Source organism: Suncus etruscus, chromosome 17, assembly GCF_024139225.1.
Source record: "Suncus etruscus isolate mSunEtr1 chromosome 17, mSunEtr1.pri.cur, whole genome shotgun sequence".
In the NCBI taxonomy this organism is placed as follows: Eukaryota; Metazoa; Chordata; class Mammalia; order Eulipotyphla; family Soricidae; genus Suncus; species Suncus etruscus.
The window spans coordinates 35192563-35336741 of NC_064864.1; the positions used below are offsets into that span (position 1 = coordinate 35192563).

The window sequence follows — 144179 nt, forward strand, 5'->3', positions numbered from 1 at the left end:
ATTATTACTTCAGGTATAGATTTCAGAGGCAAGTTCTCTTTTAGATCTTCAACATAACCTCCAATACACTCTCAGTATAGTATAGAGTAAGGACATCATGCTGTAGTATAGCATAGAGTAAGAATATCATGTCTAATACATATCATTATTAGGTTAAAGTCATTTTTTATCCAGGTAAAAACTAGATTTTACCTGGTAAAGTAACCATTTTCTCCATGTTATGTTTGTGACCATATTTATTATGTCTATTGAAAATAACATAAAAAAATTGAATTTTTTTCATTTTCTTTACTTCAACTTTCTTCTAATTCATTTTATTACATTGTCAAATGCAAAGAATATTTTTATATTCTTCACCAAAGATAGTTTGCAACACTCCTTCTATAAAATTAGACAAAACCTGTGAGATTACATCCTGTATGTATCCAAATCAGGGGGTTTTCTAGCCCTCAGCATCAGCCCCTTCTTTCACCCCTTTTTACATGTAAAAGGCTTACCTAGACTGGAATAGTTCAAGATAGGTCTTTTGTTTGTCATTCTCTGCCCTTCCCAGACCTGGTTGTGTATTGAGGTGCTTAATAAAGAGGCGGGTCAGTTTGGCTGGCAGAGGGTGATGACGCTGAAGCCACCTCATCTCTAAGCTTTCTATCATATGAGTGTCTTGATTTATCATTTCCTCAGTGACCCTGATCCAGACCTGTTCTCCTGGGTTGAATTACAATAAGTGGACCTTTACATCTGACACCCAAAACAGGGACCTAACAACAGAAACCTCAAAACAGGACATAAGAGGTGAGTGGGGCCCGGAGAGATAGCACAGTGGTGTTTGCCTTGCAAGTAGTCGATCCAGGACCAAAGGTGGTTGGTTCGAATCCCGGTGTCCCATATGGTCCCCCGTGCCTGCCAGGAGCTATTTCTGAGCAGACAGCCAGGAGTAAGCCCTGAGCACCGCCGGGTGTGACCCAAAAACCAAAAACAAAAAAAAAAAAAAAAAAGAGGTGAGTGGATGACAAGACTCTGTAGTGGATCATTGCCATGATGGCTTCCTCATGCTAGACTGAATAAATTGTGCCCTTCATTGGAAAATTGTTGCACATGACGCCTTTCTGGATTGCTTCATATTGCTCTGGTCCATCTGCCTACATATCTTGCTCTGGACTTTATATGCCAGGCTCCCTAGAAATTCTTCCTCACACATGATACAAGAAGGAAGAGGTGCTTCCCCAGAGGCTACACCAGGGGTCTCAAACTCGCGGCCCGTACAACATTTTGTGGCCCACGGCCAGCCTTCAAATATCGCAGTATTCGCGATTATTCACTTACCGAATAATTGCAATAAAAATCGCATTAGTAAGAAAAAATTGCATTAAACATACGCATACCCCAAGCAGTTCCGTTCGGGTTATGCAAATGTGTTTTTTTTTTTTTTTTGGTTTTTGGGCCACACCCTGTGACGCTCAGGGGTTACTCCTGGCTATGTGCTCAGAAGTTGCTCCTGGCTTGGGGGACCATATGGGATGCCGGGGGATCGAACCGCGGTCCATCCAAGGCTAGCGCAGGTAAGGCAGGCACCTTACCTCTAGCGCCACCGCCCGGCCCCTATGCAAATGTTTAATGCGATTTTTTGCGATTTTTTTCTTACTAATGCGATTTTTTATTGCGAATATTCGGTAAGCGAAATCCCTTATGCGGTACTGCCTCACCCCGACTTTGCCTCCTGCGGCCCCCAGGTAAATTGAGTTTGAGACCCCTGGTATACATTCTCAATCTAAAAGCTTTCACGGGGCCAATATTTATTATCCACTACTGGTGTCAAACTGGAGAGACCCTCATCTACCAAGTTCAAATGAGGAAAATTTATATGATGAGCCAGCTCCTATCTCTTCAGACTCAAAATCTAAACAAGGCTCAACTAGAGAAACTCCCACACCCTAAGCCTGGAGAAAGGCAGACCACTCCGTGCTGGCAATTCAAGTCCTGGAAACTGTCAAATAGTTCAAGGTCTAGAATGATTATGGGTTTGTTTTGTTTTGTTTTGTTTTGTTTTGTTTCGGGATCACACCCGGCAGCGCTCAGAGGTTCCTCCTGGTTCTACGCTCAGAAATCGCTCCTGGCAGGCTTGGGGGACCATATGGGATGCCGGGATTCAAACCACCCTCCTTCTGCGTCTAAGGCAAACGGCCTACTGCTGTGCTATCTCTCTCCCGCCCAAAAATGGTTATGGATTTATCAATAGGAATACCACCAAAGAGGATGTCTTTGATTATTGGCCAGTTTTTTTTTTTAAATCCCAGGAAGTTTATGCATAGTTATGGATTTATCAATAGGAATACCACCAAAGAGGATGTCTTTGATTATTGGCCAGTTTTTTTTTTTTTTAAATCCCAGGAAGTTTATGCATAGCGTTGGAGATGGGGAGACTGTAGAGTTTGATTGCAGAAGCTGCTAATGTAACGGACTAGGGGATGCCAGGGAATGGCAGTTGCTATGCTCCCCATTGATGTAGGTTCCACTGACTCGCCACCACCAAAAGAGTTTGTGATATGTATAAGCAAGAATATGGAAAAGCTGATTTGTTTGAGAATGATGTATGTACAATCTAACCTATGAAGCTTTTACAACTAAGTCTCTCCTCACTAGCAGTGATTTCTAGGAATTAAATGCACCATTTTTATTGTATAGTTTTTAACTTCATTCCTTAAAAAAATAAGAGCTTATTAAACTTTCTGCTAGTGTTTCAATGAGTTCATTGGTGATTCAATAATTTTCAAAAATGTACTTGCCACTGAACATTTTCTTTCCTTTCTCTTCCATCTCTTTAGTTTTTCTTTCAATTTTCTATTTTTTTTAATCATGTTGCTTTTGGTCTTCCTGAAACAATTGTATTATGCTCAGTTATGTCAGCCATGTGATGCATTTTCTTCAACAAAAAATTATTTAATAAGGATATCACATTAAATGGCTTAAAATTTCCTTCCTGCCATATTTGCCTGCTTTATATTAATGAAGCACTTTGACACATTCCCATTTACCATCCTAGATGGGTCAAATATACAGCTATAGAAAATTGATCAATCAACTGTGCATGTGTGTTCATGTGTGTATGAGTGGGCCACCTTTATGTTTGTAAGTCAATTCTTATGTCTGTGTTGTATATTGTACATTATGTCTCTCCGTGTTATATAAAGCTCTTCTACCATACACGTCCCCGCTTTCCACTTAGAAAAGCCTTTTCTATTGTTTTGTTATGCTCACCTATCCCATTGATATGTTTCTTTCCTTATTAAAACCCTTTACTCCTACAGTTCAACACTCCTTGTGCCCTGGAACACCTCCCCGCCCCCCATACCCTTTCAACCTTGCATCACTGTGGACTGCCATTTGCAACTAGAATCACCATGTTGATCAGTTTTTCAAGTGGGCCCTGACTCAAGGACTAGCCTTGACTCATGACTGCCCAACAATGGCAGGATTCTTCATTGCCTCCTGACTGCTCTCAACAAGCAAATTAGCTTGTTAGCTGAAAAAGTAATCCTAATTCTATCTACTGTGGAATTGATCTCAACAAACTAAGGGGGATATGTATATTTCTTTATATGTATTCTTTGGGAACATTGTTGTTGCCTTGGACTTGTTCATCAGATAATAGGGATACATGTATTTCTTTATAGTAAACAGAAAAGGGAAAATCATTAGTTATGTCCTACATTTACCCAAAACAGGGAATTTTCCTAACAAGTATAGTACCCTTTCATCCACTCTTTTTTACATGTAAAAGGCCCAGATATACTGAAATAGCTCAAGATAAGTCTTTTGTCTGTCACTCTCTACCCTTCCCCTGCCTGGTTGTAAATTGAGGTGATTAATAAAGAGGGAGGTCAGTTTGGCAGGTGGGAGGATGATAAAGCTGAAGCCACCTCATCTTTATGTTTTTAATAATATGAGTGTCTCAGTTTATTATTTTCTACAAAGACCCTGCTTCAGATCCATTCTCCTGGGGTTGGAGTAGGGCAAGTGGATCTTTAAAATACCCAGTCTTTTATACTTTTTTCTCACCTGCTAAACAGTAGGGACTTGCTTGTATTCCATCATCAGTGAGATTTTCTAGCTCTGTAATATTTTGTTGATATCTCATTTCCCTACAGGTTGAAAATTCACTTTGTGTGATGTCCATGACAAACTTTTGTGACTGATTTTATTCTTTTTCTCAACAGAGGTCTGAACCTTCTATCACTGTGAGACTATGTGGGGAAGAATAAAGTTCATTTGAAATATAACCCAATAAAAATGTAATTAAGAAAGGTACTTTGGTGCAAAAATGTTACATAATACACACTAGAGATCCATTTTAGATATTTCTTACTACCTCCTCCTTTGGTTTAATACATCTCCACACAAATTTATATATTTATAATAATGTGTTGGAGTATGCTTGTCTATCTGGGTCTCTATGCTTTTGATATATAATATACATTATGTTTTATAATCATTATATAACATGCAATTTTCTAGGTAGTCTTTTGTTTCATTTTATTTTGTTTTGTTTTGTTTTGGGGCCGCACCCAGCGGTGCTCAGAGTTTGTTCCTATTTTTGCTCTCAGTGATCACTCCTGGCAGATTCTGGGGATGACAGAGATCAAACACTAGATGGCCATGTGCAAGGCAAGAACCTTCCCACTGTACTATTTCTACAACCCTTCTAGATAAACTTAACTTCATAAGAATATAGATTGTTTATTATCACTATGCTAATTTTTGGATAGTCTTTGGTTTATCCATTATAAGTATGTATTTGAATAAATGAATGCATTTCTCAGAAATATAATAGATTAAGTTTTTTTTTCTTTATAGCCTTGAGAATTTCTTGAGCATTACCTTTACCTGTTGTATAACCTCTAAGCAAAATTTTATCATGTTAAGAGATTTTATGTGTTACTGCCAAGAGTTCATATTTAAATTATGTCTTAATTTTTCCAATTTGATTTTCAATTTAGTTTTCAATTATTTACAGTGATTTCTTATTTATTTATTTATTTGTTTTTGGGTTTTGGGCTACATCCAGCGATGCTCAGGGTTTTTTTCTGGCTCTTAGCTCAGAAATCACTCCTAACTCTGGGATGCCAGGGATAAAACTCACATCCATCCTGGGTCAGCCATGGTCAAGACAAAATGCCCTACCACTGTGGTACCACTCCATCCTCTATAACTGTAGTGCATCTACATACAATGCATCTATTGGGAAAAATGAAGCCTTCAAATTTGCATACTTGGATGTATAGGATATGCTGAGTGAGAGGAAGTCAGAGGGAGAGCGATAGAGACAGAATAATCTCACATATTTGTAAGATATCAAAAAAATAAAGTTCAGAATGGTAATAATATCCAGAGACAATAGATGAGGGGCAGGAGGACCAGTTTGTGGTAAGAAGCTTACTACAAAGAGCAGTAAATGCACTTAGAGTAGAAAAGAGTCCACTATGACAATGATAGTTGGAACTGAACATTCTAGAGAAGAACAGAAATAAAGGAGGAAAAGGAAAGAAAATAATGACAAATATGGTACCCCCTCATTATTGATAGTGCAAATCACAGTGTCAAAAAGGAAAAATAAAGAGAAGCAAGATGCTTACTCCAGAGACAGGCAGGATAGGGGATAGATGGGAGGGAAATGAGCATTGGTAGTAAAAATAGTGCATTTTATGACTGATGTACTTCCCTGTTGTTTGTTTCTTTTAATGTTAAATTAATGTTAATTTCCCATTACATCGAATATGTTTCTATAAATTTATACCTGTTATCAACTCACTTTCTATTTCATATTCACTCTAGTCAATTTTATTTTTATATTTTAAGTAAGGATCAGGGGCCACACCTGGTGATGCTCAAGGGGTTACTCCTGGCTATGCACTCAGAAAATGCTCCTGGCTTGGGAAATCATAAGGGACTCCAGAGGATCAAACTGTGGTTCGTCCTAGGCTAGCACTTGCAAGGCAGGTACACCTTAACTCTAGCACCACCGCTCCGGTCCCAAGGATCTCATCTCTTGATGTTTGAATTTTTTATACTGCATAAACATGTTAAGAAGGGGGTGGTGATTTTTTTTACCCATAGAAATTTAAAAAAAAATTTTAAGTTAAGAATTCTTTTCCTTTTCTAGAGGAAGTGTAGAATAGCACATCTAAAGAGGTAAAATTAAATTAAACTTTTGGAAACTCGATCCTCTGAAATGGTTCTCAAGGTACACTTGTTTCAGACATAAGACCTGAGACCTTCCTGTTTTAAATACATTGCCTAAGGAAGAAATTGTTTTACAATATGCCTCATTCTCAGTGCTTTCAAAAAAGTGCTGACCCTGTGAAAGTTTCCAAAGTTTTCTTTGTATGCTATTGGAAACCATCTGACTAACTATAGATATACAAGTTTCAACATATGGGCCATAACACATACAAGGCTCTGCTCCACTAGTGCAGAAAATTGAGAAAAGGTTGCTCTCTTAATCTGAGAAACCTGCAAAAGCAGGAACATGTAGTGGAAGATCTACAGCACACACCAGAAAACTCAATTCCATTTCTTTTCCCCGACATATGCTATATGCCACTTAATGAGCAAATGTCCTCCATTTACTCGTCTGAATATTAAAGAGGGTGACAAGTAAATTCAAAACTGCTTCCCATCCCTTTTCATTCTTTCCTCCCTTTTTCCTTTTGTTCTTGACCTTCTAATTAAAGAATACTTATATAAGCTTAGGATTCTGATGCTAGAATCCTACAGTGGAAGAGATCATTCATTATGATCAATTTGGGTGAACAGTAATAAAATATTATTTTAAGTGTTTCTTTCAGTATTTTTTTTAGTTTTCAGTTTTATTTTTTTTCATTTGTTTGTTTTTAAAAAGAGTACTGGGGCTATAAAAAGAATACAGTAGGTAGGGTGCTTGCCTTGCACAGAGCAGACCTGGATTTGATCCTTGCCATCCCTAATGTTCTCCTAAGCTAGCCAAGAGTGATTCCTGAACTCAGAGCCATCAGTAAGGCCTGAGTATTACTAGGTATAGAAAAATAAATAAATAAAAATAAAAAGAGAAAGAAAATAGTATCTTCAAATTACTAAATAATAAGATATAAATTAGTAACATGGAGTTGGTAGATTATAGCATTTATAATAACATGTTAATAATATGTCCCAAGTGGTTTAGCACAGGAAAAACATACACAAAAGGCTCTGAGTTCGATACTTGGCATCGCATGGCTCCTTTAGCCCTACCGGGTATACATCTGATTACCTACCATGCATCATCAGTGTGGCCCCATGATCCCAAGTACTGAATCAACAGACAAAAAACTAAACCATCTAGTCTGAATCTCTGGACCAATCATCACCAGGAGTGTTCCAAAACCCTTACCATTGTTGGGTGTAGCATCTATTAAAATAATAATAATAACTATTATTATTATGATAGATACAGAAAGGATATGTGTAATGGTCCTCATATAGGAATATGGCAAAAAAACTTCTTAAAATGTAAGCTCTGTAGTTGGAATATAGTGAATCAATGAGGTCATAGGCGTACAATGCAACCACCCTATGTTCAATTTCCATCATCACAATGTCCACTGAGCATCACAGAGTACAGTCCCTGGAGATCCAAAGCACTGCCAGTGTGTCCTGAGCAGCACAGCAAGCTTAGGACCTTACAATGAGTTTCCAGTTTAGCTGGTCAAGATTTGGAGATGGAGGTCCCTGGACTTACTGAACCCCAGTTTGGAGGCTCAAATAAATAAAAGTCCAAGATGCCAGAGATAGTGCAATGAGGAAAACATTTGCTTTGCATGCAATCAAAATGGGTTTAATCCCTGGCACCCAATGAAGTCTCCTCAGCCCATCAGAGATGATCTCTGAGTGCAAAGCCAGGAGTAATTAATGAGCAAACAGGTGTGCCGCCCCCCCACAAATAATTTAGGATTTAAAAACATTTCTATTCATTAAATTGAGGAATTCATTGATAATGAAAATATTGAAAAATAATTCCTATCATCTTTGGATGGCATCTCAATTATATTAGTAAAAATACTTGAAACATTGCCTATATTTGTTCTGTTGTTGATCTCCTATCTCAATCAGTATAATAAATTTCATTAAAATTTGATCATTTAAAAAAAATAAGACTTTTAAGCAAACTGGAGGCCAGAGCCAAAGCACAGTGATAGGGTGTTTGCCTTGCATGTGACCAATCTGCATTCGATCTCAGGCATCCCATATGGTCCCCAATCCTGGCAGAAGTGATTTTTAAGAGCAGAGCCAGGAGTAATCCCTGAGTGCTATTGGGTGTGGCCCCAAAACTCAAAAATATGCAAACAATTTCAAGCATATAAAACTATGGTAAATGCTTTAAGAATCCTGATCAATTAAAAAATAACAAAAAGCAGAACCTTGTTAATGTTTCCTGCTTAATATTCACAGAATAAAACTAAATGTGAAGGCAATAATCATTAGTTATCATTAAAAATTACTTGCTTCCCAAGTACTGTTTCCTCATACTGAGCCTTGCCAGAAACGACAGCTGATCACTGAAAGTGAGTGGGGAGATCAGTCAAAATAGTCATCCTTGCTCAACAATTGTAAAATATATGCAAAATGCTTATTTCAGGGATGTCCCAATTTTCAGTTTAAAAAAAAAGCTGTAACACTGTTAGCACATCATATCATATATGAGAAACATAAAATAATATTTTTCTATTTGCTCTCAAGTCTTCTCTCTTTATTTTGTTTTGATGTCACATGTGTAAAGTATATTTAAAAAATAGCCTAGCCCATATAGTCAGAAAAAAGTCAGAGTTCACTAATCAGATACTGAAAATGTGTAAAAGAACCTATTTAAATAGCTATGGAAGGTCCTAATCAAGAAATAAATATTTTATTTAAAAAAAATGGAAATTAAATTCTCAATACTCTGAAAAGAGCCAGATCAGACTTAGTATTCTTTGATATTTGCTACATTTACTGATGTGTTGTTTTCATCTACCAGAGAGCCTTGTATTAATTTGCTATTTGCTACATTTACTTATGTGTTGTTTTCACCTACCAGAGAGCCTTGTATTAATTTGTTGATTTCTGCTCTTTTGTAAATTAAGTTCTGTACAGTTAAAAAAAAAGACATAAATCAAACATAATTGAGAATCTAAATTAGCTCAATTAACCATAATGTCCTGACTTACTAGGGAGATGTCACCCCTGAAAATTGCTGGAGCATTTACTCTATCTGATGTTTTGACATTCTGAGGTATGTCTGCCTGTGCAAAACTAAAAGAACTGTGCTTTGCTCTTCTATGTTGTCTTGATGTCCACAGTGCTGAATGTTGCAAGGGCTCACATAAAAACTCATTAATGAATTAAGGAACAAACACTCATTCTTTTACAAACTAAAAATGGTTCCAGAATGATTGAATTTTCAGTCACAAGCGAAACACAGTTAGTTATAAAACTGTACTAATGACTTTTAGAATTTTAGCAAATATCTAAAGCTTTCTCTTCTGCCATTCTCTAGTGAGCAATGTTTATTATATCAGATGTTTAATTAAAAAATCATTGTTTCGGGGTTCAGGAAGATAGTGCAGGGGAATGGGGTATAGTATTTGCCCAACCTCAGTTTTAACCCTATGGCCCCAGAATATGACCTGTTGTCTCTCAAGTATCACTGGAGTGACCCCGGAGTCTTCATCACAATTGGGCTCCTACAACACCACATCCATAGGGCCTTATATTAAAGTGCCCAGCCTAGTTAGTCAAATATTCTAGGAGTGGCACCTGGGTCCTCTGAGCAATTCTTAAAAGGCCCACCCCTGGGGGAGGAGAGTGGAAAAGAAAACCATTACTTCAGTTACTTTATTACGGCTACAAATAACTTTATTTGATGTAATATAATAAAACATTTTCAAGTTTAACAACATTTATCTGATAATAATTTATTATTTAAGTTATTGATATAAGCATAAACAGTCACATTAGCAATTCTGTGGTTCAGGATTTATACAGGCTTTATCTGAAAGAGCAATGTCCACCTCCCCTTTCAGGAAGGCGCCATCACTCCCTCTGTCAGGTAAGAAGCAATGTCAGTGAAAGTTGAAAGAATCCACGATCCACGTTGAATTCCACATTATCATATGAGAGCATAGCTACATTTATTGTAGGAAAATAATATTCTCTTTCCATTCTCTTCTATCAAATGAAGTGTTTCATTCATTTTTTTTTCCCTTTAGAGGCACTCTTTATTCCTGATCTCCCTGCTCCCCAGGTCATCTTCTCCCACATTTTTTAAAAATACTATCAGTAACGGAATCTTTTCTAATTTCTTATCTGTCCTGAAGATCTACCACTTTGGGGAGAGAGAAAGGAAACAATCTGAACTGGCCAGGCACACATTTGATTTAAGATACAGAGAACACAAAACACAAATCTTCTACATGAAACAAAATGGTATTTCTCAATAGAGGTCAGGTGACCTTTGGTAGCACACAATTCAGTTTAATACGATACTGCACAGTAAGGATTATCATGTTGATGGTTCCAGCTCCAAAAGCATCATAACCTTTCATGGAGCCCAGTTATTCATATATTTTCCCCACAAAAAAACAGTTATGGAAAAGCCCGCGGGTCCCTTGCAACTTGGATAAATATGACAGTCAAAAGCTCTGTGCCAAAAACCATGTTAATATACAGTGTGATTTGTGAGCACTCACCCTTCATTCAGTTAACAATCTTCACAAAAGGAATCCTCCCTCACTCTCAGAACCCCTCAAAAAAGTGAAAGCACAAGAACAAGCTTATTTTTTTTTAGGTCTTAAGACCCTCCATCCTGAGATCTATTCCTGAATTTTATCATAACAATAAGTGAGTTAACAAAGAAAATATGTTGGTGGGGAAGTCACAGACACCCTGCAGAAAGCCATACTATTTGACGAAAGCTTTAAACAGACACTGCTCAGGAAAATCATTTGTATTAGTTGACAAGACTGTTTTCTAACAAGGACATGCAACATATTCAATACTTTAGCTTACTGCATTTTGCTTGGGGAAACACCCTTCTGTCCTACAATGAAATGCATTCTTATCTCATTGATGATTCCCAAATATTTACCACAATGCTTAGACATAGAAGCACGGGAAGTGTACTTTCTTCCACTTACGTGGACTTAGACATATACAAAGCACCAGAAACTGTTTGTTCCCTTTCTAGAACTCAATTCTATTCATGTGCTAACTGCTGAGCCAATTTGGCTGTTTCAAACTGAAACTCTTTTCATTAGCACAGGAGAGAATTGATCCACAGCAAAGAAAGAAGAGGTCACCATCTCCCTCATCATATACTTTGTATAATAGGTGACCCTGCTTGTCATGTTTATACATTGCAAGAAAGGACAGAAGTCGCATTCCACTCTGCAGCCAATACCGAACATTTATGTTGTTTCCATCTCTTGGTTTGTTTCGTTTTCTTTGCTCCGCTGTTGAACTTGAATCGACTTTTCTTTTCAGCCTTAGTCAGACTTTTGTCTATAAAAGAAAGAGGGGAGAGACGAGAAAATGATTTAGCAAAACCATAAAAGTAAGCTTTCATTTTGCAGTGGATAAATTTAATTTTTGCAGCATTCAGTAATTTGAACCATTTGTAGTATCTAAAAGGTTATAAATACCTCCAAAGATTCAAATAAGTACTATGGACTTTTATAAAGTTCATGCCTTACACAAGTTGCCATGCTCTCTATATATTTGCAAATCAGCCCCAGATAACACATTTAGAAATTCACTCTTAACATAGCTATGCCCCACATAGTGATATTCCCAAAAATCATTGCATAATTCTACTTTCATTCCTACTTAAAAGAACGATGACTACTAATGAATTATTCCCTTCAAACCCAGGTACAAATAGTAATACATAGGTGCAAAGGCCAGGAAACCCTGCCTGCTTTAGTACAGTGACTTCCACACATGGGCTTCCTTCTATGCTACTAACGTGAAAAGATTTATAGAGAAGCCTTAGTCAACTGCTAAGCAAGTTACTCTTCTCCTGGGTATAGGTAGAGTCCCTTTTCGAGATCCACACTTCCTTAACTCTGAACCTTCACAGGATTCAATTTACATAACTATAACTGTGAGTTTAAAAACTAACTCTATAGCTCCCCAGATTGCCATTGCACCCCAACCTCTAATTTGCCCTCCAATTTAAAGTATCCTTGAAGATTTTCATGAAAGGTCTTTCCTGGTAACAAGACCAGTCTTCTCCAAAAACACTGTTCCCCTCTTTATATAATGAGAACTAGTGTCACATTGCAGTAGAGAACCAGGGATCCAGAAATTGGCACTAAAAATAGGCTATATCTCCTCAAAAAACTGGAAATTGAGCTCCCATATGATCCAGCTATACCACTCCTAGGAATATACCCTAGGAACACAAAAATGCAAACAAAAACTCTCTTCCTCACACCTATATTCATTGCAGCACTATTTATAATAGCCAGTCTCTGGAAACAACCAAGATGCCCTTCAACAGAGGAATGGCTAAAGAAACTGTGTACATATATACAAAATGGAATATAATGCAGCCATTAGGAGAAATGAAGTTGTGAAATTTTCCTGTACATGGATGGACATGAAATCTATTATGCTGAGTGACATAAGTCAGAGGGAGAGAGATAGACACAGAATAGTCTCAATCATCTATGGGTTTTAAGAAAAATTAAAGACATTATTCTAATAATACCCAGAGACAATAGAGTTAAGGGTCGGAAGGACCAGCTCACAATATGAAGCTCATCATAAAGAGTGGTGAATGCTGTTAGGGAAATAACTACACTAACAACTAGATGACAATGTTAATGAATAAGAGAAGTAGAATGCCTGTCTTGAAAACAGACAGGGGTTGGGAGAGGAGAGAGGAGGGCATTTGTGGTGGGAAGGTTGCACTGGTGAAGGGGGGGGGGTGTTTTGTTTATGACTGAAACCCAACTACAATCATGTTTGTAATTATGGTGCTTAAATAAAGATTTTATGAAAGAAAAAATGTATTCATGGTAAAAATCAACTGAAAAAAAAAAGAAAAGAAAATAGGCTATATCTCTAACAGTAATCATGTTTCAGTACAGAGAATGCACTTTCTCTTCAGTACAGCATTGCTCTGTTCATATCAATTCATGAGTTCTACTAAATTTCTCTGGCCACAAATTATAGCACTAAAATATCTAAAGTCTCCCTTTCCACACTACCTACCTGTTGATCAACATCCAAACATTCAGTCATCCTTGGCCTCTTTCCTAGTTTAAGCACCAGTCCCCTCCTATTAACCTCTTGACAGGGAACTCACTTTTACTTTGTTCTCCTTTCTCATTGAATGCCTATTCAAATGCAGTTCTGGATTTACAGATGCTCAAAAGACTCCGCATATTGCCCACATGAACTTCCATCTTGACTTCAATCTATCCAGCTTCCAGACATTGCTGAAAAAATACTCCCCACCTAAATCTTTGTCTATATTGTTCCCTCCATTTTGAGCAATCCCCACTCTACCTCCACCCTGCCATGCCTTTTGTTAAAATACTTTCTTTTCTTCAATGTCTTCTGCAAATATCGTCCTTCATTATTTCAACAGAGGATACTTTCTTCCTAAGACACCCAAGAAAGGTTTCTTTGGATGTCCATCTGGACAGCTTGATTTTATTTTGTGCTAGGTATAATTCTTAGGAACTGAGAAAACAAAAACAAATTTAAAAAGAAAAAGTACCATAGCCTGAATTTTCTACTTTAAAGAGACCCAGCAAAGTTAAAATTTATGAAACTGCAGATCTTGAAGCTAGCAAGGTATTATTATTATTACTAACTGTTAATTTAATGAAATAAACTTCTGAATTCTACTTAGTCAATGCTGAGGAACAAAACTACTGTGAATGGAAGAAAAATAAAGATGATATGCCAAACTTTTTGTTTTTATCCTTAAGATAACATTCCATCATAGTTATCCAGAATTTCAGGGGCTTTGCTGATTTGTCCCAATTTCCACTGAGGTCAGTTGGGCAGTTGCTTCTCTTTTTTTGTTATCACTGGATTTCATAAAAAATGTAAAATTTCCCTGAGCTCCTCAGCATATTCTGCAGCAGCATATTGACAGAGTCATGACAGAAATTCAAGGTTATTTCATTACAATTCACTACTACAATTAGTAGGGATTATGATATCTTTGAAGAGAAAGATAATACAATCACCAACAGGAAAAGAGATAAGCTAAAGATGAACTTATTTCAAAAAAATTTATAAAGTGTTTAGTAGGAAAGTATTTTAGAAACTGCTTTGCAGCATTGTTCACCATCACGGTGTCAAAGGACAGATGTCACTAAGGTATCATACCTAAAAGCAATTTATAATCTATACATAGCAAATCTATGTCATCATATTAAAAGAAAGAGGTCTTCTTATAATTCATCAGCACATTAGGTTTTGTAATTCCAGTAATTGAAAACTTAAAAAGGAGACCAAGCATATAATTAAAAGTCAAGAAATATAATAACGATTACAGAAGCATTCACAGGATTTTCCCTCTACACAGTTCCTTCTTCAAGAAAAATTCCCTATGAATGCTCACTGAATTTAGGAGCCTCTTTTAATTCTGAATAAGCACAAGGGACCAAGGATGTGGCTCAGTAGCACAGCATATGCTATGTACTTATGAGACCTGTGTTTGATCACTGGCACAGGTCAAAAAATGGGAATGAATACGTAAATATGTAGAAACAGTAGTACATGGTCTAGACATCTTATTTACACAGAAAATGAAAAATCATATTACATAGGAGATGAGGAAAATAGAAGAGGTACGGTTAGGAGCCAAAGTAAAAGACAAACAAAAGCCTATGCACTCATAGGGGAGAAAAACCCTGGGAGGAGTTTCAAGACTTATGGGAGGTGCTTCAAGACTGTAGGCAGGCACAAGATTTCAGAGAACTAGTATCATAAATGGAGCTAGAGATTCTGAAAAGATTTGTTAGGAACTGTGATTAGAACATGATGTTGTTCTTCCAGATTCCAGTAGAGTTGAGTTATTTTGGGTTAATCACATGTTGCTCACTTGGTTTCAATTTGGTGTAGACTCTACACCAAGATTTTATCTGTAGACAATCATGTTCACATACAAGCTGACAGACACATTGTGATCTATAGAAATGCTGTTGCCACTTATTACCATTCTTTAAATAGTTAAAGATCCTGATTACTAGTCCTTTATAGCTATCTCACGCCAACCTCCACCACCAATGTACAGTGAGCTATGTATTGCTTCCAAAGCAAGTGCTGTCACTTACTCATATTTCTATCCTCTACCAGGCACGGCTTCATGCTTGTAGAAAAAGATATCATATATTTTTAGACAAATTAAGTCAAGAGATTCTTTGCTTCCAATCTTTATCTTCTGATTCATTCCCTGAATATGTCCTTAACACAGAGTTTATTCTCTTTTTTTGCAAGATTAATCAGTATCTACAATGAAGTAGGTCTTCCCTCCTAATGCTATGACAACCAAAGATGTTTTATAGACATTGTAAAATACACCTGGAGGTAAAACCCTCTTGTCTATATTAGAATCTCAAGTCCCTGAAACTGGAATGGAAGATCTTTCAATTTTATCTCTTTCTACCTTTCCATTGTAATTCTCAAAGCTTCTGTCACCTCATACCTAATCTTAGGTTCATATTATCCTTTGGGAAAAAATCTCCCTCTATACAAATAAACTGTATATACATAAAGTATTCCCCTCACCTGGAATGTCATGTCTTCTCTGCTTACAAATATTTTTACCACTGATAAAATACGTTTGAAGCCATGCCCTTCAGGAACTCTGCTTTGATCAAGATTAGGATAAGCTCTGAATTAGTTCTCTCTCCTTTGAAGTCTATATCTTTTCCTGTCTCTATATTTCTTTTGTTCTTATTACAAAATGAGCCAGTGAATATATGTGTATATTTATATATATTTATGTACAGAAGTGAAAAAACACAGAGTGAGAAAACATCTATATTTTCTGTATTCTTGTCAATGCAGAGCAGGTATAAATAACTTTAAAAATAGATTTCTAATAGTGGGAATGACTATAATGCCACAGCATATATAATTATAAGAACACCGGCTATTCCAAATCACTCATTATAAATTTCATAAAGGTCAGGGGTATATCAAACTGCCAAATTATTTTAAAATGAAGGGATAGTTATTTCTTTTTTTTCTATTTTTTGTTTTTGTTTTTGGGCCACACACGGTGATGCTTAAAGGTTACTCCTGACTATGCGCTCAGAAATCACTCCTGACTTGGGGGACCATATGGGATGCTAGAAGATCAAATCATGGTTTGTCCTAGGTTAGTGCATGCAAGGCAAATGCTCTACCACTTTTGCCACCACTCTGGCCCCAGGAATAGTCATTTCATAACTTAGAGAAGCAGTTCTGTAGGTCAAAGACAGTCAGTCATATGTTTTTTAAGTAACATATCACTGATCTACTGCCCTACTCAATTGGTGACTTATGTCTACTTCCTCGCTACACAGACAAAAGCCAGTAGTTTGATGATCTGATAAACTTTCTAAATCTTTTATCTTATATCAATAATAGCTAAAGACACAGATGCAAATATCCTTAAGACTTTAAGTTGGCAGAGTTTACTCCTATTATAAACCACTGAAGTATGATATTAAAGAAACCCTTGAAAACAGATTCTCTGGGCTCCATTTTATGTGTATGATATTGGGAGGATATTTAAATATTCACCCAACCTTATTTTTTCATTTTTGGAAGAGAGAGAAATAAAATACTAATCTCAACGGCTTAAGGGAGCTAACATTGCCTAATTAAGGGAAGCTCCTAAAATAATATCCTCCAGAAAAATCTATACAAAGGATGAAGTTAGACATACACCCTACAAAGAATCATCAGAAGAATCTTGCCTAGATCTTCCAGAAGACACCCTTCCAAAAGAACATTAAGTGAGAGTGAGAGAGTACAGTGTAGAAAGTCAAAAAAAAAAGAAAACGTAGATATGTGTGAGTTGGAGTGTAGAAAGTGAAAAAAAGCAGAAGCAGTATGTGTGAGTTGGAGATTCTGAAATCCTCTCAGCCGTGGATAAGTAGCAAAGGGATCATACTAGTTTGATATACAACTAAATGGCCAACATCAACCCTGAGTTGGGAGTTGAAAAAAGACAAGAGTCACTTGAAAGGTGACAAGTGGTGCAGGCAAAAACAAAAGGTGAACTTGGTGAGCTTTGACTTTTGTCAAGGTGGTTGAGAGATTGTGCAGTGGAGACTACTATTGTCAATATTCTGGAGATGAATAACTCCCAGTAATCCTCTAAGATGCCAGAATTTGTAACTCCAATGTGCTTGAGGGATAGCAGTAAAACTATTCTCAGTTCCACCTGTTCAAAAGCTCTTCAAGATGTCAGCCCAACCTGCATGCCAGTCCCTTGCAGCTTACTGAATAAAAGGATAAACAGCCCAATGTGTTTTCTACCCCTCCCAACCAACAAACCAGTTCCTGGGACCGCCACTAAATTTAATGGCCCAACTAATAACAGCATAACAGTTTTCTCAAATATAACCAAACCAGACTATCCCATCAGATTTGAGTAAGCAGAGCTAAACCCATCCAACAAACTATTTCAAAAACAACACAAACAAATCACAGGGTAGTATGAACTGTGATGTAGAACTCCCACTTCTACCCTAATCATCTTTTAGATATTTTATAGGTCAACAGGGTCACTCATGAATTAATTACTCTCTTAGCAACAAAGGTCTACCCCCAACTTATTGTCACAGACCTAACCAGACCATAACAGTAGCATCCCATGGGTTGCCAGCCAGAACTAAATGTTGGCTCTACTAGTGCAATATGAAACTAACCCCCATATAACTACTAAATAAAAATAATATACTAATATAATTATTAATACTGTAATAATAGCTATATAGATCAGCCTCCTAATAATGGTGATTGGGTACTTGAAACTACTACCCTCAGTTGCTTCCTAGGTTAAACTATGACCCAAAAAATCAGGTGCCAGACTGTATCAATAGTAATCCCTAGTCTTTCACACTAAATTGGCTATATCTCAGAGCTACAACAGGAGCATAGAACTAATAACCATAAATCCAAGTTACCATCCATATCCTCATTACTTCAATGCACCATTAATCTCATGAACAGGAGCCCTGGATCAAGTCAGTTTGAACGCAGATACCAAGTAGTACTAGGAATAATGAAAAAAAATGGAATTTAATTTTATTAAAAGATGGAGACAAAAGCCCAGGAGTAGCCTATCTACATCAAAACTGAAAGCAGCAACCCTTATAATAGTTAATGGTGTAAAGAAATCAGTGAAATAAAGCCATCTACAAGTTCAAAGAGGGCTTTATGTAGAAAAGATGGAAATACTTACCCAAGCAGAGTTTAAAAAGCTAATAGTTTAAACTAACTATTTGGTTAAATAACTTAGCTACAGAACTTGGAAATCAGGACAGAAGTTTAAACTCACATCAGTGAAGACATCAAGGAAAAGTACACGGTGTCATCAAAGAAAAAAGAAAGAACAACAAAAAAAGAAAGTCTAAGGGATTTATAAAACATCACACAAGATGTGTCTGCATCATAAGAAAACCTGAAGAAAAAGAGAGGAAAGAAATATTTATTGACATAAAAAAAACCAAAAACATCTCTAAATGAGGCTTTCGAGCAAAATTAATCATAACAGAACATCAAGGCATATCTTAATAATGTCCAAAACCCAAAGAGAGAGACTCTCCTAAAACTACCAGGGAATTACCATTCAATTTACATTTAATTTCTCCAGTGAAACTATAAGCAACAAAGAAACTACAAAATATTTTCAAAGTACTCAAATAAAAGAACCTCCAATTAAGAATGCTCTGCCTTGCCAGATAATTGACAGAGATTTGAGAGAGGGTGTAATAAAACATTTGCAAACATTTGTTATACCTGAGGGCATCACTGCCTCCAAACCAGTTTTACAAAGCATTCTAAATGATCTCTCCTTTGAAAAGCAAGGAAACTCCAGTTGGAAGTAAAATAATACATAAAAGTCTTAAGTGGGTGAAAATGCGGAAAGGCAATAAGAAAACTAACAGATGTAATATTGGAATTGTATCCCACAAACTTGGAAGAAAAAATAAGCTTAGTCATTAGTTATAAACTTCAAAGTAAATATAATTTTGGGGGTTTTTTTTGGAGGGGTCACACCCGGCAGTGCTCAGCGGTTACTCCTGGCTCGACACTCAGAAATCACTCCTGGCAGGCTAAGGGGACCATATGGGATGCTGGGATTCGAACTAATGACCTTCTGCATGAAAGGCAAACGCCTTACCTCCGTGCTATCTCTCCGGCCCCATAAATATAATTTTAATTCAAAAAAATATATATATATATATATTGGTTTTTGGACCACACCCGGCATAACTCAGGGGTTACTCCTGGTTCTCTGCTCAGAAATCACTCCTGGCAGGCACGGGGGACCAGATGGGACGCCAGGATTCGAATCACCATTGGTCCTGGTCAGCGCTTGCAAAGCAAACGCGCTACCGCTGTGCTATCTCTCCAGCCTCTCAAAAATATATTTAAAGACAAAAATAAGAGGAGCTAGAGCAATAGTAGAGAGCTTTCTTTGCACACAGCTAACCTGAGTTTGATCCATGGCAACCTGTATGGTACTCTGAGCATCACCAAGGGTGATCTCTGAGTATGGCTCCAAGAAATAACCCCTGAGCATTGCTGTAGGTGGCCCAAAAAACAAAAGTAAAAACAAGCAGAAAAAAATGAATAAGAGGAGGTAAATAAGGACTAATTGTTATATAAAAGGTAATATCAAAACACAAGAATATAAGGAAACTTGCAAAAATACGAAAACTCCTCATAGAAAAAGTCACAGATTCCTTGATAGCAGTAATCTGTTCAACTGTCAATGGATTGAACTCCATTGTCAAAAGGCATAGAATGGCTGGATAATTCTGAAACAAAATACAATCTTCTGTGCTTACAAGAGACACATTTGAATCTTCAAAATAAACACACTCAGAGAAAAAATGGAAAATAATTATACATGGTGGGTGAGGCACAAAGTAGAGAGAAAGTAGAAGATAAAGCACTTGGCTTTTATGCAGCTAACCCAAGTTAGAGCTCTTGCAGAGCATATCCTCCCCCAAAGAGGGCATGGAGTGATTCTGAGTACAGAGCCAAGAGTAAACCTTGGGAACATCCAAGGTAAAAAAAAAAAAAAAAACAAAAAAAAAAAACCAACAACACAGAAACAAAACAAAACAAAGCACAACCAAAAACCAGCAGTGCTATGTTGATGCAGCTAAAAAAAAAAAAAGAGCTTTCCTTCACTATTTTTTGTTCAGCTGCTATAAAAAACAAAATGGTATCCTCAAAAATTTAAAAACAAAACTCTTGTATGTCTCACTAATTCGACTTGTAGGCAGCTACACCAAGAACATGAAAATATTCACTTAAAAAGATATGTGCACACCTATGTTTATTGCTGCATTATTTACAATACCTATGATATGAAAACAACCCAACTGTCCAGTAATAATGAAGAAATTATGATAAGTATATATGATAGAAATAGAACACTAGTCAGCTTTGGAAATACTGCCTTTTTCAATTTGTATAAAGACAGAACAAAATTAGATAATGGACAATTCCAGATTATCTCTCTATGTGGTGTGTAAAGAAAAAAGCAAGGAAATGACTTGTATCTAATGACAGCAACCCTTTGAAGATGAATACAGAATGGAGGTTACTTAGCAGGGGGGTGATTACAGGGAAGAGAAAGAGATGGACTCTGGTGATGATCAAGAGACATTATATTGTGCACAGTAAGATTAAAAAGTAAATACTATTGTAACCATGCTATCTAAACTACAAAATAATAATAATAAAGAAAACCAAGTGTTGTAATGTTTCAGATTAAGTTCTATAATTAAGATTGCTTAGCATAACTGAGAGTGAATTTTTAATACATGTGAGTTATTATTATTTTCCAAATGAAAATCAGTTTATGTGACTTTGAGAAATTATCCTTTTGTAAAATAACTTAATTATGAGTTAAATAGTAGCTAAAATAGTAAAATTACCCTCAAGGACTTTGACTCTGTAGGAAATATGAAAATACAATGATTTTGTTTTCCAGTTCAGGAAATTTCTACACTGGATTCTTAATTCAATCCCCTATCATCAGCCTTTCTATTTATCTGCCATGTCTCTGATTCCAAAGACACTTTTTAAACATGTCTCTCAGCATGTTACTCCCAAAGATAGAAACTCATATAAGTTCTTGCATTAAAGAATTTTATAACTAACCTAAATAATCTAGCTATTGTTTTGAAAATAGTTGGTTCTTAAAAAATAAAATTAAACATCAACTAAAATAGCTTAATATATCAGACAAGCAGTTTTCTCATTACTTACTTTCTTCATGTCTATCACTTTACGCTCACTGGTATTCACCAGTTCAAAGCTTTTCTCATAAACTCTGTCCAGTCTTCACCAGTTCTTTACCTTAAAATCAGCCAGCCAAAGTTGGGTTGATTTTTTTTTTTTTGGAATATTGGTTTGATGCATTGATATAATGTCAACTCTATCAATACACTTTCCTTATTAATTCCATCTTAGAAGCTACCATGATTTTGTCAAGGAGGTTTCTTTTGTACTGACATTTAATAAATTGAATAAAAAAATTGAATGATCTCTGCTTATTTCTATTAATAAGTGTCTAAGAGAAATCTGTCTCAGAGAAAATTGACATTTTCTAGCTCAAATGTTCTTTAATGCCTACAATTTGAAATAATTTGACAAAAAGTGTTGCATCATAGTTGAACACATACATTGAGTTTATTTACATTTACATTATTATTTACATTACATTATTTACATCTATCACTTAAGAGCCTATGTGACCTTAGGTAAGTTATTTGATGTCTGTGATCCTTAGTTATATTCTTCTTAAAAGTAAGGAGGGGGGCCTAGAACTACCTATTTCAAAGATAGGATGGTATAGTACATATGCTCAAATAATTGTTATTACTTCTATCACTCATCTATTATGCATCAAGCATTAGAACTTACACATCAGAATATGACTAAAATTTAGAGCTTGTCTGAAGGAATTTAGAACCTGAAAGATAACTACTAGTGATCATTGAATAAAGATTATGCTTGGTGTAGGAAGATCTCTAGAGCTATACATTAATCACAATGAATATTTGAAAAAAATTTAAATTTTTAACGTTTTTACTTTTCATTAGCACTCATATGTTCAAAAGAACATTTATAAAAGAAGTAAAAAATAATACCTGTGAAGCTACACCAGGTTGAAGAATTAACTTATATGTAATCTTACTTCTGAATTTTTAGGATAAGAAATAACACAAATTATGATTTTCCTCATCCCTATTAAATGTCTCAGCCTGACTAGTTCTAGTGATAAGTTAGGGAAAAAAACAGAGTTTTTCAGAGTCATTTGAGGAAATCATAAATTTCTATGTCTCATTGCACATAAAGACACTTTTTAATTATTTTTGTCTTGGCAGCCACATGCATCAGTACTTAGAACTTACTCCTGGTTCTCAACACTCAGGCATTGCTAAAGGAACAATATGGAGTGCCAGAAATTAAATTCAGGTTGACCACATGCAAGGAAAATGACTAGCCCACTGTAGTGTCACTCCAACAGTGATAAGGACATTTAGTGCTCTATCTGGCACCTATGGATTATTGTCCCTGGATTCCTTCAACCTTTGGAACTCTCCTTAAACAGGAATATTTGCCCAAGACAGATGGAAGCACAGAGATCTTAAGCCACCTGTATGAAAAAGAAAGACATTCAAGTATATGAAAACTTCACAGAAGAAGATTCAATGATGAGACTGTTAAACATGCCAGTTGCTAGAACCCTGTGACCTCTATTATCAAAGAAAGAGATTGGATGGGATGGCAAGGGTAGTTCTTCTCAGTTGCAATGGGCCTTAGTTCTTTGAAGCCAGTAGGTTCAATGTAAAGGGTACCACTTCCTCTCTTTTCCAACACTAATCTGCTGTTCTCTCTCATCAGCACTTTTTGCTTTCTCATTCATTCACCTATGTTGTCAAACATGAAGATGTCTTCTTTACCTCAAATTTCAAGCAAAATCTTTAGAGCCAGAAAGGACTCTACTACTAACCTGTCTCCTTCCATCTTTACAGTGTCAAATTCATTATCATGTGGATTATCTATGCCATTTCTATCCTTTTAGTAATCTTTCCATTTCTTTTCCAGATCCCAATAGCCTGCTGCATTTGCTTCTAGGATAGTAATTAAATTACTCTTAAACACATTCAATATATCTCAATAACTCTATCAGTTTTCAACTTCCAACATGGTGGGTAACTATTACTGAAAGTTCTGTAGCTTGCAGGCCCTTGATCTATCTGGAGTCCATCTACTTCTACAACAACTATTCTCCTTTGTCTTAGACTGCTTCCTTTTGGCAAGCAGTGTATTACAAAGATCACTGTCCAGGGGTCTCAACTCGTGGCCTGCGGGCGGTTTGCAGCCCTCCGTACAACATTTTGAGGCCTTCCATACAACATTTTGTGGCCCTGCCCTAGAGGAATCTTTTTGGTTTTGTTTTGGTTTAGTTGTTTGAGTCACACACCCCCAATGTTCAAGGCTTACTACTGACTTTGCACTCAAGGATCACCCCGACTTTGCCTCCTGCGGCCCCCAGGTAAATTGAGTTTGAGACCCTGCATACATCCTTTCTCAAAAGAATAATTAGGAAAGTATAAAGTCATTAAAAAGTTTTAATTGATGTTAGAACAACAGCAAATAATGAATGTTGAAGAATAGAGCAGAAGGATATCATGTAAGTATTATTTATTATAGATATTATTTTATGCAAAATGTCACCATTCTTGTCATCAATCACATTACCTGAATTTTACTAGCTAATCAATTTTCTCCTCCCATATAAATTCCTAAAATGGATTTTGGAATTCTACTGAGTTCCAAGGAGAGTCACTTTGAAATCATTTCTAATATGCTCAATAATTTTCTCTGATAAAGTTTAAAAGTTCTTGTGCAAAAAACAAGATCTCTAATTATAGAAGATTGACTACAAACATCGTGACTGAGCAGAACTTTTCCTGGGGCCATAAATGAAGACTTTACCCTAGGTTTTGTCCTAGGACCTGTGCAAAAACCAAGATCTCTAATTACAGAAGACTGACTACAACAACTTCGACTGAGCAGAACTTCTTCTAGGACCATAAATAAAGACTCTAAAGGTCTTTATTTATTTACCCTAAGACCTTTGGGTTGGAGCCTGTAGTTGGCCTTACAACAGTATGCTTCATGGGTGGAGACACCCTGTATCTTTTAGAACAAGGAAATTTTCTTTTTAATTTCCCCCAACATTTACTGAGCCTATGCAAAAAAAAAAAATCTTGCCACACTTGCCCCCCCCCTTTTAATATCTTCTAAGTCCCGCCTTTTTCATAGAACCTTAGAACTTGAATCATTTTGTTTGGCCTCATATTTCTATGTTCTTCTACATATTGAAAAAAGAAAAGATGGGACCCAGGGACCCATCTCAGGAGCACTGAGTAAAAAAAAAAAAAAAAAAAAAAAAGGATGGGGTCAGATCTAAACGCCCAAGCCAAAAATCAATGGCAGTGGGACCAAGTGGTCTCAGGAGCATTGAGTAAAAAAATAAAAAGGGATGGGGTCAGATCTAAACGCCCAAGCCAAAAATCAATGGCAGTGGAGTCAAGAGACCCAACTATAACAATCTAAACACAAAAAGAACCTGCTACACTAATAGTCCAGGGGACTAAGAGTGGAGGTATGGGTGTATGCTGGGAACTATGGTGGCGGGAATGGCCCTGATTCGCTGTCACTATGGGCTTGAGAAACAACTGTGAAAGACTTGTAATTCACAATGGTCTCAATAAAACTTAAAAAAAAAATCTATTTCATGGTGGAAAAAATCTAAATTAAAAAAAGTTCAAAAGTTCTACCAAGTGGTGAGGTTGTAGGGTAGACTAAGAAAATATTTTAAAAAACAAAAACAAAAACAAAAAACACCACCATGGGGAAATTACCTTACAGTAAGTACTCGGGTCTCTCAGGCCTCTCTCCCAGCTTCAGCGCCTCATGCATACCTGCAGCGGAGAGCTTGCGGTTGATGTTTCGGTACTGGCACTGGAGCAGGCTACGGTAGGTGGTTCTCAGGTCTCGGTTGAAGAAGGCATAGATAAAGGGGTTGATCAGAGAGTTCGCGTATCCCAGCCAGAGAAATGTCCTCTCAACCCACAGGGGGATGCAGCTACAGACGGTGCCGCAGATGAAAGGCCTGGCAGTTGAGAGGAGGAAGAAGGGCAACCAGCACACGGTGAAGGCTCCAACGATGATCCCCAGGGTAGTCGCAGCTTTCTGTTCCCGCTTGAAGATAGAGATGTTTCTTCTTTCATGCTTGAGGAGTTTGGAAATGTTGGCGCACTCCTCCACCTCCTTGGGCACCTTTCCAATGCTCTGCAGGGAGATGCCACTCTCAGGCTCCTCCAGCCGGGGGAAGCCAGGGAATCGGTGCCGGGCAGCGCTCTTGCGGGCAGCCTTGTAGATTCGGTAATACATGAAGAGCATGACAGACATCGGGATGTAAAACGCCACCGCAGTAGAGTAAATCGTGTAGCCGAAATCCTGGCTGATCAGACACACCTTGTTATCGTTGACATTCTGGGCCCAGCCGAAGAGAGGAGGCAGAGTGATAGAAGCAGAGAGCAGCCAGACACCGATAATTATCTTTGCCATGCATTTTCCGTTCTGCCGCACAGGGTAGGTCAGGGGTCTTGTGATTCCGAGGTACCTGAAAGACATAAAAGAAACAAAGAGGTCAAGGCTGGGATCATAACCAACAAGAAGTACCCCTGAATGGGCACTAGACTTTAGAACTCATAGATTCATAGTAACAAGAGCTCCTTTTCCCTCTTTCCTATTATTTATTGTTCAAATAAACTATGTAATTGAATCACTGTGAAATCCACAGTTACCAAGTTGTTCATGACGATTTTCAGTCATAGAATGTACATTACCATTCACCAGTGCATATTTCCCTGCACTAAGGTCCCCAGTTTCCTGCTTTCCTTCCTGTCTTCTCCTTGCCTGCCTCTGTAGCAGACATTTTTCTTCTCTGTCTGTCTCTCTGTCTCTCTCTGTCTCTCTCTCTCTTCCTTTTAGGCAATGTGATTTGCAATATTGTTTCTGAAGAAGAATGATGCATCTGACTTTATCTCCTTTTAGCACACCTAATTCTTTTTTTTAAGTGATCGATAATTTATTTAAACACCGCGATTACAAATATAAATGTAGCTGGGTTTCAGTCATAACAAGTACACCCCCTTCACAGTGCAAACTTCCCATCACCAATGCCCCATCTCTGCCCTCCCCACCCCCTGCCTATATTCAAGACAGGCTTTCTCACTTATTAACATTATTATAGTTATGATAGTTCTCAGCATAGTTATTTCTCTACTACACTCACCACTCTCTGTGGTGAGCTTCCTATCTTGAGTCAGTTCTTCTGGCCCTCATCTTTGGGAATTATTTCAATGTCTTTAATTTTTCTTAAAACCCATAGATGAGTGAGAATATTCTGTATATGTGTCACTCTCTCTCTCCCTCTGACTAATTTCACTCAACATAATAGAGTCCATGTACATCCATGTATAGGAAAATTTCATGACTTCATCTCTTCTCACGGCTGCATAATATTCCATTGTGTATATGTACCACAGTTTCTTTAGCCATTCATCTGTTGAAAGGCATCTTGGTTGTTTCCAGAGTCTGGCTATTGTAAAAAGTTCTGCAATGAATATAGGTGTGAGGAAGGGATTTTTGTATTGTATTTTTGTGTTCCTAGGGTATGTCCCTAGGAGTGGTATAGCTGGGTCAAATGGGAGCTCAATTTCCAATTTTTTGAGGAATCTCCATATTATTTTCCATAAAGGCTGGACTAGATGTCATCCCCACCAGCAGTGAATGAGTTTCTTTTTCCCTACATCCTCGCCAGAACTGATTGCTCTTGTTCTTTGTGATGTGTAGCATGCCTAATTCTTGTCCAGAGTAATCATTTCCACCTATCATTGTCATAGAGGTCCCTTCTCTCCTCTAACTGCATTCCTTTGCTATTTGTGTCAAGCTTTCATGGACTGGTCCCTCTGGCCTTTGTTTCTATTACAAACTAGCTTTGTATTTACTTTATATATATCCCACAAATAAGTGTGAGGACAACATCTCTTCTTAAGAGACATTATTACTACCATCTTCCAGAAACCAAAACTAAGACTCACAAATGTTATTCCATTTTCATCTATGTTATAGTCAACCAGGAACACTATCAGGGCCTTAGCAACCTCTACCTGTAACGCCAGTAAGCACATTTTTGTATGTTGGAGCTTTTAGCATTTCACAGGTTGTCAATACAATTCAAAATTAAATACCCATTCTGTCCCCATGACTACTGCCATAAATTTCAGTTGGGAAAAAAATGTCAAGGTTTATGTAGGTTACTGTGACAACATCCTAAAGTTACATTCAGGTTACATAATAAACCACTGATCTTCCCAACTCTTTTCATTCAGGCCAGTATTTAATTCATCCTAACACCCTCTGCACTGTAGCAAAAACATTTTCTATGATCACAGAGATTTGTGAGATAATTAGGAATTCCAGGGCTTGGAATTTCAAGTGAAAATTTTTTGATCTATAGAAAAATCTCATGTAAGAGGTGACTACAATGATAGTACACTAGAAGCAAAAGTACAGAAGATAGGGTGCTTGCCTTGCATGCAACCGCCCCATTTCAATCTGTAAGAATGCCAGGACTAACCCTATACACCACCAGGTGTGCCTCCCCAAAAACAAATAAAAAAAAAGAAAAAGAAAAAAAGAATGAAAAGAAAATCCTCTCTCAGCAGTAACTTCTGTGAAAGCACCTATAAAATAGAAACAGCTGCGTTGTCTCTCCTCTCTTGAGAAGATTCATAAGAAAAATCACATGAAGAATATTAGGCAAACCCAACATTTTCTGTGTTCAGTAAGATAAATATTTCTCCATCTGTGTTACCAAGGATTTATAATGCAAGAAACTCAGTAGATAAAATATATCCAATAAGATATTTTATCAGATGCTGAACAGTTTTTAACTTTTTAAATTTTGTTTTAAATAACCTCTGTACTTAAAGGGCAAATATATGCACAATTAAGAATCCAAACCAGATAGAATCTACTCATTTTGTTGCTTTTTAAAATTAATTTCTGAAAAAGAAAGTTACAGAGAGTCCCTAAATTATCAGTAGGTTTTTTGAGTCTATTGGTTAGAATTTAAAAGACAATTTCTATGCGAAGTTAATACTTATTATCCTCATGTATTCTTTTTAAATTAGTCCACAAGTCAAAAAAATTACACATTAATGACTGAAAGTAATATCACTGTAACACTTTCAAAAGGCAAATAATAAAAAAAGAAATCTGCCAGATTTGCTTTACAAAAAGAATATTAATTTATTCCTTGAGCAAATATTTAGATAGAACTCTTTATATTCACCAAGTGCTGTTTTAAATATTTGGGATATTGCAGTGAGTAAAATAGTCAAATAGACAAGAGACAGACAATAGTCAAGAGACAGGTAGAGTAGTTGAAGGGAGAATTGAATCTCAAGATGGAACTCCCTAAGCTTCCAAAAATTTGGGCACACTTTTTTTCACTTACAAATATTGCCTTCCCTTTTCCACAAGTACTATCCCCTATACCTCAAGTACCATCCCTAAATTTTCAGCTATAATTAGGATTTTGTTTTTATACTCAACTGTAATGAGGAATGAGAAAGAGAATTGTTTTTTCTGAAAAATAGAAGAGTTGGAAAAGAAAGGAAACAGACAAGAGGAAAGTAGAGAGGGAATAATGGCAGAAGAGAAAGAAAAGAATAGATGGAGAGAGTCAGAGAAAAGAAATTGGATTCAGCTTGGTCTAATGTAGAATTGTCCAAAATGTCGATTTTAAGCTATGGGAGAGGAGAGGGAGGATTCTGTCATTCTTTTGTTTTATCAATAGCTCTTTCAATGCATCAATGTATCTCTCAATATTTTCCTTCTGGAACTTTGCAGATTTCTTTCATACCTATTTTTGCTCTTCTACCAAATTCTGTGTATTTAGCCTTTCTATTTTTGTCTCATTGTTTCCCAGCTTTACCAGGTAGTCTTTGTCAGGTCTTTAACTTTAATTATCTTCCCTTTGCTGTAATCACAGACAACACACTGTTGGTTTCCGAGCCTGGGTCTGCCTTCCAAGACACCAACCCAAATTGGAAGTTGAACAGAAGAGAATTCTCTTCATTCTCTTAGTGGCCAGCAGATGGCATTGTTAGACAATCTTACTCCTACTTACTAGGGTAGTAGGTGAAGTGGGGGTGCTGATGATGGAAAGTTAGGGCAATAGGTAGAGAAAGTAGGGTTAATTACAATAGGAAATTAGTAGCAGAAGAAGTAGTAGAGGTAGGATTCCCTACAACAGAAATGTAAGGTTTATTTTATTGTGTAGGTATACAAACAATTAACAAGCCTGGAATCTACAACCTGTTCTAAGGAAATCAATTCAATTTACCTTTCCATTCTTTTTTATTTTCCCTACTGAAATAGGAACTTCTATTATTAGACTTAATCATTATTATATTATATAGAATATATATTTAGAGATAGACTATAGAATTTTAAATGTCTGTAAATAACAAAAGTTAGGAGAGTTAAAAATAATTTAAAATATAAAATAATATGGGAGAAAAGAATTCACTAAAAAAACTTAATATGCTTAGAAAATTTAAATAGAAAACATAAAGTATTTTTAAATGGCCTGTACATATATCTATTATATGGAGAATAACTGAACTGACAGTGGGCAGGGGAGAAATCACAACTTTTTTAAAAACCCAGTATTTGAAATTTGGGTGCTATTTTCCACCCAATTAATCTAAAAATATTATATAACTCCAGTTTAAAAATCTAGCTGGGGTGGGGATCAGGTGGGGGTTAGTTTGACTAAATGACTTTTAAGTTCATGAAGTGAATATACAAAAAAAAAGAATGTCCAAAAGATAAAATTGAGCACTAAATTTTAAGTAAAAGACCAATAAAATAAAACTTTTATAGTTTTTCTAAAATATATAGAGTCTATATCCCCAAAGTAGATTCAAGTATATAAGTAAACTTAATATAAAAATTAACAGGGGCCAGAGCAATAGCACATTGGTAGGGTGTTTACCTTGCACCCTGCAGACCCAGGAAGAACCTGGGTTCAATCCCTGGTGTCCCATATGGTTACCCAAGCCAGGAGCAATTTGTGAATGCATAGCCAGGAGTAACACCTGAGTATCACAGGGTGTGGCCCAGAAACAAAAAAAGGAAAAAAGGGAAAAAAATTTTGAGTCATGTTTAATCAGCATTGAAAAATAAAAATCTAACAATTGACTGGAAATTAGAGTAAAAATATAATTGATGTATCTTTTTCTTAAATTCATAAATAAACCCTAAATATAACAAAGATATAGAAAGTTTAAGGCCACCATGAAAAAAATGTGTGTTATTTCTGCAGAACTTAAAAGACAAAGACTATGTTTAGCCATAAAACAAGAGCTTAGAACTATATTGGTAGATTTTTAACAAAAATTTTACATAGATAAACAAATAAATGTCTCAATGTAAGTTAAAAACCACCATGTTGGGGATAGGAAGATGGCACAAGGGATGATGCTGAAGTCCTGGCATGGTTGATGCAGCATTCTGGAACAACCATCTCTGGAACCATAGGCAATAGCCTTGGAAATAGCCCATCCAAAATGATTGAGGCCCAGCACATATGCACATATGGACCATCTTTCCCTAGCTAATCTTCACAACAATGAGGCTACTTCTTATGCAAGCATCTTATCTGGGCTTTGTTCCCTTGCAGCAGACAAACATCCATTGCTTTGTTCCCATTCTTTCACTACCCTCTTCTGCCTTTAAGATTTCCTGATAACTACATGAAGCTTACCACAAAGAGTGATGAGTGCACTTAGGGAAATAACTACATTGAGAACTATCCTAACAATGTGAATGAATGAGGGAAGTAGAAAGCCTGTCTAGAGTACAGGCTGGGGATGGGGTGGGGAGGAGGGAGATTTGGGACATTGGTGATGGGAATGTTGCACTAGTGAAGGGGTGTTTTCTTTACATGACTGAATCCCAACCACAATCATGTTTGTAATAAGGCAATTAAATAAAGATATTAAAAAAGAAAAAATTTCCTAATAAGGCACTGCCCAGATCCACTGCCAAACTCTGTCCCCTAATAAATTTTCTAATGACCATCAGTCAGTAATTTGTAACCATATCACATTTGCAGCTCTGTGCACCAAGTACCCTATATTGTTGATGCTACAGGTGGGATTATACATGCCTCCCAAATGTGAGACCCCAAGTTTGATTCCTGTCACTTCATGCTCCTTTCCACAGCTTCGCAAGGTGATGTTCTGTATACTTTTCTGTTGCTTTCTTATTAATAAATGTATATATGCATAAGCTATAATAGTTACATACTGTATATAAAGTGTTTAAAATGTGCAGTATGCATATGAACATATACATGCACACAGTATTTTGCATTTTCAACATAATTATAGGGTGGGTTATATGTTCATATATATAAATATATTGTATGATTGTATTTACATTCAAATTATATAACATATTGTATATAACATCACTGAGCTCCAGAGATAGGAAACAAAATACAAAGGTCATATGATATTTATAATATCATTTATGGGCCATATTATACAAGTAGAAGGGCTATGGGTAACCAGTGAGGAGCACGTATGTCTTTATCATCAGTTAGGGCCTGACCACATGAATGTATATGCCAGATGATGCCAGATGATACCCACATCTGAACCAGAGTATTGTCAGTACTGCCAGGCACCAAATACTGAGAATTACTAAAATTGATTTGCACTATCATTGAGTACCTCAAGTACTTTCCCATAGCACTTCCCCATAATACTTTCTCATAGCACTTTTGATAGTGGCCCCTATAAAAAGAAAAATACATTAGCAATAAGGATTAAAAACTGTAGAAGTAAATGATAAATATAAAGTCCAATTAACATTATCCCAGTATTGACTTTGAGGTCAATAAAAAAAATAATCATTGCAATACAAATATTGAAGAAGAATTTCAAATGCTTATTGAGCATTTGGTCACTTGTCAAATTTTAAAAAAGGCAGAAACCAATACTGGGAAATTGTATGGGGCAACATTTTACTGTGCAGTGGTAGTTTCAATTGAAATAACTGGAGGATATTTTATTAATGTATACCAACAACTCTTTTTTGTTGTTGTTGTTTAGCAATCAAATTTCTAAGAATCTATCATAAAAAGATAGTTGTACAGGATCAGGTATGAACTAAAGTGGTAGAGCAAATGACTTGCTGGTGTGAAGCCTTAATATTAATCTCTACCAACACATGGTCTCTAGCACAGTTTTATGTTGTCCTTATATGGTCCATCCCATACATCTCAATACTTGCTAATGTGTCCCCCTGCAGTGCTACAACACTAACTACATTGGAGAATATCATTTTATAGGTTTGTAATGACTGTTGTAGAAGGATGTTAATGAAACACACAAGAAAGCTAAAAAGATGCAATCTACCTTATAAATACATTGAAAATACAAAACACTGTATGCATGTATATATACGTATATATTGCACATTTTATATGCATCATGTCACTATTATAGCTTATGCATTTTCCATTTATTGCTAAGAAAGCAACAGAAAAGTGCACAGAACATAACAACCAGCCTAAAAAACAAAACTCGCAAGAGTGCTATTTGTAGCATTAAGATTTTATGAAAATCTAGATATTTGTATCAATGTGTGTACACTCAGGTGTCCAGAGGAACATCTAATAAAATATTAATAAAAATGTTGTCCGAGTTATAGATACTTATGTAGATTTAATTTTGGTAATCTTTTCATGATTAATTTTAACTGCATTTTTAAAGCCACTTTAATTCCAAGAACAAAATTAAAGATTTAAGAGAATTCTGTGATTTCATAAGCCACCTAAGTGATTTTTTTTCAATTGAGGCAATCCTGTTTATAAAAATCTTTCAAAGCTGATAATTAAATCTCAGATTAATTTATTTGATTAACTTATCAAGAGTGTTTTACTACATTATACATTCACACAAAGGAAGCTGAACTCATTGGTATTTAAAATCCCATAATTACTATATAAAGTAATATTGGTATTCAGAGAAGTGCTTTTCAAATTATACATTCATTCATTCAGTTTTCGTATAATAATATAAATCTTACCTTTCAAGAAGAGAGGAAAAAACTACCTAGATTGATTCTGATTATTCCCCGATATACATGCCTAATGTTTGTCACTCTAACACTTCTACTCACTGTTAATTAGAAAGCAAGGAGCTTTAAGGTCTTCGGAATTTAGAATAATACAACAGTTAAAATATCGTAAATGTCAGAGACAAAAGCACCAAAGTATATTATTGAGAAATGTATACAGCGCACATTAGGGTTCCATTAAGATTGGGGATTAAAAAAAAAGATTAGGACGTTACAATCTACATAGGGAGGAAATCTAAAGTAAATTGGCTCTGCTGCCTGTCTTCCATTCTAACTGTATAGAAATTATAGATAATGGTTTTTTAATTAAATGGCTTCTCCTGAGTTTTGGTGCTATGCAGTATAATTTAAGAGCTAAAAAAATATAATTATAATTGGGTAGAAATATTCTGACAGAAATTTTTGTAGTGTTAAGACTTAAAATATTTAGAATAGAATAGAAAATAATTTTATGTAATCAGTTATATTTATTGTGCTATCATGATTTTAAACAGATTTTCTTAATAGGTGGTTTTATGGATTATGATAGGTCTCGACCATCTTTCAAGGGATCCCAGGTGAAAATCACTTAAACTGGAGGGGTAAAGCATGGCAGGAGAGTAGGAGCCAGTTCTGTTGGCAATATATAAGGATTTATTTCCACTAAGTATTATCTATCCCCTTGCTTTATTTCTGTATATAATACATATTATTATGACTATTTAGTATTTGTTTTACTTCTGACTTATTTTGCTTAACATAAATCATAGATGTAACTCCATCTAGTTCCATCCAACTTGAGCGAAAGTTAAGATTTCATATTTTCTTGTAGATGAACAGTATTCCATTTCTTTATCCACTCATCTATCATTGTACTCTTAGAAATTCTTCCATATCTTGGCTAATGTAAATAGTGCTGAAGTGAATAGATGTTAATATACTTCCTCAAAGTAATGGTTTTTGTTTCCATACTATAAATGCTCAGGATTGGAATTTCTGGGACATATGGGAGTTTGAAAAAAAATTTTAAGGTCTCCTATTTTTCGGAGAGAATACCCCAGAAATAGTCCTTGCCATCATGGAGTTTAGAAAATCAAAAAGAAATATAAATAAGTCTTTCTAAATTCAAGAGACTAATATGCAAGTAGATTATGAATTTTCACCCCATACAATTCATTTCAACACCACACCCACCACCAGAATGTTTGCTTCCCTTCATCAATATTCCAAAGGCTTATCCCATCCCCCCCTTTGGCCTCTTACCTCCAACTCAAGTTTTGATGGCCAATTTTCTCATTCTGCTCCCTTTGGCCACTTGTTTTTCTTTTACAGTGTCTTTTATTTTAGCTCTCATGTCCTGCACTATAAAAAATCTTTTAAGATTATATGTATCCCATTTACTTATTTTATCTTTTATTTTCTTTGCGAATGGCGTGACATCTTTGAAACTGTTATCTTAGAGATTTTTACCTGTTTTCCTCCATGTATTTATGCAGTTTGATCCAATATCAGGTCTACTGAATAACCCATTTTGAATTAAAAGAATATGATGTGAAATAGATTGCCAATTTTATTTTTTTAAAAAGATTATGCAGTTTTCCAAATACCATTTCTTTGAGTTTATTTCCTTCACTTAAAACACTTACTTATTTGTCATTAACGATTCTACATTGACGGGTATACTTCTAGACTCTCAATTCTATTCTGTTAATCTGAAAGTCTGCCTTTTCCCCTTCAGCACACTGTTTTGATTAATATATCTTTATAGACTAAAATCAGGGAATTTAATATCTTCAATACTTTTTACAAAAACTGTCTTGACTATTTTGAGAGTTTTATGATTTCATACATTCCAGCAGCATTTTTAGAAGTACTTGAATAATGGTTTTTGATAAGAATTGCTTTGAAATTCTTTTTTTTTTTTTTTTTTTTTTTTTTTTGGTTTTTGGGCTACACCCAGCGGTGCTCAGGGGTTACTCCTGGCTGTCTGCTCAGAAATAGCTCCTGGCAGGCACTGGGGCCATATGGGACACCGGGATTCGAAACAACCACCTTTGGTCCTAGATCGGCTGATTGCAAGGCATACACCGCTGTGCTATCTCTCCGGGCCCGAAATTCTTGTATGGTTTGGGTAGTATGTTTATTATGAACTTATTCAATTTACTCAACCCAAAAACTTGGGTTATTCTTTCATTTTCTTGTACCCACTTGTGCTTGCTTTAAGAGACATATTTTTCAATGTATAAATATTTCATATCTCTTGTTATATTGGTTTCAATGTATTGATGTTTTGAGATTTTTTTTAATTGGATGGCTTTGTTGATTTATCCCCCACATCCATTGTTTGCATATAAAAATGCACCAGATTTTTTGTGTTATGAAGCCTTCTGCTCTTCTGTATTGAATTTACTATCTAGAAATATTTTAAAATTAAATTTAATTAATTTATTTATTTTTAATTTGTGTACAAACCCAGAGGAATTCAGGGGTTACTCCTGGCTCTGAGGTCAAGAATCACCCCTGGTGTGTTCAGGGGACCATACGGGATGCCGGGGATTAATCCCAGGTTGACCTATGCAAGGCAAGTGCTTTACCCACTGTTCTATCACTCCAGCTCCTAAAAGTTTTTGTTTTTGTCTTTTGGTCACACCTGGCAATGCTCAGGGGTTACTCCTGGCTCTATGCTCAGAAATCACTCCTGGCAGGCTTGGGGACCATATGGGATGCTGGGATTCGAACCACCGTCCTTCTGCATGCACCGTCCTACCTCCATGCTATCTCCTTGCCCCTCTAAAAAAATTTAACAGAATATACAGGGGCTCCTATGTATATATTATTATGTGTCTACCAAGTTGATGAGTAGACTGTGTTTGATGATAAGAATGTGCTTATTCAGCCCTGCAATGCTAAGGATTACCCTAGGGTAGCTTTGCAAATCATTAGGGTGTATGGTCTAAACAAGCTACCCCCAAGATCATACCCCCTAATGGTTTGTGGCCTCTACTGTTGCATCCAATAATGCTCTGCTAACCAGAAGTGGGTCGAACGGGGGCAACTGCATTCAGGATATATACCTGTATTATCTCACTGAACCCTGTAATTTTTATTTTAGTAGGATCTCTTCTGATTTGAGCACTATACCTTAGTGCTTCATATGATCTGCTGGGGATTTTATAATTCTTTAATATAATGGGAGAGTTTGATTAGCTAATTCTTCTTTCAAGATTTGGTCGAACTCACTAGTGGATACATTTGATATTGGGGCTTTTTATTCGGGGGGGGGGGGTGCCACACCTGGTGGCACTCAGGGGTTACTCCTGACTCTGGACTCAGAAATCTCTCCTGGCAGGCTTTGAATACTATAGAGATACCATGGATAGAAGCCAGGTCAGCCATATGCAAAGCAAATGCCCCACCCATTTAGTTATCGCTCCAGCCCCTGGGACAAATTTTTTGATTAGTGTTTCGGTTTTCTACTTTTTCTGGTTCAGACTTGGAAGATGGTTTGATTTTTTAAAAATCATCTATTTTTTTATTTTTCAAATTAGTACCATGAAATTATTTGGAGTAGACTCTAATTATATTTTGTATGTCTGAGATGTCAGTTATTTCTTCCTTTTCATCTCTGATCCAAATTATTATATTTGTTTCTCTGATTTTTTTTCTTTATGAATATAAATAATTGTAAATCTTGCTTATTATTTCAGGAAAATAAGCAACAGATCTTGGTTTCACTGACCCTTTTCTTTCTGCTTTCTGTATCATTGATTTCTAAGTTAATTTTTAGTATTTAATTTTTAGTATTTCCTTGCTTTTAATAATTTTGGAATTGTTATTATTTTTGTAATTTCCTAAATAGAAAGTCACTTTAAGAACTTTGACATTTTCTTATTTTCTGTTGTTCAGTTGTGTGGGTATGTGTGTCACTTCTAGTATTGCTTTTGTCATGTTCCATAAATCCTGATAGTTTTCTGTATTTATTATTATCCATTTTGAAATTTCTTAATCATTTATTTGATTTACTTTTGACCAAAGAGTTTTTTAATATTGTGGTGTCCAGTTTTAAAATGGATATTTTGCCAGCTTTCTTTTTATGGACAATTTCTACCTTCATGGAACTGTGGTCTGAAAATATATTTGATATGCTTTCTAATTTTATGACTTTATGGACACTTAAACTGTTCTGAAGAATACAATTTATCCTGAAGAATGTTTCATGTGTCCTAGACAATAACGTGTAATCAGCTTTTGGAAGATGGTGGAACCTATACATGCCTATTAATCCCAGTTATTCTTCTTCCTCCATTTTTTTAAAACAATTTTTCTTTCTTTTTTTCAGGGCACCTAGTAGTGCTCAGGGTTTACTCCTGTCTATGCTCAGGGATCACTCATGGAAGGGACTATGTGGAGTTTGAATCCATGATGGCAAGTGCTTACAGGCTGTATGATCTCTTCAGCCCAGTACTTGTGTTTTTAAATCTGGGAAAATCTGTACAATGACAAACATTGGATGTTAAATACTCCCACTACTTTTATACTGCCATTTATATATCTCATCTATATTTATATACTTTTATACATTTTCTTATCCCTCTTATGCATATGTATTAATAAGAGTTAAGTCCTCTTTACTAATCACTTAATCAGTTATGTGATACCAATACTATCTCTTTTTATCTTCTTTAGTTTGAATTCTATTTGCTCTAATACAAGCATTGCCATTCCTGTTGTTTGTGTTTTAATTTGTCATTACCTATATAATTGTTTTCCAACATTTAACTCTTATCAGAAGGTTGGATTTTGTTTCCTGATTCATACAACATTCTATGGCATTTGATAAGGAAGTTCAGCTCATTGAAATTTAGAAAAATTATTGGTATCTAGTAATGTGTTGTCACTTTCCTAAGATAATTTTCACCATGTGATTGTTACTTTAGGCTTTTTAAATTTTCTCTACCTGTGTTTAGATTCTGATCTTTTATGAAATAATTCAATCTATTTTCCTCTTCTTGATTCTTTATTCTAAGTAATTTTACTTTAAGATTTTCCATGCTTTCACTTTTGAAGTTTTATGATTTGTTCCCCTTTCAGATTCAAACATAATTCTAAAACTCAGTCTGTGGTTCCCTTTATATGTTTCATTTTTACTCATTTTATAATGTGCATATCTTTTTGCTTCCTAATATGGTTTCCTTAATTTAAATAGAAGACCATTTAGTATTTCTTACAAACTTTGTTGAAAAGCAAAAAATATCCACAGTCATTTGTCTGTGAATATTTTTATCACTTCCTAAAGTCTAATAGAATATCCTCATTGAATGGTAGATAGCTTCACTTAGTAGATATTTTATTCATTTCTTTGAATATGATTCCCTTCTTGTTTGTAGAGTTTCATATGAGAAATCTGAGTCTTATGATGGTTCCTTTATATGTGAGGTTTTGTTTTTCTCTGTTTATAAGAGTCTATGTGTTTGGGCCAGAGCAACAGCATTAGCAAGAAGGGCATTTGCCTGGAACACAGCCAACCCAAGTTTGATCCCCAGCATCCCATATGGTCCCCTGTGCCAGCCAGAAGTGAGTTCTGAGCACAGAGCCAAGAGTAATTCTAGGGTACTGTTGGGTGTGACTCCCCCATAAAAGAGTCTATATATCTTTGGTGTTTGACATTTTGATTACAATATTTCTTATATGTCTCTTTTCTCAGATTGTAGTCGTTCTTGGATATTATTTCTTCTATAGCCTTTTCTGCCTGCCCTTTTCTTCCTTCTCCTTATAAAGTGTCCATTATATAGAAATTGTTTCTCTTAATGTTGTCCCAAATATTAAGTTCTCATCATTTAAAATTCTCTTTTATCTTTTCTTTATTAATGATGGCATGTACCTTATTTCTAAGGTCAACAAATCAAGTTTCAACTTCTGTTTACTTTCAAGTTCTGCTGCTGTATTTTTATGTTATTTTGCCTAATTTGCTGTAATCTTTAGCTCTTTCATTTCTGTTTGGATGATATGCAGAGTATTTTTTTTACATTTTTTTCTAAAATATTTTCAAGATATTTTTAGTGGTGGTTTTATTTGTTTTAGGGCCATCCCTGGAGGTGCTCAGGGATTAATTTTGGCTCTTCACTCAGAGATCACTCTTGGAGATGTTCCATATGGAGGGACCATATGGGATGCTGAATATGGCCATGTGCAAGGAAGGCAAATGTTCTACCCACTATACTACTGTTTCAAGGTTATAAATAGGTCTTTCCCACTGATACCTTCAGTTCATTGAACTTCAATATTCAATGATTGCTTTAAAGTCTTTTGGCAGTTTAAGGTAGTTCTGCTTAATTTTAAGACCTCAAGCATTTAATCTCATCTATAGTAAAAGCTGAAAATTCTTTTCATTATACCTAGTGTTACCTGAGGACTGATATAAGATGACTTAAGAGCAGTGACTAGAGATTCACATTTAGAAGATCAAATTGGTATCTATGGCTCAAGCTTTTGGTTGTATGCACCTGGATGATGGAGATTTGTGGTTATAAATTCTATTATATGCCTCAGAACCTAGCTGGCATGTGCTCTGGCCCAAAGTTCACAGCTGTATCACAACTGATTTGGCCAGCTTGGACAATCACTGAAAATTGTGACCCTGTGCATCCATTATCAGGTATTCAATTAGCTAGTCTCAGTAGCTACTGGAGTATTTTCCAGTTTTATTCATTTATTAAACCAAAAGAAAACTTCCAGAATGTCTACAATATATTACATTGTAATATATATTTCACTGGTAAAATAGCATCAAATAAACAGACTAAAAATCCATGTAGAAAAAGAGAGTCCTGGGCCGGGCGGTGGCGCTAAAGGTAAGGTGCCTGCCTTGCCTACGCTAGCCTTGGACGGACCACGGTTTGATCCCCCGGTGTCCCATATGGTCCCCCAAGCCAGGAGCAACTTCTGAGCACATAGCCAGGAGTAACCCCTGAGTGTTACCGGGTGTGGCCCAAAAACCAAAAAAAAAAAAAAAAAAGAAAAAGAGAGTCCTATAAGTTTGAAGACAGTCGATTTGTGCAAGTGTATTTTCTTGAGCCACCCTTGAGGAAAAGATGTCTTTCACATGTACCTCAAGTTCTGCACTATATGTGATTATTTACTCCTACTTTAAAGACATCACATATATAATTAATTATTAAATATTTGAGTTTCATCTCTAACTTTCAATGAAACATTTCTGTATTTAACACTTTAAAACACCATTTCTCTTTTATGCATGAGTTTAACAAAAAGTTATGCAATAAATCTGTGCCATAATCTTTTAATAATTTTAGTTTTGATAATTTTTAATTAACTTACCCATTTCCTTTTATTGTCCCCAAAGTAATCAATTTTCAAGTTGAAATGCAGTTTTATATATATATATAGATATATATAGATATATAGATATAGATATATATAGATATATATACACAATTTCAATGTATTTTTTCTAAACCAAATTGCTTATCTAGAGCTAGAGAAATGGTGTTAACAGATTAGGTATTTTTCTTGAATGCAGTTGATCTCATTGTTGATCTCTGACACCATGCATGGTCCCCAAAGCACTGCCAGAGTGACCCCTAAACACAGAGCCATTAATAATTCCTGTATACATCTGTCTGAGGCCAAAATCAGAAAAGAAAGTTTTCTTTGTATACTACACTATCACAAGTGACTCTATCTTTTAATTAGAATAGAGAATATAAAGAAAAATACATGTGTAGAGCAACTGAGAATAACTCTTAATCACTTCTGTGTGACACTTATTCAGATGACACTTATTTATTTTTTCATATCTTAAGTTCAACTTACATTATACTTTTTTCCCACTAGAGATAAGAGAACTCTGTGTTCAAACAAGAATAAGTTAAAAAAATGTAATGGCAAATAAACAAAATTAAGCACATCTTGATTATAGTGCTCAAAGTATGCCATGAGATTATAGGTTCCTTTCAGTTCTTACTTATATCCTCAACTTCTTTCTGAAGCTGTCAATAGCAATATGGCTGCCAAACATTCCAGTTACTATCAAGAGTTCAATACTATCAAGAGTGTTTTGATTCTCTCCCAGGAGATCCAGAAAAAGTCTTATTGCATGTTATTGCCTCTGATTGGTTAACATGCAAGTCACTAAATCAATTATACAGGTCAGGAAAACACGCAATACCCACCCCAGTCATCAGAACAGACTGGAAGAGCACCTACTACCACTACTACCAAGTACACAAGTACCAATAAAGTAGGAATAATTTTCCAGTCTAAAGTACACACATACTGGGGCTGGAGCGATGCTAGAGGTAAGGCATCTGCCTTGCAAGCGCTAGCCTAGGATGGACAGCAGTTCGAACCCCCAGCGTCCCATATGGTCCCCCCAAGTCAAAAGCAATTTCTGAGTGCATAGCCAGAAGAAACCCCTGAGCGTTAACGAGTGTGGGCCCCCCCAAAAAAATACACACATACATATACATGTACAGATATCTTTATTTTAGGAAGCTCCCTTATGTTCAGCATAATTTGTCATTTTGTGTTATACTTATTTATTATTCAATTGTATAGCATTACATTCATACATTGCATATAATCATATATTGCATTCAAAACATAACCTGTTTTGAAATTAATTCTTTCATCAAATACTGAGCATTCATTTTATGCTGATGTGTACCTAGCTCATTTCTTAAGCTACTATTCTAGAACTTATCTCTAGTACTGGCTTCTCTACTTTGACAGTTACAGAAGGCTACTTTCAGAAGCATACTTCACTTGAATTGGTTATAAGATAGTATCAGTTAAATACATCTGGCTGGGCAATTTTTTTTTAGAAAACTCAGCTCAGCTGAAAATGGTCTAAACAATGAGAATGATTTATTATTTCTCCAAATAGGAAGCTACAATAGAGGACAACTCTAAGATAGTTCATTTTTCAAACTAATAACATCTTTAGGGAACTGGTTCTCTTTATATCTTTTTTTATAGGAGCCTCTCCTAGTGATGCTGGGGAAGGAGGAGAGGAAAGGGAAAAGAGGATGAGGATTCCTCCCAGAGATGTGCAGCCTACATGTAAAAGTCTGACTATTGCTGCTACAAGCATTACATACAAACCAAAGTCAGAAAATCTTTTAATATTTCATAAACATCTCTTTTTAGACAAGAAAACCTTACCAAGATGACCTCAGCCAACCTTTGCTCCTAATTCACAAGAAATTATATAACAATCAATTCTATAACAGACCAAACTATGTTAAAACACAAAATATGACACAAATCTGAATGGTCTAGTGAAACCTGACCACATGCAGAAGAAATGCCTGAACAAATAAAGATGCATTTAATAAAAAATAATTAGGGATGTGCTCCTGGGTAGAAAAGAGAATATAACCAATAATCTTAATTTTTATCACTGGAAATATATTTTATTAAAACTTTGGTTTTTTTTTTAAACTGTTTTCCCTTTCCTAGTTGCATCATTTAAAATTATTTCACTCATTCTTGTTTTATGACAGTTACTGAGAACCCATTATATTCTATTACTGCTTCAGGCAATAGAGAGTAGAGATAAAAGCAAAGAAATAGGTTACATGTGTTTATTTTTTCAAGCAATATTAGAAATTGTGTAGATGGATTGACAAAAAGAAGAAATATGGGGCAAGATGATAAAGCAAGTTGTAACAGCTTATCTGAGCCCAGAACTGAAAGAGGAGAAAGTGAGCCACAGAAGGATCTGAAAGCAGAAAATTCTGCAAAGGCCTTGAGAGCATCTCCATGGCCATGGGTACCCCACAGACAACAGGGCCAGCATGACTTGATTGCAATGGGCAAGAAGGTGTTGCTGGTGGTTAAGTAAAGTGGTAAGCAAAAGAGACTGGCACAAGAAAAGAGTTCTTCCACCTCTCTACTTAACCCACTATAGTCAATAGTAATTGGAGAAATACTTGGCTGGGGTCAGGAGCAATAAAGTCAGCTATGAGCACCTGCAAGAATACCTCCATGGCACAGATGTTTCATGTCAGCCCCACAAAGCACCCATCAAGATGTAACTCAAGTGCAGGTAATCTGCACTGAGTGGGAGAGAATACCTACCACCTAATTTCTTGAGGAACTGTGGTTTCAGGTTTGAGTGAGGAATTGCTCTTTGCAGGAATTGAAAGTCAATCCTAAACTTGGCAGTGATGTTCTTAGTCCATTGCCTTTCCCTTACTTATGAGAATTTTAGGAGCAGGTGATATAATGATAGATTTTAATGATTAAAATTCTCTTAGAAAGACATGAGAGAGAGGCTGGAGCAAAGTATAGTAGGTAGGGTGCTGGCCTTGCATGCAGCTGATGGAGATTCAATCCCGTTTCCCATATGGTCCCCCAAGCATCACCAGGAGGAATTCCTGAATGCAAAACCAGAGTAATGTCAGAGCACCACCAGATGTGTCCCCCAAACCAAAAACAAATTAAAAAAGAAAACAAAATGTAAGCAAAAGAGAGATGTATGTGTTAAAGAACCTGGGCTTCTCCAAAGTGAAAAAAAAAAAAAAAGCTAAAATGTAAGCAAACAAGATACAAATTCAAGGAAGAAAATGGCTTGAGAGGGCAAACCAAATGGCTTTCAGGAGCGTTATTCAATGCTTCCAGTTTTTTTTCCCCTAAAGTTCTTCATACATAAAAATTAATCCAGCATTGTTGCAGGAAATCCTTGCTTTTCTTTTTATAATCTCATTATCTCATAATCTCATCCCTCTACACTATTGATGGTCTTCTCATAATATGATCCCCTGTAGGTTGTCTTTTCGTAATCTCATGGATTCATTGGTAACTTCTCCTCTGAGGGGTCTACCCCTTTTAGACAGAGCTTCAGTTTTCAGGGTTTTTACATAGAGTGGTGTCTCAGTTTTTCCTCTCCAAAGAGCTCAGAATTTGCAAGTCAAAGGGCTGTGGTCTTCATGTTTTTTGACTACTCAGACCTAGGTAAATTACCTCAGAGGTCTCCTATGTACCTACTTGCCAGAGATATCCTATCTATCTACCTGCAACCAAAGGGAGATATAAGTGACAAATTTGCAGTTTACCTTTGCAAAACTTGCAAAGGTAAATTTACAAATTTATCTGTGGAGCCTGGCTGGTCTTTAAAAACCTTAACATCTTTTTCTCAGTAGATGGGAAGCTGCAGAAGGGCTGAGAGATAGGGGAGACTGGGCCTATTTAAATGTGTAATGCTCATGCAGGTGACTCTAATGAGAAAAGATTCTAAGAAGCAGATCTTTCAAGTTAATTTTTAATATCATTTTTCCCCATTTACAAGAAGAATGTTTCTATTTATTCTCTGGCTTTCACTTGTTTTATACACCAGCACTGCCAAGAGAAACATAAGCCAAAAATGTGAGTCAGACACATAATTTGATGGTTTATTTGTTAAAAAGGTAAAAAAAAAAACCTGATTAACTTAAATATATATTTGTTTGACTCGTGTATCCTAAATACTATAAAATCAATATAAAATTTTATGAAATATTTTACTGTCATGTCCTTATATAAAGTTTTTTTAACTGGTGTATATTTTACATAAAACATGTAATTCTCCTGCCCACAGGTCAAGCACTCGATAGCTACTTTATTGCATTTAAATATGAGTTCTCTTAAAGGCCAGCCAGACTCTACAATAGCTACCATATAGTCTTAGAAGTTTGGGACAACAGTTTCCACATGATCTTTAATTCTTTATTCCTTCTAATGTATGCCTTATGCTATTTCAAACTTTAATATCCTATTTATGGACTTAATTTAATAATATTTCAATTATTTAATAAATACCTGGAAACTTAACATATAGTATCACTCAAAATCTTAGACATTCTGCATTCTATTGGATCTTGTGATCAACATTTTTTTAAACTGGGGTAATATGGTTACTAAAAACATACTCATTTGTGCTCAGGGTTTACTTAGGCTCTGTGTTCAGGTGGAATATTCTGGTGGAATATGAAGTGACAAGGTACCCGTAATCTGACCTTGGCCTTTTGCTCCTACATTCTTGTAAACTATTCCCTTCCTCTTCCTGCATTTTGTGTCTCACTATCATATATCATATTAGGCTGAAAGAAGCTAAATTATGTTCTAATAAAAATAACTCCAAAGTCACAACAAGTATTTGTTTTTCACTCATGATTTATCTTCTGTACACATTCAGACTACTTTAAATTAGCTATTTTTCACAGTGATAAAGTCATATAACTTCATGTCAAGATATGCTTCTATAATCGCTATGACAAGTGCTTTGGAAACCTCCCCACATCTACAGATGAGTAAATGATTCAACCAGAAAGAATAATTGTTACTTCCATCCGATCCATTTAGCTGTGTAATATTAGAGCCTTAACTCTTTACAGAGTGGGAAATGAAAGTCAATTTGCTTCATGTCTAGATGAAGGACTGAGGAAAATTTTGTAACATGAACATCTATGTTGTCATTCACATGTAAAATCACTTTACTTTTTTCTGAGTAATTAGCACAAGTATTAATTATGTCAACCCTGACCCTCAGGTGATTTATATTAAACTCTGGCTAATAAAAGTGCAGTGAAAGCTGCAGAAACTAGAAACTTGGCTGGCTTAGTAAGATCCAAGGAGCTGCTCAACAACTCCTGGCTGAAAACATACTTTTTCCTGTGACTCTGTCAGATTTCTTGTGCAAAACTGTAAACTGAAAAGCAACACATTACACTTCCTATGTTATTTTTCAACTTAATACTAGAGATTTTTGCTTCTCACAGAATCCTTTCTCTTTCGGATAACGTATCTATGCCAACCTTTTTGTTTTTGATTAATATCTGCTCTCTTCACTTATTCCTCACCCTTTAGTCTACTGTGCTCAGCTAGTTTATAAAGTTGACAGTAACAAGGCATTTTGTAAATTATGTTATATTTACCTCTCAATAACAAATTAAGGTTCTTCTGAAGGTTCATAATTTGTCTTTTGAAACTCCAAAGCATGGAGTTCTGGATGTGACACATGATAAAGCATTTATAAATAGGTGATAAGCAGTAACATGAATAAATAGGCAGCAGCTTAAGGACAATGAAAGGCACTGTACATCAAGGAAAAGAAATAGACCTGTGTTCAATACATCAACTATCATCGAAAGTGGTGAAAGCAGAGATGGCTGGCTCAGTGTCAGAAGCATTTTTCTAGCAAATATAAGGCCAAAAATCTGATCTCTATCGCTATACAGCAACTGTGTTGTCTGAGATACACACACCCCAAACCACAACAGAGTATATGATCTCAGGTCCACTAAATCCAGGTGTATGCACACAAAAACTGAAGTGTGTGATCCCCAGAAAGCATGACAAGTGTTCAAAAATTAAAGGCATTCATATAACTCAAATCAGAAAAAAAAAAAAAAAGACTTAGTCAGTGCTTAGAGATTTCGTATGACTTAATTTCCCAAGCCTATTAAGGTTTGAGTAAGAAAATCTTGGAATAAAATTCCCTTGTAATTTGATTTTTTTATAAATACAAATATGTCAAATCATATTATACTCTTATGTAAGCATATTGCTTGCATAATGTTAATATATAATGTTTTCATATCAGTGTGATTATATGCTACATATTCTGTTCTTTTCTTTTTACAATTTTACTTCTGCCTTTTTGAAAGATGGAGAATAGAAATTTAACATATTCTCCTCTGAAAGCAATGAAAAGGCTGAGTTCATATTCCACAGAAAATATAGAAGATATAGAAAAGCAATATATAGTTAATACAATGCAACTACTTATCTTTTAGCTAAAGATAAAATTTTGAGAAAGCAAATACTTTAGTTTTCTTAGAAAATCCTGCATGATTCTAGCAGAAAAAAATCTAATTTCAAATGTTCTTATTCAAATGCTTTGTCTTGTTATATAGCAAAAATATTTTTCTAGTAAGAAGAGAAACTGAATTATAAAGGTTCTTCCCCATAAACTCAAATATTTGCTCATGTATCAAATCTTTTGCATCAAAACAGCTTTAAGTGGGAAATGTTGAGTCTCCATTACCAGTACTGGGAAGCTTCCAGAAGCAAGAACATTCAGAAATCTGAGCTCAGAATTCAGGCTGTGTTAAATACCAACTTCTAGCTCATAAACTTAAATGAACCACTCGACCATTCTAAGACCCCTCTATGTATCAAGGGCTAATAATAACAGAAAGTAAGATTAAATCAAGAAATGCTTTCTTGGATGGATGGGGTAGTACAGCAAGTAGGATGCTTGCCTTGTATGTGGCTGAGCTGCTTTGATCCTAAACATCACATAGGTCCCTTGAACCCTGCCAGGGGTCACCCATTGAGTGCAGATAAAAGCTCTCAGATAAGTTCTGAATACTGACAGGTATGACTCAGAAACACACAAAAAAGAGACACCTTATTTGATAGTGCTAAGTAATTCTCATTATGTGCTCAGAACAAAGCATAAAACACAACATATGCATTATAAATACAGTAATTTATGAATATGATGATGGTGGTGATAAATGCAGCAATGCTAAACCTCTCCAAAAAAAGGTCTTAGAAATTCCTTTCTTGAACAAGTAATATCCTGTTATAATACCTTGCCACCTTTCTCACATATCAAGTACTAAGATGGTCTGGATCCTTCCATCCAGAGGGAAAGCATTCTGAGAAAGCTATGCCAATGACCAAATAAATTCTACCATTATCTCTAAATCAAGGGAAACTTTAAAATATCTGTGGGCTTCATCAAATATGTTTCTCTAGAGAACCCTTAGCCCTATATATGCCAAATTAAGTGGTATTGTCTAGCCAGGATTACTGTAAATTCATCCCCCACTTGGAGGAGGTGGCTGGTTGATTTTTTTGAACCTCATACGATATCAACTCTTAACCCCTCAAGCAAAATTTGCATTTCCCTGTGCCAACTTTAGGAAAGGCATATTTCCCTATTAACTCCTCTGTAACTTCTTTTCCTCATTTCCAGGTTACATTTTCAAAGATACTGGAATTTGGTAGCAGATTCAACCCTGTCTCTACTTTATAAAACCCTTGGAGTTATTGTTTGACTACAATAGGAAGTCTTTTATATTAAAGATTTTAGGCCATAAAAAATCAGCTGTTATCCTCCCCATGAAGTAAACAACTTCTATACTTGTTTATTTCTCTGATTACTTGCTTTATCTCCATTTAAGCTTCTAAAGATTCTTCTTAGTTTTTGCCAGCTCACTTAGTCAAACAATAAAATTATGTGCATTTTTTTTAAATTGTATTCAGCATTTTTAGTGCCTTTGCATTAGAAAGCTTTTAAAAATCTCTGTCCAGGGGCCGGGCGGTGGCGCAAGAGGTAAGGTGCCTGCCTTGCCTGCGCTGGCCTTGGACGGACCGTGGTTCGATCCCCCGGCGTCCCATATGGTCCCCCAAGCCAGGAGCAACTTCTGAGCGCATAGCCAGGAGTAACCCCTGAGCGTCACAGGGTGTGGCCCAAAAACCAAAAAAAAAAAAAAAATCTCTGTCCATTCATAGAATTAGCAGAAATAGCATGGATTTTAATTCAATGTTAAAATTTACTCAGTATTTTATTTACACCATTATTTGAATAGCTTTTGCTTGCCTCTCCTTGACATCAGCTTCAATAATTATAATGTTCTTGCTAAATTTTGGATTTTTATTTATTCACTTCTGTCTTTTACCTTTTATTTCTTCCTCTTACTTTCTGTTATTTGTCATAAATAGAGCCTATTAAAAACTTTAATCATATTGACAATCACCTCAGGGAATATAAAATATACTTTCATAATCCTTTGATATTAAAAAACACTAACCAAGAACTTAAAAATATCCATGAATAAAACTAAACTTGTGCTAAATATCTCCATGTTCCTCATTCTCTGAAGAATGATTCTGTGCAAAACCTCCAAGACAAACATTCTGAATTTGATTACTGCTCTTATCCTTACTAGGTGAGAGATATTTCAACACATTTCTGGAAGCATGTGGTCTTCATTTGCCTGATGTAAATGGCAGCACTTCCTTTATAGGACCGTGTAAGAAGTAAAATATGAAAAATTTTAAGATCCTTACTATATTCTCTGGAGCATAGATGATCATTCCCCAAAACGATCATCTATAAGGATCAATTTTTTTTGGGGGGGGAGTCCATATCTGGCAGTAGTCTGAGTTTACTCCTGGCTCTGTTCTCAGAGATCACTGCTTGTGGGCTTGGGGGACATATTTGGTGCCAAGAATCAAACCTGGGTTGACTGTATGCAAGGCGAGCACTCTACCCACTTGCCAGCTACCAAAAATTAAATTCTATTGCTCTGATACCAAAATTAAAATCTATTTTATCTAGCTTTTAAAAGTTATGCATTTACCTAGAACTATAAATGGAATAGTGGCTATATTTAAGTTAATGTTAGTACCTATAAGAAAGTCAAGAAGTTTACTTAAAATACAGTGACAAATGCATACTAACCTTACTATATCTATATGGTTCTCTGTGTACCAAACCAATTCTTCAAGATGTTCAGGAGAAATTTTGATTGGCTCTCACATTAATACATAATACTGAGAGTATGACTCAGAATTACTACATAAAGTTCTACTACCAACTATCATTCATCAATCTTTCCCAATCTCCACCATTCTAGGAACCAATCAAGCTACTATCTTTGCACAGATTGCTCCTCTAACTAGACTACTTCACAGTTTTCAAGATATAGATTATTCTGTATCAGTTTGGATGCTACTGTTTCCATAAAATCTTTAATCTCATTGAGTATATTTTTATGACTTTATAGGACGTCTCCTCCTGATAGCATCAAATATACTGAATATTATTACCCACTTACTTATTTGAATTTCCAATATGTATGTATATATATACAAATATATATACACACACAATCACAAACACACTTTTCCATATAGCACATGACTACTACACAGGCAATTTTCTGTATTTTTATTAATTATTAAACTTATCCCATGGCAAGAGCCATTCCAGTCAGGAATCAGTATTGAAACTGTGACATTTATGCTATGACATATTTCACATAACACTAAAGATGCTACTTACATAGTCCTTCTAATTCTGTTGATTTTGTTCCCAACATGTCTTACTACTCTTCAAACAATATGAAACTGAAAGGCAAGGGTTGAGCTTTACTATAGCCATCTAACATATTCTAGGGATCTTGGTACCACTTTCTGGGGTAAAAGAAAGTCATACTACTGTGAAAGATATGTAAGCCAATCTGATCAAAATAAAAAGTAAAAAAAAAAGAAAACAGAAAGTTGTCACTGTGCTGTCTACTCAGGAATCTAATATCAAATGGCTCAAGCTCTGCCTTGTGCTTTCTCATGTAAATTATGTGAGCACAGGAATGTGGATTTTCTATATTTTGTTTTTATAACATCAGATTTCTATCATAAGTAATGGTCATTTCCAGAATTTTTGATAATCACATTATGTTCAAATTTATCTCTTACCTAAACCAACCTGTTTTCATTAAAAATACAAAAATTGAAAAAGTATGCAGACTAACACCTGATCTTTGTTCAGCATTTGCCAACACATCCACTAAACAATGTAAGATCAGGAAGTTAGCACAGTAAATGCAGCAAAGAAAAGGCCTTGGCTCAGGGTGGGACATCCACTTCACCAGTAAGAAAAAAATATGGTGGATGGGACTTGGCTGCTGTGAGAAATTTGTGCAAGCTTCTGTCTGGAGGTCAGTATTTTTTTAACTAAATTTACTCTACTGGGAACTCTGAAGCAAAAAATGCAGCCAGATGTGGTGTTTGGGTTAATATTTCTATATGTGTTCCTGACTGAGAAATGCTTAAACAGATTGAAAAATGGTAAGCAAAAAAAAAAAAAAAAAAAAACTGAGAACATTTTACAGAGTTTAAATTAACTTATATTTGGCAATTACCTAAACTTTTATTTTTCAATAACAGAGCCTTAAAATTCATGAACAATATAGAATATCTATAAAAATATCATTTTCTGAAATAAGCAAGATATTTAAATGCAAATTGTATATTAAATGCAAAATATACTTGTCATCTTCACTTCTACCCTGACACAAATAACTATTAATTTTTTAAGATCTTGTTCAAGTGTCACCTTCCCTCTGTTATACTCAATGTGAAAAAAAAAAAGGTCTTCTAATTCCTAGTCTTAGTATTTGCCTTCAAGATGTTTGTTCAAAGTAGAATGATCAATGGAGAGCCAACACGAGAAGGGTCAACACAGCCTCCAGGCGGTCAACCCCATCAGAGGTCCTCATAGAGTGAAAAGTTAGTCATAGAGCCATCTTTCCATTCACCTTCCTTTTAAGAAAAAAAAACATCTTTTTCATTTTTTGTATTTTCTCAAGAAGAATCTAATAAAAATGGCTTTGCCTGATACAAGTCAATACAATCTCTCAATAATAGGAACAGTCATGATAATATGATTTAAATGTTTAAGTTTCTTGACTTCCAATTCAATATAACTTCAAAGAGGGTGAAATGAGGGCAGAAATAAAGGATTTAAAATATACAGTTCAATAGCTAGTCCTGCCTCCAGTTAGAGGGGGAACTAAGGGAGGCATCAAGACCAAACAGGTGCAAGACTACTAAGTAGTGGGTTAGATACAGAGGGGACCACATATTCTAGCCGCCCTGGGGTGAGGGAAGAGGAAATGGGAGGTAGGACAGAAACGGAGGTGTAGGGAGGACAATTTGGTGATGGGAATCCCCCCTGATTTTATGTAAATATGTACCTAAAATATTATTGTCAACACTATGTTAACCACTATGATCGAAATAAAAATTAAAAAAAAAGAAAAAAAATATATATACAGTTCAAGACTCAGCAATAGAATGAAGCCAAAAATAGAATCAAAAACTTAAAGACAGGTACACATCAACTAAAAAGAAAATTTTTTTAAGATTTTTAAATAAAGAAATTTTAAGATATTAATTATAAAATTGAAAAATAATCCTTCCAAATTATAGCAATTCCAGGAGAAAAATTAGAAAAAGTAGATGAATGGATGATAGAAAGAAGAGCTAAGAACTTCCCATTCTGAGAAATGAGACTCGTGCACTGATCCAGAGGGCCCAAAGAGTAATAAATAAATTCACCTAAAACAACGCTAAGCCACATTCTAATCAAAATAAAAAAGAACCCAACAGAAAAATTAGACTTAATAAAACAAGAAGAGAGGCAGGATATATCTCATAGCAGATTGGTTGTCTGTTTTGTATGCGGTGGAGCCAGGACTAATGAATGAATTACTGCCAGGATAATTCCTAAACTTGAAGTCAGGAGTAACCCCTGTGCACCCCCAGGTGTTGCCTAATAAGCCCCCCAAAAAACCCACAAATGGAAAAAAAACTCAATCCTAAAAAAAATACTCCCTCAACTTACAGGAGACATAATTTAAATTGCAAAACAACCACTGGCTCAAAGTCAAAATGTGGAAATCACATAGGGTTAGATTTTAAAAAGCAAGAATATCGTTGAAGTGTTAGTATAATGAATAAGACCCTGTTCACCCAACTTACTTGGGTAAAAAGGAAAATTTCATTGACAATAAGACTATCATCTGATTTAGCCTCTATAGAAACAGTATATGTATATATATATATTAATTTACATATATAAATTAAATATATAATATATCATGTACTTATATATAATTATATAATTTATATAGATATATAAATTAAAATATATAAATATATATAAAATATATATAAATTTAAAAGTAAATTTAAAATTTAAAAGTAAAGCACTTCCTAAATGCATATGGAGTAACTACCACTGCACTCTATATAGATAAAGCAATTCTTGGGGGAAAAAGATGGGAGACATCACTTTTTTTCTATTTCAAACTGTACTACAAAGCAGTAGTAAATAAAACAGCATGGCACTGAGATAAAGACAGACTCTTTCATCAATGGTATAGAATTGAAAATCCAGAGTCAGACTTTCAGGTATATTATCAGTTAAACTTTGATAAAAAGATCAATAAAAAAATAAAGCAGAGGATGGAAAGCTTCAACAACAGTGATGTTAGAAAAACTTGTTGACCACACATGAAAAAATTAACTCAGACCTTTATTAATGTCATGTAAAACCAAAATGCATTAAAGACCTCTATATTATACCTAAATTTATAAGTTTTATATATAGAAAATATAGAAATACTCCCCAGGGTCTCCTGAGCCTGCCAGGGGCGATTTCTGAGCATAGAGCCGGGAGTAACCCCTGAGCACTGCCGGGTGTGACCCAAAAACCAAAAACCAAAAACCAAATACCAAAAAAAAAAAAAAAAAAAGAAAGAAAAAAAAAAAAAGAAATACTGTCCAGGACATTAAAGCAAAAGGCATCATTAAGGATGAAATGCCACTGATTAAGCAACTAAAAGCAAGATAAAAAAAAAAAGTGGGACTACATTACATTGAGGAGTTTCTGCAGCTCAAAAGAAACAAAGATCAGAATATAAAGATGGCCTACAGACTAGGAGAAATTATTTTCCCATCACTTATCTTAAGAAGTATTAATATCCAAGATATGTATACTGGTAGAACTTTGTAAGAAAAATACACCCAACACCATAAAAATGGCAAGAGTAAATGAATAAAACTTTATCAAAGAAGAAATTCAATGACCAAAAGACATATTAAAATGTTCTATATTGCTAATTATCAGGAAGATGTAAGTCAGAACAACGTAAGATACTATCTCCTTCACTCCAAAGAGACACTCATAACAAACAACAATACCAGTGTTGGTGTGGATGTGAGGGGAAAGGACTCACATTCACTGTTGGTGGAACTGTCAAATGGTCTAAACATTTTAGAAAGCAATATGGACTTTCCTCAAAAAAACTAGAAATTGAGCTTCCAAATAATCCAGCAATTCCACTTCTGAAAGTATACCCTAATGGTTCAAAAACATAATGCAAAAAGCATATCTTTATTCACACTATTCATTGCAGAACTATTAAAATTAGAAAAATCTGGAAATAACACAACATCCCAAGAATGGATGGCTTAAAAAAGAAGCTATGGTATATACTGTATACTTCATTGCATTTAGAAAGATGACGTTATAATATTTGCAGACACCTGAGTAGATCTGGAGAGTGTTAAGTTCACTAAAATGAGTCAGAGGCAAAAGGACAGACACAGATTTATCAAACTCATATGTGGGATAAAGAAACATAAAAGAATAAAGTTAAAGGACAACAAAATTAAGGGCAGAACCATTCCATGTGTGTGTGTGTGTGTGTGTGTGTGTGTGTGTGTGTGTGTATACATATATTTGCATCTATAAACTATACTTTAAGACATGTATAAAGCTTATCACAGCGGTGAGAGTGGAGTTAGGAGAGGGAAGGGATATGACAACTATAGAAGGAAGTGATTACTCTGGAGAAGAACTGGGTGATGAAAGCAGGTAAAGTAATATGCATGATACCATTATAGTAATTGTGTTGCAAACCATGGTGCCTAAAAGGTAAAAAGGAAAAAGGGAAAAGTGCTTGCCATAGTTTGGCTGTGGGGGTGGGCATGAGGGAAACTGAGGGACATTGGAAGAGGAAATTGGACACTAGTGAAGGAATTGGTGCTCAAATATTGTATGCCTGAAACAACCATAAATATCTTTGTAAGTCAAGGTGATTCAATAATTTTTAAAAATAGAACTTCTATATTGCTCGGTAATTCTACTACTCCATATCTCTCCCAAGTGAACAAAAAAGATGAATTCATAGAGATACAAATATACCTATGTTCATACAGTGCTATAGCTAAAATATGGAAATAACCCAAACACCCAAACAGATGAGTGGCTAAAGAAACTAATATATATAAATATATGTGCATTTATATGTGTAATGAAATACTATTAAGATATAAAAATATATTAAAAAACTAAAAGCTGCATTATTAAGTGAAGTGAATCAGAATGATAAAGACAAATACTATGATCACACTCATATGTGAAGTATAAGAAGGCAAAGTTAGGGAATAAAAATGTCCAATTAAATCAAACCCTAATGTACTGCCAGTAGTGCTGCAGAAGTCAAGTTTCAGGTCCAGAGCAAGAAGTGGCCTAAAGACAGTGGTAGAATTATATTGGTATGATGGTGGTAGGTGTGGTGTAGTAGTACTAGAAACCTACATTATTATAAATTATTATATGACAGTAAGTATATTTTATTCAAAATAAGAGTTATAGTGGTTAAGATAATTAACTTATTCTGGACATATTTTAGATGAAAGGAAAATTATCTATAGTATGAATCCAAGTTTGAAAGACATTTCTTCTTTTTTAATTTTTTATTTAAACTTATGATTTACAAAGTTAATTATAGTTGAATTTTATATAAATAATGTTTTAAGACCAATCCCACCACCTGTGTCAACCTCCCTCCATGAAAAACATTTCTAAAGAAGAGAAAAAAATGATCACTTCCCTGTTTATCTATAGTTTTTTTCTAAGAAGAAGAAGAATATGAGCTCCCAAATTTAAAAACTATAATTAAGAATAAATTAGTGGATGCAAAAACAAGCAAATAATACTAAATTATCATCAGGGAGATGCAAATCAATGAGATATACTATCAACCCACAGAGACTGACCCACAGCACAATGTACAAGAACAACCAGTGCTGATGCAGATGCCAAGAAAAAGGAACTCTCATTCGCTGCTGGTGGGAATGTCCAGTCTTTTTGGAAATCAATATGAATATTCCTCAAAAAACTAGAAATTGAGCTTCTATGTGATCCAGCAATACTATTCTTAGGAATATACCTTAGGAAGCCAAATAACATGTAAAAATCCCTCTGCAGTTCTGTTTGTCTCAGCACTATTTACAATAGCCAGAATTTGGAAACAACCCAAATGCCTAAGGGAATAAAAAAAAATGGAGGTATACCTACACAATGAAATACTATGCAGCTGTCAGGAAAACTAAAGTCCTGAGATTTGTTTAGACATGGGTGAATATAGACAGTATTATGCTGAGTGAAAGAATTCAGAGGGAGAGGGATAGACATAGAATAATCTCACTGATTTGTGGGATATAAGAAAATAAAGAATAGTATAGTAATGATATTCAGAGACAATAAAGATGAGGGCCAGGAGGATCAGTCTATGGTAAGAAGCTTGCCACAAAGGGCAGGGAGTGTAGTTAGGGTAGTGAAGGGTCCACTATGACAATGATAGCTAAAATGGATTACTTTGGACAAGAACTGGGCACTGAAAGAGATAAAGTGATATGCATAGTAGCCCTGCATTAACACTTTAAAAGTATTGCGAACCAAAGTGCTAAAAAGGAAGAGAGAGAGAGAGAGAGAGAGAGAGAGAGAGAGAGAGAGAGAGAGAGAGAAAATATGTCTGCACAAGTGACAGGTGAAGTTCTGTGTGAGGGAAAATCGGGACATTGGTTCAGAGAAATGTTCACAGGTGGAGGTTAGTGTACATTGTATGACTGAAACTCAAGCATGAGCAATTTTTTTAACCACAGTGCTTAAAGTAATTTTAAGAAAAAGGAATTGAAACTCAAAGAGAATAAAAGGATAGCTTACATCTCTTAAGGGAGTCAATGTTAGATCTAAAAGTAGGCTTTTTGATTCCAAATATAGTGCTCTTTATGTTCATCACAGGTAGGAAAAATAGAGAGAGGAAGTCAGGGCATCAATAAAATTGAATTTAAATTCACCTGGTTTCAATAGCTGACAGAGAATGCCTCAGAAATCAAAGAATCAAAGTTACTCTGGCCAGATTAAGTTAGTCTGTGGTTAATTGTAAACCGCTATTTTCCATTTACTGACAATATAATTATTCATCCATTTAATCACTCAGAAACTATTTATTGACTGTTTATCTTGTGCCAGCACACTAACTAAAGCCACTTTTCAGTAATTCCAACGTGAGTACCATTCAATGACTTATCAATAAACTGTGTAATTAGATATTATTCGCTTGACAGCAAAAACTAGTTTCTCTGCCTTTTTGATTTGTAGATGTTATTAAGATCATGAACTCCCTGAATTTTCTAAAACACAAAATATTTACTCCAAGAGACATTATTTACACTCGGACACACACACATCTGCCTCCACTTATTTTAAATTTGTCACCAAATAAACACAAATCTATTCATGTCATATTTTATTCTTTTACGCTCCAGATAAAATAGAAACTCAAAGCTGAGAAGCTTCCCAAGTACAGTTGAGTAATGCTCTGGAACTAAATCCCTACAGAAAAAAAAATTAACCTTTAAATATCTTCACAAGTGAGGAAAATTAAAAATGTTTCAATTCAGGCCCGGAGAGATAGCACAGCGGCGTTTGCCTTGCAAGCAGCCAATCCAGGACCAAAGGTGCCTGGTCGAATCCCGGTGTCCCATATGTTCTCCGGTGCCTGCCAGGAGCTATTTCTGAGCAGATGGCCAGAAGTAACTTCTGAGCACCGCAGGGTGTGGACCAAAAAAACCAAAAAAAAAAAAAAAAGTTTCAATTCATATGCTATTCCCTAGTACTTCCTCACAGAAGCATTCAAGAGAATCATGAAGAAATCATTCTAGTGTGCCTACCAAGTTTTGGTCCTGCAACTTAGCAGAGAGCTGGACCAAAATTTCCTTAGGCTTGTATGCTCTTTACAATATATGGTCATCAAGCAACATATTCTTAAGAACTCATTACCAAGAACTCATTATAGATCCAGCAAGAAATAGATTGTATCTACATTAGACTAAAGAGTCTCTTTCCATTGATAGTGGTAAGTAAATTCCATAGGACAGTGAAGCAACATACTAGGTCTAAAAGTAGGAGTCAAGTACCAAGTGTCACTGAAAGACAAAAACTGATCTCCACATAACGGGCAAATACAGTACTAGGGGACTCTAGAGTCTCCCTTTGATATTGATTCGTGGAATTCCCATTGGAAAAAAAAAATTCAAAATCCAGAAACAGATACATTTTACAGGAGAAAATGAAAGACTACGTCTGGAAAAGTAAACTAAGGTCCTTTTCAGTTTTAACACCTAATTCTGGATAGCTGGTAGTCCTGAGGCACAACGTGACCTAACTTGACCCCTTGTATGCAAAGCCTGGAACTTGTGGACAATTAAGCAGGAGTATGGAAATAAATTCACACTATGGTGAGCCCCTATCTTATCTCTCTACAGAATTTTAGTCAAGGAAGGTTCTGATATATCATGCCATTAGGTGTTCCTTCAGGGTCTAAATATATTATTTTATTTTTATTTCTAAAAGAAAATACATGAACTACCATAAATAGATCGTATTTTCCATTCATTAATCTGTGAATCATAAACATTAATAGCCCTGCCATTAATTGTTTTCAGTTTTGTTTTTTTAAGACACCATGATTTATGATTTATAAAGTTATTTACAATTGAGTTTTAGACACACAATGTTCCAGCACCATTCCCATCACCAATGTAAAGTTTCCTCTAAGATGTTTTCAGGTTCAGATCATTGAGTTGTTCTGCCTATACCACAAAGGTGTCTTCAATATGCTTGCTCTTAAACATTACAAAGATTGATAATGGGTAACGTAAGTGAAAACTGAGTCTAATTTGTAAAAGGTGATAGAAAAACCTATACTCATTTTGTTAAGAAGATTTTATGAGATGCTTGATATGTTACTTATAATCTTACAAATGGATAGTATTAATTACTTCACTTTTATTAACTATTTATTAAACAAAAACTTAGAAGAGAGTAGCTATTGACTTTTACCTAAGTTATCTTTCTTGTCCTTCACTATGATTCTAAATGATTATATGCATTTCTAGTGTTCCCAAAATATCAATAAAAATAGAAATTATAGTAACGATATACACTATGTGAATTTTTAAGTTTTACTCTAGATAAAAATACCTTTAGTGAAGAATTGTTTATTTTAAAGTATAAATATATGCATTAAATCATATCTAAATAAAGTAAAAAGTAAATAGCAGTCATATATTACCATCTGAAATATATAATTTAGAAAAGAGAATACTTGAACTCTTATTGAAAAGTTTTGCTTTGCTAATCTTGAGTACTTATTGTCTCCATTGTGATGTACCATTTGTCAGACTTCTGCATTTTTTATACTTATTGTTGGTCCTGGACACTGGAGTATGATTTATATGACAAATAAGAATAATACACCAGATATTGTTCCTCCCTATGAAGTATCCAGGATCCAAGGGACAGATAAACTCAAAAACAACTATCCAGGTAAATTATGTATATTGTGTCTTAGCATGAAAAACTCAATATGAAAACTTAAATTTAGGGTGGAGAAGGTTCAAATCACTAAATGCCATCTATTCTTTTCTGTTTTTACTGTGTGAAAATTCACTACAAAACTCTGTGGTGTAACACCAGTCACTGTTTGATCTTGCTGTTTTTGTGGGTAATCTAGACTTGCGGTCCAGGCTTGTTCATTTTATCACAAATGGGTTTTCTATGTCTGTGTTTTCTTGGTCATAGATCTGTAATAATGTATGATAACATCGTGTACAAGATTGGCAACAAGCAGCTAGGAAAAACGTCAGACTAATATTAGCACATGTCTCCCATGAATTTTTCAAGTCTTTGCAACTATGATAGCTAAAAATCCCTTAGCCAGAACAAGTTAAGCCCAAACTAAAATCAACCTGGGAAGGTTTGTAAAGTCATACTTGAAAGAGTAATGATACAGGAATCAGAAGAATCTGGGGGTGTTTTTATTACTGATCACAAGTCTGAATTCAAGAATTACTTAAGGAAAATGTAATCATTTCCAGGAATTTTTTTTCATATTAGGAGCTATTTTCTGAAAGCAAACTCAAGACAAGTATAAGTATAGAAATTTTTAATGTTACTGAGTCATGAAGATGTATCATTGACTTGAGTCAACATTAAATTTTTATCACATAACTACTACTTTTGTTCAGTTAACTGTAATAGTTACTGTCATACTATCTCAGTGTTAGCCCTACCTCCAGAGCTTGGAAAGTAAAGCTTTTGGAGTGTTCTTGTAATGGGATACACAAATTAAAATCACATAATTTAACCCTTTCATAAGTGTTCTTAATACACTATTTATCCCAAGAATAAAATCTGGTGTCTTCATATAAATCATGTGAAATAGACTATACCTTCAAAGTCATAGAAAAGTACTGGGATCAATAATGAAGTCTCCATAGCATAGCTAGATCAAAAGTGGTGTGACTTTCATTCTATTATTGTCCCATACTTGTTTCATACACAAGATCCATATAAAAAGCAAGTGAAATTCATTTATTCAATTATTCCACATAAAATAAAATAAGATTAAAATAAGATAAACACTTGCCCTCAGAGACCTTGGTATTTGAGATGGAAAAGACATAGAAATATAAATAACTACATTTAAACATGATTTAAAAAATAGAGAAGAAACCTCCAGGTGCTGTCAAAGTAACAAATACTGAGAGTGAAAGAAGAAAATAGCTATGATAATATCTGAAGAGCAATGCAGCTTAAAGCTTACACCTACCCATTAGCTAAAGTTTGAGGGGCCAGAGCAGTGGTAAGTGGCTTTTATTATATTGATGAAAGTTCGTTCAATTTCTATCTTTTTGAGTCTTTATTACTTAGAGGCTGCTGGATCTTCTCAAATCATTTCTCTGTTTGCATCTGAATCATATGATATTATAAATTTTACTTTTTCTATTATTGATGTGATATTATGTTCATTGACTTACATTTTCTAAACCTTTCTTTCATATCTTGGATGAATCTAATTTGGTCATGGTGTATGATTCTTTGATTAATTGTTGGATTCTATTTGCTAGTATTTTGTTGAGGATCTTTGCATCTGAACTGAACCCATTCAGACTCCGTTTATTTGGGTTCTCTCTTTTGGGGGGGGTTGTTTATGGTTTTGGGTTTTTTTTTTTGCAGAAATGTGATATAAGCATGCAATCCACTAATCATTTGAAATGATCAGTCTCTGGACTACATTTTTTTAATTTATAATTTTTATTTTGACAAAGTGGATTACAAATCTTTCACTGTAATATTTTAGGTACACAGTGACATTGAATCTGGGGCATTCCCACCACCAATGTTGTCCTGACTCAGTTTATTTCTTGCTAGTGTTTTATTGATCTTGTTTATTTTTATCAAAGATAAAATGGTCTTATTGAAATTTTTTGCTTAATTTTGGGGATTCTAGTTCATTACTTTCTGCTGTAAATTTAACTATTTTCTTCCTCATCCCTGTATTTATCTCCTTTTGTTGTTTTTTCTAATTTCTGAAGCTGTGCAGCCAGCTTATTGTTGTAGGTCCTTTCTTCCATCCTGATGAATACTTGTAGAACTATAAACTTTCCTTTTAACACTGCTTTTGCTGTGTCATATAAGTTTCAATGCCTGTGTCCTCATTCTTGTTTGTTAAAAAAAAATCTTTTGAGGTCACCTTTGATTTGATCTCTGAACCACTTGTTCAGTAGTGAACTGCTTAATTCCCAGGTGTTAAATTTATTTCTACAATTATGGTGGAAGTAAGGAAAAATAAACAAAGAGTCAAACAAACATGTTAGAATAAAAATCATAAACAAGAAAACCTGAAAATAAAAGTATCACAGAATGAAACTTTAAAAGTATTTAAGAAACTAATAGCAATGCACAAATAAATAATGATCAATAAAAACATTTCTAAGAGTATAATAGAAATATTGATAAATAAACACACAAAAAACCTAAAAGCATCCAGACAAAATAGTAATCAAAATTCAACCCTCAAAATAAGCCAAGGACAGGGGCCGGGCAGTGGCGCTAAAGGTAAGGTGCCTGCCTTGCCTGCGCTAGCCTTGGACGGACCGAGGTTCGATCCCCCGGTGTCCCATATGGTCCCCCAAGCCAGGAGCAACTTCTGAGCACATAGCCAGGAGTAACCCCTGAGCATTACCGGGTGTGGCCCAAAAAATCGAAAAAAAAAAAATAAGCCAAGGACATAAGCAATTTTTTTCCAAACTTTTAAAAGGATTTATTTCCTGTCATTTTTTTTTCTTTTTGGGCTACACTCTGTCACACATAGGGATTACTCCTGGCTATGTGCTCAGAAATCACTCCTGGCTTGGGGAACCATATGGGATGCCAGAGATCAAACTGAGGTCCATCCTTGTTAGTGGCTTGCAAGGCAAACACCCTACCACTGTGTTATTGTTCTGGCTCCATCTCTCACTTTCTTAAGTCCAAAAAAATATAACTCTTATGAAAAGTTTCTATGAAGCTCATATAACCCTGACTCCAAAAGCAGACTGAGATTGAATTAAAAATAAAATTAAAGATTAACATGCCTGATGAGCTTAGAGAGAAATATTCTCAAGAAAATCCTAGAAAAACTATATTAAAAGAATAATATACCATGATCAAATGATATTTATTCCAGGTATGCAGAGATGGTTTAATATATGCAAATAAATTAAAGTGGTAAAACAATAAAGCCATATAAACAATGAAAATTTTTAAAATTATATTCATTCCTGTGGGTATCAGTCTCAAAGCAAAAATGCACACCTTCTTCACATGTATTTGATTCAATTTTAGAATCCTAACCATAAACATTAGTCAAGAAAAGGGACCCAAAGTAACCGAAATCAGAAGAAATTAAATAATTGCTATTTGTAAATAATACAATATACATAAAAGAGCATAAATAATTTAATATAAAATACTCTTAGAAATAATAAATATACCAATAGAATTAAGTCACGGGATATAAAATTAACACAAAAATCAGTTGCACTGTTATATAAAAATAACAAAGTATAAGAGAAAGAAATTAAAAAAAAAACATCAAAAATCATGGCCAAGAAAAATCATGGCCAAGATATAAAATACTTAATAATAAAGTTTAAAAATGTAAAGCATGTATACAATGATAAATCTTAATCATAATTAAAAGAATTTAGTTTTCACCAGTAAATATAGCTATACCATGTTCATGGATTAAAATACAAAAGTAATTAAAATAATAAATGTAATTAAAATTACAAAAATTATATTCCAAATCAAATTATTAGAATTCAATGCAATTTTTATTAAAATTCAGATGACATTATTAGCACTTCACTAGAACAGATTATTCACTAATGAATTCTTTTAAACCTTTAAAGAGGTCCTAGTCTCAATCCTTCCAGGAAAATGAGAAAACAGAAACACTCCCAAATACGAAGCTAACATCACCTGATACCAAAAGCAGACAGAGATGTCACAAAAAAGAGAACTACAAACCAAAATTCCAATGAATACAGATGCAAACACCCTCAATAATATCCTAGCAATATGATCAAATATTTTATTAAGAAGGCCTTCTACCATGATCAAGTAGGATTCATTACAGAGATGCAAGGATGGTTTAACATATGCAACACAATCAATGTAATACACCATGTCAACAAAAGAAAAAATAAAAGCCATGTAATCATGTCAATAGATACATACAGAGAAAGAAATTGATAAAGTCCAGCACTCATATCATGATAAAAACACTTAAAATGGGAATGAAGGAACTTTCTCAATATAGTCAAGGCCATTTATCACTAGACCATGGCAAATATTATACTTAGTAGAAACAAACTGAAAGCTTTTCCTCTAAAATCTGGCACAAAACAAGGCTGCCCCGCACCACTTTTACTCAACATAGTTCTGGACATGCTTGCCTTAACAATTAGTCAAGAAAAAAGTATCAAGGGAATCTAGATAGAAAAGAAATAAGTCAAGTTCTCTCTGGTTGCAGATGGCATGATACTTTATTTAGAAAATCCTAAAGACTATAAAAAAATCTTCTAGAAATAATATATTCCTATAGCAAAGTGGCAGGCTACAAAATTAACACAAAAAATCAATAGCCTTCTTATACAGAAATAATGATAGAGAATAAATAGACATTAGAAAATCAATCCCATTCACAATAGTACAACAGAAATTCAAATACATTGGAGTCAACTTAACTAAAGAGGTAACAGGCCTATACAAAGAAAACTACTAAAAATGCTTCAAAAATAAAAGAGGACACACGGAAACGAAGATATATATCCTGGTCATGGATTGGGAGGAATAACAACATGAAAATGGCAATACTCCCTAAAGCATTGTACAGATTTAATGCAATCCCTTTAAGGATAACCATGACATTCTTCAAAGAAGCATATCAAACACTCCTGAAATTAATTTGGAACAATAAGTGCCCAAATATATCTAATGTAACTCTTAGGAAGGATTGAAAAAGATGGGAAGCATCTTTTCCCAACTTTAAATTGTACTACAAAGTAATAGTCATTAATACAGCATGATATTGGAAAAAATATAGATCAATGGAATAGAAAGAGAATGAGGTATTCAGAGAATGACCCACCAACACACAATCAATTAATCTTTGATAAAGAACAATAGACACAAAATGGAGCAAGGAAAGCCTCTTTAATAAGTGGTGTTGGAACAACTGGTCAGCTACATGCAAAAAAAGCAAAACTAAGACATCAATCTGACACCATGAACAAAGGTCAAATCAAAATGGATTAAAAACCTTGTTATCAGATCTAAAACAGTAAGGTATATAGGAGAAAATATGGGCAAAACACTTCATGACATTGATACTAAAAGCATTTTGAAGGATTAAACACCACTGGTCAAACAAGTGGAAGCAGAGATAAATAAATGGGAATACATTAAATTGAAAAGCTTCAAAGGAAACAGTGAGTAGGATAAAAAAGTCCACCCAGAGAGTGGAAAAAAAACTATACACTCAATACCCATCAGATAAGGGGCTCATATCTAAAATGCATAAGGTACTCACGGAACTTACAAAGAAAAAAACGTGGAAAAGAAATGAACAGACATTTCCTCAAATAAGAAATACAAATGGCTAGAGGGTACATGAAAAAATGCTTCATATTGCTAATCATCAAGGAGATGCAAATCAAAGTGACAATGAGATATCATCTCATGCCATAGAGACTGACACACATCCCAAAACAAACAAAAAGCAAAAAACCACTAGAACAATCAGTGCTGGCATGAAAGTATGAAGAAATCAATTCTCACTCACAGCTGGTAGGAATGTCACCTAGACCAGCCTTTCTGGAAAAAATATGGATGTTCCTCAAAAAACTGGAAATTGAACTCCCTTGTGATCCAGCAATTCCACTACTATAGAAATACCTTAGGAACACAAAAACACAATACAAAAATGTCCTCTGCATTTCTATGTTCATTGCAATGCTATTTACAATAGTAAGAATATGGAAACAACCCTGGTGCCCGACATCAGATGAGTGGCTAAAGCAATTGCAGTACATCTACACAATGGAATATTATGCAGCTGTTAGGAAAAATGAAGCCATAAAATTTGCCTATACATGAATGGACATGGAGACTATTATGCTGAATAAATAAGTTAGAGGGAGAGAGATGAACAGAGAATAGCCTCATTGATCTGTTTATTAAAAAAATAGTAATTATACCCAGAGACAATAGAGATGAGGGCCAGAAGGACCAGCCCATGATATGAATCTTCCCACAACGAGTGGTGAGAGTAGTTAGAGAAATAACTTCACTAACAACAACCATGACAATGATAGTGAGAGTGAGAAATAGAATATCTGTCTCAAAAACAAGCAGGGAATGGGGAGGAGGGAAATAGGGAACAATTGTGGCTGGAAAGTTATACTGGTGAAGGGTGGTGCACATTTAATAACTGAAACCCAACTACAAACATTTTTTTAATCACAGTGCTTTATACAAAAATTAGAATGGGATTGATGATATAGAACTATATAAGAGTATAGAAATAATTTAAATAGTCTATTGAAAAAAGAAGCTTTTTTTTTTTGGGCCACACCCTGAAACACTCAGGGGTTACTCCTGGCTATGCGCTCAGAAACCATTCCTGGCTCGGGGGACAATATGAGGGTCTGTCCTGGATCGGCTGCATGCAAGGCAAAAGCCTCACCACTATGCTATCTCTCTGGCCCTGAAAAATAAGCCTTTTTAAAAGAGTAAATTAGACATACAAGCCCTCCCTATACTCATGAAAATAAAAATAAAGAAAATAAATGTGATGAGAAATTATAGCAGATCGCTCAGAAACTCAAATTATTTTAAAAGGTGAAAAAATTTCATGCCACAATTCTGAAGAAAGAAATTAATGCATTATAAGAATCATACAACTTCAGAAGATTGAAAAAGGAAGTAAAAAACTTAGACCAGTAGCATGTAAAAAATTTGAAATGGTAATTAAAAAAACTCCCCAATTTGTCTAATGCTATATTATAGTATTAAAAATATTAAAAATTAATTAAAGAAAAATTCCTAAAATCTAAGGCCCAAATGGGTTCATTAGAGTTATACGAATTCTTTATAGAAGCCTTACTACCTAAATCTTCATGAACTTCCAAAATGTCAACAAAACCAGAATTCTTTATAACAGTATCTATTAAGACCAACATTACCATAATACCCACAGCATACAAAGATATTACTCAAAATGAAAACTACAGACCATATACTTATGGACATTGGTGGAAAATGTCCTAAAAAATCTTAGAAAATAATCCAGTAAACCCCTTCAGTAACAATAGTGCAAACCATTATCTAAAAGAAATAAAAGGGAGAGACACAGAAAAAAAAAATGTCTGCCACAGAGGCAGGCAGGGAATGAAGGAAGGGGGTGGGGGGATAAGAGGGAAACTGGGGACATTAGTGGTGGAAAACATGAACTAGTGAAGGATGGCTGAAGCAATTATGAACAAGTTTTTAACTCACAGTGATTCAATTAAAGATTATAGTTAAAACATTCAATAACATATCAGAAAAATCGCACACCATACTTGACTGGAATTCATTCCAGAAATGCAAGGATAGTTCAAGACATGAAGTTCTATTAGCATAGTATACATTATTATAAAGAGAAAGAAAACATTATATAATCATTGCAATACAGGCAGAGAGATTTTGGCACATTTCAATCTTCATCTGTATTGAAATGAAAACACTCAACAAAATAGGTATGTAAAAATTATCTCAAGATATTAAAGGCCATATACAACAAATCGACAATTAACATGGTCAGTGGTGAAAATATGAAACCATTCCCTCTGTGCTCAGGCAGAGATATACTTTCTCCACCATTATTCAATATAGTTTTGTAAGTCATTGCTTTAATAATCAACATATCACTATTTGCAGATAAAATAATGATATACATAGAACACTAAGTATTCTACTTAAAATCCATTTTAAAACTCTTAGAAACAATAAAGTAATGCAAAATATCTGTATATGTAGCAAATATAAAAGCAACACACAAAATTTTGTTACATTTTTTATGAAATAATCTAAAAGAGAAAAGGAATTCTAAAAGACAACTACATGTTTAAAAGTATTTAAAAAATGGAACTGGAGTGATATAGATAGTACAGTGAGTAAGGCACATGCCTTGTATGTGGCCAATCTGAGTTTGATTTCTAGAACTGATCTATGAGCACAGAACTAGGAGTATGCCATAAGCAGAGTAGGGTGTCAAAAAACACCTCCAAAATAATTTTACAAAGTAATAATAAAACAAACGTTTCTTGGAGACAGAATGATAATACAACAAGCAGTATTTACTTACCTTGCATGCAACCAGCCGGATTTTATTTTATTCTTGGTACCGCACTTGGTCCCTCGAGGCCCATCAAGAGTGATATGTGACTGCAGAAGCATGAGTAAGCCCTGAGTGCTAACACTTGTGATCTCCCACCCCCAAAATAAATAAAACAAAATAAAACAAAAAAATGTAGAAAACATAAAAAACCTAGAAATCAACTTAACAAAGGAGGTGAAAAACATTGAAAAAAAATGTCATTATTGAAAAATAGGAAAACAGGAAATGGTAAAAAAAAAATAATCCCATGTTCTGAGTCATTCTCAAGGACAGATAACATTCTGGCCCATAAAATATACCTCCATAAAATCAAGAGGATAAAAATTGTACAGACTAGATTCTCAGGTCACAATGCACTAAAATTAGAAGTGAACTACAAAGGGACAGAGAAGACAATATCTAACATTTGGAAATGAAACATCTCACTACTGTGTGTCAGAGATGAAATCAAAAAGGAAATGAATGATTCCTGAAAAATGCAAATGAAGACACAAATTAATCAGAATTTGTGGGATAGAGCAAAAGCAGTGCTAAGAGGAAAATTTATAGCTTTGCAAGCACACATGAGGAAGGAAGAAGGGGCCTACATAAATAACTTAAAGACAAAGCTTATAAAATTATAAAATGATCAGCAAAAGAAACCAAAATAGGTAGGCAAAAGTAAATAACAAGGCTTAGAGCAGAAATTAATGAAGTAGAAATCCAAAAATAATCTGAAAAATCAACGAAAGCAAAAGTTGGTTTTTTGAAAAAATAAACAAGATTGATAAACCACGAGCAAAACTCAAAAAAAAAAAAAGAGAGAGCGAGAGAAACTTAATAAATCAGATTCGAAATGAAAAGGGACAGATAGTGCAGTTAATACAGAAATTCAAAGGATAATGGGAGACTACGTTGAGAAACTATGCCACAAAACATGAGAACCTGGAAGAAATGGATAAATTCTTGGACTCTTATAACAGTTGAATCAGAAAGCTCTAGCATATCTAAACAGACCCATCACTATTATAAAAATTGAAGTGGTAATCAAAAGTCTTCCCCAAAACAAAAGTCCAGGACCAAATGGATTCACTAATGAATTCTTTCAAACCTTTCAAGCGAAACTTCTACCAATCCTTTTCAGAATTTTTCAGGAAATCAAAGAAACAGAAACATTCTCAATTAGTTTTTATGAAACTAACATCATCTTGATACCAAAACCAAACAGATATGCTGCAATAAAAGAAAACTACAGACCTATATCCCTGATGAACCCAGATGCAAAGATCCTCAACAAAATCCTGGCAAATATGATCCAACACCTCATCAAGAAGATCATGCACCACGACCAAGTAGGTTTCATTGCAGGAATGCAAGGATGGTTTAATGTACATAAATCAATAAACATAATACTCCACATAAACAAAAAGAAAATAAAAAACATGTGATCATATCAATAGATGCTGAGAAGCAATTGATAAGGTCCAACACCCATTCATGATAAAATCTCTCAACAAGATGGGAATGGAAGGAACTTTTCTCAGTCTAGTCAAGGTCATCTACCACAAGCCAATGACAAATATTATTCTCAATGGAGATAAAAATAAAATCCTTTCCTCTAAAATCTGGTACAAGACAAGGCTGCTTCTTCTCACCACACTTAGTCAACATAGTACTGGAAGTCCTTGCCATAGCAATTAGGCAAGGAAAAGATATCAAGGGCATCCAGATAGGAAAGAAAGAAGTCAAGATTTCACTGTTTGGGACCAGAGAGATAGCATGGAGGTAAGGCGTTAGCCTTTCATGCAGAAGGATGGTGGTTTGAATCCCAGCATCCCATATGGTCCCCCGTGCCTAACAGGGGTGATTTCTGAGCATAGAGCCAGGAGTAACCCTTGAATGCTGCCGGGTGTTACCCAAAAAACAAAACAAACAAACAAAAAAAAACTCACTGTTTACAGATGACATACTACTATATTTAGAAAACCCTACCAAAAAGTTTCTAGATAAAATAGATTCATATAGCAAAGTGGCAGGCTACAAAATTAACACGCAAAATCAATGGTCTTTTAATACAACAATAATGATAGAGAAGTGTAAATTTAAAAAAATACCATTCACATTATAACATTATAGCCACACAAACTCAAATACCTTGAAGTCAACCTAACTAAAGATGTGAAGGACCTATACAAAGAAAACTACAAAGTAATGCTTCAAGAAATAAAAGCAGACACAGGAAATGGGGACACATACTCTGTTCATGGATTGTGAGGATTAACATCATTAAAATGGCAATACTACCCAAAGCTTTGTACAGATTTAATGCAATTCCTCTAATAATACCCATAACATTCCTCAAAAAAGTGGATCAAACACTTCTGAAATTTATTTGTAACATAAACACCCAAGAATAGCTAAAGCAACCCTATGTAAAAAGAAGATGGGAGGCATCACTTTCCCCAACTTTAAGTAGTACTAAAAAGCAATGATCATTAAAACAGCATGGCACTGGACTACAGAGAGACCCTCAGATCAATGAAATAAAAGATTCCATTGGAACCAATGGAATAGAAATAGAAAAGAACATTCAGAGAATGTTCCCTAGACATACAATAAATTAATCTTTGATAAAGGAGCAAAATAGAGCAAGGAAAACCTCTTCAACAAGTGGTGCTAGGACAACTACAAAAAGCAAACTCAGACCTCATCTAACACCAGGCACAAAGGTCAAATCCAAATGGGATTATAAACCTTGATATCAGGCCTGAAACCATAAGATATATAGAACAACATGTAGGTAAAACACCAGGACATTGAGACTAAAGGCATCTTCAAGGAGGAAAATACACTGTCAAACAAGTCGAAAGTAGAGATAAACAGATGGAACTATATTAAGATGATAAACTTCTGCACCTCAAAGAAAATAGTGACTAAGATACAAAAGCCATCCACAAAATGGAAGAAACTATTCACCTAATACCCATCAGAATAGGAGCTAATATCCAAAATATACAAGACACTGGCAAAACTTAACAACAACAACAAAAAAAAACATCTAGCCACATCAAAAAATGGGGAGAAAAAACGAACACTGTTTTAAAGAAGAAATACAAATGACCAAAAGGAACATGAAAAAATGCTCCACATCACCAATTGTCAGGGAGATGCAAATCAAAACAACAATGAGGTACCATCTCATGTCACAGAGACTGGCACACATCACAAAGAACAAGAACAATCAGTACCTGTGGGGATTTGGGGAGAAAGGAACTCTCATTCATTGCTGTTTATGGAAAACAACATGGAAATTCCTCAAAAAAAAACTGGAAATTGAGCTCCCATATGATCCAGCTATACCATTCCTAGGTATATACCCTAGGAACACAAAAACAACACAAAAATGCCTTCTGCACACCTATATTCATTGCAGTGTTATTTATAGTAGCCAGAGTCTGAAAACAATCCAGATTGTTTGAGTGGCTAAAGAATATGTGGTACAGATGCACAATGGAATACTGTGCAACCGTCAGAAATATGAAGTCATGAAATTTTTCAAATTCATGGATGGACATGGAAACTATTATGTTGAGTTGAATAAGTCAGAGGTAGAGAGATAGACACAGAATAGTCTCTCTCATCTATGGGTTTTAAGAAAAATAAAAGACATTATTATAATAATACTCAGAAACAATAGAGATGAGGGCTGGAAGGACTGGCACATGTTATTAAAGCTTACCACAAAGAATGGTGAGTGTAGTTAGAGAAATAACTATACTGACAACTATCATGACAATGGTAGTGAGTGAAAGAGAATGCCTGTCTTGAATACAGGCGAGAGGTGGTGGGGGAGGGAGATGGAGGGAATTGGGGGGGAATGTTGCACTGGTGAAGGGGGTGTTCTTTTTTGTAACTAAAACCCAACTACACACGTTTGTAATCATTGTGCTTAAATAAAGATTAAAAATAATAATAAATATAAAATTTTTAAATTTAAAAAAAGTTTAATTTAAAAATTGAAAAAATGTATCCCATGTTCATGGATTGAAATAATCAACATTTTCAAAAGTACCATCCAAACCAATAGATTATACAGATTCAATGCAATTATCACCAAAATTCCAATAATGTTCTTCAAGGCTATAAAACATGATACCAAAATGTGTATGGGATCATAAAGTATCATAAATACCCAAGGTAATTATGAAAAAAAGAAAATGGAGGACATTATATTTTGTTAACTTGAGTAATTCTATAAAACTACAGTAATTGAAACGGTATGGTACAGAGATAAGAAAAAACTTTTTCCAATGAAATAAAAATAAGAGGCCAGAGGCTGGAGCAGTGGCACAGGCAGTAGGGTGTTTGTCTTGCACACCCTAACATAGGACAGACCGCAGTTCAATCCCTGGCGTCTCATATGGTCCCACAAGACGCGGGTGATTTCTGAGCACATAGCCAGGAGCAACCCCTAAGTGTCACTGAGTGTGGTCCAAAACCAACCAACCAAATAAATAAATAAATAAATAAATATAAGAGGCCAGAGATAAAGCCCCTAATATATGGATAGTTAATCTAGGACAAAAAATCTGTGTTGTGGAGCAAACGATCATAAAAAGTTACTTAGCCACTTGAACATATGATGGCTATAGAATTGCCTGGCCACATGCAAAATAATAAAATTGGACCACAACCTCAAACATGTATATTTATATGTATATACATATATATATATCAAGTCAATTAAAATGAGTTCAAGACCCTAATGTGTGTTTTGAAGCCATACATGAGGAGTACATGGTAATAACTTTTTATTATGTGCCTTCATATATTCAACTCCAATGTCATATAAAGTAAAATCAAAAGTAAATGAATGACATCGCATCAAACTATAAAGCTTCTGAAGTGGAAAATAAATTATGAGAAATAAAAAAATCTTACTGAATAGGAGCAACTATTTTCAGATAATACATGAGATAAGGATCCAATCTCAAAGATATATAACAAGCACATAAACAACAAAAAATGGGGGGAAATATTTTCCCAGAGAACATATTGATGGCCTGTATAGGATTCAACAACACCTAATATCATGAAAATTAAACTCAAAATTACTACAATGAGATCTTATTTCACCAGTGATAGTCATAATAGATCATAAAGACTTGAAACACCTGTGGTGAAGAGATAGGTGTTGGAGCATTGTATGATGAAAACAACTATCGACAACCTTTTAACTCTGTATCTTGTGGTTATTTAACTTTTCAAATTAAATTAAAAGGACTAGAAACAATCAATGTTTGTGGTATAGGATAAAAAGAAACCCTCATGAATATTGGTGGGAAGTTCATCTTAATCCACTACTAAGAAAAAATATGAAGATTTCTTCAAAAAGACCTGGTTTTCATTTGAACCAGAAATTTTGTTTTGTGGCATCTACCCCAAAACAAACAAAAACACATTAATTATAAAAGGTATGTGGGTACTTAAGACAATTGTACCACTAAGGATAATAAGTTGGATATGTAAACAACCCAAATGTTTAATGCCAAGATAAAGTTGTGGCATACACACATAATGGAATATTATAAAGTTATAAAAAGGTAAAATTTTGCATTTTCTTCCTTCTTGGATGAAATTAGAGAAAAAAGTCAGAGTGATAAGTAAAAATACTGAATGGCTTCACTCATGTGTGATATGTATGAAAAATACAGGTATAGATATTATCAAGTGATGACCAAATATTTTCCTTTGATTACAAAAATGAGATCATCCTTCAATAAGGGGAAAAGAGGGGAGGAGATAAGAGACATAAGAACAGTGGTAGTGTGTGTTGTATACTTTGAGATTGATGATGTACAGTACCTTTTTTATAGCAAAACCATAAATATTAACATTATTATAACCATGTTACCTAAATTATGATAAAAATTCAAATCTACGGTGGTAAAGTTTGTCATCTGTCAGAGCAGTAAAAAGTAGTGGTATTTATTCTAACAAACCCTCACTTAAAATAAATATAATTAAAAAAGAAATGCTAGAATTAGAGGAGATAGCCCAAAGGGCTAGAGAACATGCCTTTCATGTTTGAGGCACTGAATTAAATCCATGGCACAACAGTGCTTACCCAAGAACTGCCAGAAATAGCCCTGGTGGCCTTCAAACACTACAAGAAGTGGTCTCTGCCTCTAGAACACTAGTCCAAGCTTTGAACTATCAGGCCTGCATGACAAGATCAATTATCACCAGAAGTGAGGAATAATAGCTAATAAACGTCTAACTGGGCATAAAAAATGTATCCCAGATTAAAGCATGTTACTGCAGGATATATAAAAGAGCAATGAAAAGAGTAATTAACAAAGAATACTGACTGTAAAATATTAAAAAAATAATATTTAATGGATATTTAATAGTTACTTTCAAGAAGTAAACCAAAAGGCATGACAGTAGCATAAAAATATGAGTCTAAATAAAATTAAAATATAGGAACTGGAATGATGGCATAGGAGTTAATATACATTTCTTACCTGTAGCCAAACCTGTTTGATTCTCAGCATCACATGGTCCTCCCAGAATCATCTGATGAAGCCTTAGAAGGACCTAAATGCCCTCAGCATGACAGTAGATGCCCCAAGAATCTTAAGGGTAGCCCAAGAAATTCCCAGCAGCATCCACCCATGAGCTTTTGTATTGAACCACAGTGTAGGACTGGCTAAGAACTGCCAGAAGACCTAGGTCCTCCTGATCACCACTTCAGGGCCCCAAATACAAATTATTATAAATATAAATGCAATACCTTTCTATCTGGTGTTGTATCTCCCCCCCCCAAATTAAAACAAGCCCACAGAATGAATTATGCTCAGTGTATTTTCATGGGAAGCTCCCAGGATCTCTCCAGAGCCCGTTTATACCTAGTCCAACAATTTATGCCTGGGCATTTAATTTTTAAGAACAAACTATACTGACTAATCAGGCATTGTAGGAGGTCAGCAAGAGGACCCTGAAACTGCTGGCAGTGGCAGGATCACTCAGACTCATATCTATTTTATTTCCTTGATTTTTCTCTTGGCCTCACAGATAAATTTTTACAGAAGCACTTATAGAAATACTTTTATGACTACATTATATTATAACTACATTATTATATTATAACTATATTATATTATTATAACTAATACTTTGATTAGTATAATTTTACAGAAGCACTTATAGAAATACTTTGATTAAACTAATATTGGATATAACTAATCTGTGATTAGTTATATATACAAATCTAATAGCATTATATTTGAATACCACTTGAAAAGTGAATATATTTATATTTGCTAAACACTATGGACAAATAAATGTCTCAGATGTTATATGGATTTTAAAATATCATATTAACACTTTTACATTAGATTCCAATAAAACTGATTAATTTATAATGAGAGTCAAGGCAAAGTTTATTTTGGGAAGCAATGAAAATTATGGAAAGGAGTTGGAGGAGTTGTTCTACTTCCTGATATAATTTTAGATTACAAGGATATATTTACATGGATGTTCTGCAAACATCCATAGAAATTCTTCAAATTCTCTAGTTAGGGTTTTCTACTATTCTATGTGTATTTCAAAAACAAAATTTAAATATATATTTTATCATAGAGAAAGTTATACAAAGAATATCAAAATGATATCCACAAGAAATAATAATAAATAAAACACTACCTATATAGTTGATATCCTCCCTAATTACACCACCCCACCAGAGATAGCCACTTTGAAATGAAGTGGCCATCATTCCTCTATTCCAGAGTTTTTCTAATTTTTTCTGACCACATACCCTCAACCCACAACTTTCCCTTCCTATGATGCCCCACTTTTATCCCATTCATCTAGTTGGCTCCTGGGTTTTCGCAGTGGCCTTCCACTTACATGATTTTCACATGTATTCTCTTGGAATAGCCTGGGGCCCAGAAGAGGGGCATGGGGCTTTTCAGTTGATAAACACTACTCTAAAATACCTTATAATTTTTCTTAATATAGAAGTTTTCCTTATTGTGGGCTTTTTTTTTTAAATATACATAAGTTAACTACCTAAGAGGTACTCTGGAACCAGAGCAATGGTACAGCAGGTAGGTCACTTACCTTGCAGCAGCTGGCCCTGGTCCAATCTCCCATACCATATAAGGTCTTGAGCTCTACCAGGAGTGATCACTGAGCACAGTCAAGAATAAACCCTGAATATTATTGCCAGGGGTGCCTGCCCCCCTCCGAGCTATTATAAAATAAGGAGGGGTTTGAGGCACAGTTCTATGAGCAGTTTAACTGTATAGGAGAGCAATAACTTAAGCAAACAGTGAGGCTAAAGAAGGACTTTCATAGGATTCCATAGCCTCCCACACATAGTTGGTGTGGCTATGGAATTCTAGGGTGGTCCTAGCCTTTCCAGCAATGCAGAGGCACTGCAGAAACATCAGATTCTCAGTCTCTAGCTATGAATCACCAAACCAGTTGTTGGTTCCTATGCTGGAAGGGGCACCAGGGCCACCTAAGCATCCTTTGAAAGAGTGGGGATGGGGAAAAATATAGGGGCTTTTACATACTTTAATCAAGAACCCGAAGCTATTGATGGCCTTCCATATGTAGTGGGTGTGGCTACGGAGGCTTAAGGTGGTCCCAAGGCTCTCTGATACTGCAGTGGCACTGCAGATGCATCTCATCGCAGTGTCTAGCTTTGATTCACCAAACCAGTTGGCTCCTATGCTGGAAGGGGCACCGGGACCACCTGAGAATCCTTTGAAATAATGGGGAGGGGGATGAAAGATAGGGGATTTTACATGTTTTAATCAAGAACCAGAGAAACTATTCATGGCCTTCCATATGTAGTGGGTGTGGCTACAGAGGCTTAAGGTGGTCCCTAGGCTCTCTGATACTGCAGTGACACTGCAGAAGCATCTCATCTCGGTGTCTAGCTTTGATTCACCAAACCAGTTGGCTCCTATGCTGAAAGGGGCACCGGGACCACCTGAGAATCCTTTGAAATAATGGGGAGGGGTATAAAAGATAGGGGCTTTTACATGTTGAAATCAAGGACCAGAGAAGCTATTCATGGCCTCCCATATATAGTGGGTGTGGCTATGGAATCCTAGGGTGGTCCTAGCCTCTCCAGCAATGCAGAGGCACTGCAGAAACATCAAAATCTCAGTCTCTAGCTTTCAACCACCAAACCAGCTGGCTCCTATGCTGGAAGGGGCACCGGGACCACCTGAGCATCCTTAGAAATAATGGGGAGGGGAATAAAAGATTGGGGCTTTTACATGTTGAAATCAAGGACCAGAGAAGCTATTCATGGCCTTCCATACATAGAGGGTGTGGCTATGGAGGCTTAAGGTGGTCCCTAGGTTCTCTGGTACTGCAGAGGCACTGCAGAAACATCACATTCTCAGAGTCTAGCTTTGATTTATCAAACCAGTTGGCTCCTATGCTGGAAGGGGCACCGGGACCACCTAAGCATCCTTTGAAAGAGTGGGGAGGGGGATAAAAGATAGGGGCTTTTACATGTTGAAATCAAGGACCTGAGAAGCTATTCATGGCCTTCCATATGTAGTGGGTGTGGCTATGAAGGCCTAGGGTGGTCCCTAGGCTCTCTGGCACTGCAGAGCCACTGCAGAAAACATCTTAATCTCTGTCTCTAGCTTTGATTTACCAAACCAGTTGGCTCCTATGCTGGAAGAGGCATCAGGACCACCTAAGTATCCTATGAAAGACTGGTGAGGGGTGGGGAATAAAAGGTAGGGGCTTTTAAAGGTTGAAACCAGAGGTAATTTAAATTTTTTATTTAGATTTGATGAGGGGGGCTCTTAAGTGATGCTCAAGGAGCTAGTGGATGGGGGCCACTCAAGGAGATTCTCAGCCAACCAAATCAGAGGATTCAAGATGAGGGTTCAAGGATTCAAGTCTGCTAAGGGCCTGTTTTGTCAGTGACTAGCAGGGCCACCCCCAGAGATTGCTAGGGTTTTGTGTCAACCTTTAAAAGCTCATTTCAAAGGTCTGGAGAGTTAGTATATGGGTTGAATACATACCTGCCATGCTCCCAATTCTTGTTAGATCCTTGACACCACCTGGTACCCAGCATTATTGCATGAAGCTTTCGAGTCCCCTTAGTTCCACAGGGCTTTCCTGGTGTTCCCTGGAACTACAGGGTGGAGCATCAGCATTCAACTGTTCTGCCTGGTTAGCCAAGAATCTCAGGGAGTGGCCACAGGACCATAATGGAATAATGGTTATATAGCTGTATATATTTTTCAAAAATCATTAAATTATTGAGCTAATTCCTGTGCATTTTAATTTGGGATTGGTACATTTAATCTAACTTGACTTTTTATAGTGTGGGGAATTGGGCCACACCCAGTGGGCTCAAAGCTTATCATTACCACTACATTCAGAAATCATAATCTGGTTGTGCCAGAGATGGACTTAGGGTTAACTCCATGAAAGTAAAGTGTTTTGAGTTCTGTACCTTGGGGTCTTGAAGTCTCTGAGTGTCTTGAGGTCTCTGAGACTCCCCCTTTTAAAACAACTTTTTAACAAATAAATGGTAATAGCTTATTCATAGGCAATGATGAGGAATGGACAAATGTGGAATGAAGAAGACTGGTTAAAATTTTGTAGTGAACCTAGTGAGTGCTAAAATCACCTGTATGAGTTATTATAAAATAAGGATAGGTTTAAGGCACAGTTCTTTGAGCAGTTTAACTGTACAGGAGAGCAGTAATTTAAGCAAACAGTAAAGCTAAAAGAAGAGCTTTTATAGGATTCATTCCTCTGCAAAACATGGCCTCCCATGTGGGTGTGGCTATGGAAGCCTAGGGTGGTCCTCGCTCTCCCGCACTGCAGTGGTACTGCAGAAACAGCACATTCTCAGTCCCTAGCTTTGAATCACCAAATCAATTGGCTCCTATGCTGAAATGGGCACCAGGACCACCTAAGCATCCTTTGAAAGAGTGGGGAGGGGGAAATAAAAAGTAGGGGCTTTTACAGGTTGAAATCAAGGACCAGAGAAGCTATTAATGGCCTCCCATACATAGAGGGTGTGGCTATGGAGGTCTATGGTGGTCCTAGGCTCTCTGGTACTGCAGAGCCACTGCAGAAAACATCTTAGCTTTTGAATCACCAAACCAGTTGGCTTCTATGCTGGAAGGGGCACTGGGGCTACCTAAGCATCCTTTGAAAGATTAAGGAGAAAATAGAAAATGTAGGGGCTTTTAAAAGTTGAAATTAAGGACCAGAAAAGCAATTCAAGTGACAACATCCATGATCTACATGTTCAGTATTCTGGAATCAAACCCAGGACGCCATGATGCTCCACCCACTCTCAGCATTGCAGGTATACAGCTTTGATCATTCTTGAGCCCTACTGAATGTATTAATTCAAAATGATAAGATAAAATTTTATGCAATAAAAAGTCTATAAACAGAAGATGAGGAAACCAATAAAAAATAGAAGAGGGGAAGAAATAGGACTAGAAGGAAATGATTTGGCTGTGTTGGGGAATGTGCTTTCTTGCTTGCTTAATAAAATTACAATAAATAAAATTAAGTATTTTCATATTTAAAGTGTTACCAATGCAGCAAATATTGACACTGGGAAAATAAGGGGGTGCCCATTCAATGGTCTCTTCATTTTTAATGAACATGAGTCATCATCTGAAAAGGGTGCAGACAAGAGAGTTGAAGTCTGAGAAGACAAATGGCAGATAACACTGCATTGGAAAAAGCTGGAATGCAGACCTGTAGGATTCGAATTGGGCGGGAGGGGAGGAATCAAAGTTTCCAATTTGAACAGATTAAATGTTTAAAAAATATCCAAATTCTCATAGTACAGTATGAAATTAAAAGCATAAATATTGTTATTCATTGATCATGCTGCATAAAGCACAGCATAGCCTATACTGAGCACTCAAGAGAAATGAATAAATGAATAAAGAGGGGCTTTATCTTATTTTATTAGCACACTTTTAATAATTGACCACATTTTACAGCAGTAATGAAGAAAGCATTCTTTTCAGAAATAATCACCTTAGATATTAAATTGATTATATATCAATTTTCCTTCCTCACTTTTTAATTCTATGTATTCTTGGAAAAGGGGGGAAATTGTATATTCCTATTTTATGCTTTTATTGATTTTAAAGAATTTGCATGGTGATATTCTAAAATTAGTAATTTACCAATGAAATATTCTTTTTTATCAATAAAATATGCTTATGGAAATTGAGATTTTCTATCTCTGTGTTATCACAATTTGTGACATTCTAAAGGCTATATAAATGAAAAGAATTAGAAGCCCCTGGTAAGGGGGTTTAACCTTTTCTTTGAATGCAGAAAATTCTTACTTCTGCTAAGTCACATATGCACACCAGTGGGAAAAAGCCTTTACCTCATATACAGGAATCTTGAGGTGTCCAAAGGAATAGAAACACTGGATATCTTTAAAAATGAATTAATATTTGTGTTGTTTATTTATCAGGTATCAATTATGAAACAAAAGATTATAAATGCCTTAATTGCAAGCACCATTTCGGTTGGCTGAGCAGGTGGATTTTTGCACTTCAAATTTATGTATATACTTACTATGTACATATTTGACACATTCTCCTAGTTCTTTTACCATAGCCTGGCAAAAAAAAAAAAACAACATGGATTTTTATTATTTTTAACTATAGTCAGTCAGAGCCTCACTTGTCAAATTTGGAGCCAATATTCCCATATATGTAACTCACACACCATTCTTTAAAATAATTACTTTTTGCTATCAGAAACTCCAGTATTAAAAATGTCAGTATTAAAAAAAATGTCAGTATTAAAAATGTTAAAAAAAATAATTCAGATCTTTAAATGCAGCTGCAATGCATAAGTTTACTGAAAATACACCTTTGCTGCATTGCCTTTCTTCTAGAACAATTAAATATGGCGAAAGAGAGATATAGCAAAGCACATTCAAAATCAACAAGTCACAAGTAACAATGAGTGTTAAAGAGAAAAATAAAGGAGAAAAATCTAATTTTCTGGATTATATTGGATCATCCTTTGAGACATTGTCATTTTCAGTGTGGAGCCATCAATTATTTTTCCTATGCTAAAAGGTCTACATATCTACAGGTGCAGTGCTCCACTACGGAAAAAAAAAAAAAAAAAAAAAAAAAAAAAAAAAAAAAAAAACCACCCACCATTTCTCTGTGTCATTAAACACGACAAAAACTGGCCCTAGACGATTTTTAAAAACAACAGAATTCTGAATATGAAAATAATACTTATATATTTTCATCTCAAGAAAGGAAAAGAGTTGTTCTGTGGCCAAAGAGCCCTGGGGTTGTACTTTAAGTTGCCAATTGCACCATTTTTTTTCCTAGGGCCAAAGACTAGCTCCATTCCATAATGCAGTAATCCTGTAGTCTGACGAAATCGTGGGGGGCGGGGGTCCTCCTGTGCCAATATGACACCCAAGACAGGAATTTTCCCCCAGAATCCCCAACAGATGGTCAGTTTTTGCTACAGTAACAGTTGGGGGGAGAAATTTCAAGAGAAGATTCCCAAAAGATACCATATAAGACTAGTGCCAGCCATCAAACAGGGCGTTAAGTCTCCATTAGTAAACCTGCAGTAGAAAGACAGCATTGCCAAATCTAGACGTCAAATAAATAAATAAACAAATAAATCCCCACCCCAAACCCAACACCATAATGGATTCAACAGGAATACATTATTAAGACCGCAATCCTGAAACCATTTTACATCCTCTTTCATTGGTTTTGAAGAGTATCTCCTAGAATTAAAGGGAATCCCTGGCTTTTTTTTTTAATATTTTTTAACTAATTTATTAAAGAAATTTATTTTAAAAATAACTCCAGAGATTCAAAGCCCTTCTTTTTGCAAAAATCTAGCCTGTTAGAAACACTAACGCCCAGAAATACTCTAACTTTGATCTTTAAAACCTTCCTGACAGTCTAGTAACCCAGAACCTGTGGCGCTCTAATTCCAAAGGTGTCCCCTAGGCTTAGCTATCACCGAAGTTCTTTTTACGAGGTGTGCGGATTGAAGTACCTCCATCCCGCCTGCATGCCTCCTGCATCCCGCCTGCATCCCGCCTTCTATTTTTCAACCCCAGCGAGCGCTTTTAGGGCTCAGCACCCCCCCCCAAACACGCACCTAGATCCCAGACCCCCCCACCCCACCCAAACCCAGACCTTTCCTTTTACCTGTCGATGCTGATCACACACAGAGTCATGATCGACGCGGTGCAACACATGACATCCATGGCGATGAAGACGTTGCAGAAGAAATGCCCGAAGATCCACCTGCCGCCGATGAGGTCGGTGACACTGACGAAGGGCATGACCGCCACAGCCACCGAGAGGTCGGCCATGGCCAGGGACACGATCAGGTAGTTGGAAGGCTGGCGGAGCTTCTTGACGAAGCACACCGAGATGACCACCAGGCAGTTGCCCGCGATCGTCAGCAGCGTGATGAGCGCCAGGATGGAGCCGATCACAACTTTCTCCACTCTGCCGTAGTTGATCTGCTGCTCCAGGCAGCCCGAGGCATTGTCTAGGGGGGACTCCCAGGTGGGAGCGGGGGGCTCGGTGGCATTGGCCACCTCGTTCACCAGGTGCGGCATCCAGGAGGAGCTCGCCGCCTCATCGGCGCCGTCGAGGCCCAGATGAGGCATTTTGGGGGCGCCCCGGGAGCTGGCAACGCAGCCAGGCGCCGGGGACAGGTCCGGAGAGGGACCGCTAAGTGGGGAGCTAGCCTACGGAGCCCTGAGCTACTTGCCCATCGCGCTGGTGCCTCTCGGCCGCCGAGGAGGGCTCCCCTTCTCTGCTGCCCGAGCTAGATCGGCTCCCGGGCTCCGTGGGGCTGGCAGCGGGGCCGCCCCGAAGGATGCGCCCGACGGAGAGCCCGAGTGCGCGCGGGCTCTCTGTCTCGGGCGCGACGCTCAGCGCGCACCGCCCGGCTGCCCGCCCGCACTCCGCCGCACTGAGCGACTGGACGAGCGCGCAGGGTACATAAGTTGCGGAGGGCGCCCCGCCCCTCGCGCCCGCCCGCCGCCGCCGCTCCCCTGCGGCAGTCGCGCCACGTCCCCACTTGCCACCGCCTCCTGCGGACGCTGCCCAAAGCCCCCCTCGAGCCACCCACACTTGTTTTCCGCAGTGGGGTGACTTAGTCCGTCAGCCTCTCTCTCTCTCTCCCCCACTCATGGGCGGGGGCGGCTGGCTCTCCTCGACCCTCCCGGGGATGCTGAGGATGGTCTCTTAGGTAGCCTTCAGACCAGACACCCCCCTCCTCTACACTCTCCAAGAAGAAGACCCCCTTTTTCTCTCCCCACAAATAATAGCTTGGCGGGAAGGGAGGGAAGAAGGAAGGAAAGAGGACGGGAGGGCCTGCGGATGTCTGGACTCCTTGCAAAACCAGGGGGGGGGGCACCTGCAGAGGAATTGCCCACCTCTCTCTCTCTCTCTCTCTCTCTCTCTCTCTCTCTCTCTCTCTCTCTCTCTCTCTCTCTCTCTCTCTCTCTCTCCCCTCTCTCTCTCTCTCTCTCTCTCTCTCTCTCTCTCTCTCTCTCTCTCTCTCTCTCTCTCTCTCTCTCTCTCTCTCTCTCTCCCCTTTCTCTCTCTCTCCCTCTCTCTCAATTCAAATATTAATTGTTGGGGGGAAATTGCACCACCGAGCAACAACTACATCCCTCCATGTCCTATTTGACCATGTAAGGGAAAACACCAAGCTGGAAAAAAGGAAGCCGCCGATGATGGAGGTGGGGTGGGGTACTGTGGGCGCTCAGGAGAAGAAAGGAGGGAGAGAGAGGGGGTACCTTCAGGTCCTAGCACCAAGGATCGGTAAGGGGGACTAGGGGGGGAAATCTTGTGGGGGGCTTAACCCCTTTCTCCCTTATCCTGCAGCCATCTAAAAAAACAGGCCTCTGAGCTTGAAAAAATAGACCCACCACCTTAATTTTCAGATTTTAAAACTTAATTTGTTGCAATGAGGGTAAAATTTCCACCTAATATTCTAGAAAGCTTGCAATAAGGAAAGAAATGACCAGTTTTAACCGTTCTGCGGAGAAAAAAATGGCCATGGATGTTGATTTAACACGTACCTACCGCTTAAAATCCCCTTGGTATTCAAACCTTGTCATAGTGGCTGGTTTTTATTATTTGTGAGACTGACTTCTCTCCATTTTTATTTAAAGCCTTTATTAAAAGCCAGTAGTGGGGTATTTTTTTTTTTTAGTTTAAGACTAAAAATAATCAAATATATTTCCCTTTCTAGTTAGTCCCTAGTGGGTTAAAATAAAAAGAAATGGCACGGAAATCTCAAAATATATTGATCTCAATGCTGAATAAAATTCTGCTTCATCATGGTGGGAATTAGTCCTATTCTTTTCCCAGATAAGTAAAAGGTTACTATTTCAATCTGCTGGTAAACCAGGTTTCAAATCCAGGTTTATCAGATTACTAGCTCTATTTTCTTTCACAATTCAAAAGAAAGGTTTTGAAATTAGAAGAAATTCCTTAATGGTGGGCCAGTGTTCACAGCTGCCACTGTTAAGAACATGGCACCGGTTTTCTCTAGCAGAAAAGCAAAACAACCCACTGAGTCAGAAGAGGGGGCGATTCGGATCTATGAGGACATTTCTTAAAGCTTATTTATGCTCAGATGAAACCTAATTTCAAACAAAATGGAACTAGATTGTAGCAACACGACATTTTTTTTCTCCTTCAACACAAAAGAGGAAATAGAAGCTGATGGTAGGATTTTTTTTAGGTTTGGAATCATCTTGAGGTCTCCTAGGTTTAGAATCCACTTGAGATCTCTTAAATTTTTTTCCTAAGGTTATTAATTTCATGAAATAGGTTTGACTTTTCTCATTTTAACCATTAACTTCATTTTGATGTCTCGCCTTTTATTTCTTGAGCAGTCTGTGTTCAGTTCAGCTTGGCTCTTTTGGTTCTTGGTTCTTTTAAATAATAGTTCACCATAACTACACCAAGAATTTGAAAAGCAATTGTTTTATGTATATATGGATCTGCTGCAATTTTTTTGCCACCTTTACTTTTATTAGTTCTTACCTGATTACTTCTATTTCATAGTGCCTTCTGAGATTTGCTCTTGTTTTTTAAATAAATAACATAAAAACACTACATTACTAAAACATTATTTTCAAGATTGCTCCCCTCTTCCATTTTCAATGTAACATCACGTCCAAATTCACCTTTATTATATTATCCTAAGAGTTGCTGGGTCTTTAATTTATAAGTTGTCATAATGCATAAACATAGTTATTGAAACTCTCTGCTTCTGCAGCATTGTCTTTCTTATACTGTATTTAACTTCCATCTATCATTCTCTTATTCCAAAATCATGACATAAGAATCAGAAATTCTTTCTGTTTTTTCCCCTTAATAAACAAATACCACCATATCTTCATCTAAACATTCCAAAGCCTCATTTCTTCTTTTCATAATTTTCTCACAAAGAATAACTAAAGAAACAGCTACACAAAATATTCACAAAACACTTAAAACTCATTTAAGTTTGTTTTCCCTAGTTTTCTGGTATTTTAGAATCCACCTTCATGGTGGATTTCAAGCTTTCTGCCTTCAGAGTGTCAAGTATTATACTGAAAATAAAAAGAAGTATTAGTATCTACATCAAATTATATCCTTTGGTTTTTATCCTTTTTATCCTTTACTTTTAGGAATGCATTCCATTCTTATGGAGTCTTGGTGGGTAAGGGTATATTTTGTGAGATTTCTGATGGTTCCAACTAGTAATGTCACAAAATTCTCCAAGTTTTTAGGGGAGCATGGAAAAACTACAGTGTCCTACAACTGGAGTCATCTTTTATGAAGCCTTCTATAGATACTAGATTCTAGCTCCTCTGAAAGCCTACGCTTAATCATATTACACATCCATTTAAAGCACATAAACACAGAGTGGCTTGTTTTCCCATAAGCATGCATACATACACAATCTGGATTTTCATTGAGAAATACAACTAAAATAAAGTGCTTTATGCAACAGAATTCACAGTAACTCACTAGTCAGTTCAGCAGGAATGTCATATTGGATGGGGTTTCAGTAACTGACTTCTTACAGAGAAGGGTGACTCTCACTTGTGAAATATTCTTTCCATCTGTTCACTTTCAAACTTGAAACCATTACTTCATTCAGTTAGACTAATTTTCTGGTTGCCCCTTCATCCCAGAAACATACAGATAGAAGACTAGAAAAATCAGAATACACTAGATAGGTAAAATGCTAACATTATTGACTATTGATTTTCTGTGATTACCAATAAAGGTAGTGTGAAGTAACACAGAGACAGAGAAAATGCCTCTGGATGACAAGAATCAAATGTATCAACACTCTCTCTCTCTCTCTCTCTCTCTCTCTCTCTCTCTCTCTCTTTCTCTCTCTCTCTCTCTCTCTCTCTCTCTCTCTCTCTCACACACACACACACACACACACACACACACACACACACACCTTCCTCATGACAATTTCCCTTGCTATACTTAATCTTATCCTTCCTGGTATTTTCTTTTCTTTCTTCTTCTTCTTCTTTTTTTTTTTTTTTGAGTGGACTAGCCACATCAGTTGTGCTCAAGAGTCACCCCCAGCTCTAAGCTTAAGAGCTATTCTTGGTGATATAGAAGACCATATATGATACTTGAGATCAAGGCAACATTAGCTACATGCAAGGCAAGCATCTTATCCTTTGTACTAATTCTCTAGTCCCCTTAATTGACTTTTTTTTTTTAGTTTTTGGGCCGAACCCAGTGGCATTCAGAGGTGTGCAGGGGTTACTCCTGGCTCTGTGCTCAGAAATAGCTCCTGGCAGGCTCAGAGGACCATATGGGGTGCCAGGGATGGAATCCTGGACCATCCAGGGTTGGCAGCGTGCAAGGTAAATGCCCTACTGCTGTGCTACTGCTCTAGCCCCCTTCATAGACTTTCAAAGCATATTTTTGTAGTTTCCATACAGTATACAAGTGCTCACTAATATAGCTTCCCCCAAATCTGGGGTCTTTTTTTTTTTTTTAATTTCGTTCACTACTAAGATGTTCAATAAATATTTGCTGAATAAATTGAGTATAGATAACAACTATAACAAAAATTAATGTATGATTTTAAGTAGACCATTGGCTTAAAAATGAACTGAAAGTTTTGTTTTAACTCAGTTACGTGCCCTGTACTTTTGCTGCTTTCTTTTGAATTATAGTGATGACTAGAAAAAAAACTTACTTTTTCTTTATCTAGAAACTTTTTATTCTCTACAAAATAAATGTAACATTTAATTTTCACCAAAAATATATAAAGAGAAATATGAGAATAGATAGATTCAAGAATATTGTTTTTTAATTACTCGATTTATTTTCTTACTAGAATAATATAAGTGGTACTTGTACGCCCTCTACTGGGGAATCTATTCCTCAATACAAATTCTACCTGGAGAAAATTTCCACGGAAAGATTATTTTTAAGGAACAAATTAATCATTATTATTTTCCAAGGTCCAAATCGGAAAGGCTAATTAAAAGAAAAATTAAATTCTACTAGATCAGCTTAGCAGAATTAAGGAAATAAAGATTAGACCAGGACTAATTTAAAAGCCAACATTAAAATGCAATGAAGCTAAGGTTTGAATAAATGAAACCTTTAGCTAAACTTGAAAAAATGATTACTCAAATCAGAAATGAAAGAAAAGACATTATAATTAATGATATAGAATTATGAGAAATCGTAAAAGTCTATTATGAATAATTATATGACTATACATTTTATGACCCAGAAGAAATGAATACATTTCTAGAAATCAAGACTAACTCATAAAGAAATAGAAAGTCTGAACAAGCACATAGTGGATATTGAATTAGTAATCAGAGAGCCCAACAACAACAAAAATCCCAGGGCTCAGTGGCTTCACTGATTAATAGTAAAAATCTTTAAATATTGTTTCTCTGTGTAGGTATTTAGTAACTAATAAAACTTAATAACTTAATAAAGTAAGTGGTAAATCTCATGATTCCTTACAAATACCTGACTTTTATTGCTACTCTCAAGCTTTTGTCTGACTTTTGAGAGTTTGATTTTAACATATTTTATATCTTCATAAATTTTCCTGTTTAGTTATTGATACATCTATAGCTTATGTGCACTACTTGAGATTCAAATTTAATTGGTGTTGAAATTCTTTTATTCCTGTAACTTTAATATGTTTGCACTACTTTTATGTTGAGTTTATTAAGTAACATAAATCTGCAACAGAAGTTATTTCTAAAGCCAATGTTTAATCATTGCGACTGAGAGTGGTGTTTCTCATTCCTAAATTCAGTCGCAGTTTAAAACTTCACTTCTGTTAAGTCATTGAACTTTTATATGGTAGGTCACATCAACATATCCAGTTTCTGCTTCTGGTAAAATATTCCACACAGAACTAATAAAGTTCATCATTGGCAGACAGACACTATTTGCTCAATAACATTTTTTTCTAAACATTCTGAACTGTAAAGATGGTTCTTGTCTTTCAGGCCATACATAAAAACAGGAAGCAACTAGTGTTGGCCTGTGGATCATCATTTGATCAAATATAAATGTAATACCTAGAAGATGTTTGTAAAATCCTAGTGTTTCAGTAATACCATGCTCATTTCTTAATAGCATGTACTGTAGTTCAAAAAACTCTTTCTTAAGTTTTAATCACAAAAGCTATAGTACCAGGAAAGATAAAGTAAGCAGTTTTATGATGAAACTTGTAGATTTAAATGAATGATTTTGTGTGAGACTACAATCTTTAATGCTGCAATTTGTGTCTATAAGATGAGGGCATATATTTCATACCTAGAGAGCAATTTCTGAGCAGAAAATTAACAAGATTACTCCTACCCAAATGAGTAGATTATTCCACAGTCTTGCTATCCAGTTACCTTTGAACAATGTAGGAGTTAAGGTGCTACTGATGCACAACTGGAAATATGAGTATAATTTCTGACTGACTAAAATTGTAGGTTGAAAAACTTACCAATGGTATAGGCAATTGATACATATTGTGTATATAATATTCATTATATCATGAATTCTTACAATAACATAAGCTAGAGAAATTTTGATTGATAAAAATTTGAAAGAGAAAATACAATACAGTAGTTGTTAGTAATGATAATTTATTTTGTCTGTTTCCAAAAATACATATAAATGGATCAGTGAAGTTCAAAGCATTATTTAAGTGTAAACTGTGAGTAGTAGAAAATATTTGGTTATCTACTACAACTTTTAAGAGCAGGAACTGTGTGTGGGCCAATCTTAATCGCCATAGGTATTTTTTGCAGGGCTTTGGAGTTAGGCATTCAAAGTATTTTCTGCTTAAGTCATACAATAAATTGACTAAAATTCTGTGCTTTGACAAAATCTTGTCACATTGTGTTTATGTTTTGTAAATCTTATGTTAACACTGATCTCATCAGAGTACCATCTGTAGTCATGGTTACCAATTCTGACAAACCTACCTTAAAACTTTTCTTCATACACAAAGATAAGTGGATTCCTAATAATGTGTCTTTGAACACAAATACTAAAAGTATTGTCAAATTTTGAATTACAAATAATATACATTCGTATATATACATATATTTGCTTATCAATAACAATAAGAAAGATTGGGGTTTTATTCCTCTAGAATATTTATCCAACAAACTCTAAGCTATTTTTTCCATCACACTGAGCAATAGAGCTTAAAGTCATTATATTTGCAAATGCTAGTTTCTTTTTTGGACTGTTTTTAATTTGGCTGTCAATAAGTGTTTTTAGCAATTTCAGTAGGTGTTTTTGTTCTAAGCAATTTTCCTCCATTTAGTAGCCACCATTTTAAGGTAGCAACATTGTGATGGAGATGGTGAATTTTAGGTGTCGGTCAGATCATGCCATGGGGCCCCAATATATTTGGTCAAGCATGCTGGGTATGTATATGAGGTTTTCTCTGAATAAGATTAGCATTTGAATCAGTAGATTAAGTAAAGCAGATTAACCTCAGTAGTGTGGGTGGGCTTCATCCAATCAACTGAAGGCATAAATAGAACAAGAGTGCTGACCCTCCATCAAATAAGGAAGGATTCCTATTGCCTGGCTGCCTTTGAGCATCTTCCAGTCATTGGATAGAATTGAAATGTCCCATGAGTTTTGAGCTTAATTGACTTTAAACTAACACTACACTATCAGCTTTCCTGGTTCTCCTGCTTGCCAAATAATGATCTTGAAATTTGTGAGCTCTCATAACCAAATGAGTTGATCCTTTTATTTTTTTAATTTTAAAAATGATATATATATTATGATTATCTAGTCTCTAGAAAACACTAATACAATTTACTTATATCACTCATTGTTTTTAAATTTTCAGTCTTCATTTCATTTATTCAGTTTAACATTAAGCATCTTTTCAATGTACCAGTCATCGTTCTGCTTTTGCTTTCTTTCATAATTTCTTCTTATGTTGAGTTTTGGGGGGAGTCATATTTTGCCTCTTAGAACTATTCTTTATTTTTATTCACAACGATGCTTTCATGTTAATTTTTATTATAACATACAAGTCGAATCCACTTGTCTTTTATTTTCTAGCTTTTGATAGAATCCTAAGAATAAAATGTTTCACTTTCATCTTTATTGCATTTAAAAAATTCTAAGATTGCAGGCCAGCTCAAAAAACTATCACACTTTCATACTAAGTCCTCAATTCTGAGACAAAAAAATAAGTGAGAATGATTTAAAGAGGATCTGGTCATTAAAGTCTCTACTGTTTTGAGAGATTGGGTGAATGGCCAATTATGTGGTGCATAAGTAAAGTCGAGTCTGCCTGGAGGAAGAACATGTTTTTTCACAGGAGTTTCTATAAGTACTGATTGTTGCAAGTCAGCCCCTGAAGAGGTTGACTCATGGAGGGATGGAGGATGAGGTCTTTCCCCTCCAGCTTGGAGCACGCATCTGCCACCCCGTCCAGCCGACGGTTCTAAGGTGAAACGGCGGGTAAACAGCTCGCAGACAGTCAGGCTTGTGGAAATACTAGCTTTATTCGGTGGACAAGACTGAAGTCCAAAGTCTCAGCCTCAGTTCCAGCAAAAAGCCCCTCGCCTTCCACAGACCCTTGTTTTTATCCCCCAGAATCAGGTACCACCCAATGGTGGGATCAGATACCACCCAGAGGTGGAAGCAGAATCAGGTACTACCCTAGGGTGGGGGCAGAATGCCAGGTCACACCCTAGGGTAGGGCACAATCACCGATTAGGGTAGGGTCAGTAACATAATAATCCCCTAAAATATTTACATACACAACACCTGGTATTTAGAACAAGAGTTTTGTCTGTGTTTTTAGTGTCTCCTGCCAATAAATCATATGCACAATTCAATGGATTTCTGCTCAGTTAGGTGACTGAGGTCTTCCAATACTGCATACTACTGCTGATGTGGATATAAGAATAAACAGAGATCAAGGGATCATGTAATAGTCAGTTTTTTGAGAGTGCCCCCCACTTCCATTCTGAAAACCCACAGACTTAAGCATCTTGTTGTTCCTGGATTTTTGAATAATTATCTAATTCAATTTAAGCATTTTCTGTTCCAGAAAATATCATCCATTCTTTTAAGAGTTCCTAAACTTTCCTGTCGGTTAAGACAAGAAAACCCTTCCAGGTGTTCCTAACGCACCTAAATCACATCAGTCTTGCTTCCTTGCTCCTTTTAGACCTAGCTGACAGAAGATGGGGCTGGTGTTTCTTGCCTCATCCAGGAAAGGAGAACCAAACGGAAAAAAGTTCAAGGTCAATGATTAGTCACATACTAATAGGGCTAGCCCCCAAAACTGAGAGGTTTTTGAGAAAATAAGGACCCCAAGGTTTATAAGCATGTCATTATTTTTTTTCTAAGCTCCCCAAATGATGAGCCAATGTCTGAGAAACTGTTTGTTTGTTTTTTTTTTTTTTTGAACCCAGGACTCTTCATAGAACAGGAATAATATTTCTCTCTCATTTGCTGGTTTTGAATATTAGAGCAAATGACAGGTGTAAATTACTATAATAATGATTATTATCTTTCTCTCAGAATTTGTAGGTTCATTTTTTTTAAACTCCAGATTCCTGCTGTCTCAGGTACAATCGTGAACTTCTGACCCCTTTTTCTTATTCCACTCCCCCAATTCTTCTTTTTTCCTCTGCCCTGCTCTCTCCTTTTCCTTTCTACTTCTTACCTTTCCTTCTCTCAATCCTTCCTTCTTCTCTTCAGCCTGACCTCCTTCCCTATTTCTTTTTCTCTGGCCTATCCTTTAGTTCTTCTCACTATTTTGTTTGACCATAGTATACTAAGTGAAGGTTGAAAAGAAACTCTGAATGAACCACATGTTCTATCCAACATTGCCCAATATTTGATTTTAAAATAAAAGTATATACATAAGTACTTCCTCACCTGGCCATCCCTTTAAGTGTTCCAGATAATCTATTCACTTTCATCCTTGACCTTATTTTTTTTACATTCAGGGGAAAGTGAGAAAAGAAGTTCTAAGCTTCAGTTCACAGCCTGACTCTTAAAGAAAAATAAAAGCTTTCAGTTAATATTAGCATCAAATAATAAAATTGTCATCTTATTGACCTCACCACAATAAATCGTTTATATTATGTGATTAATGGGGATTTTATTGTTATAGGTGACTGTATGATCCCTCAAAATTAACTTAATAACTTCTAATTTAAAGCAACAGAAAATGTCTAGGAGCGAATTTTTTTTCTATTCTTACTTAGAAACTAAGTCTTGGAGAGAGCAAAATATTTCTCTATAATCTTTGGGGCCCAAGCGATGGCACAGCAGCAGGGCGTCTATCTTGCACGCGGCTGACCCAGGACAGACCGTGGTTCAATTCCCCAGCATCCCATATGGTCCCCCAAGCCAGGAGCAATTTCTGAGCACATAACCAGGAGCAATCCCTAAGTGTCACAGGGTGTGGCTTAAAAATAAAAATAAAAAAAGATTCAAGCAAGAGGATAATTATGCACATTCCTTCTGAAAAATAAAATAAAATTTCCTCCTAATACTAACATAGAAATCATCTAAAAGTGCATTTATTTAGATATGGCCAGTGGACCAGAGAATTGTTGGTGATGTGTGAGCAGCACAGAATCTGGAACTGTTTAGACATGCTTACAGCATTTTGTCATTGTGTGAAAACCCAGTGGACCATTCTAATTCAGCTGAAGTTTAGATACCATGAAATAAAGTTATTCTTCCAAGGTGTAGAAGTGTTCAAGAATTAATTCGCGAAGACTTGAGTGGGGAAACAAAAAAACTGATTCTTCCATACAGATAGTTTGAGAAGCACTGATGTAAAAACTACATTCCAGGAATATTCTTGTAGAATAGTATATTCATGAATAAATCAAACATGTAAAATATTAATATTCAATGAGGAAAATATATACCATCTTATACATTTGTCGAATGAAAAGCTTAAACAAACAACAACAAAAATAGAATCAATTTTACAACTTTCCTAAAACTTGATCTAGGTGAAGCAAACGTATAATGCACGAGACAGTCCTGCCATCTTGTGGTTGAAGTAGTTGATTGCATTTTTATTTTCCGCATCTCCAAATCAACTCTTTGGGAAAAGTTCCCTTTTCAACAATAAAATGGATGAGAGAGAGATTAAAATTTTTAATCGCGTTTTTAGCTCTTAGTAAGAATGTCTAGTTTTTCCCAAGCTCCATCAAATGAATTGCAGATAAACCCCTTACATCAGCCCACCTTATTTGATAGGTGGAATAATGGAAGAAATGAATCCCTTTCTCCCGGGAAAACTCTGCATCTTCTGAATTCTTGTTCAGAAGAAGAAAAATATATGTTAAAATTAATCTGTTTATTTTAGCACACTGATTTTTTTTTTTTTTTTTTTTTTTTTTTTACTGGGCCCAGCAGGTTGGGGAAATCCCTGGGAACTTTAGAGCTAAAACAAGATCAATGAGCGGAAAGCGTGTAAAAACTACAATTCCCAGCATGCCCCGAGCGCCTTTGAAGCCGCGTGGGGAGCCCGAGGTCATGTGACTTCAGCATGGCGGTGTTTGCAGACCTGGACCTGAGCGTGAGCTCCGACCTGAAAGCGCTCCGTGGGCTGGTGGAGACTGCGGCTCACGGTGAGTTTCTTCGAATAACTGTGACTAGCTGGCCCTCTCCAGCCTGTTTGTCTCCTGAAACGTTAGGCCAGGATTGGGAGAGGCTGTACCTACTCTTCTGGGACTGGAGGAGACCAGATACCCTTAGCCTGTAGGAGTTTGCAATAGGGCCACAGAGGTGAGCCTTGGTAGCAACCAAAGCTTGCAAAAATTGTTCCTATACCCGCGTTTTTTAGTATGGTTCTTACGATGCACGTATTTAGGGAGCTGGTGGACAGTGGGGGGAGTTTGAGGAGTCCCAGAAAAGAGCTCGTGGACAGTGGGGGAGTTGTGAGGAGTCCCAGAAAAGAGGCCAAGGGGGGGGGGGCGTTATATTGGAAAAAGTGATTCCTGAAGTTTAGGGTTAAGTAACTTGTCAGTGATCATGCTTGGATTGAAAAGCAGGAATCTGACACCGGAATCCATACCTCTCATCACTCTACTAAATTGCCTCCTACTCTTGCATTCATCGATTGAGAACAGCCTCTGAAAAAAAGTTGTCTAGTTTAACAGATATATTCAATTTTTCTTTTTAGTGGGCTATTCCGTTGTTGCCATCAATCATGTTGTTGAATTTAAGGAAAAGAAACAGGTAAGATGCAGTTTTGGGAGTAATGAGCACTGTTTATGATTATTTATATTAACAGTATGGGGCCTGAGAGATACACAGCGGTAGGGCATTTGCCTTGCCTATGGCTGATCTGGGAGGGACCCGGTTCGATTCCTCAGCATCCCATATGGTATCCCAGCCTACTAGGGGCGATTTCTGAGTGCAGAGTCAGGAGTAACCCCTGAGCACTGCCAGGTGTGGTCTAGAAACCAATCAATAAATAAATAAAGTTTAAAAATAAAAATATGAAAACTACTGGTGTCTATTTTGCTTTTTGTTTTCTATTGGGATGGCCACACAAGATTTCTCTTGTTGCACTGTTCAAGGCTTCTGGCATCTGCATGCAAAGCCTATCTCCCTGACCCAAGTATATTTTTGAAATATATTTTCTATGTATATTTTTTATATGTGTTAATAGTTGAGAAATGCATATTATGTAAGAGAAAGTTTTGGATAATGTACCAGAGTAGGATGTAAGGATTCTTAAATTTGATTTGCTGTGAAGTCACTTGCAATAACTTATGAAATGCATTGGTATCGATGAACATCTAATTACTAATATTTAGTTCATTTTCTTGCCATGGACTCAGTAACAAATTAATTTCCCTTTTTAATATGCTAATAAATACACATATTTGTTTAGGCTCATTGATATTCTCAGCTTCTCTGTTCTTTATTTAGTATTTCTGGATACCTTGCTTTCTTGGGGGAGGTGGGAATCTTATGAATGATGGGAACCTTGTAGTTTTCTCATTATACTTCATCTCATTAACATGTCCAATTTGGGTAACTGTTGATTATTAATAGGAAATTGAGAAACCAGTAGCTGTCTCTGAACTCTTCACAACATTGCCAATTGTACAGGTACGTGCGTAGGATTTTGTGTTTCTAATGCCTATTCATTCAACCAGATCCAGTTAATATTTGGTTCTAATCAGCACTGTTCCTTCCTCTGTCCCCATACCTTTCTGTCAAGACTCAGATGCTCCATGAAAAGTGTCAGTTCAGTGCTTGCTTCGGCAGCGCATATACTAAAATTGGAAAAACACAGAGAAGATTAGCGTGGCTCCTGCACAAGGATGGCACAAGAATTGTCAGTTCAGCACTATTGTTAATGATCTTTTTTGAAGTGTCTTGCGCTTTGAATGAGCATATCCTATATTTTAATATAAATATAACTTTTTTCCATCTAGATATTATAAATGCATCGAGGGCAGAGAGTTATGTTTTACTGCCACTTACTGTTCTTTATTGCTGATACCTTGTTTTGGGTGTTTTTGTTATTTGTGTATAGATTGTAAAGAGTTGAATTCAGGAACTCTTATATACAAGACATTGTCCCAGGGGCCAGAACAATAGCACAAGTAAGGCATTTGCCTTGCATGCAGCCAACTTGGATTCAATCCCTGGTATCGCATATGTTTCCCCGAGCCTGCTAAGAGCAATTTCTGAGCACAGAGCTAGCAGTAACTACTGAGCGCTGCCAAGTGTGGCCCCTAAACAAAAAGAAAACAGCCCCCAAAATAGTGCCTATCTTGATAGCAGGCTTGTGCTGAGGAAAGGAAACTGGGAACCTTGGTGCACAAGATGACACTGATGTCTAAATTTCAGCTATGAATAACTTTGTAAATAAAACATTTAAAAATGATTTTTAAATTATAAAAGATGTGATTCCTATTACTGAACTGTAATCATAGTTCCCCACTGCTGGTATATTTTAATTAATTTTCCCCTCTGTTGAAAAGGAAAATTTTACTTTATGGATTTTTGATAGTATGTTTTTGATCACAGGGAAAATCAAGACCAATTAAAATTTTAACCAGACTGACAATTATCGTTTCGGACCCATCTCACTGTAATGTTTTGGTAAGTTAATTATCTTTCTTCTCTTTTTGACCTTCTTCTAGATTGACTTGTAATGTTGAACCCTGTTAGCCTAGTTATTGCTGAAACAACGTTGTAACAATGGTCTTACCTCCTGTTCCCACCTGCTGCATGACACCTACCTGCTTTCCTTATCCTCAGAGTTCACTTACTATAACAGATATCCAGGGCACATATGTAGTGATGCCACACATCACTTACGGAACCTTTGATAATCCCTCTACACACCATATGCAGTATCAACACTCTGGGTGGAACGAGATGGCTGCATTCAAGGCAACTCTGAACCCTTGTACTATCCCTTTAATTTGTTTTAAAAAGTATTCTTATTGTAAACCTAAACACATCACTATGAGTTATATGTATTTGTTTCACACACACAAAATGGAAGGGTCTCTGGGTACTGTACATTCTTCACTCAGTATCCCATGAACATCCTTCATATGACCCCCCCAAAAAGACTTTTTTTCCCCTGGGTAAAGCTGACTCTCCCTTAGATATTATGTATCATTTCCAGCCATCAGAAATGATACCTGAGTGCAGAATGAAAAAGCCTTGAGTATTAATGGGTGTGACCCCCTAAAAACAAAAGAGCTGATGTATTTAATTGAGAACAGAATTTTGCATTTAATGATTTTATATGTCAGACACCCCTAATACCCACATCCCATCCCACACCCTACAGCAAGAGCTCAGTAAATATCTGGCAATTTCCTTGACTGGCTTGTTCTATCGAATTTTAGTTTTATATCTCAAACGCAGTCTTCGATACACATTAAACACCTCTCAGTATATGAAGGTAGAGAGGGAGATGATTCACGTGACGGATGTTGGCATCTAAAATCTTGATGTAATTTAGGTCTCTTCTGATAATATAAAAGCAGAAATGTCTGGCTTGTTAGAAGGCCTAGGTGATTGATTTGAGTTTATCCAGATTGCTAGTCCATACCTGAATTTTTTAAATTATTCTGTAGTAAACATTCTTCTTTCTTATTACTAGAGAGCAACCTCTTCAAGAGTCCGGCTATATGATATCGTTGCTGTCTTTCCAAAGACAGAGAAACTTTTTCATGTAAGTATCAGATTGTAAAAGAAAAGTTTATATTAAGTAAGAAATCTCATGCTGTGTCTTTGCAGGTATTATTATAACTCATCTAGAAATGTTAATATTTTTCTATTATATTTGAAATTCTAGAACTTAGAAGGATGAATTGAGGTGATGTCATCCTGCTAGACATTGGATGGTACAGATGAAAGGAGCCCATCAGATTGTTTTTTTTTTCTTTCTGTCCTTCCTTTTCCTTTGAAACTTGCATAAATCTTGGTCCTTCTGTAGTTCTAAAATCACTTCAGTTTCTACCTCATTTGCTACTAGTCATCTCTGTTAGGGAAGAATGCTATTGGGTTTTGCTGTGGCAGAGGAGTTCCTGCCTCTGTTGTAGTTTTTCTCTTTGCCCTGATGTATATATTGTCCACATGCCAGGAAGATCATAAGAGTCTTTAGTCATCTCCAGAGTCTTCAAAATCAGCCACCTTCTAATACTTTCGTGTTCTGAAAGCTTTTGGAATTTTAAACTTGAATTTTATACATTTAAATCTGTTATTTTGCTGGCTCTCAGAGCAAAAAATTTCTCAATATTTGTTTACTTTGTCAACTGAGGATAACACACTGAACTTCTTAAATTTAAATTTTTTAATTTAATTAAGGAAAGTGCATCATATAACTGATATAGTTGATAATACATTTGTTTTCAGATAAGTAAAAGCAAAATTATTGAAAAAGGAAAGGAAGAAAAGAAAGTTTTTTTTAAAAAAAAAAAAGAAAGAAAAAGGATAGTTAGCAAGCACATTTGGAAAAATAATTGTATCTCCAATGAAGTCATTAATACACTGACAGAATATATATTAAGTTCTTGTTGTAGGCTGTTCAGTCTGTTAAATTGGTTTGTTCCTATAGGAATGACAGCATTAAGCAAATGAAATTGTCCAGAGATTCACAGCACTATTACTGTCACTATGAATTGTAGTGGTTATGTACTCAGCTACCAGGGCTCCTGGAAGAAGGAAGATAGAAGGGGAGGGTGCCTGCACTTGCTCCAAAAGCTATGGTGATATCAGCCCTAAAACTGGTATACCTGAACTTAAGTCAGATTTGTGTCCCTAATGGGAATCATAGAGAGTAAGTGATGAGGCAGAGAGCATCAGGAAAACAGCAATTGTCAGTGATGGAGGCAGCAGGCTTGGCTTTGGCAGGGTGGGGGTTTAGCCCGCCCTCTTCTCTCAAGATGGCCGGCTTTCTGCTGCATGGGCCAGTCATGCCAGACATTTTTAAGTGATTGTAGTAAAAAGAAAAAAAATTAACTATAATGTAAGTTTTCAGAAATTTTTGTAAAATGAAGACAAATTCTTCTAGATGTTCTAGATTTTGACTTTTTCTTAAAAAATATAATATTTATCAAAACTGCATCGATTAGAGAAGGGAAATATTGGTCTTTGTTGCTTTAATTTTGTGAGATCATTTCTAAGCAATGAATAAAAAAGATGGGCAAAATTAAAGAATTTTACTGGATTTGTCCAGTAGATGGAGCTGTTGTACAAGGTGCCATATATGTGTTTCCATGGCTTATTCATTATTGTTCATATAAATGCAAAGAAGCAGTATGGAATATCCATGAATACTATTTGGGGGACACAAGGTGCTTCCTATCATATGATGTTTCTTTAAAGTAGTTCTTAAAAGTCAGACATGTTCATTCTCACCAGTGAAGACTCTGTTCCAGGTACAAAGGAGATTCTGAACCAGCCCTGAGAATATGAAGTACAATAGATGAAAGAACAAGGATATAGCCATATTTTTAAGCAGTAACTTACTTTAGTTATTAAAGTATTTATTTATGACATTTGCTAAAAGCTGGAAACATGCCCAATTTTTTCCTGTACAATTGATTTCAAATTGATGATTAGAGGAAACAGTACTTTAAAAAGAAACATTATGTCTCAAAGGCATACCAACTCATAATCTTTCAAAGACTGATACATGTTTATTACTTGTGTACAACAACCTTCTGGTATAGGACATATTTTTATCACTGTCTCCATGTTGTAAAAGAGAAAATTGATTCTAGAAGTGGTTTGCACTAAATTTTAAATAGAGCTGTTTTGATTTGGGTTTTCTAAATACATTATGATTTAATCTGATTTTTTTTTTTTTTTTTTTTGGTTTTTTGGGCCACTCCCATTTGATGCTCAGGGGTTACTCCTGGCTACGTGCTCAGAAATTGCCCCGGCTTTGGGGGACCATCTGGGGCGCCAGGGGATCGAACCGCGGTCCTTCCTTGGCTAGCGCTTGCAAGGCAGACACCTTCACCTTTAGCGCCACCTCACCGGCCCCTGATTTTTTTTTTCTTATTTGATATTCTATCTTGTTTTTTGCAAACTATTAAAAACTCAAATGTAAATTAAGTGTCTTACATTCTAAAGTATGTGAGTGGGACAATAAAAACATTTCTGAAAACTGGAAGAAATCTATAGATAATAAAGTATTTGGGATTGATGGTACAGGCAAACTCACTTGATGCATGAAAAGTTTTTAAAATTGTAGTATCTTTCTTTTACCTTTCCAAGTCTTAACTATTGCTTAAAACTTTAACCAGAAATATCTAGCAATCTAAAGCACATACTTTGTATGCAGGAAGCGGTTTATTCTCTAGCACCCATGGTCCCCAACCACTGAACCACGAGTATCCATTGAGCATCCCTGGTGTGGCCAAAAAAATAATTAGTTGTTTTCTATAGAAAAACAACTTCTATAAAGCTTTTATAAATGTATCATGCTTTGGAATCAGGTCAGAAGCAAGTAGCTCGATGCTTCACAGGTTAATGTTCAATAAGTGATTTTAATTATTTAGTAAGTTGATCATAATATTTAAACATCCCTGTAGATAGCATATTCTAAAACTAGTCTGGTCTCGAAGACAAATCAAAAACATGCACATGCATATATGTTAAATTAGTGGTATAAGCCCTAATCACCTTAAATAGCATTATTTTCGTGGGAAATAGCATTCTGTTTTCTACTTAATCTCTGGAAAAATGTCTCATAGATAAATTCTGTCCAAAGCTACCTACACCCGTGATAAGGTAGAATTGGAAGGTTGTGAGAGGAGTCAACTGGTCCAGACTTGTTGGGATGCCAGTAGAGACGCTGATGAGTTGGTTATTCCCATTTAGATGCTAAAAGTGATTGGAACGGGGTTAAGTAACTTTGGGTGATTTTGTTTAATGGTCTCCAAAATAGTTTAATTGAATACCCAATTAAAAAAGTAAGGGAATGGGGCCAGAGAGATAGCACGGAGGTAAAGCATTTGCCTTGCATGCAGAGGTGGTGGTTCGAATCCCAGCATCCCATATGGTTCCCCCGGGCCTGCCAGGAGCGATTTCTGAGCATGGAGCCAGGAGTAACCCCTGAGTGCTGCCAGGGTGTGACCCCAAAACAAAACAAAAAAAGTAAGGGAATGCTGCATCCCAATATATATGTATATTATGAATTATTTTATGTCCCATTGTTAAAGTAACAAACACATTTGAGAAAGTGAATTAGTTAGTTAATAGAAATAGAACTTTATTTTCTTTGAGCTTCAAAACCATACTTTACTCTTTGATGAGTAGTTATTGGGGATGCTGCCAGTACTGAAGACTCTTGAGGAAAGGAAGTGGGATTCTGAAAGTGTGGCCTAGGGGTACTGACTTCTGAGTTTCTGGGAATATTAGTTAAAATATGGATAATTTAACCTTGTTACTCAGTATATCACTGGACATGGAACCTGGAAATATTTATATTCAGTAAATTCTTTAGGGAACTTTTTTAGTTTTAATATACTTGTCATAAGAGTTCCTGTTTTTTTTTTTTTTCACATTTATTTTTTTCCCCTTGGTAATGCTGACTCTCTTAGATAATAATATATCATGAAAAACCAAGATGTAGAACTCTGTTAGTCATGAGCAAGATTTGGGGGAGATTGAACCCCTGCTATCCCATTCTCCTTGTTCTGTGAAATCAAAGAGAAATAAGTGAGTGTATGAGTATATATGTGCTTTTTAGTGGAAATAAACTTTGCTTGAATCTTCACAGCAGTCTGTTTACCAAAAATAGAAAGTTAGATATAAATTTACAGACAACCTGCCAAAGACATTGTAAGATTCTGTCAAAACTATTTGAAAGATTCAAAACCATTGTATATATTGCCTCAAGTAATATTTCAATGTAACTATTTTTATTATCATTTAAGAAGTGTTCTGTGGTAATCTGAACATAAATTGTAATTATCTAAACATATCACTTGAACATTTAGTCTAATCAAAGGATAAGTGTCAGAGGAAGCCTGATGGCATTGTCCTTTGTAATTGAAAGTTTATTATGAGTATTTAAGACAGCATAGAAATTTTGTTGTTGTGTCGTTGTTGTTGTTGTTGTTTGGGCCACACCCGGCAATGCTCAGGGGTTACTCCAGGCTCTGTGTTCAGAAATCACTCCTTGCAGACTTGGGGGGCTATATGGGATGCTGGGGATTGAACCCGGGTCAGCCATGTGCAATGCAAATGCCCTGCTACACTAATGCTGTGCTATTGCTCCAGCCCCCAACATAGGAATAATTTTTATATAGGAATATTTTTTAATTATCTGTTATTTGAGGAAGAGGGAGAAATTAGTCATCTAAGCAAAAAGTTAAGGCAGAGAGAGTACAGCATGTCGGGTGCTTGCCTTACACAGAGCTGACATGTACTCAGTCCTTGGCATCCCCTATAATCACCCAAGTACCACCAGGAGTGATAGTTGAGTGTAAAGCCAGGAGGAATCCCTGAACATTACTGGGTGTGGCCCCAAAATGAAAATAAATAAGAGTAACCTAATTAAGTTTTATTTGAGGAAGAATGGTTAACTGACTCCTTAAAAATGAATCAGCTTTGTTGATGACAAATAATTTATATTCATCATAGTAAGTTCAAACAGTATAAAGGGGTATGTAATGAAAAGCACATCTTCCCACTTAAATCCCTCCCCTGTTTTCCCAGAGGTCACCACTGTTAGCAGGTCTTATGTATCATTTCATGAGCTGTATTTTTATGTATTTAATTCTTCCTTTATAGCCCCTTACCACCTTCCTATCTAATATACATATCTGTATGTCATGGTGATAGTTTCCTAAAATCCATTAGAGCTATATGTACTTCATTCACTTTAAGGGTCTGTTGTACAAAGAGACCATGGCTTATTTTCATAAAATCAAGAGATGTTGAATTGTGTCTAGTCTTTTAGGTTTGATATTGCAATGACTCTGCACTAATATTCCTAGCATTTTTAAGAAATAAAACCTTATATATTAATAGTTTGTCTATAAGGTATATACCTATAGGTGAAATTGCTGGTGTGTGCATTTAGAATTTTGACATATGCTGCTGAAGTTCTTTTTAACGTGCTCCTGATTTAAAGACTTTTTGATCTATGCAGTTTTATTCTTGTGTCTGTCCATTATTGATATGTTGCTGAACTTTTGACTTTTGCCATTATGGTAGTTGAATAAAAGGCAAACAGAAGCTGAACTTGATGGCAGTGTCTTGAAGTCTCTGATTGCTATTTGTTTCTAGTAGTTCTTGGGTGGAGCTGGTATGCGCCAGTGTGGTCAATGTGGCTTGTTTTTAATGTAGTATGAAACAGCCAATTCTTTTTATAACTAAATCAAATAATGATGAAATCAGATACAGATCTTCTAACAGTGTCCGAATATTTTTGACATGTAACTCTTAGCTAGTAATGTTCCTCCAGCTGGATTTTGTTTTTCTTTCCTGCTTTTCTATTTTTTCTGATTTTCTTATCAGTTGATTTCACTTTTGATCTATTTTTTAGTAACCACTGCAGATTTTGTAAGCAGTAAATACAACATATTAATCAACAAAAATTAGAAAAGGGAAGGAAACGGAAAAAATTTTAAATTATTTCATATCATTTCTTTTTTTTTTCTTTTTCCTTTTTTTTATAATATTTTTTATTTAAACACCTTGGCTACAAACATGATTGTGGTTGGGTTTCAGTCATATAAGATGACACCCCCCATCACCAGTGTAACATTCCCACCACCAATGACCCAAATATCCCTCCTCCCCTCCCCGCCCCCACCTGTACTCTAGGCAGGCTTTCTATTTTCCTTATATATTCTCATTGTTAGGATAGTTCGCAATGTAATTTCTCTAACTAAACTCATCACTCTTTGTGGTGAGGTTCATTAAGTGGGCTGTAACTTCTAGCCCTCTTCTCTTTTGTCTCTGAAAAGTGTTGACACGTCTTTTATTTTTCTTAAAACCCATAGATGAGTGAGACCATTCTCCATCTTTGTCTTTCTCTATGACTTATTTCACTCAGCATAATAGATTCCATGTATATCCATGTATAGGAAAATTTCATAACTTCATCTCTCCTGACGGCTGTATAATATTCCATTGTGTATATGTACCACAGTTTCTTTAGCTGTTCATCTGTTGAAGGGCATCTTGATTGTTTCTAGAGTCTTGCTATGGAAAATAGTGCTGCAATAAATATAGGTGTAAGAAAGGGGTTTTTGTATTGTATTTTTGTGTTCCTAGGGTATATTCCTAGGAGTGGTATAGCTAAATCATATGGGAGCTCAATTTCCAGTTTTTGGAGGAATCTCCATATATCGCTCTCCAGAAAGGTTGAACTAGTCAGCATACCCACCAGCAGTGGATAAGAGTTCCTGTCTCACCACATCCCCAGCAACACTGCTTGTTCTCATTCTATGTGATGTGTGTCAATCTCTGTGGTGTGAGGTGGTACCTTATAGTTGTTTTGATTTGCATCTCCCTCATGATTAGTGATATGGAGCACTTTTTCATGTGCCTTTTGGCCATTTGTATTTCTTCTTGATCAAAGTGTCTGTCCATTTCTTCTCCCTATATTTTGATGGGATTAGATGTTTTTTTCTTGTTAAGTTCTGTCAGTGCCCTGTATATTTTCGATATTAGCCCCTTATCTGATGGGTATTGGGTGAATAGTTTCTCCCACTCAGTGGGTGGCTCTTGTATCCTGGGCACTATTTTCTTCGAGGTGCAGAAGCTTCTCAGCTTAATATATTCCCATCTATTAATCTCTGCTTTCACTTGCTTGGAGAGTGCCGTTTCCTCCTTGAAGATGTCTTTAGTCTCAATGTCATGGAGTGTTATACCTATGTGTTGTTCTGTATACCTTATGGTTTCAGGTCTGATATCGAGGTCTTTCATCCATTTGGATTTTACCTTCGTACATAATGTTAGCTGGGGGTCTAAGTTCGCTTTTTGGCAAGTGGCTAGCCAGTTTGCCAACACCACTTTTTGAAGAGGCTTTCTTTGCTCCATTTACAGGGGTCTTCAAAGTACAGCCCGTGGGCCACATATTGTATTTATTCCCATTTTGTTTCTTCACTTCTTTTTTTTTTTTTTTTTTTTTTTTTTTGGTTTTTTTGGGCCACACCCTGTGACGCTCAGGGGTTACTCCTGGCTATGCGCTCAGAAGTTGCTCCTGGCTTCTTGGGGGACCATATGGGACGCCGGGGGATCGAACCGCGGTCCGTCCTAGGCTAGCGCAGGCAAGGCAGGCACCTTACCTCCAGCGCCACCGCCCGGCCCCAGTGTTTCTTCACTTCTAAATAAGATATATGCAGTGTGCATAGAAATTTGTTCATAATTTTTGTTTTTACTATAATTTGGTCCTCCAACAGTCTGAAGGACAGTGAACTGGCTCCCTGTTTAAAAAGTTTGAGGACCCCTGATTTAGGACTTCTTGCTCCTTTATCAAAGATTAGATGATTGTATGTCTGGGGAACATTCTCTGAGTACTCAAGTCTATTCCACTGATCTGAGGGTCTGTCTTTATTCCAATACCATGCTGTTTTGATAACTGTTGCTTTGTAATACAGTTTAAAGTTGGGGAAAGTAATGCCTCCCATATTCTTTTTCTCAATAATTGCTTTGGCTATTCGAGGGTGTTTATTGTTCCAAATGAATTTCAAAAGTGCCTAATTCACTTCTTTGAAAAATGTCCTAGGTACCTTTAGAGGAATCGCATTAAATCTATACAATGCTTTGAGGAGTATTGCCATTTTAATGATGTTAATCCTGCCAATCCATGAGCAGGGTATATATTTTCATTTCCATGTGTCCTCTCTTATTTCTTGGAGCAGAGTTTTATAGTTTTCTTTGTATAGGTCCTTCACATATTTAGTCAAGTTGACTCCAAGATATTTGAGTTTGTGTGGCACTAATGTGAATGGGATTGTCCATTTCTTCTCTATTATTATTAGTGTATAAAAAGGCCATTGATTTTTGTGTGTTAGTTTTGTAGCCTGCGTTGCTATATGAGTATTGTTTCAAGAAGTTTTTTGGTAGAGTCTTTAGGGTTTTCTAAGTAGAGTATCATGTCATTTGCAAACAGGGACTTCTTCCTTTCCTATCTGGATGTCCTTGATATCTTTTTCTTGCCTGATCGCTATAGCAAGGACTTCCAGTGCTATGTTGAATGGGAGTGGTGAAAGAAGACAGCCTTGCCTTGTGCCAGAATTAAGAGGGAATTCTTTTAGTTTTTCTCCATTGAGGACAATATTTGCCACTGGCTTGTGGAAGATGGCTTTAACTATATTCAGAAAGATTCCTTCCATTCCCATCTTGCTGAGAGTTTTGATCAAGAATGGGTGTTGGGCCTTATCAAATGCTTTCTCTGTGTCTATTGATATGATCATGTGATTTTTATTTTTCTTGTTGTTGATATTGTGTATTTTGTTAATAGATTTGCGGATGTTAAACCATTCTTGTATTCCTGGGATGAAACCTACTTGATCGTAGTAGATAATCTTCTTAATGAGGCATTGAATCCTATTTGCCAGGATGTTGTTGAGGATCTTTGCATCTGTGTTCATCCGCAATATTGGTCTGTAATTTTCTTTTTTTGATAGCATTCTGTCTGGTTTAGATATCAAGGTGATGTTGGCTTCATAAAAGCTATTTGGAAGTGTTCCTGTTTTTTGTGATTTCATGGAAGAGTCTTGCCAGGATTTTTAGTAGTTCCTCTTGGAAGGTTTGAAAGAATTCATTAGTGAATCCATCTGGGCCTGGGCTTTTGTTTTTGGTTACCGTTTTAATTTCATCAATAGTGATGGGGTTGTTTAGATATGCTACATCCTCTTTATTCAACTGTGGGAGGTTTTAAGAGTCCAAGAATTTATCCATTTCTTCCAGGTTCTCATTTTTAGTGGCATAGAGTTTCTCAAAGTAGTTTCTTATTACCCTTTGAATCTCTGCCATATCAGTAGTGATATCTCCTTTTTCATTCCTAATACGAGTTATCAAGTTTCTCTCTCTCTCTGTTAGTTTTGCCAGTTGTCTATCAATCTTGTTTATTTTTTCAAAGAACCAACTTCTGCTTTTGTTGATCTTTTGGATTTGGGTTTCCACTTCATTGATTTCTGCTCTCAGCTTTGTTATTTCCTTCTGTCTCCCTATTTTTGGGTCCTTTTGTTGAGCACTTTCTAATTCTATGAGCTGTGTCATTGAGCTATTCAGGTAGACCTCTTCTTCCTTCCTGATGTGTGCTTGCAAAGCTATAAATTTTCCTCTCAGTACTGCTTTTGCTGTGTCCCATAAGTTCTGATAGTTTGTTTCTTTATTATCATTTGTTTTCAAGAAAGTTTTGATTTCCTCTTTGATTTCATCTCGGACCCACTAGTTATTCAGTATGAGGCTGTTTAACTTCCAGGTGTTAAAGTTTTTCTTCTGTGTCCCTTTGGAATTCACATATAATTTCAGAGCCTTGTGGTCAGTGAAGGTAGCCTGCAAAATTTCTATGCTCTTGATATTATGGAGGTATGTTTTATGTGCCAGCATGTAGTCTATCCTGGAGAATGTCCCATGTACATTGGAGAAAAATATGTATCCAGGTTTCTGGGGATGGAGTGTCCAATATATATCTACTAGGCCTTTTCTTCCATTTCTCTTCTCAGATCTAGTATATTCTTGTTAGGTTTCAGTCTGGTTGACCTATCCAGTGTTGACAAAGCCATGTTGAGGTCCCCCTCAATTATTGTGTTGTTATTGATATTATTTTTTAGATTTGTCAACAATTGTATTAGATATTTTGCTGGCCCCTCATTTGGTGCATATATGTTTAGAAGAGTGATTTCTTCCTGCTGTACATACCCCTTGATTAATACAGTGTCCATCTTTGTCTCTTACAACTTTTCTGAGTATAAAGTTTGCATCATCTGATATTCGGATGGCCACTCCAGCTTTTTTATGGGTGTTGTTTGCTTGGATAATTTTCCTCCAGCCTTTTATTTTGAGTCTATGTTTGTTCTGACTACTCAGGTGTGTTTCTTGTAGGCAGCAGAAGGTTGGATTGAGTTTTTTGATCCATTTAGCCACTCTGAGTCTCTTAACTGGTGCATTTAGTCCATTGACATTGAGAGAAAGAATTGTCCTCAGATTTAATGCCATCTTTATATCGAAATTTGGTGTGTCTGTTGGTCAGTCTTGTCTTAAAGTAGGTCATTCAGTTTTTCTTTTAAGACTGGTTTTGAGTTTGTAAAGTTTCTGAGCTGTTGTCTGTCTGTGAAACCATGTATTGTTCCTTCAAACCTGAAAGTGAGTTTTGCTGGATACAGTATTCTAGGCAAAGCATTTATTTCATTGAGTTTTGTCACTATGTCCCACCACTGCTTTCTGGCCTTGAGTGTTTCTGGTGACAGGTCTGCTGTAAATCTCAAGGATGTTCCCTTGAATGTAATTTCCCTTTTTGATCTTGCTGCTTTCAGAATTCTGTCTCTATCTGTGGGATTCGTCATTGTGACTAGGATGTGTCTTGGGGTATTTTTTTCTGGGGTCTCTATTGGTTGGTACTCTTCGGGCATGCAGGATTGTATCGCTTATATTCTTTAGCTCTGGAAGTTTCTCTTTAATGATGTTCTTGACTGTTGATTCTTCCTGGAAATTTTCTTCCTGGGTCTCTGGGACTCCAATGATTCTTAAGTTGTTTCTGTTGAGCTTATCATAGACTTCTGTTTTCATCTGTTCCCATTCATTGACTTATTTTTCCATTGTCTGTTCATGTGCTTTAAGTTTTTTGTCCAATCTCTCCCACTGTATGGAGTGTTATTTATCTCATCTCATTCTCATTCTCATTCTCAGCTTCTGTTACTCTCTTGGAGAGCTCATCCATTTTGTCATTCAAATCGTATACTGAGTTTTTTTTTAGGCTTGTTATTTGACCTGTTATTTCAATTTGGAGTTTTCTGATTTCTGTCTTCATATTTTCTTGGTTATTATTAGTGTTCTGTTCAACTCAATCCATGGTTTCTTTGAGTTCTTTGAGCATCTTCCATATTTCTTGTCTAAATCCTTATCTGAGTGATTGATTAGGTGGTTGGCTGTTTTTTGGTCATCAGAATTGTCATCTTCATTCTCCATGTCTGATGCTGACCTGCGTTGTTTCCCCATTATCACACTTGTATTGTGGGTTTTTCTTCATGTTGTGGTGGTATTCATCCGCTAAATGATGTGTGCGGCCATGCTCCTCTGGCTCCGCCCTTTCTTGGTGGGTCGACTTGCCTCCAAGGAAAGGGAGCCCTCCATGGATGAAACCTCACACAGGATCAAATCTTAGGCCCAAGCACACAGCAGAGAAGACAGTGTGGAGAGAAATGCTGGGCTTCAGTGATCCAGCACAGTCCCTATAGTGATTTTTTTTTCTTTTTATTGCAGTGGCTCTTCTGGAGCCTCTGGGAGAGCTTTTTTTTCTGGGCCCTTTTGGGCCCACTCCCAAGAGGTTCAGGAGACAGGTCAGTGGAAAAACATGCACAGGCAACACTCACAGTTTCTCACAGTCAGGAACCACTGGGCAGACGTAGATTTTCACAGCCTGACATCACAACCAGGGAACCTACCTTTCTACAGAATACTGCGGATAACCGGTTTTCATGGTCAGACACAGTTCCTTGGCATTCTGGCCCGTGGAAGAGCCTCTGGGAGAGCTATTTTTCCGGCCCTTTTTGGCTCACTCCCAAGAGGTTCAGGAGACAGGACAGTGGAAAAACAAGCACAGGCAACACTCACAGTTTCTCACAGTCGGGAACCACTGGGCTATTTTCATATCATTTGTAACAACTCTGGTCTTTTTGTTAATATTTGAACAAAATATCATGTGTTCTTTTTTTTTTTTTTCTGAGACTTTCAGTAGACCAATAAGAGCTACAGATCAAAAACAATTCCTGGCACAAAAATAATTTATGAAATACATAACGATACATGCATTACTTTTGACTTCCTCCCCCCCCCCCCGCCCTTCGATTTTAGATTATTTCCCCTTTATGGAATAACATGAAATAGCCTTCCCAAAACAAATGTAACTCATCTTCTGTTGTTGACAATAAATTTGAAGTTAATAAGCCCTGTGTGATCTATGGACTTAACACTGCCTATTCAGGCCATAGTTGAACAAATGGCTAACCATAAATTAAAAGTTGTTAAATGTATTTTCACAAAGAGCTATCAGAACTGGGGAGTGAATCATATCTATTTTTTTTTGTTGATGTTTTGTTTTTTGGGCCACACCCATTTGATGCTCAGGGGTTACTCCTGGCTAAGCGCTCAGAAATTGCCTCTGTCTTGGGGGGACCATATGGGACGCCGGGGGATCGAACCGCGGTCCTTCCTTGGCTAGCGCTTGCAAGGCAGACACCTTACCTCTAGCGCCACCTCACCGCCCCTCCCCATATGTATTTCTTTATATCAGATTTAACTGTAGCTCCCATTTTAATCTGTCAGTTGTCATTTTGACTTTATCAGTACTTTTTTCTTGACAGGTTGCTTGTACACACTTAGATGTGGATTTAGTCTGCATAACTGTAACAGAGAAACTACCATTTTACTTCAAAAGACCCCCTATTAATGTGGTAAGTCTAATACTTTCGACTTTATGCTTAATCTATAGAAATTTGTGTAAACAAATTGGAAAGGGAACAGAGAAATAAGTGTTCTTAGAAAGCAAATCTGAAGCCAGGTAATTAATTTAGGAAACAGAACTAACTAAAAGAAGAAAGCAATTTTAAGATTTAAAAATTTAAGTAGGGGCTGGAGAGATAGCATGGTTGTAAGACGTTTGCCTTACATGCAGAAGGATGGTGGTTCAAATCCCGGCATCCCATATGATCCCCTGGGCCTGCCAGGAGCGATTTCTGAGCATAGAGCCAGGAGTAACCCCTGAACACTGCCTGGAGTGACCCAAAAAACAAACAAACAAACAAAAATCTAGTAAGTTATCAAGACTTTTTGAAAGGCCTTAGAAACCAAAATATCTGAAGACTGTATTAAAGGACAGCTAATAATTATTTCTGTTGGAAGTCTAAACATTGAACATTCAAGGGACAGAACAGTAAAGAAGGGAAAAGGGAAAAGTTAGAGGGCTCCTTAGGCACCAGCGACCAAAGTTGCCAGAGAGAGCAGGGCCTGGAGTGTATTGTCTTCTGGACTAGAAGACAAACCTTGGAGGTGTGACCATAGAACTAAGATTACCAGGGTGTGTGGGGGAGGGGGTGAATAGAAGGAAATGGAATAGTTCCAGATCCTCCAGAAAGGATCTGGAGACAGAAGTGAAGGGTTTCAGCACATTGAAGCTGGTATTGTAACCTGTATACCAAAAGCACAATTATATTACACAGTAAAATCACCCCAAGCATCATATCTCCAAGCCCAGGTGAACAAGTCTGAATCAGGGTCACATGCGAAATAATCCAAACTAGGCTGATGGTGAATATGTATAGTCTGGCAGTCTTCTACCTTGTATCTCCAACCAGCTGCTTGCCAGAACTGCCTTTTTTTATTGAGTACGGAGACCACCCCTGGGTGGAGCAATAAGGACAGTGTAAGGACAGACAGCTCAGGCTATCCTGAGACAGTCCCATCCTTGTTTCCAAGTAAGACAGTCTCTGTTTTGGGGATAAACCCAAGTTGTAAACCAACATACAAAGGAACCAGGGATGATCTTTGTTTTAAGTAAAGTAGCCTAACATTGTACCAAAAATTAAAAATTGAAGGATGTGAATAAATGAATCACTTGCATTAAATCATGCTCATTCACCCAGAAACACAGGTTTCTTTCATAATAACCTAATTGGTGGTCATGTGTCAGGGGACTGTTCATTTTTTTCTCTGCTATAAAACTGTTCCTGCTACCTTTCATAGCATTATTTCCTCTCTTCTTTATCTTCCATCCGTCCGACATTCTAAGTCTCATTCCTTTACAAGGTTAGATTATTTCCTGTTGATTACTATAGGATCAGCACAGTTGCCAGCTATTTGCATTAGTAGCCAGATCCTAGGATGGATCAAGATGTTATAGAAGGATTTAACTCATACATGGAATCCCATACATGATGGGAAAGAGAAAAATGTGTTGTTCTTTCAAAATAGCTCCCCTTGCCCTGTTTTTTTTTTTTTAATATTTGTAAAATAAAATATTCTTCAATTTCTGTTTTTGTGTTTGGTACTAATTTGATTCTGAGAATAAATGAAGAAAATAAGGGGAGAAAATTGATCTACATGGTATGGAAAAATCATTCCATATAGAACACTTTAAGTTGGCTCTTTTCTACCCTTAGAAATGTTACTAAAATTGCACATAAAGTACCAAAAAAATTTTTTAAAGTTGTTTTTCTTAAAAAAACTTTCAAGTGAGGAACTTGAGCAGTGGCATAGTAGGTAGGGTGTTTGCCTTGCATGCTGCCGACCTGTATTCAATACCCAGCATCCCTGTGGTCCCTCGAACCTGCCAGTAGTAATTTCTGAGCACAGAGCCAAGAGTAACCCCTGAGTGCCACCAGTGTGGCTCCAAAACAAACAAACAAACAAAAAACATTAAAGTGAAAATAGTACCGTAGAACAAATAATAAGCTCAAATAATTGTATTTCTTGTTATATTTTTCAGTTAAATAAGTAAACATTAAAATAATCCTTGAATCATACCACTAGATATCTTTAGATACCATCGAGTATACCATATAGACCATATACATACACCATAAAGTATACCATGGAACTGGAGTTTTATATTGCTTGGTGGTTCATTCATCAAACATGCTTAACTGGAAGTTAGCAAGGAAAAGCCTGTCAACTCTTAAGTCACAAGCTTAGGGCCCAGATTTGACCAACTCCCTGTCAAATGAGATCTTTGATATGTCCCCACTGCCTGTCATAAAGGACACAAACTAATCAGGAACCACACTCTTGTTGTCTTTGGCCTCACATGTTTTCTTACCAAATAGCAATGTCTGTCTCCAGGAATTTGCCAAGTCTTTTTTGAGGCAGGGATTAAAGAGAGTTTAAATTAGGGGCTTCACATACCCAGTATGCTTAGTAGTTACTCTGGGTTAGTGCTCTTTGGCTGCTCTCAATTGTGCTTCAGGTACCATGTTGTGCCAGGAATTGGCCCTGCACCCCCATTTGAGGGGTTCTTCGTATTTATGAAGAACACACTTCAGCTGTTTGAGCTATGTCCCTGGCTCTCTGCCAAGGCTTTTTACTCTCCTCACACTGCCAGTCCAGTTTGTTATTTTTTGTGGGGGGGGGGGTGTCAGAACTTTAAAAAATATGGAATGCTTCACGAATTTTCATGTCTTCCTTGTGCAGGGGCCATGCTAATCTTCTCTGTATCATTCCAATTTTAGTATATGTGCTGCCGAAGCGAGCACAACCAGTCCAGTTTTTATGTGATGGCAATGCACAGGGACTTGCTGATCAACTTTCAACTTTTTGTTTTCCTCCTTTTTCTTCACTTTAATGACCAGGAAGGCTGTTTTCTAGATGACTCTGAGTAAAGGTACATGCAATCCCAGGCACTTGGTTGCGGGAAGAGCAAAGTGTATGAGCCTGAGACCAGGTCCCTGAAATGCTCAGCAGTGTATTGCATAGAATTCTTCATGACCCCTACAGCAGTGTTAAAGGAGCTTTCCTGAGGTTATTTAGATGAAGGTTATCAGTTGTGTTCTAAAGAACAGGCCCTGCTTTTCAATTCAGATTATGGCAGCAACTGTACATTGTCCTTTCTCCATTACTCCAAAACTACAAAAGATTCCTTCCTAAAATTTGATTAGCCAGTCAAGTGACTCTAGATCTCTCATAGCAGATCTATGAGAGGAACCTGCTGGTCCTCTCTCAGTAAATAGCAATCATCATACAGGAAGCATATGAAGTGAGGGGAGTGGGTGGCTGGAAGAAAAACAAACTCAGACTTCCAGCTAACACCATATACAATGGTAAAATGCAAATGGATTAAAGACCTTGATATCAGACCTGAAACCATAAGGTATATAGAATAACACGTAGATAAAACACTCCAGTACGTTGAAACTAAAGGCATCTTCAAGGAAGAAACAGCACTCTCCAAACAAGTCGAAGCAGAGATACACAAATGGGACTATATTAAGCTGAGAAGCTTCTGCACCTCAAAGGAAATAATGCCTAGGATACAAAAGCCACCCACAGAATGGGAGAAGCTATTCACCCAATACCCATCAGATAAGGGGCTTATCTAAGATATACAAGGTACTGACAGAACTTAACAAGAAAAAAAACATCTAACCCCATCAAAAAACAGGGAGAAGAAATGAACAATTTCTCAAAGAAGAAATACAAATGACCAAAAGGCACATGAAAAAATGCTCCACATCACTAATCATCAGGGCCATGTAAATCAAAACAACAATAAGGCACCATCTCACCCCACAGAAACTGGCACACATCACAAAGAATAAGGACAATCAGTGCTGGCAGGGCTGTGGAGAGAAAGGAACTCTCATTCACTGCTGGTGAGAATGTCATGTTGTCCAGCCCTTATGGAAAACAATATCGAGATTCCTCAGAAAATTGGAAATTGAGCTCCCATTTGATCCATCTGTACCACCCCTAGGAACTCAAAAATCCAATACAAAAATCCCTCTTCACACCAATAGTTATTGCAGCACTATTTACAATAGCCAGACTCTGGAAACAAGACGCCCTTCAACAGATGAATGGCTAAAGAAACTGTGGTACATATACACAATGGAATAATATGCAGCTGTCAGGAGAGATGAAGTCATGAAATTTTCCTATACAAGGATGTACATGGAATCTAGTATGCTGAGTGAAATTAGTCAGAGGGAGAGAGACACAGAATAGTCTCATTCATCTATGGGTTTTAAGAAAAATTAAAGACATTGAAGTAATTCTCAGAGATGAGGGTTGGGAGGACTGGCTCAAGATACGAAGCTCACCACAAAGAGTTGTGAGTGCAGTTAGAGAAATAACTGCTGAGATCTATCAACAATGTCAGTGAGTGAGGGATGTTGAAAGCCTGTCTAGAATACAGGTGAGGGTGGGGGAGGGAAGGGATGGGGGCATTGGTGATGGAAAGGTTGCACAAGTGAAGGCGGGTATTCTTGCTATGACTGAAACTCAACTATAATTATGTTTGTAATCATGATGTTTAAATAATTTAAAAAAATTTTAAAAAGGGATTGTGCTAGGATATTCCACTCTTCCATTTCATCCTAAGTTCAGGAAAGCTACCTTTTGATGGATATTTTTTTTACTGTATCTCATTTTCCTCTTTTAAGAATTGTTAGGAGTAAAATTTGACCAGTAAAGAGAATATGCAATATTTAACACAGTGACTGCTTTTTTTAAATCTGGTGTGAACATTTCACATATGTTGCTTAATAAAATCTAGATGATGGAATGGATGGAAACGCTGCACAGATTATTTTTAGTCTTCACATGTTGAAGTAGGCTTAAACCCAAGAAGCAGAAAAGTCCATATTCACTTATTTACCCATTTTTCTATTTAATTAAGAGTGAACACTAGAAACTTAAGAATCAGGTGTCCAGCTTGTGACTCAGCATTAATATTGATTGTGTTGGTCTGTATATATTGCTGGTATCAATATCTAACCTAGATAGAAAAGAATATATGTACATTGAAGTATGAAAATATATTCAGACAGTCACTATAAAAGCATAGTAGTGATGGGTGTTGAACAATTCAGTCTTTTTTTTTTTTTGGACACTGCTCAGTTGTGCCGAGGAGCTTTTGGGTAGCTTGTATTCCAGAAATCAAACATTACATATATACAAAAACCTCTAATCTCTTGTGCTATTTGTCCAACCCAACAATTCAGACTTGTCCATCCTTTTGTATTATTTCAGCCCTTAAGATCTTTTGTTTACAACTGTGAAAAATTAAATAGGTTTACTTAGTAAACCAAACAAAAACTTTGGGGCACAAATCACAAGTTAACCCTTTAAGGGAACAAGTGTGTCTGTGTTAGCTTTTCATAACCTTGGAATGGAGGTTCAAGTTGCTGAGCTAGAGCAGGTAAGCATATGTTTTAAGCTTTAAGATAATGAATAATTAGAAGTGACTTGACCATCCAAAAATAGCTGATTTCATGGTTTTAGAAATCCAACTTTCACACGAAAAAATTGTAAATTCCCTACAAGTTAAACTCCAGAGGAGGCTTATAAGGAATTTTGCAGTTGAAATTATGGTGTCCTGAGCCCATGGTGAAGATGACAAAAAGGACCAGAAATTATGTCATACAAATAGCATATTCTGGTGTGCTTCTGACTCCTGTTCCTTCCTCATATTCTCCATCGGAGCTGATAATTCTCACAATACCCTAGCCTCTAGGTAAAAGCCTAGTGTATTCCCATCTGAATGCTCCTGCTTTTCAACACAAAGAACACAGACCAAATCAAATTCAGATCTGTGCTGTTTTCTAATATGCCCAAGGGATGTGACCTTACTGTGTAAACCTATTTAATTTTTCACAGTTGTACACAAATGATCCTAATACACAAGGATTGACAAGTCTGGAACAGGATATAAGAAACTGGTGAAAGTAATTGTGTAATCAACTCTATTTTCTGTCTCTTCTCTTTCTCTTCAGCTTTGCTTATTTCTTGGATTTTTACCACCAATATCTGATTGATTCCAGTATCATATGCCTGCCTTGATTTAATTAGAGTCATTATGTCTTATTTCTTCATAATAAGAAATATCATCATTTAACCTAATCCAGAATCTGGTCAGAAATGCAATCAAAAACCAATCAGGCAGGCACTATCATTCTTTATGAAAAAGCTTTCTGTGAACAATCATTTAATGAGCATAAGGCAATTGTCATTACAATGGTCTTAGAAGCAGTAACTTCAGTAATGAATAAGTATATTTTATCTTTTCAAAAATGAAATATAAAGTTTTGTAAAAAGAACTATTTTAATTTTCAGTGGCACATTATCTTTAATTTTATGTCTATTTTCTAACAGTTTTAACATGAATTTTATTAATGTACCAATCAGAACTAAGTTTTTCATGAAAAGTAATTTGCTGATAATTATGTCAATTTTTTTTCTCCCACTCTACCTATACTAGCAAAAGGGATTTAAATTTTTTTATCTGGCAGAATGGGGTTGTGGGCTACTAAAATTGTACCCAGGTCTATGAATTTCCACATCTTTTACTTCCTCTTCATCCTGCTTATGGTTTAGTTCAACAGCTAGGATGTAGAAAAGAAATGTCACCTTCTTTCACTAATTAGTAGTTTGGATACTAGAAATAACCAGGGAGACAGTTAAGAATATGACTAAAGGAAGTGTTTTGATTTATCTGATTTTCAGTTGTTTTCATTCTGTTCTTTTCATTATATGAATTTTTTTCATATGCTATTTATCTATGATATATTAAACAGTTTTATTTAAAAGGATGTTATGTATTACAAAAAAGTATCATGATACCAACTTTTAGGTGCACTAGCTAGACAGGAAGAACAACTTACTTTGAACAGTGACACAGAGTGTCAAAATAGACCATTTTCTCTAAAAATTATCAGGGACCTGGGATGTAGCTCAGTTGTAGAACTCTTGCCTTGCATATATAAGGCTCTGGGTTTGACCCCCAACACCACAAAGAGAGAAAGATTAAATCACATGCTAAATAATAAGAAATGGGGAAAAGATGTCAAAAAAGGAGAGAAGAAGGTTGCAGTATGGAAAATAACATGTAAATGCAACTACACTAGTATCAGATGTGTAAGGGGATCTAGTATCTGGGAGCGTCAAGGTAGAAGGAAAAATTAGGGAAGGAGTAGGAGGTAAAAGAAGGTGGGGTAGAAGAAAGAATATCTGTTCAGGAAAGGAAGATGGAAGGTGCCTATTAACTACTTTGGAATTAAAGGTGGGAAAGCTTAAAGAAAGGAGGAAATACTTTTTAATTTCCTGTAAACACTTATGAATAGACCTGCAGCTCTCCTAGCCATATCCAATTTGCCCTCTAGATAATCCACTTAGACAGTTGTGCCACTTTCATTCCTTAGTTCTTTCAAAGTACCATTGAAACCAGATGACTTTGCCATTATATCATCTCCACACTAAAATCCTTCTGCCTCCCATTGCTCTTAAACTCTAAAGACCTTCATGGTTGGTTCTTCCCAATCTCTTAATATCCATTTCCATCAAAGTAACAGTATGATGACTTCTCCCTCATTCCCTCTTCCCAACATTTACCTCCTTTAACTTTCACCATGTTCTTTTTGCTATGAAAACTTCTCTACATACAGTTCTCTGAAATGCTCTCCTTCTATTTCATAAATTCCTCCATTGCCCAATTCAAAATGTGCTTATTATAGTTGAAATTTTATGTTCTTGTGTGATTACTCAATAGTATATCCTACTAAACTAGACTCTTACCAGGAAGAATCTTTCCCTTTTTTTTTTTTTATTACAATGGGCTGAATACATCCCTGTTATGAATGAATGACAATATTGAGTTAGTCAATCTGGGGGATGCTAGTTAATGGAGTGGTGGGTTTCTATATCCAACTCTTCTAGGCTGTTTTCTTACTTTGGAAGCTTTTATTTGTCATGTCTGAAGGAGTAGGAGAGGTAGTCTAGGCGGGTGTAAGGCACATGACTAATGTGTAGTGACCTTGGTTTGATCCTATGCACTACATGGTCCCTTGAGCATTACAGGAGGCAGTCCTAGAGGACCTTGGGCATTGCCAAAGGTGACCCTGGAGCCTCTGAGCACTGCCAGGGCACCTAATCTGGATAATACTGGCACTGCAAGGTTGAACCGACAGCCCAGTTGGACAAGTCTCCCTGGAAGTGACCTCAGTGCTCCCTAAGTGTCTCTTGGGAGGGACAACCAAGCCCCCCACCCCCAGTGTATTAAATAAAAGAGAAGTTTCTTTTTCTCCTGTCCAGTATATCTGGTGAGTTGGGCAAGACTTCAGTGGCCTAGGCTTCTGACTTTTTTTCTCTATGCAGAACATTCTTGAGCCTTGCTAAAAATCAAAGAGCTCTATTACCAAAGAGAGCACAGATACCAGAGAGAAATAGGTATTCTTACACATCCTGTAGGAAAAAATACCATTAAGGGATAAATGTCGACTAAGACTCCTAGCACAGTGCCAGGCATCTAGGAAATTCACAGCCCTGGTTGTCTGTATTCCTTCATTCTATCTCTATGTAGTCTAACCACTATATTCTTGGAACAGTTTTTAGCTCTTCAGTCCTTTGTCTCTTCATTCTTGGATTCAAATACCTGGTTTACTCTACAACAGATGACTTAAATGTAAGGAGAGGAGCCCCCTTTCCCTAGCCACCCCGCTGGGACTTGGCTCATTTTAACTACTTCACATTTCCTGCTTGTATGAAGTTCCACATCCTCACAGCCAAGAGAAATTCTTTTGATGAAATAGAGCCATGGTCTGTTTGTTTTCTTCTGTGGATGTTGCTATTCTGGCAAAAATTTACCTTTGTTGAAGGCTGTACCTTGGAATGCAGGAATTGTGATTGAGGGAAGGGAAGAGAAATGTTAGTGAAAATAAAGTAAAACTATGTGTTTATCCTTGACAGTTTATTTTCTTTGTTTCCTGTGTAGGCAGTTGACCGAGGGATCAGTTTTGAACTTGTCTACAGTCCTGCCATTAAAGACTCCACAATGAGAAGGTACACAATTTCCAATGCCCTCAATTTGATGCAGATCTGCAAAGGAAAGGTATGGTTCCATTATTTAAGGATGCTTTTCAAATCTTGCAGTTTATTGTTTTGAATACAGTGCAATTATCTAATTAATTCCTTTCCCTTAAAGCCAGAATTTCTGGAGGCACAAAGGGGAAAAGGATACATGTTGAAAGCTTTTATCATTCAGTAAGGAATTAATTTACTCACTGTGAAAAGAATAGTCTTAATAACAATTGTTTATCATCCATGAGTTGATTTAATGTTTTTGACCTTTTCAGCTTGTTTTCTTTTTCTTTTTTAAACTAAATTGTCTCTTAAAGAAGTGATATTTATAGAACCTTAAATGTTAAAATGTGATTACTGGTATTTGTAGAAGTCTCCTCAATTCTTTACACTTTTCATACATTAATATTGATCATTTTCTGTTTTGTAGAACATAATTATATCTAGTGCTGCAGAAAAAGTAAGTCTGGCATTAAGTACTTTGTTTCTACTTTTTTAAGTTATAGAGCTTTGAAAAGTTTCCAGGGGAGAAAATAAAATATCAATATAATGTTTATTGTATGATTTTATTTTTAATTATATTTTCTCTTTGTAAATAAAAGCTGCACAGAATTTAAAGAATAAAAATATTCCCATTTTCAGTTTCAGTTGTGTTTATATAAACCATTTTTAATTTATGCTATTACAAAATACCTTTCAAGGACATTTTTTTAAAAAGTTAAGAAACCCATTAAAATTATAAGGACTTGAATTTGATGTAATTGATTCCTTTTTTGGATGCTAAAGAACCTATTAATTTACTGCAAATTAAATCATCAAAATGTTAATGAGTAACTTCTCATGTCTATTTTTTTGTTTCATTTATTTTAGCCTTTAGAAATAAGAGGCCCATATGATGTGGCAAATTTGTATCCTTTTTTGATGAAAATGTTTTGTTGGAATTTCCTTTTGCGAAATTTAGAATTTGATATATAACAAGATATTTTATGAACCACCCTTAAATGTATTGTGCGTAGCTTCTAAAATAGGTGGCATCAGATTTCTAGATTAAGAATGAGATATAGTGGGAACAGTGAAGTCTGTATTATAAGAATTTAAGAGTTAAATTAGCTTTTTTCCAAATGCATGTTCATTTGAGCTAAGAACTGCCATAGAATTACTAGAATTGCTCTTTATTCTCTTGTGACCAGAAGAGCTGGCCATTAACGAAGTGTTAGTCTTCCTGGTTGACTTTGTGTTGAAAGCTTTAATGACTGCCTTAGAGGATTGCTCTTTGGGCTTTCTGAAACTGATGCCAAGGCTGCAGTGTCCACCAACTGCCGAGCTGTGATTCTCCATGGAGGTGAGCACATTCTTCCAATACAGTGTGTGGTCATATGACAAACCTGTCATTTCAGTTCAACGGTTGAGCCATATCTACTTTTGGGGGTTTTTTTGAGACTTAACCTTTTTGTATGTAGGGCTTACTCATGGCTCTGTGTCAGGGTTCGCTCCTAGCAGCACTCAGGAGATCATGTGTAATGCTGTATTATTGATCTAGCCCTGTGCATCTTTTTAAGTGTAAAAGGTGTTTGATTCTGTGTTACATAGCCAAGATTATTTAAAATGAATAACTTCTTATTTAAACCACTTTGGAATGTCTTCAGAATGTCTCACTAATATATTGTGCCCAATTCAGTTGTCCTGTTTCTCAGCACTCAGTATTCTTTTAGTGGTACTTCTTTGAGCAGCACAAAACAACACAGCATAATTCTTGGAAAACTCCCCACCTAGAATCTTTGGAGTCCAGGTTCTTCAGAGTTTACTTCAGGATCATCTTTTGAGGTCAATTTTGAGGTCAATTTTGAGGTCAACTGCTTCTCAATTTCAAGAACCCTCCAGACATGGTTTAGAGCTAGTCATTTCACTCTTTAACTGTCAGATCCCGCTCAACAGATCTTAGTTCAATACCTTTTACAGTGTTTTCCAAGGCAAAAAAAGCACAGAATAAGAAACCATGTTGGTTTCATGCTGATATTCCAAATATTACTAAGTTGAAATACAGAAAGCCTCTCTATTTGCTGCCTACCCCCTCACCCCGGGGCCCAGCTTTGGAAGGTATGGGTTCTACCCTTCCAAAGAAAGGAATTTCCCCAAATTAGAATATAGGTGATTTCCATGGAAGATAAGTCCTCTACCCACTATAATATTGTTCCAGCACCTCTTGAATGTCCTTTCGTTTTAGTTGCTACTGTGAGTTATAATTAGTCCATTATTATTTTTATTTAATAATAAAATAATAACTTCACTATTTAAAAAAGAATGTGGGTGATTTCAAAGTAAGATGCCTCACAGTTAAATTTTTTAGCTCATTTAACTGATTTTTTAAGTGTTCACTCTAAATCATTCCACTTTTTCATTGAAAACTGGCATAAAATCCATTTACTTGAGTTTTTTGGATTATGTTGATCTTTTAAATGCCCATTTTGTTCTCCTTGTAAATTAAATCATGCTTTAAAATAACTGGCAAAGAAGCCAGGGAGATTGACAAATGGCTTAGTGTGATTGCTTTAATGTGGAAGGCTCATAATATTCGGTCCCTGGCACTACTGGTTCCTTGAGCACCAAAACAGGAATAGACCCAGAACATCATTGCATGTGGTCTTAAAACTAACTTAAACAAATAATAAATAAGAGAGAGAGAAAGACGCAGAATGGTCTCACTCATTTATGGGTTTTAAGAAAAATGAAAGACATTCTTGCAATAATAATTTTTAGACACAAAGAGAGGAAGGCTGGAAGTTACAACCCACCTCATGAAGCTCACCACAAACAGGGATGAATTTAGTTAGAGAAATAACTACATTGTGAACTATCCTAACAGTGAGAATGTATGAGGGAAAGAAAGCCTGTCTAGAGTACAGGTGGGGATAGGATGGGGAGGAGGGAGATTTGGGACATTGGAGATGGGAATGTTGCACTGGTGATGGGTGGTGTTCTTTACATTGCTGAAACCTAAGCACAATCATGTATGTAATCAAGTTGTTTAAATAAAATATATATTAAAAAATAATAATAAAGTAAAACTTGCAAAGATGGGGCTGGAGCAATAGCACAGTGGGTAGAGTAGTTGCCTTGCACAGGCCAACAGCCAACCGGGAACAACCTGGTTCGATTCCTGGCATCCCATATGGTCCCGAGACTGCCAGGAACACTTTCTAAGCTCAGAGCTTGGAGTAATCCTTGAGCACCACAGGGTGTGGCTCAGAAAAAAAAAATCTAGCAAAGATTTAGTAATGTTGGTAAATTATTTTCAGTAAATATGAAGGTAATGCTTTACATTTCTAGAATTTTACTAAATTCTGAGCTGTTTATATATAGGTTTTTTTGTATAGGTATTTTTGACTTATATCTCCATCATAGCTAATCCTTTTCTTTTCTTCTCCTTTAATCCCTCCCTATTTTTAAGATTTAGGTTTAAATCATCCTTCATTGCACTGAGGACTTTCACAAACTTCCCTTTCAGACCTCTTTACCACTATTTTTAAACTCCTTCATACCAGCAATTGTTTTCTAAACAGAGAACATATCTTCTCTCCATATCTTTACAAATAACTTCTATCCTTCCCTTTTCCTCTTTATTGCTAAGTCTCCTCTTTGAAGATACCTTTCTTGATTCATCTAGGTAGAGTTCATCCTTGCAGGTGCTTCCATTCCTATTTCATTTGACCTCAAAGACTTTATCTCAGTGCATAGTAGGAAAATCAGATCTATTGTTTTTCATCCTTCTGTAGATAACACAGTGTTTAACCCATTGATAAATTATTTGATTTTCTTCATTCATTCTCACCTATTACATAACTAGCTAGGTGTTACTAATACAATATTTTCAGTACACTGATGTTCTCTAGTAAGGGTGCTTGCTATAAAATGAATGAATATACACATGACCCTGGCAATACAACTTATTGTATTGTAAATTGTTTGTACTGTATTAGTTTTAGCATATTCAAAACATCTGCTTTATCAAGGTCTGTAACTTCGGTTCTAGCTATATATGATGCCAAGATAGCTAATAGAAGTAACCTACTCTGCAGTTTTGCTCTTGAGGTAATCCTTAAGGATGAATAAAATGTTGCTGAGATTATTGGTATTGCTATATGTTTGGAATAAAAAATAATACCAATAAATGGCACCAGCAATCACAAGAGATTAGTCTGATTTTATTCTTTATCCTTTATTTAATCCTATACATGGATAGACATGGAAACTATTATGTTGAGTGAAATAAGTCAGTGGGAGAGAGATAGACACTCATCTGCAGGATTTAAGAAAAATAAAAGATTGCATGCTAATAATTCCCAGAGACAATAGAGATGAGGTTTGAAAGGACCAGCCCATGATATGAAGCTTACCTCAAAGATTGGTGAGAGCAGATAGTGAAATAACTAAACCAACAACTATCATGGCAATGGTAGTGAGTGAGAGAAATATAATGCCTGTCTCAAAGACAGGCAGGGGGTGGGGGAGGATGGACAATGGGGGGCATTGGTGGCAGGAAGGTTGCACTGGTGAAGGGGGGTGTACTTTTTATGACTGAAATCCAACTGTAAATATGTTTGTAATCATGGTGCTTAAATAAAGATAATTAATAAAAATACTTTTGAAATATATTTTGAAAGCCAAAAAAGAAAAAAATGGAGATATTTGTTAAACCACCTTTTTTTGTTTGACTTTGGGGTTTTTGTTTGTTTTTGTTTTGTTTTGGGTTTTTTTGGCCATACCCAGTGTAATTCAGGGCTTACTTACTTGGCCTTTATGGATTACTTCTGGAGATGCTCAGGTGACCATAGTATTGCCAAGGTCAAATCCTTATTGGAGCATGCAAGGCAAGCACCCTACCTGCTGTATTATCACTCTGACCCAACTATCTCTTTTTAATTAGTGTCTTAATTTCAAACACTGGTTTTTCTCTTTTACAGAAACTAGAAAAACTGCTTTTGGAATTATTTCCACAGTGAAAAAGCCTCGGCCATCAGAAGAAGAAGATGATTCTCATCCAGTTTGCAAAAAAGCCAAATGTGAAAGCTGACAAGACCACCCCCGCCCTGGCCCTTAACTATACTCCCTTCTTCCTTTTTATACTCCATCATCCATAGATAAAACAGTTTTCTATTCATTACTATTTCCATTTGGGCTTGAAATCAGTTGTCTATTAAAAAGTTATATTTAAACTATTAAAATAATAGTCTAGTGACGCATTTAAAAAACAATGCTGGATTAACTGAATAAATATACTTTTAAGGGAAAAAAAGAAACAACTTTCTTCGTGGCATAAGTACTAAAATAGCAGATGTAACTGAATCCATTTCAGTCTTTCAAGAGACTCTTAAAAATATTCTTTTAATGTTAAAAGTGATAAGTTACTTCAATAAAAAAGAATAAGTAGGAGAAAGGAATTCATAAAAATAAGATACATGAGTTATATCATTAAAGGTTTTTGTCAGGTTTTCTAACATTAACCACCACCACCAAGAGCAGTTGTTCCCAAGCATAAATTCAGTTCTATTATCCTGCTTAAATTTACCTGTACTTCTAATGCCAGCTCCTCAGAAGAGCACTTAACATAATAATACGTAGTCAGAATCTTGACATCTCAAGGATTGAAACAGCTCCTGCTAAGTCTTGAGACACTGAATAAATATTTACTAATTGTATTACATATTTTATAAGCTAGAATTGTGAAATGTTTTAAGAAGCTTCTTATTTAGGGGTCAGCCTGACAGCACAGTTAGTAGAGCATTTCCTTGGCATTTGGACAACCTAGGTTCAATCCCTAGTATCTCAGTGCTTCCCCAAGCTTGCTAGGAGTGATTTCTCAGTACAGAGCTGGAGTAATACCTAAGTGCCACTGGGTGTGGTTCAAAAACAAACAAAAACTTCCTATTTAAGAACATGCTTTTCTGCTTTACTTGATATAGTCTCGATTATTTGAGAACAAGTAAAAGCTTATATTAAAAGATTGATGATGAATAGGTTAGTCTATTTTTTATTTATATCTTTTATTATATATTTGTCTAGTTGAACTTCTTTGTAAAAGAATTACTATAAAATCTGTGGAAGGAGAGGGAAAAGTTACAAAAATTAGCTTCTTTCCTGCTGCTGACCTTCATCGTGTTCTAAATAAGACCCCTTGTTTTAGTGGCACAGGCCATAAACCTAAAATTGATTTTTCTAATTGCTATGTTAAAAATTCCAAAACATTGGATGCAGTCACCTTTGGAAGTAATATTTTTAAATAGGATCATTATATTAAATAAAAGAATTCCTCTCTTTCTCTTCTCTCCTTTTGTTGTTATTGTTGTGTTAAATATCCTGAGATATTTAATTTATGACCTATGAAAGTTGTCACTTTTTTTTTTTTGCAAACATCTGCATGCATGCCATATCACTAAGAAAAAGTACTTAAAAGAATAAAAGAATATTTTTGGAGGGTCAGAGAAAAATCATTTCAAATGAAAACCTTATATCAGTCTCACAAATTGTAGGCACTGAAATGTTAATAAAATATTACAATGACCAGTAAGATAAATATATATGGGCATAAATATATATGGGCATCTTGGAACTTAATGTATCTTTCCATCAGATTAAAAGATTGAGGAAAGTCAAAATTGTACTTGCAAGATATTTCATAAGGCTAAAAGTCCATACCCAATCTCATAATAAATCATAACAGGATATAAGTAGAAAATATACTTATCTAAAATATGTACATATTGTATGTATTAGTTATGGCTATTCTAGAAGGCATTTTGTTCAATGGTGCAGTATGTTAGACTGACTCCATAAAATTGATGGTTTCTGCTACTTTGTGCCACCTCTTCCTCTACCCCACCCTCTATCCCATTCTAGGAGTCTTCCACTTTCCTGAATGCCAATTTGATCTGCTCTCACCATACATAAATTTTTCAAAAACTAGTGGAGTTGGTTTTTTTATTTAGCATTATTATAGATTAAACAAATTAAAAATTATGAAAGCATGAACTAAGATGACAAAGATATGGAAACTCCCAACAAAACCAAGTAACAGTTTTCAAAAGAACTGCAGTCAAAATAAATGCATAAGATAGATTTGGAGGACATCCAGCAAAACTTCTATGCTCAGATCATTCCCATCAATTCCGGGTTGTCTTTCTACTTTAAACTCAAAAACTACTTTAGATTTACCTCTGCATCTTGTTAGTGAATCTCAAGAACAAATTGATCTTTTAAAAGGCAAGGGTTTGGTTATATTTTTAAAACAAAAATTTTCAAGAACAACATCAAATTATTTTGTTGCCCAACTCTGAGTAATTGTTCCAGATTTAAAAGACATTTGTATTAATTTAGAAAAGAGGTAAGTTATTGCAAATGTAGCTAGGTTTTTTTGTTTTGTTTTTGTTGTTTTTGGGTCACACCTAGCAGAAGTCACTCCTGGCTCGGGTCTATATGGGATGTCGGGATTCAAACCGGGGTCTACCTGTGTTGGCTGCATGCAAGGCAAACACCTTACCGCTGTGCTATAGCTCCAGCCCCTACAGCTATTTTCTTATAAATTTGAGAGATCTGGGAAAAGAAATAGAGGTGCTTATAAGTTTGTTTGGAGGATGATAGCTGGTTTTCCAACACAAATCACCTAAGAAATTGCTGTTAACTGGCTTTTTTTGTTTTGATATTGGTCCCTTCTCTTCCCTAACTGCATTCTTCCTGCTATTTGTGGCAAGCTTCCTACCAGGGACTGGTCCTCCTTGCCCTTATCTATTTTCTGTGTGTATTATTTACCATACAGTCATTACCTTTTATATCCCACAGATGAGTGTGATCATTCTATATTCCTCTCTATTCTATCCATGTATAATATACCACTTTTTATTTAGTTACTCATCTGTTCTTGGGCCCTTGGGTTGTTTCCAGATTCTGGCTATCGTGAATAGTGCTGTGATAAACATAGGAATGCACAAGAGTTTTTCTACATCATGTTTTTGGGCTCCTGTGAGTGGTATTGCTGGATTATATGAAGGCTCAATTTCTAGTTGTTGTTTTTTTTTTTTTGGTTTTTTTTTTTTTAGAAATATTGTTTTCCAAAGTCTAGCCAGTCAGAATTCACCAATCAGTAAATGAGTCTCCACATTCTCACCAGCACTGGCTGGTGTTATTCTTTGTGATATGTACCAGTCTGTGATGTGAGATGATATCTCGTTTTGATTTGCATCTCCTTGATTAGTGTTGTGGAGCATTTTGACATATGCCTGTTGGCCATTTGTATTGCTTTTTAGAGAAAATGTCTATTTATTTCTTCTGCCCATTTTTGGGTGGGATTTTTTTTTTTTTCGCTAAACTTTACCAGTGCTTTGTATATTTTGGATATTAAAGCCTTATCAGATAGGTATTGGGTGAAGTTAGGAGACATCTTTTTTGGGGGGTGGGAGGTGGGCCACACCTGACTCTGCTCAAAAATCACTCCTAGCAGGCTCAGGGGATCATAGGGGATGCCAGGATCGAACCCAGTCAGCCACGTGCAAGGCTGTGATTGTGTTATTGTGATTGTGTCATTGCTCTGGCCCCCCCATCCTATGTTCTTTGATGAGGGAACACTAAACCAAATTCTCTCCCATTCAAATGAATCTTGGAACTTAACAAAATATGAAATAGCCTATGAGTATAATTGGATTTGGGACTGTGAATTATAAAATAAATATGAGATAGCTTGGAAATTTCACAGAGAGCAATGAGATGGATTTGGAACATCTTAGCATTGAGTACAACTGGATTTCTGTGATTAAACTGTATAATTAGTGCTGAAATTCATGTAGGTGTATAAGCTATGAATAGAGACCAGAACTATTCCAGTGATAAGAAATGGGTTATTTGATAAATAAATGGCATTTGAACAACCTAATATAACCTGTATGAGAGAGGCCCATCTAATTGTAGTGTATAACCTACTTGCCACTTGGGATAAATTATTTATAGCCACTCATGTTATTTGCTCTTCCTAAGGGGATTTGCAGAGAATAGGTAAATATTTGTGGAAAGCAGAGAATGTATTGTCCAAGTATCAACTAGTGTTCTCTTTGGAGATGTAGTAAGGACGGGCAATAGAAATCTGAACTATCAAGTAGTAACTTCATACAAAAATGAAAGTAAATAGCAATAGTAAATTCAAGGGAATTAATGATTACAAATTTAAATATCTTTAAAATACTCGATAAAATGTTGGTAACTTTAAATTTGGATTGGAAAAGATCTTTTCATTTGCATGCAAGTCAAAAATAAAAGTTTGAAATTGTCTCTAATGGTATTTTAATTTTAATAAATTTATTAATTTATCAATGAAAGAACAGGGTTTAGAAAACAAAGAGCTTGACAAATATCCATCGAGGTCCCCTTATCAAACTGATTTACTCAGATATTGAGTACTAATAGCTTGATAGCTTGTCTTTCCCCTTCCCAAAGAATAGAGCTGAAGAAAATCTGCATATAGAGAGTCCTTCGAGGGCTTACTTCACCTCAGGAGGCCATCCCGGGGCCAGCATTTGGCACAGGGCATTTGTACCTGACTTTTTGCAACCTTAGTACAATTTATGATCTTGGGCCTCCTCCCATTGGGTCCTTTTTTCCCATCCTTTCCCTTTTTCCTTTATGTAGTGCTCTCATCACGAATATTAGTCCAATAATTATTTTCAGGAAATCCTCATTAATAATAGAAGTGTGTGCAAAAGCATCTTTATTCATTGCAGTGCTATTTACAATAGCCAGGACCTGCAACCCAGATGCCTGACAACAGATGAGTGGCTAAAGAAACTTTGCCATATGATGGAATACTATGCAGCTGTCAGGGAAAATGAAGTCATGAAATTTTCCTATACGTGAATGGATATGGAAACTATTATGCTGAGTGAAATAAATCAGGGGGAGAGAGACAGAGAATAGTCTCATCTATGGGATTTAAGAAAAATAAAAGACTATTGTAATAATACCCAGAGACGATAGAGATGAGAGCTGAAATGAAGCTACCACAAATAGTGGTGAGTGCAGTTAGAGGAATAATTACACTGACAACTACCATGACAATGGTAATGAGTGAGAGAAATAGAATGCCTATCTTGTAATTATGATGCTTAAATAAAGATATTAATTTTAAAAGAAATTTGTGCAAAACAGTAAGCAGAAGTATCATCAAAACATGTTTCTTTCATTGGTTGTGTTAAAAAGATAAGCTTATAAAATGACTTCAATTATGGGAGAAAGGCGATAAAATTGTGAAAGATATTTTGATACTAAACTAATCAAAATAAATTTATTTCTTTCAAAATAACTGGTAAGGTATATCAAAGTAAGGTAAAGCATGAATAAGGCATTGGTGTCAATGTCTAATCCAGAAATAGAAAAAGGCAACTCAGAATAGTTCCATGATTTAAGAGTTGATTGAAATGCAAGAATATTATTTATAAAGATATCTAGAGTAAGTTGTTAATTAAAAAAATTAGCAAAACTAAATGCACAGTTTCTGTGTGAAACATTGAGAAGTACAATGTAATCAAAATTACTCATTTTATTTTCTTATGTTTTATATATTAATAATGCCCTACCGCTGTGCTATCGCCTTGGCCCCTGTATTTGTATTTTTATGTGGTGATACAGTGTATTTTTGAACTACTTACTCTTCCCCATACCGCCTCCTTTTTGAGGAAGGTATAGAGATAATTTGACCACATAACACACCCAGGTTTGACCACTGGAAACATTAATTTTGGACAAAGTAATGTGTTGTAAGTGAAAGACATGATGAGAGAAATAGCTACAAGGCTGAGTCTTTAAAAGGATAGCAAGAGGGAACTTGGAGGGAGGGAGATAACAGAATGAAATTCCTATTGCTCAAGGCAATGTCATGAATCATTAAGAGATTACATAGTATTCTATTTCATTCAAAAGCATGACTGATCATTCCCACAACTTTATGTTTCTGATTAGGTAACTAGAAGACCTTTTAGTTGGAGGCTGTTGGAGGTTTAAGGTTACTTGGAGTGAGAGAGGTGAGATCTCTCCCTTACCTCCACCCCGCCCCTTAATTGACCTTCATACTTTTCCTTAAGACATACCCTTTCCCCACATGCTTGACTCTCCGATGCTTGAGTAACTCTATTTGATTTATCCTTCAAGACTCCCATGAAGTCTCCGTTAAAAACTTAGCCCACAAATAATATACCATCATAAAGTTTAGATTCTCAGAGCACTTTTTCTTCATTATAATCTTCCTAGAATATTAGAACATATATGTTTATTCTTTAATATTCATCTATTCCAGGGTAGACAGGGGAGAAAAACTGTTTTCTCATGCAGGTTTTAACAGCTGACACCCCCCTCCCCCAAATGACCATAGGCAGGCTATTGTTTGTTTGGTCTCTGACCCTGCCAGCCTGCTAATGTTGTTTACTCTGAAAATCTTAGGTAGTGCCCGTTTTACTTGCAGTAACCATTCTGCCCACCAGGGGTCTCTTTCTTCACGTCCTCAGAGCCAGAAGAACCCCTTGTAACTATGATCTTGTATCTCTATACCTTTCCCAGCTTTGCTGTGTAGCAAGAATACAGTGTTAATAGGGCATACTACCACCTTGCATCAACTGGGAGCTTTTCTAAAATGTAGAAAACTTCAGGCTCCATCCAATACAAACAAAATCAGAATATGCATTTTGACATGATCCTTGGGTGATGTGAGCACACACACAATATTGACACATGTGTGCTTACCTCTAGGACGCCCTACTGAAAAAGAAAACTTGTTCGATAAAAAAAAAAAAACATAAAAATGATAACCATACAAAGCCATAAAAAAAAAGATAAAAACCCATCTAACGGGTCTATGCCCATGATTCTATGTACAGAAATACTTAGAAAAAGAGAAGTGGATTGCTTTATTATGAATATAAAATATACATACAACATAATACACATTTACACATTTACAATATGAAATTACTTTAATCTATTTCAAACAAGTACCATTGGTATGGCCCTGTTCCTTCCATCGCTCACACACTGATATTCTCTGGACTCTGGTGAAGGCCTAAACTTAAAATTACCATATACGAGAGAGAAGAAGGGTTAAGGTGCTTGCATCCCATAGACATGATTCAAAACTCTGGCACCACATATACTTCTCCTGAGAAGCACAAAGGGTTATTCCTGAACACAAAGCCAGGAGTAGTCCCTGAGCACAACCAGGCCTGGCCCCCAAACCCCCAAAATAAAAATAAAAAGTACTTGACCCAGATACCACAAATCTGACTTTCCTGTCACATTCCATTTCCTGCCACAACATGCCTCAAACTTAAACATTAGGAATCCAAAAAAAAAAAAAAAAGGAATGCCATCTTCTTAAAATACCTCGAAATAACCTTATATGAGCCCATTGGCACTATAAGCATTGCTCATTAAAGTGATTTATGTGAAGGTTCTGATGCGCTACATAAAAATTCAGTGTTTTTTTTTTTTTTACCAGAGGAGTGACTGTGAATGATCTGAATATCATGCATTATCAGAGTAAAATAAATAAATAGTAATAAATACAAATAAATAGAGTGAGTTTCATTGCAGAAAATGCCAGTATCTATACTGGCACCTATGCTTGCTCCAAACTTATAAAGTGCGGTTTTATAATAGGATGATAAACAGGCTGGATTTTGTGAGTGGAACCTCTTCTCCGGGCTATGCATTCCCCAAGCCAGTATAGAAGAGCACAATGTCTTCAGAATGTGGCTATGCAAGAGGTTTTGTAGGCATTCTCTCGCAGGCTGTCAAATATTGCTTTGGTGCCATTCTGCCAGTGTAGAACAAGATCCATAGGGGTCTTCCCAGCCTAATCGAAACAGATGAAAAAATGTGATTTCCAGATGGGAGGTATCTATAAATTCACATCTTCCCCATGCATGTTTAATGAAATAATAGACTGGTCTATATAATTGACATGTTTTACCGTTTCTGCTGAGTGATTCTGTATTTTATATTCAAAACAGTACTTCACAGTTTATCATTAAAATGCTTTTGACATTTCAGATCAACATTTTTCACTCTGTGGACTTATCCCAGATATTGGTTATAAAAAAGTAAAATAATGAAATTCCTACTTTCTAGACATGAATTAGTAAGAACACAATTTTTAATATAGATGGTAGATATATAGATATGTATTCAACTCTTTTATTCATTGGTAAAGGATAGTAGTAAACCCCGGGCTTAAACATTAGGTTCCTCTGTGTTGGAAGAGATAAATTTCTTATCATTTATTTAAATGATTATATGAGACCAATCCCAATATAAATATGAGGAATTTTTACTGTTAATATTTTGCCTCCTACTGCATTTTCCTTTGTACTGGTCATTGAGATGTTTTTAATAATAAAATATTTTCCACTCTCATAGTTACACAGGAAGGGTAAGAAATCATTCCTATTATAAAATAGAATTTTCTGGATTTTGTTGGATAAAATCTTTTTCCCAAAGCTTCTTTCAAATTATTCATCTGTAATTTACACTCATTTCTCTGGGTGTTATTTTTAAAGCTTGTATGAGATATCTGCTAGGGAATGAGGACCGTGAGGAAAAGTTGGTTACGTTTCCTGCTTACAGATGAGGCTAAATTTAAAATATACTTGCAGAAGGGACTTAAACGAGAATTTTCCAAAAGTATAGGAAATAATTATTTCAAAACTATAGGAAATTATTTTGAGAGATATGCAGATTCATCAAAGTGAAGATGGATAAAATTATCTTTAAATGTAAGCAAAAGCATGTCCAGTCCTGAAAGGAAGTAGTGACGCAAAAGAATGGGAAGGAGGGCTAGTCTAAATTACTCAAATAGATTCGGATTAAGGTTCAGAATTACTCAGATTGAGTTGATTCATTCAGGGCTTCATCAATCACTGTTGACATTTAGACCAGGGACAGCTGAGGCAAATTATGTTTGTCTTGGTGAATAATGTATCTATTCTTTATTTTCCAAGCCAGATTTTAGAAAAAAATGACTAAGCATTCTACTAGGTACCAACTATGGAAGTGAATAGTCATCCCTGAAGTCCTTGTCTAGTCCATACTGGGTCCCAATGAAAATGCACAGATTCGTTAAAAACAGCAAAATGTTATCTCAGTGGAAATATTTTCCACTGTGCAAACCATACTTTTGTGAATTAGAAAGTCCACCAGAAGGCCCCTTGTTTGGAATGCATACTTACACAGTTTTTGGCCTTGAGGTCTGCGCCATATGTAATTAGCAGTCTGATCATTTTGTAACGATTCAGTCTCACTGCATCATGCAAGGGGGTATCTCCTTCCTGGAAGGCCAGGGTAAACAGACTAAATTAAAAGGTCTGCCAGAAGGCCAAGTGAGTCTCGCAAGGACACCCATATGCTTTCCAAATAAGAGAGGCATTAAGCAGCAGTACTCACTCGGTCTTTGGGATTGAGGTCCGCCTCACAGGCGATGAGGTGCTCTGCACATTCATAGTGGCCAGTCCTCACAGCCACATGCAGTGCTGTGCTGAGCAACTGAAATGGAAAAATAATGCTGAATTTTTTACCAGAGGCTGCCTCAGAGCTCAAGGCTGCTCATCAGACCAGTAGGAAGAGGAGGGGGAACAGAAGCAGAAAGAGCAAACTTAGGTGGGGAGGAAACAGTGAGGAGAGGGTAGTAGGTCCACAAGAAGGAGGAAAATGGAGGGGAAAGGGGGGTTGAGAAAATTACCTTATCCCGGGCACTAATTTTTGCTCCTTTGTTCAGCAACAATTTTAAGACATCCAGGTTTCCTCCACGACATGCCCAATGGAGGGCGGTGGATTCAAGCTATACCGGGAAGAAAAGAAGACTTGACTTAACTAACATGAAAAAGAACTTGGTCTGAATCCTTGAATTCTAAGGCCTGCCTTTGCTAGGAAGTGGTGATAATACTGGTTTGACCTCACCTGGATTGCAAATCCTAATTGCTTTTGAATGTTCTGGCCAAGTGGTTTAGCTAAAACTTCCGTGCATGATTGCTGAGTTATGTACAAACTTAGGTGTATGTATCTTGGTGCATATATGTGTGAGACATTAGAAAATTTTTGATATTCAAACATTCTTTCATAAGAATAGCAATTACAATTTTTAAAGAATTTCCTCTTGTGCACATGATGTGTCATGGTCTAGAGGTAGTGATCCTTCTGGTAAGAATCTAAAGCAGGTGTTAAAACTGTGCTCATTTTGCAGATAAGAAAAATCAAGGCTCCAAAGTATTCTAGTTTCTTATCCAAGCAAACACAATAAGTGACAGAATAAACATTCAGCCTCTCATTTGACTGGAACTTTATTTATATGTTTGGCAATGGATTCAAACCAAGACATATAGTTACCATCGAGGCTTTCCCTGGAACTTTTAATTTTACAAATACTTGAAAAAGTTCAAGAAAAAATATTTTAAAATCTGGAAGACTAGATATAGCCCTTCCAGTGGAACTGGAGAGACAATACAGTCAAAGGGTACTTGTCTTCCATTCAGCTAACCCAAATTCAACTCCCCCAAACTCCATATGGTCCCCTGAGTTGAACCCTAAGTGCAGAATCAGAAGTAAACCTGAATACCTCCAGGTATAGATCAATAAAACAAAGAAAAATGTAGATCCTTCCAAAATACCTTCCTTCACTGGATCCAACACCTCTTCTTGAGTCCCTACTCTCCTTCCCATTACTTTCCATTTCTCTGTTGGCATTTGTGCCTACATGCCCCAGTCCATCACTTGTGCTCAATACATGCTGCATCTACTCTAAAGAGAGTTTTTCATCATTGCTCTGTTAAGAATGTCCCTGATTTTGCAATCACATAAGTTTTAGTATCTTTCCATGCAAACTTCCAGTAGGTCCTTAAAGAAATGGTCCTTTATTCTTTTTTGAATTCTATTAAAACTCCTTTGATAACCTCTAGAAAGTCAAATTGAACTATATTTGAATAAATAAAGCATTTTCTGAGCTCAACTTTCAGTTCAGAAAATTCTCTGCACATTGGCCCTTGTTGAAATCACAGCAGCTGAATTATAAGGTCTGGAATGAAGCTACTTTCCATAAATGCATTTTATTTAATACAGTAAACCTTCAGATCTCCCTGATGGCTATTGACATCTATCATCTAAAGTGTGTAGCTAGAGAATTCCAATATATTGCTGGCTGCCAAGGGTTCACAAGTTGACTCATATATAATGGAAGGGCAGAGATGTTACAAGTCAACTGTTAACTGGTACTTCTCAATAGTAATGCTACTTTTTTGATTGTGCTCCAACTCTTCAATGAAATTTCTTTAATAGGTTTCATTTCTTTCCTCTGGAAAAATCCTTTCCATTTCCCCATATATGGAAAATACTTTCACAGGATCCATTGCCATCTCCCAACTTTTCTTTATATGGAGTAATGAGTTTTTTGCTCAGTTTGCTCAGATCAATTTTCAATCTAGTCATCCCAATTTTTCACTGTAGGAGTTTTTCTCAAGTTTCATATAGCCTATTTATTTTGGCTCATTTTCAAGCAAAGAAATATATTTACCATATCACGGAATTCGATCTGGGCTCCAGCTTCCATTAACTTTTCCACAATTTTCAAATGGCCTTCCAAGCATGCTCTATGAAGTGCTGTCCGTTTATACTGTCAGAATAGAAATGTTTTAAAGATAGAGAAAATGCATATAAAATGCATATAAAAATGCATCAGAGTCAGTCTATGATAATTCTATCTGGTAGTGCTGTTTATAAATTAAAAACAAATTTACTAAAATTGTAAAACTGAAACAGTCATCCTGTATCTGAGATTTGAGCTTTATGTTGCACACATTTCTAAGTTCTTAAAGTCTACATCAAGTTATGTAATTTCAGAGTTTCAAAAGTAGCTAAACAATGATATTTTCTTTTTTTAGCATTTGTACATTCATTGCATAACATCCAACATACAGATTGGACAAGTTTCTCCTTTCTGTGATTATTGTTAGGTTAATTATCAAAAAGTATTATTATCAAAAAGTATTATGCTCATTTTTAAAAATACAGAGTTGCCCTTTTTAATTCAGTTGCAGAAGTGATTCTCCATTTTGATCCTGGTAAATTTACTTCCTAAAAAAGGCTTAAAATTCATCAGAGCAAGAACAACTCTACTTTACATTACATTTCACTGTAATGGCTTCTGTTTACAAAGAATAAAACTGAAGTCCAAAAATTGCAAATCAACCACTAAAAGGCAAATAGTCAAGTAATAATAGACTTGAACTCCTGTCTGCAGATTCCATCTCTAACCCTAATGTATTTGGATGTTATGGATCAACTAAGGGGGTGGCTTGTTGACCCTGGCCTCATGCCAAGGATCTGAAGTTAAAGACAAACTGAAAAAAAAAAATCAGTCAAGTTTTTAAGTGCAAGAATGATTCAATCCACAGCATGAATCCAGTTTTGGGGTGTGTTTTTCTTTTTGTTTGTTTAGTTGCTGTTGTTAGTGGTGATTTTTTATGTTGTTTTTTTTTTTTAATTTTTATTTTTGCACCACTGCACTCTGCTATTATCCTACTAGCATATGTAACAGCAGCTGGAGAAACTGTTTCAGGTGGATTGATTTTTGGCACCACATTAACAAGGCTGCAATAAAGCATAAGAAACACAAAATTAATAAGCTAGCTTTACCTCATCACAGACATCTGGATTGTTCTTGTCTGACAAGAATTTTTCTAGCACTGGCAGATTATTCTCCAGGGCAGCTTTCAGAAACCTAGGCGCATCCACCAGTTCTGTCTAAATCCAAAAAATAGTGTGACAGTTAATATGAGCATCCTGATAGTGAGTCACTCCCCCCCACAAATATTTACTTCTCTTAAAGTATAACTCTGAATGGTTAATACTTGAAAAATAAAGAGCCCTTACAATAATTTCAGGTTCAGATTCCTTTACAATTGGAACTTTCATTTTCTTATACTTTTTCCTTTTCTTCAATTGAATGATTACTTCAAGGTCTTCCAAATTTTCAAGCTTTGATCTTTGTTCTAGTTTTTTCTTCTTGAGCTAAAAAAGAAATCAGATTCCAAAATATGATGAGTAATATTCTGGTCATGTCTTGCTGAAATCTGCAAGTTTTGAAATCAGTATATAAACTACTTGAGAAAAATGTTAAAAAATACTATGATGTAGTGATTTCTTATTCAAGTAGTTGGTGAGGAGGCTCTAATTTTTCACCTAATTGGCTTCATTTCCACTTCACTTGCCTTTTAGCTTTTGACAAATTAGGGACAGGTTCTAGTCTCCAATTATTTTATAATTATCACCGTCAGAAAAAACCAAATATCTGTATAATTATTTTTTGTCATACACAATTATTCAATATAAAGAGTTAAGCTCTGAAATATCAATGCCAGTCTTCTATTAGGTGATCCACTATGCAGAGTTGTGAAATAATCTTGTGACTACAGCTAACTAATGTTGTTTTACTTGTAAGCTCTGAAAATTTACCCAGAGCAGATTTTGTCAAAACATGCAGTGACCATAGTCAAATAATTTACAGACCATAAATCATTTTATGGACCAAAAGAAGAAAAAATTATCTCCATAGCATGGATTAACAAGATGGTCATCTATCATCTGGTATGTGACAAATTCTTGGAACACAGTTCTCTTTGCAAATCTTTCAATCAACACATGGTGGTAGAATATTTGATCACTGTTGAAGGATTTCAAGATCACTGTCTTGTCACAGAACTAATTCCCACAACCTGTCCCCTAAAAGGTACATTTCTATGGGTTAAAGTTTGATTAAGAGGGCTGGAGTGATAGCACAACAGGTAGTTTATTTGTCTTGCATGCAGCTGACCTGGGTTCAATCTCTGGAATACCATATGGTCCCCCAAGCACTGCCAGGAGTAGTTCCTGAGCACAGAGCCAGGAGTAACCCCTGAGCACTGCACTGCACTGTTTGGGTGTAGCCCCCAAACAAAAAAACTCAATAAAGAAAAAGGTTTGCAATTTAGTCATTACTTGGTTCTGCTTTTCTCCTTCATGCCTGACACCTCCATCCTCTATCTAATTACATCCTCCCACTTGTGATTTGCACAGCACCTTCTTACCTCTGCCTCTTGCAGTTTCTCAGTTTTCCATTGTTTCTCCCCTAGGGTCACAGAGTGAACTGGAATTGTTTTTAGGTCCTCTTGCTTCTCTAAAGTTACTGCCGCTTCATACTCTCCATCTCTGAAATCCTCAGGAAGGAACTCCCCCAAATGCCCATTGTCATTCTTCTTCACTGCAACCTGTTGGGGAGATGCTGATAGGGTCAATAAGAATGGGAACCTATTGTGGGTTATTCTTTGCAGGAGATGTTATAGGTGCTGCCAGGTCTTCCCTCTCTGGTGACACCACTTCCAGGCAGCAATAGTTTCAGGCTAGACAAATTGTTATAATATCCCAAGATTACCTCTAGATATCTGTCCCCTGGTTTAAATCAAGACTACATTTATATTTTACTTAATTTTATTGAATTTACTTTTAATACACTTAATCATATTTATACTAGGGAAATAATAATCTTACTCAAATTATTTAAAAATTAGGAGCTGGTAAGTTAGTACAGTAGGTAAGGCACTTGATGGTTGGCATGCAGCCAATTCAGGTATGATCTTAGCACTATATAGGTTGTCCCCAGCCTCATCAGGAATGATTCCTAAGCAGAGAGCCAGAAGTCAGATCTGAACACTGCTAGATAAGTTCCCCCAAACAAACAAAAGTTATTCTATTTTAATACTTTTAATGACCCTTGGCCTTGAATTGTAAGTTTGCAAACATTTCTTTTTGCAACAAACATCTTCCTCAAAAATCTTTTAATATTACATGTGAATCCATATTTAGTAATAATCCAAATAAGATAATAAAATATTTAGAGAATTCACTAATACCAGCTCTATTGTTTCCATTGTATTTATTTCATCACATAAACCAGCCATTTCTAATATAAGAGGTGTTCAGAAAAATCTGTGTATTATACCTGAAAGAAATGGGCATTTCCATTTTTCAAATAAAAATCAAGACAGCCATTTTTATCATGTAAAAATAATACATCTTACATACCAGCTCTTCTACTTTGAGAACCTTCATTTTAGCTTCAAGTTGGTTTCTATGCTTTTCTCTTGTGGACTGAATATAATCAGTCAATCCTGCTGCACCCATCCCCACTGGTCAGTTTATATAGCAAGGGCCGGTGAGATAATCTTCCAACCTGGGAATCCAAGTAACACCTACCCCCACCAGTGGCCAAGTCAGAGGCAGGTGAATTTTCATCTCAGACTCAAAGTCTGGGAAGCAGAGAGGGAGGTGATGCCAAGTAACCCCACCGAATATGTGAATCAGGGAGAAATGTGAGAGGGCCATTCCTTTGGCAGTGACTACATCATTTAGCAATGCAAGTCATCCGAGTTATCGAGAAGCCAGGGGACAGCTGTCTGTTGATATTGCACCACAATGCTGCTCCTTTTCCTTCTTTGTCAGCTTTCAGATGACTAACCCTATCAAGAAAATGTAAACATCCTGAAAATCACACTCCCAATAATATCATTCTGATAAGCAGACTTGTCAACACTTCAATTGGGGGAAGTGATGTTTTGGGACATCCTATTCCCTTGGATAAATAGACTGAGAGAAAAGCATCTGGTTCTGAATGGCCCTTGTCTATATCTGTTTGGAATTCTCTGAAGTGATGTCTGGGGCTAAAAAGGTTCAATGACAAGCCACCTTCCCATCATTATAAGAAATTAAAGGCATTCAGTAATGCACTTTTATCTTATGATGTCATTGGCCATAATTAGCACATGACATGTCTACCATCCATTTTCTAAAACAGCACACTTACTGAAGCATTTTGTATTCAAAAAAATCTGAATAGCACTGAATAGGAGAGCTTTGACTAGCAATGGTATGACTGTGTCTAGGCCATAAAACTATAGTTCTTAAATGCTATGTCACTCCCCTGTAGGAGCTTCTCAAAAATGCAGATCCATAGGTCCCTACTCCAGAGAATTATGAGTCATATTATGATAAGTTTTTTGAACTTATCATTTCAAAACATCCTGATAATTCTGCTACAGAAAGGATGAATCTGAAACGCATTGCCAGAAGGGTCAAGAAATCTGCTTTGTGGTAGAGTAAAAATTATCCCTGTTTCAGAAATAATCAAACATATATATGTTCAAGGGGAGACTGAATTTACTGTCTTCAAAGCTATATAACCCTTTAACCTCCCAATAAAAGCAATGAGGGAAAAGTAAAAGTGTGGGAGTGTTAATTAAAAATTGATTAAGTTTTTCCATGGATCTTTCTATATCTATCAGACCTTCAAAGTCACCTCTACAAACATTCTCTACAAACTTTCTCAGAATAAGTATAAAGTGTGGACCACCAAAGTGGTCAAAGACAATAAGAGAGCCTCTCAGTGACTCTCATATCTATTTTAGCTGCTAGATTGAAGAGTTTTGGGGGGGGGTGTTGGGGGGGCCACACTCAGCAGTGCTCAGGGGTTACTCCTGGCTATCTGCTCAGAAATAGCTCCTGGCAGGCACAGGGGACCATATGGGATGCCAGAATTTGAACCAACAATATTAGGTCCAGGATCAGCTGCTTGCAAGGCAAACACCTCTGTGCTATCTCTCCAGCCCCAGATTGAAGAGTTACTTTTAATTACTTTGAACAGGAATAAAAATATACTGAGCCTCAAGGAGTTGTTTTAGGGCAGTTCATAACTAGACCCAATGCAAATGATGAAAATTCTCTTCAGTATTCAAAATCACCTCAAAGAATACAAAATGATGAAAAATTCCTTTCAACAATTGTATTAAATATTTTGCTGGCCCCTCATTCGGTGCATATATGTTTAAGAGAGTGATTTCTTTCTGCTGTACATATACCTTGATTAATACAAAATTTCCATCTTTGTCCCTTATAACTTTCCTAAGTATAAAGTTTGCATCATCTGATATTAGTATGGCCACTCCAGCTTTTTTATGGGTGTTGTTTGCATGGATGATTTTCCTCCAGCCTTTTTTTTTGGGGGGGGGGAGTTTTTTGGGCCACACCCGGCGGTGCTCAGGGGTTACTCCTGGCTATCTGCTCAGAAATAGCTCCTGGCAGGCTCGGGGGACCATATGGGACACCGGGATTCGAACCAACCACCTTTGGTCCTGGATCAGCTGCTTGCAAGGCAAATGCCGCTGTGCTATCTCTCCGGGCCCCAGCCTTTTATTTTGTGTTTATGTTTGTTCTGACTATTCAGGTGCATTTCTTGTAGGCAGCAGAAGGTTGGATTGAGTTTTTTGATCCATTTAGCCACTCTATGTCTCTTAACTGGTGCATTTAGTACATTGACATTGAGAGAAAGAATTGTCCTGGAATTTAGTGCCATCTTTCTATCGAAGTTTGGTGTGTCTGTTGGTCAGTCTTATCTTAAAGTAGGTCTTTCAGTTTTTCTCTTAAGACTGGTTTTGAGTCTGTAAAGTTTCTGAGCTGTTGTCTGTCTGTGAAACCATGTATTGTTCCTTCAAACCTGAAAGTGAGTTTTGCTGAGTGCAGTATTCTAGGCGAAGCATTTATTTCATTGAGTTTGTCACTATGTCCCACCACTGCCTTCTGGCCTTGAGTGTTTCTGGTGACAGGTCTGCGGTAAATCTCAAGGATGTTCCCTTGAATGTAATTTCTCTTTTTGATCTTGCTGCTTTCAGAATTCTGTCTCTATCTGTGGGATTCATCATTATGACTAGGATGTGTCTTGGGGTGTTTTTTCTGAGGTCTCTTTTAGTTGGTACTCTTTGGGCATGCAAGATTTGATCGCATGTATTCTTTAGCTCCACTTCACGGCCATGCACAGCATTTAGCCAATGAATACAACCACAACAAGTAGAGAAACCCACAATACAAGTGTGACAATGGGGAAACAATACAGGCCAGCGCCAGACATAGAGAATGAAGATGGCAACTCAGATGACCGGAACATGGCCAACCAACTAGTCAATCTCTCAGATAAGGAGTTTAGAGTCGCAATATGGAAGATGTTCACAGAACTCAAAGAAAGTATAGAAGAGAACACTAATAAGAATCAAGAGAATATGAAGATAGAAATCAGAAAACTCCAAACTGAAATTTCAGGTCAAATAACAGGTCTGAAAAACTCAGTAGATGAATTGAAGAAAAAAATGGATGAGCTTTCCCACAGGTTAACAGCAGCTGAGGATAGAATTAGTACACTGGAAGATGAGATGAATAACAACTCCATACAGCAGAGAAGAGATTGGAAAAAAGCCTTAAAGCAAATGATCAAACAATGAAAAAATTACTCAAATAACGGGAACAGATGAAAATAGGAGTCTATGATAAGCTCAACAGAAACAACTTAAGAATCATTGGATTCCCAGAGACCCAGAAAGAAAATCTCCTGGAAGAATCAAGAACATCATTAAAGAGAAACTACCAGAGCTAAAGGATAGGACAGGGCACATCAGGCCAGACAAATCATTGCCAGGCCTTTCACTCCACCTTTCCCATGTTCTCCAGCTTACCATTATAAAACAGGAAATGACTTGATTATGAAAGAGGGATTTGGGGGCCAGAGAGAGAGAGAGAGTAAAGTTGGTAGGCATTGTCTTGCATGGAGACAACCCAGGTTCAATATACAGCGCCAACAATCTGAGCACTGCCAGAAGATATCCTTGAAGAAGAAGAGCCAGAAGAAAAGTCATGAGTACTCCCTTAATAATAAGGGGGAGATATATCAATTATGCTTCCTATCATTACATAAAAGAATTTTACTTTTAATTATTCTTATTTACCTTAACTCAGAACAAAATATTTTAACCAGTTCTTGGTTTTACTTAAGGAGCTTCCTTCCCATAAATGTTAACCACTAGACTGAGTCCTTAAATTTATTTTGCCTGGCATAGCTTCAAAAGGAATAACTCTTTCTTTATCAAGATGAATTAAAACAACACTTTAAGTTGTTTCTACAATCATATAGCAAGCCAGAATTAAACATCTCTGACCAGAAATAGCAGGGGAGTGCTTCCTGTGCATTTCCAGTGTTATCACAGGACCTGCTATCGAC

General features: G+C 36.1%; 3 protein-coding genes and 2 non-coding genes across 5 annotated transcripts; 2 read left to right on the top strand and 3 right to left on the bottom strand.

The window, feature by feature from the left end:
• Window positions 1–11496: 11496 nt before the first annotated feature.
• On the bottom strand, window positions 11497–82949 carry HTR7 (5-hydroxytryptamine receptor 7). Its single transcript, XM_049764399.1, has 3 exons — window positions 82460–82949; window positions 25188–25951; window positions 11497–11547 (listed from the first exon to the last, which is right to left on the bottom strand). The coding sequence occupies exons 1-2, from the start codon at window positions 82927–82929 to the stop codon at window positions 25189–25191; spliced, it is 1233 nt and encodes a 410-aa protein (XP_049620356.1). The 5' UTR covers window positions 82930–82949; the 3' UTR covers window positions 11497–11547; window position 25188.
• An 11394-nt stretch (window positions 82950–94343) lies between these two features.
• On the top strand, window positions 94344–125310 carry RPP30 (ribonuclease P/MRP subunit p30). Its single transcript, XM_049764338.1, has 11 exons — window positions 94344–94425; window positions 94980–95035; window positions 95861–95917; window positions 96845–96919; window positions 97938–98009; window positions 110836–110925; window positions 119949–120065; window positions 120465–120494; window positions 120905–120942; window positions 121297–121376; window positions 124996–125310. Exons 1-11 carry the CDS (start codon window positions 94344–94346, stop codon window positions 125103–125105), a joined length of 807 nt encoding a protein of 268 aa, XP_049620295.1. The 3' UTR covers window positions 125106–125310.
• LOC125995443 (U6 spliceosomal RNA) lies at window positions 96061–96166 on the top strand. Its single transcript, XR_007490970.1, has one exon. It is a non-coding gene; the product is annotated as a U6 spliceosomal RNA (small nuclear RNA).
• Window positions 113612–113718, bottom strand: LOC125995270 (U6 spliceosomal RNA). The gene has a single exon (XR_007490818.1). It is a non-coding gene; the product is annotated as a U6 spliceosomal RNA (small nuclear RNA).
• Window positions 125311–132795: 7485 nt separating the features above from the next.
• On the bottom strand, window positions 132796–140191 carry ANKRD1 (ankyrin repeat domain 1). The gene is made up of 9 exons (XM_049764327.1): window positions 140165–140191; window positions 139171–139350; window positions 137978–138115; window positions 137741–137848; window positions 136620–136718; window positions 134796–134894; window positions 134501–134599; window positions 134287–134385; window positions 132796–132914 (listed from the first exon to the last, which is right to left on the bottom strand). Exons 1-9 carry the CDS (start codon window positions 140189–140191, stop codon window positions 132804–132806), a joined length of 960 nt encoding a protein of 319 aa, XP_049620284.1. The 3' UTR covers window positions 132796–132803.
• Between the last annotated feature and the right edge of the window lie 3988 nt (window positions 140192–144179).

What these genes read in the sequence shown, in the direction of transcription:
- HTR7 (XM_049764399.1), bottom strand. Translation starts at nt 82,929, where the DNA reads ATGCCTCATCTGGGCCTCGACGGCGCCGATGAGGCGGCGAGCTCCTCC. An exon ending in TGTGTGATCAGCATCGACAG is followed by an intron (nt 25,952 to 82,459) that starts GTAAAAGGAAAG and finishes TATGTCTTTCAG; the next exon opens with GTACCTCGGAATCACAAGAC.
- RPP30 (XM_049764338.1), top strand. Translation starts at nt 94,344, where the DNA reads ATGGCGGTGTTTGCAGACCTGGACCTGAGCGTGAGCTCCGACCTGAAA. An exon ending in AATTTAAGGAAAAGAAACAG is followed by an intron (nt 95,036 to 95,860) that starts GTAAGATGCAGT and finishes GATTATTAATAG; the next exon opens with GAAATTGAGAAACCAGTAGC. An exon ending in AGCTGTGATTCTCCATGGAG is followed by an intron (nt 121,377 to 124,995) that starts GTGAGCACATTC and finishes TCTCTTTTACAG; the next exon opens with AAACTAGAAAAACTGCTTTT.
- ANKRD1 (XM_049764327.1), bottom strand. Translation starts at nt 140,191, where the DNA reads ATGAAGGTTCTCAAAGTAGAAGAGCTG. An exon ending in ATCCAGATGTCTGTGATGAG is followed by an intron (nt 136,719 to 137,740) that starts GTAAAGCTAGCT and finishes CTATTCTGACAG; the next exon opens with TATAAACGGACAGCACTTCA. An exon ending in ACCTCAAGGCCAAAAACTGT is followed by an intron (nt 132,915 to 134,286) that starts GTAAGTATGCAT and finishes TGTTTCGATTAG; the next exon opens with GCTGGGAAGACCCCTATGGA.